Source organism: Lichenostomus cassidix, chromosome 5 (genome assembly GCF_008360975.1).
Source record: "Lichenostomus cassidix isolate B80296 chromosome 5, HeHo_3.0, whole genome shotgun sequence".
NCBI lineage: Eukaryota > Metazoa > Chordata > Aves > Passeriformes > Meliphagidae > Lichenostomus > Lichenostomus cassidix.
In genome coordinates this window covers 50,499,684-50,628,402 of record NC_139486.1, presented here as the reverse complement: position 1 = coordinate 50,628,402, position 128,719 = coordinate 50,499,684, and the positions used below count along the sequence as shown (strand labels likewise).

Below are 128,719 nucleotides of genomic sequence, written 5' to 3'. Positions count from 1 at the left end.
TTAACTTTCCATATGAAAAGCTAAACTAATACTTATTATACAGATTATAACAGCAAGTGGCCTAAGAAGCTGTTGAGGCCATTATTTTTCAGGCTGCAGACACTGCCAAGGACCGAGGCAAGTGCTGGATAACCCTCCCAGCCAGGGGAATATGCAGAGCACCATCCTCTGCTCTTCCTCATCTTTCCTACCTCTGCCAACATGAGGCAAGCTGATGGGCTCCATTTAGGAACACGACTCTGAAATGAAGAGGCAGAGGAGAAAAGGTGTGGGGATTGTTTTGTGCTTCATTGTTCTGCTATGGCTGCAAATCAATCAAACTATGCTGATCTTCTCAAATTATTTAGAAGCAAATCTTTGGGAAAAGGCTATTCATATGTGTACTGTTTTGAGAAAACTGAGCAGTGCATCTTTAAATGTTTGCTTCAGCTTGCTTGATACATGGTAAAGTTAGTTTTTGCATTAGTATTTTTAAACCCCATTAAATAGCTTGTTTTTCTTTACTGTTTATTTTAGTAGGTAGTAGCTGGTTTTGATTCTTCTTTCCTCCTTCCCAGTGTTTATGCTCTTATAGGGTCACATATTCTCTCTTTGTGTGACCTCTGATATTTGTTCAACACATGGGAAATCTAACTGGATTCCTCCAAGCTAAAAGCATGAAGCTGTGGCTAGAGCTAGAGGCTTGTAGTTCCAGTGAAAACCTCCCATTCCCTATGAGCGAGGCAATAGCAAATGCAGACCTACTTTTAAATGAAGGCCATGCAGCTGTGACCATGAAGAATGGATGTGGGAGTATGTGGAGCAGGAGAAGGAAGCTGTTTGATTTCTCTGCTGAATAAGTCAGCACTTAAGTGTAGGGCTCAGAGTGGGGCTGTAAAATAATCAGTGGATGGAAAATACCTGTGTACAGTTTGTGCTTCTAGGGGAAATGTAACCCTGTTTTGGAAAAGAAAAGGATAAATGGTAAAGTTTGCTCATCCTTTTAACTCTGTACCCTGGTTTACTGTTAAATTCCAACACCACCTTCACCACTAGCACCAATACCCCTGCCATCCCCCCCAAAAGAAAACAAACTTGCCATTGTTTTTAAAAGAAATTATTTTTATGTAAAAATTTACTAATTACATCATATTAATTACACTGACCAAGAATTACTTGGTCAATTCTTCATAAATAATTTAAAATATCTCATTATTACTTTTTTCTCTGCCTTTTTGTCTTCATTTTCATATTCTTTGATAGATTAACTAGCAGAGCTCTTCCTAAGAGGACTTGCATCCTTTAACAAATGTCCAAATAATTTACTGAAAAGTAAATTATCTGCCCACCCTATTAAGCAAGGCTTCCTTTGTTTTGCTTCTCAGTGCTGTTTCTGTTTGTAAAATGATAGCTTCAACCCCTCTGTTTTTGCTGAAACATGATTGAATAGCTTATTGAATGCACTTTGTCCATACTTCTGGAATACATTTGCTGTTCTAAATTTTTTAATGCGTTTAGCTTCCAATATGAAACTTGGGGAAATGGTTCTGAACATCTCCACATCAGGTTCCCATTGCGTCCCTTTGTCTATCCTAGCAGTAATATCCTCTGAGATTTTCTCCTACAGGCATCTCTGAAACCCTTAATTGAACCACTAGTGTGCTTGTTTAAAGTGTTTCCCTCGCTTGGCTTTCTAAAATGATTTTTAAGCTTTCCTTATGTACGTTTTCAGTTTCCCTAGCCTTTCCCTTAACTAATGGCATTATGATGGTCTCCTGTCTTCAGGGATCTCTCTTGAACTACATGAACTTGTAAAGTGTCAGTGAAAACTTCTCTCAATTTCTGTTCCCACTTTTATTTCTCTCTTGGATATCTGATGTCTAGTCTGTGGGCTTTCTTCAGGCTCACCTGTGAGTAGCTGTGCATCCTTTTGCAAGAGAAGAAAGGGGTGTAAGTCACTCCCTTGCATGCTGATAGGGAAAATATGTTGTACCAGAAAAATTTGGCATTGGTGCCATTAGCACTGGACTAAGCATTGAGTTCTTTTGACTGGTTTTATCAGGATATGCCAATATGGTACTTTTATCCTTAGGTTAGTTGTCTAATCAAAATTAGAAAACTCAGACTAAAGTACCAGTGCAGCTTTCAGGATATAGCTCTGGTTTACATGTAAAGTCAAAGATTTGGGAAGCTTTGTAGGGAAGATTAAGGAAGATCTATAAAACACCCAGTATGATGGTAATTTTAAATTGTTTCTCCTAGCAGTTTGATCTAGGAAAAAGCAAGCAAACCCCAATGTTATTACAGGATTTTTACCTAAAATCAGCTACCAGGGTAAGGAGCCAGATGGGACTGAGAAAGCCACTTTGCCCCAGTACCCTGCTGCAAAGTACTGTCATGAAGGGCGGGCATGGTCTGTGCCATCTGCCTCGTGTCAACCAGAGGTGATGTGCTGGGGGCACTCTGGGGCTGAGCCTGGGCAAAGACAGTGTGTGCAAGGAGTGACAGCCCCATGCTCCACCAAAGCTTCTGAAGGACCTTAACCAGGGAGCACACAGAGCTCCCAATACCGATACCAACAGCCAGGGAGAAGAGGCACCATTCCCTACACTCACACTGAATGAAGACAAGGTGCAATTCCTGCAGAAACCAAGGGAAGGAATTGCCCCTCAAATGCTGCTGCTGCAGAGCTGAGGCTGCTCATGTACTGGAAGTACCTCACATATGGATCACCTGGGCTGCTTGTTCAGTTGCCTGAAGGTGAGCCAAAATACCTGCTTGGTGAGCGCTGTCAGTGCCTAACTTGCATTGAAACAAGAAAGTAGTAAAGATTGGAAAAAGCCTTAAAAGCTGCTTATTCAGGTATGAGGCACCAGATTCAGTTATATCTGGGAACAGTTGCAAATTAATTCTTTAACTATTCCAAGTAGTCATTGCATTTTAGTTTGATGCTTTTCATTCTCATTCTGGAAAGTGAATTCTTAAATCTTTGGGTTTGATCAAATTAAAAAAAAAAAGCTAAAAAACCCAAACCAGGAAAAAAAACCTCATACTGAGATATTTTGACTGTCTGATTCACTTTTGGTTTTTTTCATTTGGTTTAGTTTTTTTCTTTTAATACTTGATCAGATCTTTCACTTCCAATATTCTATGGATGGGTTCAAAAGCATTTTTGTTCATCTTACATATTGTTCCATATATCTGTCTTGAGCTATGTTGGCTTCTCTTGTCATTTTGACACTGATTTACTGGAATGAACTTATATTTTAAACTCTGTTACTGTTCTTTAAATGCCTTCCATTTCACATTAACATTTCTCAACAATAGTTAGTTCTAATTAGTCTTTTTCCAGCCTGTTTGCAAATCTAGAACTATGTCTTCTGAAAACAAACTTACTGAAGAATATCAGATATTTTAAGAAAATAAGTGATAAAGTGACTTTGCTGCTGGTAGTTCCTCTATGTTCTGTGTGTGCTTGTATCCATTTATATATATATAATGAATATAAATATATATAAAAATATGTATTTTTAAATATATAAATTTATAAATATATAATTATACAAATTATAATATATAATACAATAGATATATATTATATGCATTATATATTATATAGGATATCTATATTATATATATGTAATATACTATATAATATTATATCTATTATAAAGTATATATAATATAATATATAAAATATACATTATATATTATGTATAATACATTATATAAAATTATATAAATATATTACTACATTGCACAAATATATTATATAAAAATTTATAAATTATAATATAGTATATAACTATAGATATAGATATAGATATATATATTTCAGTTCATGAAAGGTAATGAAATCCCAAATTCGGAGAAGAAGAGGAAGAAGCACTCGGGGAAGGAGATATGATCAAATACAAGGCCAGTGATAACAAAGCGAAAAATTTGGAAATCGAGCAAATACAAAGCAGTGGGTTGGGATGAAATGAGGGGCAGTGAAATGGAGCAGATATTGCCCGAATTCTAGGGAATGAATTTTTTAAATCAGAAAAGATAGCAAGAAGGTGAGGTTGGAGAAGAAGGGGAGGAAAGGAAAGGCTGAAAAAAAAAATGGGGAAAACTTTGCACCGAAGTGCAAACAAGCAAATGGCATGGCATGAGCTGAAGTGCAGGACAAAGCACCGAACCTTGCCAAACTGATCCTCACTGAAATCACAAGATTTCATTACCCTTCATGAAATGAAAAAATATATATACATATATATATATGTCCGATAGTCATTTGCAGAAACTAATTTTTTCAGTGACCTATAGTAAGTAGAGTATCAAAGGTTTATCAGTAGGTCATAGATTTCTGTTAGAGTGTTCTAAAAGAGTTCGCATGGTCTATCAGCAACTGTGTCCCAAAAAGCCACTCACTCCCACCATGTTGAGGGTGGAGATAGTTGGAAGAGTAAAAGTGAGAAAACACATGGGTTGAGATTAAGACAGTTTAATGAGGAAAGCCAAAGCAATCCACACAAGAAAGCAAAGCAAGGCAATTCTCCACTTCCATGGGCAGACAGGTGCTCAGCCATCCCCAGGAAAGCAGGGCTTCATCATAGGTAACAATGACTTGGGAAGGCAAATGCCAAACACCCCTCCATACATCCCCCTCTTCCTCCTTCTTCTCCCAGCTCTGTATACTGAGCACAAGGCCATGTCATCTGGAATATCCCTTGGGTTGGCTGGGGTCAGCTGTCCCAGCTGTGTCCTCTTCCAATTCTTTGTGCAACCCCAGTCCCTCTCTAGTGGGGTGAGGTGAGAGGCAGAAAAGGCCTCGGATCTGTGTAAGCTCTGCTCAGCAATAACAATTATTGCTCAGCAATAATCCCTGGCTTATCAACACTGTTTCCAGTACAAATCCAAAGCACAGCCCTATACCAGCTACTATGGAAAAAATTACTCTATCCCAGTCAAAACCAGCACACATTCCTATTGGCATGTTTTGATGGCTTTCTAACTGCCCATAGATTTGTGTGTACCTGTGTTTGTCTTGATCTTAAACAGGTTTTCAGTCTTTCTAGAGACAATGGAAAGCCAGAGCTGTAACAAGATAGCTTTATAATTTTCAGTGAAAAAAATTTGCATATATGTTAATATTTTTGTTCTGTTTTAAACCAAACAGCTGAATAATTTGCTTCCTCATCTGTCTTTCGTGTGCTGCTGCACAGACATCCATTACCTGTCTTCTACAGCAGCAAAAAACCTGTGCAGAGATGTTTCATTCAGTGCTCCTTTTTTCTTGGAGGATTGTTTACAGACAAATTTATTTTAAATTTTTTAAAACAGTGCCTGTGGATGTAGATGAGCATAGGTACATTGCAAGAGAGAGAGAGAAAACATCAGTTTTAGAACCATACAATTAATACAAGCTGAGGGTTGAGATGCATTTGTGGTGTGCCATTCTGATCCATGTGATTATTTTCTGTCTCCCTTGTATGCTGTTTCTTCATTGTTTGGTGCTCTTGAGGTATGAATTTTAGTCAAAGATAAAACTGTGGTTGTTTTACTACTTGTATTACTATAATTCTTAGGAATCCGAGTCATGAGGCATGATTTCACTGTTCTAACCACTGTAGCAGTGCTGAACTGGAAGAGATTTCTGAAGAAATTACAGCACAAGAAACGGTAAAGCACACCCTGTGGATGCAAAGACAGGAATGCATAGCCTGAGTTCAACACCCTGGATGGGACTGGTGGTAGTCCTAGAAAGTTTCCTCCTCCTCACTGCAATGTCAATTGCTCTATTAGATCTTCCTTTCTTCCTCTCTGTTTAGTCTTGCTGATAGAGGAAACATAATTAATATTCTGGTTGGCAGTTATATTCTTAGAAGATGTGGCTGAGGAGAGCATTGGGAGCTAACTAGAACTTTAGAAAACCCTCTTAAATATGAGGAGCAGCATGAGAGCATACACACATTTTTTGGCTTCTATTTGACCTTTAAAAAAAAATAAAGGTGAATGACAGGGAGGTGAATGATAGAAATAAAACTTTCAGCCGTGGCTGAAGGATCAACAATATTGGGGACTATGAAGAGTTTTAAAGTGAAGATGAGTCCCTTGGAATTGGATGGACTGGAGGGAATGAAGTATTGGCTCTGCTTTGCAGTGTTGCTTGGAGCAGTGCATTCAGGAAAAAATAACTGTAGTAATAAAGTTATGAGTAATGAGGGACTGCCTGGCTAAAAGGCTTAGCTTTGTGCATGGACAGGAGAGGTCTTGTATGAAGAGAACCAGCAAGACTTCAAAGATTGCATTCCAGAAACTGGATTTGGATGGGTGTTTAAGAGAAGCGCCAAGTGCAGCTTGATCAAAGCCCACAGTTATACCTTGTCTGAGCAAATATTTACAGTAAATTAGGCATTCATTTTGAGTTTTATGTTACTCAGATTTTCAAGGGGTGTAAAGCTCAAAAAGTGAAGTGGATTTCATCTGTGAAGAGACTTGATTTCCAGGTTAGATTGGAGAGCAGGTGGAAAGGGAAAATTCCTCTCCCTTCATAGTATTATTGCTGCTTATATATCCCTATCTTTCTGCCTGCTTGCTCTACCCAAAGCCTCAATGCCAATTTCATAACACTTATGTGACCTTCTAACTGTGGTCTTTGGCTTGTTTCCTACACGCCAGCAGCTCAGTGAGACACAAGGATGACAAATGAATGAGCACACCCTTGAGAAAAGAGGATTTTTGGATAAAAGAGCTGTGACAATCTCAGCAAGAAAACTGCCTTGCTCGATTCCTCTGTGTTGTACCGTGGTATCAAAGAAATGCTTGACACAACCATCAAATTACATTTCTTCCCAAACAACCTGCAGGACCTGCAATTTAGGCAAAGCACTCAAATTAAAGAATCAAGCAAGGCACCATGCTGCTCCTTAAGTTGCTATGAGAATTTCGTGCATTCCTGCCTGCATCATGCAGCCCTCATCCCTATGCCTTGTTATGGCTTCATTGTGCTCCTTCCTGGGTGTAAGAAATGTGAGCAACTGCTTGTGTCACTGCTGAGTGGAACTGAGGAGGCAGGTCGGCTCTGAAGATCTCCAGGCAGAAGAAAAAAAAAAAAAAAAGAAAAAGGGAAAAAAAAAGGCGTAACAGGGAACGGGATGAGCATGATTCTGGAAATGCAGGGCTGGCTTTTATCTGCGATTGTTCTGAGTTTTACCAGGAGCAGGGTGGGATGGTGCAAAACTGAAGAGGGTACAGGAAATTTGAGGCTTTGCTTGCCCCTCACAAATTTGTCACAGTTTTGTCCCTTTGACTTAACAATTTGCTCACAATGTGCATTATCTTTGCCCATTACACATCATAATTTTTAATTTCATTTTAATCCTGTCTGCAAAGCACATCTGAAAATTTAGCATGCTAGTAAGGGTAAAACATTTTATTTGATGCTGTTCAAATCAACGCTTGTTAACAGCATAGCATACAGGTAGAGAAAGTATAAAAATATGGTGTAATGCAGTGGAATGAAAAAGTATCTTTCCAGTTCTATTCTGAGAATGCAGCAAAAATAGCCCAATGTCAAATGCTATTTGAATATCACTTCTTAATGTGTCTGATACACTTATTCTTTATGTGAGCCCACTGCTATCTTGCTTATGCTGCAAAAAATTCAAAAATATCTATATTAATTTTTTTTTTTGCCTCTAGGTGTACCAAATTAGTTTCTTGGTTTCATTCTCGACTCCTTATGGGTTTTGCATTGACTAATTGATGACATTCTTACTTTCATGTTGTATAAGAGAATTTGAACTTAATAGCTCCATATCCTGTTTACAAAATCTCATTTCTCTGCAGGGGAATGAATCCCATGCAGTTTCAATTCTTGCCAAATTTAGAGAAGGTGGCTGGAATGAATTGTAGCACTGGTACCTCTGCTCATACCAATGCTGGACAAGAAGTAGCAGTAAGAAAGCAACATGAAAAGCTTCTCTGTAAACACTGGCAGACTCAGCAGAGGTAAAGGCAATACTGGGAGAGGTTGGATTTTATTCTTTGCTATCAGTGTGCAGTAACAGTAAAGCAAGCAGCTAAATGGGAGAAAATGGTATTAAACATACTGCATATATTACAACTAAACAGCATTTTTAGCTAAATTAGTTGATCTGTACATCCCAGTAGGACTGTCTTGCTATATTGTGTGTAACCTTTAGCCACATCTCGGATTGCAGGCTTGAGTTACGTGCTGACAATAACCACACTGTCTCGCTGACTTATTTTGACAGTTTATGTCCGGTTACTTTCAGTGATTTGCAAAGCTGACATTTCCCTTTAGTGAACCTGAAACTCCTTTCTGCTGTATTGCCCAGATATTTTTAACATACCAGGCAGTAATGAAAAGCAGAGAAAGAGGGCTCCGTTCTCGCTGAACCTGGCGAGTGGGTCTTACAGCAAATACGAGGGATGAAAGGAGCTGGAGAATAAATGAGGACTGGGCCCCAGATTAGTATTGTTGTAGTCAGAGGTTTATTTTTATTAATTTTTCATGTTATAAATGCCACACTACTGTTCCGTTCCTTAGAAGATATTCTTCTGATATTGCAATATTTTCTTCCTTACAGTAAAGTGTATCTGATTGAGCCAATTTATACTGACAGCTTTCCTAAGTTAACTTCTCTGTGAATTCCCAGTTCATTTAATATATTTTCCTCATGCTTCCCACATTTGAGTTACCTTTGTTCTGTGTCTGAAGGATAGGAAGCTGATAGTTATTTTATATTTATATTTCAAGGCTGCTTAATGTTTAATGAGGCTGAATATGTTGTAAAAAGCTTCAGAACACTCAGGCTGGTTAATATTTCATGTCGATCTACAGAGACAACTATATTGATCTTTTAAGCATCTGCTAAACAAGACAAGGAATAAATTAGATTTTGGTCAGTTTGATTTGGCTGGTGAGTTAAATAGCTTTTAGAGCATTATCACCTTTTAAAATGTTTTGTTTCCAGTTGAATAAAGTAGATTTCAAAGGCAGTATTTCATGTCATTTCTCGTTGCTCTTCATCTTGCCTGTTTCATTTCAGTTGTGTTTGTGTATGTTATGAAGGGATGCAGGAATATAAAGAGAGGATGTTTGCACTATCTGCTTTATGCACCCATAATTATACCTTTTGAAGCCACAGTTGAAGGGGCCCCACTTGTTTCTGTTGACTGCATTTTGGGCACAGGTTCCCACTACTAAACTAATGTTTACTGGCATCATAGTTACATGCCTAGAAAATTCTCTGAAAACACTGCAAAGCTGGACAATGAATGCAGTCTGATTCAGGGGAAAAACAACTTTATCTCCAAGTTCCTTATCCCAGAGGACCTATTTTAACATCTTGTATGAAAGCTTATTTTTACAAGCTTTGGGGTAACAAGTGCAAAAAAATGGATTTCCTTGCAAAAAGAGGAAAAATAAATTATTATATGCATTCTGACATCCACAGAACTGTTCTGTAAACCTACTGCAAGTGGTTAACAAGGCTTTAGAAAGGTCCTTTTTATAGTGAAATAATTTCATAATGGTTTTGTGCTGATTGAAAGTTTCCAAACTCTGCACCCAGAACACGCAGCATGTGTAGAGCTGACCTAATGTAGACATTTTTATTGAGAAACTGAGTAGGCAGCCTTGGCACAAAGCCATGGAGTTTGACTGTTAGCTCAAGAAGGGATATATTCTAATGGTCATGCAGCTACTCTAGAAGAAGACCAATGCAGGAAACATTTGTTAGTTTGAGAAAACTCTGCATTTATAAATTTAGTAAATTACTGCACTTATTGTGTCCATGAAAACAGTACTGTCTAGCCGATAAGAATACAAATACTTTTCTGGTATAGAGTTAACTTTCAAATTATTTTGTAGTAAACTAAGTATTCCAAATCAGTATAATCCTAAATATATCTGTTTCAGGTTGGACATATTTCTGTTTCTAAGTATATATGGGAGTAATGGAATAATACTATTTTTAGTCTCTTGCATTTGTGGAGTTTTTTTTGATTGATTGTTTAACTATACTTTGCTGTATCCAGTTTGAAGCAGATGTAATAGCTGTGAAAACTTAATTTCTTTAGTACAAAACATTTCAAAGTTCTCAGAAATTTGGGGAGGTTTGGGGGTTCCCAGAAATGTTACACTTGTACTGTTAACTGAATTAAAACTTAAGGACAGAGAAAGAAAACAGGAGAAGTAATAGATGCAAAATCTTCTAAACTAAGAGCAGGAATGGAGAGAAGCTTTTGGTTTTGTTATAATCTAAGATACATCTCCAGCCACTCTTTTCTCTCCATTCATGCTGCCTGTGGAATTTCCTTGTGAATTCACCTTTAAAAAAAGTTACTTCTATGATTTAAAAATGTCTCATCTACATGTTACCATGTAAAGATTTCAGGAAGTTTTAGCGATCTGAATTCTGCTGCACCTCTCACTTGATGGGTTCTCAACTACCATTCCCTCCTTTTGTGTCCCAGCGTCCAAGGCCCTGAGTGATGCAGTGAAAGCCATGTCAGAACTTCAGTGAATTTAAAGCTGGAGGGGGTCACTGGGAGTAATTTGGGGAGGGATGTATCTAACCTGTCAATCTATCAATACTATTTTTTGTGTGTCTTTATTATTTTACAGTGAATCTAATGATAAAAGCCACCCCTTTTTTTTGTCTTCCTGAAACATTAAATTTACTTACTTTCATCCAAACAGAAGGTACGTCCTGACTAGTTTTGAGAATATCGTGTTCTTGGAATTACAATTAGAATGATGATTTTTTCCTCCCCCTTCCTTAGTTCTTCCTTGGCCTTGATAGCAGCTTGTTCACTTGAATTGCAGTGGTGGGATTATCAACTCATGTTTCTGTGACACCATCCACAGAAGCACCAAGGAGCCTCACTGAGGACTTCAAGGCTTTTCTAATATTCAATTTTTTGTACCCCCATTGGTCCTTTTTAAAGGCTGTCAGGCTATTCCCATATAAAGAAAATATTTCCTAAGCATCTCAATGCATATCTAAATTCCTGTTAATATGCTGAAATATTGTAATTTCTAATGACATTTCTAATTACATTTCTGTGATGCGACCCACAAGGAGGAGCCTCACTGAGGACTTCAAGGTGTGTCCTCTAATTTTTAATTTTTTGTACTCCCATTGGTCCTTTTTAAAGGCTGCTTGGTTATTCCTATATGAAGAAAGTATTTCCTAAGCATCTCGATGCATATCTAATTTCTTGTTGATATGATGAAACATTGTCATTGCTAATGTATGTGTCACCCTTAATTAGTACTCAGATTCACGATCATGTCATGACTTGTTTATACAGCTGGCCTGGAATTTCAGGTATGTGGTAGTTTCAGACCACAAATGTGGCCAAATTTACAAATGTGAGGCCAACTAAGAAACGCTTAAAAATACTATAACTTCGTAAGTTAGCCAACCAGACCATTTTGGACCCTTTATGATTATGCAATAAATTCTTCCACAAGGAAAATTACTAACATGTAGTATATGAAACTCAGCTCCAGAGCTCTGTTGGCCTTACCAGAGCAAATACTTGTGCTGAGGATGGATATCCCTTAATTATCAATAGGAATAGTAATGCATACACAGGATAATTGTATTCTTGTCACTGCCATAGTGATGAAACGCTCCCATCTGTTGGAGATATTTTACTTTATCCTGTGGAGTGTCAGAATGCAGGTGTGAAATTGCCTGTTGTGTCACATACACGTGTGCCCCTTGTTTGCTGTTTTACACTAGGGGAAAGCTGGTAACTTGTTCCTCTGAGGTTGCTTTGAAATTCATCGTGACTGGGATAATCTGTACAGCACTTGAGTCTCAGAGACATCAGCCTTACTGGTGCCTGAAAGTTCAGTGGAAAATAATCCTAAATTCTTCCCTTGTAATTAGTGAATATAGTTAATATGATCCTTGCTGGACACGTTGAATGGAATACAGCACACACTAAACTGGAGTGATGAAAAGAGAAGTGGTGGATGCTTCCAAGTGCTTGATTATAAGCCAAGTCAGGTGTCAAATTTTTAGTTATGAAATCTTTTTTGTAGATACTTATGTCACTCTGTAAAACTCATTTCATTTGCAAAGGGTGATGCCACCATCACTCAATAAAATGCCAAAGGTTCCTTCAACAGACCAGTAAGATGTTACACGCTGTCTTCCATGAACTACTTACACCCTTAACTATCCAACAGGAGTATGAAAATCAGTCTAAATTCCTAAATGTTTGTGCTCAGTAGTAGTAAGATCAGGATCTGATGGTTATAAGGTTATTTCTGACTTCCAGTTCCACCACCCCATTGTTTTGCTTGCCTTTGGGTAGCCAAGGCCTTAGACTAGTTCTTATTCTCCTTAGTACCAGGAGTTCATGTTAACTTCACTGGGATCGAGATCAGCTTCTGCACTGCAAATAGCAAAGCATTATGCAACTATTGTAAGGCACTTGTGTAAGTGTAACGAGAGCAGGACGGACTGTGATCTCCTTTCCTCAGGGAGTTCTGTACAGTACTTTTTATTGGAATAGGAGACAGATTCAACCTGATTGAATCATTAAATGGAATTATAAGACAATGAACATAAGGCACTTAGCTCATTTCATAAATTCTAATAATTAAAACTGCATGGGCAATAATAATGGCTATTCCAGCTATCTAAGTAGGAAAAATGCACCTTTGATGTATTGTGGCACAGGCATAGTGAAAACACTGAGTTAATGGAGGATCTATGTAATAAGAGTTACCATACAGAACCTGCAGTTGGAAATATATAAACATGCTTCCCAAAAGAATTTCACTGTGTCACAATTGATTAAGAAAATCGGCAATAACTGACAAGATAGGCACAAAATGGATTTTCATGTTGCTGGGATGAAGTATGGCCCCCAGCAATTAATGGTTTTAGTCATATTAAGCAGATAAATAATGCTATCTGACATTACAGTATTTCACATTACACTAAAATTTTATAACGTTTGTTCATAATATGAGTTGAAATATGTTACCTAGGAAAAAAAATGTTATCTCTGGAACAGTCAAACCCCATTAGAAACCTTAGGCTTGAAAAATCACAATGTTAACAGTTATATCCCCTAGCAAAGGTTTGCTTTCCTTAAATAGTGTTAAATTTAAACCCAGCAGCTCTAGTCTCTTTTGGAGTTACTCTTCCATAGTGCATTGAGCTTGAAAGGGAAATTTAGTGTATGGAATGTACTGTGCCATTACTGAATATTGGTAAGAGAACCACCATGAAGAACTGCATAAAGAGGGGAGCCTTGAAAATGAAATCACTTTAGGGATACTTACGTTCTCAAAAAAAATGTTTCTACATTCTGCTTTGTTAAAAGAGCTCCTAATCTTAATATGACCCCATCGCCCGTTATTGATAAATAATTTGATTACTTTAAAACTCATTCTAATTGGCATGTTTGCCTTTTTCCTAGCTGGATATATGCCATCAGAGTACCATTCTATATATGCCATCAGAGTACCATTCTTTTGGGGAAAAAAGGAAAAGCTTTTTATGGATCTAAATTTTCAGCTACTGTTTGCATGAACAACTCCTGATATCAGTATTCTTATTCATGTAAGTATAGTTTTATCCTGGAAAATACCAGTGTGTTCCAAGCAGTAACAGGAATGAAGAACAAATATGAGAACACAATTTTTCTCTTATGTGCTGCTAATTCTGTTCCAAATTCACTTATTAATGTGGAAGAAAATGTGATTGCTTGTCAAAGCACAGATGTGTTTTTTTTGTTGGGACAGTGCACAGTGCATTTGGAAGTGTCATGTTTTGCTGAGGGCAACAATGCTTAGTGTGTCAGCACCCAACTCCCACTGAATTTCAACAAGAGTGAGCAAACAACCTTCCCCTGGGCTTCAGTGAAAATCCTTGGCTTAGTATCCACTCTGAGCTGCAGTTTCACTTGCAGGAAACAAGTGGGTTTTTGAGGTCTTTTAAGGTATTGTTTCCTGAAACAGCAGAAGATAATCGGAGTATATCGAGAGTACTGAAAATCTGTTAGTAAAATATGTTAGATTGATAAAGATTGTCATGATTATTGAGTACAATAAACCCTTCCAAATCCAAGGCATAAACAAAATAATCATTCACATGTGCCAAGATACAATTTTATTGCTTCTCAGATAACACTGCATTTAGGCTTTTATTTAAATTGAGGGTGCTGTAAAATCAAAACCAGTTCACTTTTATGGCATTTGCCCTACTGTATGTTAGTGACAGAAGCAGGGATTTTTCAGAGACATTGCTGGCAATGTCATAAGTACACCCTAAAAGCTTAGCAGTGGTGCCAGCAAGCACATGTAATCTCTGTCAGACTCTAGATTTAATTATCTTATTTATTAGCAATCTAGATTTAATTATCTTCAATTGCAAGATGTAAAATATTCCACCACAGTTCTTCTATGACCTCTTAAAAATGGCACTGTTTACAGAGGTCACAGCTCTGCATTGTCTCCTGATCATTTTCACAAATGTGTTGAACTTCTGAAGTGTCTCACATCCTGGAAGTCTCAAAGCTCCCCTCTGGAGCTGGTTATGTGACTAGTGTGTGATGCTGTACACAAAACCTTCCAGGAACCTCTCAGAGAACATTTCTGTTGGAGCCCTGATATCGGAGTATTAGTGTTCAGAACAAATTCTAGTTACAGTAACTATGTATACCAAACTTTTTGGCTTTTTTTTTTTTTTAATGAGGTCAAGAAGACATAGTTGGTGCTGTATGTCCAGATGCTTTTGGAAAAGACCACCTAGTGCTGCAGGAGCTGCCAACGACCCAGTGCTTTGGGAATGACTGTCTTTAGAGGTTTGGTTTATGATTTCACATTATCTCTGCTAATTTGTGTTAGTATTATTGCACCTTCACAGTATCAAAAAGAAGTGTTGGTTTATTTTACTTATTTTAAGAGCAGTACATTTAAAAACAACCAAACTTATCTAAGTTGGGTATATAAAAATATACATGTAACAACTCACATTATACAGTAAAAAAGAAAGCACCTGTGTGGAAATATCCCCCCCTTTTTAGGAAGGAGAGCTGTCTTTAGAGTTGCTTCAATAACATGTACTTATACATATATACACACAAACCCAGAAGTTCAGCCACAAAAATCTGTCCTCTTATGCAGCAGAGGAGACAGAAGGCCCAGAGGGGTGATATGTCTCATTCTTTCTCCATCACAGAACTGCTGCCATTCACACTGTGTGAACAAGAGTATGGCTCGGGTAAAGTGCGAAAAGCGGGAGATAAATTATGCTCCGTGTGGCACAATTCCTCCCAGGAAACAGCAAACCCAACAGCCCACAAACACTTGTACATTAGTTACCCAGTTGGCAGAAGGAGCAGCTGCCATGCTGGACTCTGCAGCCCTGGCTGGGAATGCTGGGGTTGTGCCCCAATGCTGTCCCTGCACCGTGGGGTCAGGAGAAGGGCCACCTGTGCATGTTGAACTGGTAAAGCAGGAGCCAGGGGGCTGCTGGACACTCCTGCAGCACCACTGACCCAAACTGGGACAGAAACTGTGTGGAGACAAAGCTGGTATCAAACTCTTCTCTGGATAGGAGGCTCAAAGTGTTAGCTCTAAACTGTTACATGCTATTAAAAAAGACAACTAAATAACTTAAGTTTGTTTAAACATTAGGTTTCTTTCTAATCTTAGGTGCATTTCACTATGGTAAAAGTGGGTATTTGAAGAAACTATTTCACTATAAAAATCTTTGAAATTAAGCTTTTTAGAAGTGCCTTTCCCATGACAGGCTCTAACCTATTCAGAAAAGTTACCTTTTGATTTTTTCAAAAATAAAACTGTAGTAATTATATACTGTATTTAACAATGTGAAAAAAAGTAAAAAAAGCTATTTCTACGTGGTTTCTGAGGTAATAAGCTGGCATGTTAAAAATAATATTAATGCAAATCATTCAGTTTTGAGTGTCCCTTGCCCATCTTCCCTCTAAAAGGGGATAGACACGGTGATTTCAGTAAAGTGGAGGAAAGATGTGTGGCGTACTGGTTGGTATATTGTATCATAGTTCATCATGGTTTCTTGTGAGGTCCTCCCCATAATTAGTAGCTTGACTTCCAACGAACATATTCCAGTTGTCTAGAATCTCTTCTTTCGTTAGTTTTTGATCCTGGTAGAAGGAAAACAAAACCTCTGTAAGAATATTTTCAAAGCTAAGTCAAAGGCACACCAGCACAGACTTGCAAGAGCCCTGGGAAACAGGCAGTTCTTCACAGGAGCAGACTGCAGGTTCAGCAATCCTTTGTAGCTGTCATGATGAGGGAAGTTTGGGCTTCAGTGGAAGACAGGAGATCCCACAGGCTTCAGCTGGGTCAAACTGCTAACTGAAAGTCCTTTGTAATGAACTCACTGCCAAGCAGTAGGTTAACAGTGGATTACCTGGTACACAGTTTTGACCTGTGGTTTGGTTCATCTTCCTGACAGTAAAAAGGAAAATTCTCTTTTGTACTTTGTTGAAGACGGTTGCTTATATTAGCAATTTACATTCTGTGTTTAAGAGTATTTTGGCTTTTCAGGTTCCAACTTTGCTTGCATTACACTTCTGAAGATCACCATCTGGGATCTACTGTCCCGCATTTGAGCCAGTGTTTAAGTGAAAGGTATGTGCCCGATTATAGAACTGAGAGTGGCTTTGCTACCCCCTATCTAAATGTAGCTTAATTTTCCTCTTGTAGTCTATATTAACATACAAAAGTCATGACCACTTTTAAAGGAAAAAAAGTGGTTTTGCTGGGTTAAAATGTCCAGGTTTAAGATGATAGTTTTTTTAATCTCACCTAATGAAAGCCAGGAGAACTTATAGAGCTGCTAAACCATATTTTACTACTTTTACTTTGTGATTCTAACACTACCAACTGAAACTGGCATGGAAACATTCATGCACAGGCAATTCTAGCCTCTAAAGAAAAGTTATTAGGAGTAAATTCTTGCAAGCTGATATTTAAAAAAACCCACACCACCTTATGTAACTTCTTTAAAAACTATACTGGAACACTACATACCTTGTCTACATCAGATTCGTAGACTAAGTGCCTGGCTTCAGCTAGTGCATGATCATAGTCTTGGGGGAGGATCCAGTGCTGGATCTCATCTTTGTCCATCTTTCCATCCTTGTTGAGATCACGGAAATCTGAAAACTGTTCACGCTCTGTAATCACCCAGTCAGGCTCTGGTCCACCCTCTTCATTTGCAAACATATCAGCTGGAGAAGAAATAAGGGTCTTACTTGAGTTGTATTTACTCTGCAAATAATGCACAAACTACAGATATTTGTACAGTGTTCCACAGAGGAGGCTGAACTTTTCACAGTGTCTCTTTGAACAGAAAACAAATGTAGGGTATAAATAGAGTAGCTGTGTGTTTCTTCTCTCAGGCCTATTTCTTCACTGCTGGTGATTCTGCCCATTCTCACATTACCCTGTATCATACCTGTATACTGCTGGTGAGGCTAACAGGAGAGAGGAACATGTTCAAAGGCCATCATCTGAATTTCAGAATGAACAAATCCTCTAAGGATCTTTGGTTAAATAGCAGTCATAAGCTTTAGTGCTAGGCTCAGTCACATGGAGAGAAAGGAACTCAGCCATTTTATCTTGTCCCTGCCAGCAAATGTCTTTGTGGATAAGATCAGACTCCAGCCAGCAGAGAGTGATTAAAGGAAAAAAGGCACAGGGGGAATTTAGGCAAACAAAAATTGCTAAATGGAACTAGCATGCTTTCGTACTGCTTTTAGAGAAGTCTGTGCGAGAGACATTCAGCTTAGTAGATCAGTTCTCTTTTAACCATGCAGTGCTGTAGCACATTCCAGTAGAAGATAATCTTCCACAAAGACAGACCTGGAGAAGTCATGAATCATGGTGCATTCTGTGAGAAACCGCAGGCACAGTGCACTTGTCACAGATTGGTACCTGGGAGGGAGCACCATTTGTGACACAGGATGCAGATTACACACATGAGCTGCTCTGTACATCAGTCCTGTGCTACATTTTGGAAGCATTGGTAGGACCATGCCACAGTGGCAGCTGCTATCTACATAAGTAAGTTAGGAGAGTAGCAGTGATTATTAAAACCAAGTGATTTGTAACTGTTGTTTACATCACAGGCCTTCCAAATGATGTGTCCACAACCTTCTTCTGGTCACTTTGGCCAATCCTTTCCTGCTCATTAGGAATGCTTATTCCTCAAGACTTTCACTTTCCTATTTAGAATTAAATTCTGCTTTGTGAAACTATTCCTCTCCTCTCCAATGCCTTTTGGGTTTGATCTTCAAGGATGTGCTAAGGAAAAGTGTACCCCATGTGGATGGTCTGAGGGCCAGAGGCTGCCTGGGAAACATAAATGCCGAATTCAAAGCCAGGAATAAACCTTCTGACTCTGCACTGTGAGCCTGTACACTGTGCTGGGATTCACTATTGTCACTGTCCACAATGTCCCTGAAATGCTCTGTTACCTGTCCATGCACAGTGAGAATTTAGTTCTCTCTGCTCAACATTTTTATAGGTATTTAGCTCTGCTGCTTGTGTAAATCTAAAATTTACACTACCAAATTCTGTAAAAGACAAAACAGGAGGAACGAAGGGAAAGGAGGGTGGAATAATTCTGTAAGCTTCAGCAAATCTCCCCAACAAATACTCAATCTAGAGACTGAAATTTTTGGACTTCTTTTTGTTGTTCCTAATAGACTAGCAAAGAAGAGATTTAATTTTCTATTGGTTTCTTAATCCCAACTTCATCAAAATTAAAACAAAATTACATCTGAAAAAGGAAAGTAGGAATATTTTAAGCATAGTTTTTTCAACTCATGAAGAAAACTTCAGACAACACATTCACTTTCTTTTTTCATTTTTTAAAGTGCAAATTATATTGTTTATTTGAAGCAACTGACATGTCCTGTCAATTTGATTTTTATCATCCTTGCCAATGTGGGGTGATCGTGACTAGAACATTCTATGTTCCTATCTATAGAAGACAAGAAAAACCAGCATTCACATGGTAACAAATGTTGACAATTACCTTATAATTATATGTAGGTAATGTCACTGAATGAACTGAAATTACTGTGGAAATTATGCTGCTCTGTTATTTCAGTCATAGATGAATAGCATTCACTTTCTGGGCTAAATATAATTTACAAGGAACAGAACCCCCCGCCATTAATTAACGTGTGTATATTGTTCCTGATTCTATGGGAAGTGATCTTTATAGCACCACTAGAAACAGAAAGACTCATCCAACTTTGCACTAATGCTTTCTTGGTGCTACTTTCTGTATTTAAAACTCATCAAAATGTAATGGTATCATCGGTACAGACGTATAGGCTTTACTTACTAATTAAATTAGGAAAAAACCAGTTAGGAACAAGGTGAATTGTCTCTTTTTGCAATGTGTCCTTCCCAGCTATTTTGGATATTTGAGAACCATCCAAACTTGAGAAAAGACTAATTCATCTTCTGATCCTCCTGCATTTCTAAACAAAGCCTTCAAACAACAGTTAACATGGTGTGATATACAGAGAATACTCGTGCCATGAAAAATATTATTCCAGGTTCTCTTTTTCTGTTCTCATATAACTCTTAGCTGAGTTAAATTAGAAAAAGGAGAATTTTGTGGTGCAAAGTGTGAAGAACCTTCTCCTAGTTATGATGCTGTCTGCCTAAAATTAAATTGAATTTTTTGATTTGGATGGTTGGTGTAAAATAGTTGAACTGGAACACAGAACTGTTCATCTCTGGGTTGTTAATGCTGCTGCAAATTTGAGAGAAATATCAACACTTACCAATATATTCATCTTGATCCACAAAACCATCCTCATTTTTGTCTATGTCTTCTAAGGTTTCCTGGAAAACAATTTTACATGAAAGTAATCAAAAGACTAAGAGTTCTGACTACCTGTCTTTAGATCATTTAATGTTCTGAGTCCTTGACCTGCCCTTGTACATAAGTGAATGAAGTCTCATTAAGTCCAGCGTGACTTGTTTATACAGTGAATACAAACATCCTTTCATGTTGAAAAAAATTCTCTGTATGATGATCTGCTTAAGTCAGGGGCAGATATGAGCCTGCATGGAACACTAAGCTGCTGCATGTCAGCACACCCTCCTTTTATTTTGGTTTAAGTCCATGCCCCAAGATTGTTTTTTGATTCCATTTAGGAGCTGTCTAAGTGCACTTAACAAGTCTGTCTTATATTGAGAGTTTTAAATCAAGTGAATACCATGAAAGGCATCCGTTTCTGTTCCCCATTTAGCTATTATATGTGAGTCTCTTTCTAACCCTGCCTTGAAAAGGTTAGAGAAGACTTCAAAGTTCATCCATAAAACTAGAAACAATGGCATTGATTTTGCTTTGCTTACTAAGACAACAATGTTTTTCATGTGCTCAAACTCCTCTGGGTGAAGGAAAGCAGTGAATTCTTCACGAGTGGCAGCCAAGTCTCCATCCCGATCTGCAGCTTTGAATCGTCTTTCATCTCTGGGCAGCATTTTCTTAAAACTGTGCTGATCAGTTGCATCTTGGAATTCTTCTGGATTTTCTGCAAATGAATCAAGATGATCTCAGAAGTGTTTTCCTTCAAAAGATATTAGCAAAACAAAACTGTTTGAGGCTAGCAATACGAAGGTTTATTGCCAGAATAGCTGTTGTTCTAAACAGAACTTCTCTTTCCTGTGAAGTTTTAAACTGTGAAGTTTTGAATTCAGGGGTCAAGTACTTGGTTTGATTTTTAAAGGTGACAGTAGCAGAGGTAAATTTCTCAGCAAGCCTCTTGTTGCAATCCAGAATAATGGATTTTGTAGTATTTTGTATATTATCCCTGACAGATTTTTTTCTACCTGCCTTTACAAGCACCACTTAGGCAATATTTGGGGTAGACTTCATTCACAGAGTTTTCTTCTTCTTTAAGAGTCAGTATGATCCACACAACTTTTCAGTTTCAAGAAATGAGCAAACCAAGGAAATGTGGTTTCAGGTGGTGGCAGACTGACTGAAATTATCTCAGTACTACGCCTCTGCTACAGGGAACCTAACAATTATTTTCAGTTTAAAACAATGACATTTTTTCAGGGTGTTCAGTGGCATAAAAGGAATGGTATTTGATATAATTTTTAAAATAGGATCATTAAACTGACTTTAGAAATGAAAAATACTCATAACAATTTCACAATTCACATGTTGGGAGACAAATACAGGTGAAAAGGACCAGGTCAGGAATTACAGATGGGAATTTGAAGTATTCATTAACACAAGCCCACAGCGCTGCTCTCCAAATCTTGGGGCTTACAGGCAGCAAAGACAAAGGGCTGAGAAAGGTTCCAGGGATAATGCAGGGACTGAGTGTCAACTATTTCCTTCCATGAATGTAACAGACTTCATTTTAATCTAAGGTAGACTTTGGAATTATTACTGCGACAGGAAGCTCGCTCCAGAAACTGCCTCTGTGGTAGGTAAATATTGTCTTCTCATTCCCAGTAAGTATAAATGGTCAATTAATACTGATTTGTTGCTCTGTCAGTATTGCCCTTTAGCTTAAGTGATCTCTTCTCCTCCTCTCCCTTCATTAACTTATAAAAGCAAAGGGAACATGGAGGGGGGTGGGGGGTATTAAGGTATATTTTTTAATAAATGTTTCTTTTGCCTGATTTGTTAAGGATTTTCATTTGCAGTTGATCACAGTGTGAAGCATGTTATTCTGCAAGACTGATTTTAATCAATAACTTTGCTATAGCTTAGACAGACTAAATTTTTAACATCTAGACTTAAGATTTTAGAGACTAAATTCACAAATACAGTTAATTACACAATATATTATTTTTTAATTAAACTACGCATTTTAGTGTTAAAAAATAACATATTTCTAACTGAAGGAGACTTTAATTCAGCTGTGTCAGTACGTTTCATGACACCTCTACAAAACCTTCTGTGTGCTGATGACCCATGTGCAAAGGGATGCAATAAATAACTAAAAAGTGCTTTTGACCTCTGAGCGTCTCTAAAATTGAATGTGAGCTTCAAGAGTCCTACATCTGACACCAAACTCCTGCTGTGACTGTAAGGCAAGAACTCATATTTTATAATCTCAAAAATCCTTGATCATACAATCTGAAGCTGTTCTCTTACCTAGATAATAACCGTATGTGGCTTGTTTGTATTCTTCCCAGGCAATTTTATCATCCTTGTTTAGATCATAGTCTTTCCAAACTTTAGCCACATTTTCATAGATGTAGCGTTTCTGTACACGTTTAATCCAGGTTTTTAATTCCTCTGTTGTGATATAGCCATCTTTGTCGTCATCTATTCTATCCACAATCTTCCTGTAAAAAGAGATCAGCATCTTTAAAAGCTGGCAGAAAACCAAACTGCATGTCAGGCCAATTTTAGTAATCTTTATCTGGCCCTGATTTTCCACAAAAATGGAGTGCCCCAAACTCATAAAGCTGTCCTACTGGTTCAGGCTTTCCTACATTTTACACATCATCTTAAGGGATATGTCTCTATTCGTTATTCAACACTGCTGTGAATAATTCAAAGGGAACTTGCACAATGAAAATTAGTGAATAGAGAATACCTGGCTTTCTTAGGTTGTGTCTCCTATCTTAGGGGGACCTGCTCTTCAATGCCTAAAGGGAGTGGCTATGCTGGCTCAAAGGAGACACCAATTTCTCTTCAGGAGAAAGCCTGTACTCAAACTTGCTGGAGGCAACCAGGGCAAATATCTAGGACCTGGTGGACACCTGCAGTTTCTCCTCTGGCTTTCCAGCAGACTGACCTCAGGGTGGAGCGAGTTATATGACTGTGTAATGCTGGGGATGTACACCACGTACAGTCTCCCCTTCCATGCTTGTCCCTCCACTTGTTTCTTTTCTTTCCCAGTGGAAACCAGTGTTGCTGGTGTTGCCAGGCATGCCTGTTACTCACTAAAGCAGTATCAAGCCTGCAGCAGGTTTCTATTCATTGCCAGCAGCTGGGATATAAACCCCTGTTGTGTGTGAAGCTGCCAGCCTCAAGCACTGTTGAAATCAGCAGGAGCGAGAGGTCCTGGTGTACTCCCAGGGACACTTTCATCTTTGAAACATTCTGTGCACAGCTGCAGCTAAAAAAAAAGGGACAATGCTTTCTCTACAATTTACATTCTCTGCAATTGATAAACTCCACCGTTTTGGGGCTGAGCTAGTAAAACTGGCTTCTGTCCCTGCTTTTGGAACTGGGGCACCACGGCTCTCTGGCACATCCAGATTGGCTTTGGGTACATCAGCACCCTTCACCCTGCTCACGAGGTGCAGGGGTGGCCTGTCTGCAGTTGCACTGCACCTTGCTGTGTGGCCAGCTCACCCCATGCCTTTGGAATACTGACGTGCCATTGGAATGAAGGGGTAAGAGCAGGAGCTGATGTGTCTAAATCCTGACTTGACATTCAACAGGTAAGTTCCCTAAATCTCCAGGCAGCTAAAGAAAACAGGGCAAAGATGTGCACTTATATGCATTCTTTTCAATTCAACATCATGATTCTCCACAAAAAGAGAACTCTTTGGCCAGCTGGAACTGCACAAGTAGTGAAGCAAGGTCTCTTACCAAGCCTTAGTTACAAAAGTGGGTACTGAAATAACAGCAGCAGCTTCTGCTGAACTTCCAGCAATCTTGTGTGAGTCTGAAAGTATCAGATTGAAGTTATAAGCATGCTATTTCTGAGCTATGGAGCAAAAACGGGATGCTGAATTTCCTTTCCAAATTAGTAAAGTATGAATCAACTGACTAGAAAACCTTTTCTCTTTTGTATCAATCTCATGGGGAATTGATTGCCAATGGCCCCTTTCCCTGCATGATGGACTGTTTTTGTCCACAGATTTTCCTCCAGTGAATTTAATTTCATTTGTTTATCTGGTATGTTTTTCTACTGTTAATGTATTTAATGATTATGCTAGTAGCTCTTGGCAGTTTTTAACACGAAAGAAGTCAGGAACAGAAAACAGTTAAGTCTGGACTGTTTACCAGAAGATGTTTCATGTCTCTTCCTTTTCATCTGTTTTTATAGGTTCATTGCATCCATGTGCACTGTTTCACTCTCCTTCTTAGCTGAAGATGAGGACAATGAAACAGTCTTGCCTACAGGCTCCCAAAGGCACAGGTAAAAAGCTATTGTATGGACTTTACTTTTTACTTTTATTGTGATGAACAATGTGCTGCCATCCTTCCTAAGCAAGGTAAAATGACTTGTAAAAACAGCTACATCCACTTTGATTAGAGCAGCAGAGTTTCTGTTTTCTCCCAGAAATCATTTAAAAATAGCTTTTAATTAAATCTGTCTTCTTTCTAGAAGACAATCAATGCTGAGAAGTGACTCTATTTGCAACCCACTGTAGAAGTTGCCCATAACAAAACTGGGGGGAGGGGGTTCAGTATATCTGATTATTAAGCCACAAAATGTTTTTCAAATCCTTTCTTTACCTCCTAGTATGCTACCCAAAATTACAAGGGTGGGAAATGCTGAAAGTTACCAAACTTTCCCACAGGCCTCCCAGGAACCATATCCATGATGTTCTGATGCATAGTGCTCATCCCACAATGTGCTTTTGGTCCTCAGAGGGCCACTTCAGTCACCTCCATTTAAAAGGTTATTGACTGAGGCTGTACCTTCATGTCACTGCTCCAAGGGGCACTCAGTGAGATCACTGGAAGTTAAACTTCTTTTCTTGCTGAGTTAGCATTTGTAGAAACTGTTTAAAACCAGCTCTATTGTTAAATCATATCTCTGACTGTATTATCCATTCTGTTAAGTGGTAATTATCTATTGGTAAGACCAGTATCAAGAGGGCATGTCAATTTCAGTGGTACAACTCGTGAGACTCTAGGTCATAGATCATGTACATTGAGAAGATGGTTGTTTCTTTTGCTCCTTCTTGAACAATGACGATGAAGTCAGTAATTTCTGGTAACCACTATATCTGTATACTCACTGAGACACATATAAATAGTAGCGACAGCTATCAGAAGGATCAAGAGGTTACTCAGTGAGAGTACAGTAATGCTGCTTATGATGGGACTAGACAGAAAATTAGCAAGTACCACTCCATATGGAAAGGAAGGCAAGGTGAGATTGTGAAGATATTTGAAGCAATCTTCTTTGTAGTAGTTACATTAAAGGATCCTTCTTTAACTCCTATTAAATTTAGTTCTGCTTAGTAATCTGCCTTCTTCTAGGTGTAAAGGAGGGAGAAGCAGTAAAGTAAGGCATAGTCTCTGTTCTTGGCATAAAGAGCAGCATGGAAGTAAGAGCAACTGAAATACTGTGAGTAAAGTCACAAGTGGAAAAGCTGTGGGGAGATGCTTCCAGTGGACTTGTAAACGTAGCTGTAGAGAAGGAATGGTTTAAAGTCGGTTCACACTGACACGGTGTGGGTAAGTGTCTCAGAGGTAGGGAGCTGCAGCAGCAAAGCCCTCCGGCTGCGGGTCCAACACCGGGCACAGCACCACGTACATACAGCAGCTCCCTCCACGAGGCTTACTGCTGTGGGGCCAGAACAGGCAGGAGAGAAAAACACCAAAGCCATGAATTGTTGGCTGCTCCTTTGCAAAACCAGCGGGGTGCGAGAGAAGTCGAAACCCAGAGGTTCGACCCGCAGGGTGGGAAGGGTCCCGCAGCCCCCTCGGACACCCGGACAGCCCCAGGCCGCCTCCCTCCACGCCGGGCCCTCCCCCTGCCACGTCTCCCGCCGGGCCGGGCGCTCACCCCAGGCGCTCGCGGCTCTCCTCCGGGCTGAGCTGGTCGAAGCTCCGCGCCTCTTCCTTGCCCAGGAAGGCCTCGTGGTCGTACTGGAAGCCGGGCCGGTCCTCGTGCTGCGCGGCTCCGGGCCGGGCCCGCTCCTGCCGCGCCGTGGGCTTGCCCAGCGCGCCCGCCGCCAGCAGCAGCAGCAGCAGCGCCCCGGTCGCCCCGCCGCCCGCCATGTCCCGCCGGCCCGGCTGTCGCAGCCCCGCTCCGCTCCGCTCCCCTGCCCGCCCGACCCGGCACCGCCCCGCCCCGGGCCCGCTCCGCCCCCGGCCCAGCCATTGGCAGCGCGCCCGGCCCGGCCGCGCCACGTCCGCACGGGGGCCCGGCCGGCAGGGCCGCGGGCAGCGGAGGAGCCGCTCTGCTCGGCCATCGCCGGAGCGCCCCGAGCTCAGCCCCATAAACAGCGCGGCAGCTCGAATCAGTGCCTCGGGGCTGTCCCGCCGCTGCTGTCCGCTCATCCAGAGAGCCAAGTTGATGATGGTTTCTGCTGTCATCCTCAATCGGTTGGGAAAGGCAAAAGTGTGATTTTTTTTCTTTTTGTGGCAAGTAATAGTACGGCTATAAAAAAATCTCAACCAACCAACCAAAAATCCCCTCCACGCTGTCTTGAGTGTTGATACCCCAAAAACGTGGGAAAAAAAGTCGTCCGCACTTTCTCAAAGGATATTTATTATTATAGGGCCACTGTCACTGTGAGAAAAGTGAACTTGGGATCCTGAAAATGCAGGGGAAAGGAAGCCCAAACCATACAGCAAATAAAAAGGTTTTGTTTTGTTTTGCTTGAATTACAATTTATTTTGTTCACGGTTGTAAAATTCTCTAGGCAGAGGTAATTGAAATATGCAGTAGGATTCCTTTTCCTATGTTACACACTTAGTTCACAACTCGAGAAAGAGTATACAGAGAGGATTATCATTGCATGCAGTACATTGCAAGGGTAATGACCCTGTTGCTAAGGGGTCCAGTGGTGAACTATGCACCATCAGCAGGGCTGGTATGTCCATTGTTACTTTGGACCTGAGGGTGTTACATGTTCCAAATTGCAGCAACTGGTTTGTCAGCCCAGCCCACAGGCTACATAAACCATGTCTGATGTGGCCTTTGGGTGTACCACTAACACCGACGTGCAAGCTGCTGCACCAGACCACAGCTTCCCCTTGTGCTGTTATTACACTTGTAGAACTCCTTTTGACCTAAACCTCATGCGTAGCTGAGCTTTGTCTGGTAGAGGATTTAGTTGTAACGACCACAGAAATGTGGCTTTGGAGATTTCCATGTGTGCTCTTTTCTGCCTTGTGTGACTTGTGCAAAGAGTAAATGAGAGCCATGCAGGGCTAGTGCTGGTTTACCTCAGAACCACTGGCAACAACAGCAGATTTCAAACATTTAAACAGTCAAATATGTTTGTTCATTACTTAATTAGAGAGGAACACTAATGCACCCTCTTCAGCTCAGTGACGTGAGCTGCCCTGTAGGCCTGGACAGTCTGTCCTCTGGGGGTATTTGTGCATCCACAGCTGAGCAACTGCTTCAGTGCTGTTTGGTGAGAGCTGTGATGTGCATGTGGCAGCTTGAAAACGGCTCAGCTGATCAGACCAGCTGTGTTTGAATTTCCAAAGCTAGTGAAATGTAATCCTCCTATTGCGTTCGGGTTGGTTTGTTTGTTATTAAGCACATACCTTCAAAACGTAGTTTTGCTTAACATTTGCAGTACAATATTATTTGCGCAATAATAAAGATATGGTTCTTTTTGTTTCTCAGTCTTCTAATATTCATGTCTCTGATTCCTACGTTTATAGTATTGTTTTTCATCTTATTCCAGAGGTGGGATTGTGCTGAGGTACTGAATTTTTAGCTTCCATATCTGCAAGTGCTGGAGTGTGCTGCTATTTAAGAGACGAGTCATTTGCATGGGTAACAGGTAGGCTTTACTGCCCATTCACCCCATTAGTGTTGTAATCAAACATCAGCTTCATGCTTGATCTTAGTAGCAGAGGGATATGAAGTTGAGGGATGTGGGAAATGAATCTGTGTGTTTTGTTGTCAGAACAATTCGGAGGCACTTCTGTGAGGAAAGCTACAGTAACAGCAGTGCGGAATGGGCTAAGTGCCTACATGGTCGTTCACTGGAAAGCCTCCAGACACTGGTAGGGTTTGCCTCAGGGATATGGGTTCTGCCCGTCGGAACATTTTAATTTTGCCTTGTGTTTGGGTTCCAGTGAGAGCGAGCCCTGAAATGCAGTGATCTTATGAAAGACAGGAAATTGTGAATGTTCTGATCCCTCTAGACTTGGTTCGAGACCACTGGTAATAACAATAAAGATTTGATTGATCCAATATGACTTCTTGTGGAAAAGGAATGATATTGCCATTACTTGTCCTTAGAGGGCTGAAGTCTTAGACTTTAATGCTGAGAATAGGCTGCATATTCAGTCAAAAAATTGTTGATCTGGTCAGTCTTAGCATTGCCAGATCTTTGTATCACTCCAATTAACATTTACAGATTTTGCCATTGGGCTATCGTGACCTTGAACTATCCATTCTCTGTGAACACATGGCTTCTACTCCTTTTAGTCAATTCACAAAATGGTAGTTTTCTCTTAAATCCTTTATCCACAATGCCTGTTTCTTAATATATTTGTATTTTCTGGCTAAGAGATACTGCTTTGAACATCTCTGCTGAGAGAAACTTACTGCTCTTGAATGATTAATTAGTTTAGAGTTTATGGTGCTGTTTTCACCATCTACACCTCTTTCAATAATGCATCTAAGTTTTATACAAATAAGTTTTCTTTGAAACATTGCAAAATACCAGGTCTGCAACACTGACAATGTTTTTTAGCAATACATTTATGCAGGAGTAGGCATGCTGGGTAGTTTATAAGCTTTTAATGAAATGCTGGCTGATATTAGGATTTTATGGGCTGGAAAACAGTGCAAATCAAAGAGCTTTGCTTACTGTTTATAGCATTTTTCCCCCTGAATCTAACGATATTTATCTCACTTTTTCCATCTTGCATTTTCCTCTTCACATATTTACTTTCCCTTTCACTGATATATTTATAGCCAAAAAACTACTTTGTATGAAATAGAGTTACAATACTCCTGTCATTGTGGGCATCCAGTTACCTGTATAAAGCCTGAGACGACTTGTTTCACATTTGTCTTTGTCTTCACTCTGCCTTTGTCCTAATGGGGATACACATATCTTGCATCTTTAGTCAGGATTTCTGGCCATCATTGTGACTTCTCTGAGGCTATGGCATTGATCCCTAAGGGATGCTGTGCTTTCTCACTGCCTGCTGGATATTACCTGCTCTTGTCACACTTTCAGCAGCAAAACTCTTCTCAGAGCACATCTCTATCACTATGCTTTTCTAGTTCTATCCGCAAAAGTAGTCAAAATACTTGATGGAATTACAGTATTAGTGCTATTAGGAGGTAAAAATACATATCTGAGAGAAGCAGATGATTTCAAAGTAAACAAAATAACTTGTTTTTAAGAGAAGCTACAAATGGAAAATGTAACATTTTTTCTCCTCAGTTCAACTATACTCTTGTAAATCTGAAATAATTACAATATTTCTCTGTAGATAGAAAATATGGTTGGTTTGGATCGATATGAGACTTGTGTATGCCACCTCAAATTAAATTATAGAAATGTATTTTGTGCTTTTCAGAATTATATTTTACATTGCAGTTAGCCTGATGTGGTTTATTCAGGTCACAGTATCAGCACTCTTTTTTAAAGCTTTGTCTTTTCCTGAGGACACAGAACATCTTCAAACTTGTTGAAAAGTTTTCATTAACACCAATAGACTGCAGCTCAAGCTGTTTCTTTACAGTGCAGCTGTATTTTATTGGAAATGTAACAGTATCAGTATTTCAGAATGAACTTTTAATGTCTAATTTACTTTGTATGATCTGGTATTAGATACCCTGTATTTGTACTTATATCCCAGTTCTGCTGGGTGTTAATTGCTCCCTTCAGCTTGGGTGTACAACACTGGATGGACTGTAACTTTTGTCTCAGCTCTTGTAGGAAAGAGCTCAGAGCACAATCAGATCCCAGCCTACAGATAGCAACAGAAACTTTGCAGGAGAGGAAATAGGGGAACTTTCAGAGAACCACTTTGATTTGACTTGGTGTTGGCTTGCCCTGCCTAGCTGCTTCATCACACCCCATATCTCTTGTCTTTTTCTTAGCTTGGGTGTAGTCTACATCACTCCCTCCTCCTTTTCTTCAATTCATCCTTTTGTACCTAGTTGACAGAAGAAAGTCTCATGACATGATCTACCCAAAATAAACATGGCCTATGCTATCTATAAGGCTGACAGCCTCATGTGCTCTGTATGATACACAACTTCTCTTTGTCTTTCTCATCTGCTTGTACTGTAAACTCTTTGGCAGGGACTTCTACTGATTGGTGTCTGCTTAGATTGGTTTCTGCTTACTACTACTGGTGACTGTTTCTACTGATGTTCCACTGAGCCTGTGCAGAATCTTGTTCACTTGGACTGGTCTGAGTTGGTCCTTAGGGTGTCAATAAGCCTAGTTAACAACAGTTTTGGAGCACTTCTGAAGTTTTTATCTTTTCAGGAATCTTTGTGATTAGTGGGTTTTTTTTAACATGTACATTTTCAAGTGTATAAAAAGATCCTTTGCATCTGACAGCATGAATCCGTGCGCTGTATGTGCAATTTGCCCTGGTAATTACTTATGTATGGTGATAACCATAGCAACATGCCAGGTAGATAATGTCATGCAAATTACTGCAGCTCCAGAGATGGGAGATGTTAATACAAGTATGTACTTGCACCCCTGGTCTTCAACATTTTGCAGTGACTTTCCCTTTCCCTCCCCCAAAACATGGTTTAAAATTTCCTTTCCTCACTTTGATTGGGAAGCAAAAGAAAACCTCTTGCTATGTTTCTCATTAGTATTCATAGAGGGAGGGGGGAGGATGGTCCTTCAATGTTTCTGTCATGAATAATTTTGTATGCACAGTGGAAATTCCACAGTGTATGTAGGGCATAAAAGTCTAGAGACTTGGATACACTGCGAGACCGTGTTGTGCTTAAACCCAAGTTCTTGCATTTGCAAACACGGAGTATGAGCGTGTGGGGGTGGAACTGTAGCCACAAATGTTTGGGCTGAGGTGTAAACGTCCTCAAATCAATTTCAGAAGATAGGAGAGAGCAGCTTTGTTTCTCAAAGCAGGCACTGCTGTGGCTGAATACTTATCAGGGCACATGCATTGTTACTGAAATGAGGAAATAGTGAAGGAGCTGGTAACAGTTATCCCTTGTTTGGTCAAAAGCAAGAACAACAAAAAAAATCCATAGGAGAGCCAATCTGCATATACACTAGTCCTTGTGTAACCTTAGAACCCTGGAGGTATGAAAATAAGGTATGCCTCTAACCTGTAACTAGAGTCTTTTGTTAAAAAAAGCAGGCAAGGAAATTGGTTAAGTAAAGATTTTGCTTTTTTTGGTGAAAAATGAAATTGTTGCTGAATTCTTTTTGATTTGCAGTTAAATAGTGAGAATGTGGGTGTTACTGCTGCAATCTGTGCTGAAGTTACTATGTCCAAGTATAGCTATTAATGGTAGTGGAATTTGAAAGATACCCATGTCCAGGTAATCCAGTTTGTTATTAAACCTTGCCACAGCACTTGAAGTTATGGACACCCCTGATTTACACTGGAGTATTTCTTTTAGAAAAAAAGCACCTGTTAGGATGCCTACCTAAGAAAAACAAGCTGCACCAGAAACAAATATATAAAGTCAGACTTTTTAATAATCTGACAGAAATTATTGAACCGAATTATCTGCAGGAAATTTTGCCTCTCTGCGTATTTTGCATATAACAGATATTTCTTTGTCATTTCTATTTTCAGCAGGTGATTGTCTGAGAATGGCCTCTCCTTAGAACCCAGATCATGTCAAAGGTAGTAATAGGTGCCCTGGAATTACAAGGACAGCCTAACTGAGGCCCTGGCAGGTTAAATACACAGTTCTTCAAAACAAAATGTGTAATAACTGCACTGCTAGACCTACTGAAACCCTGCTTATAGGCCATTTTCATTGACTGGCCAGTACCACAGTCAGAGAAAACACTCAACTGCAGTTATCCAGTCCTTGGCTTCCCATGGCTAGGATGTCTTCTTCAGGACTGAACTGACCTCTTCTTAAGTAAGTCCAGGGGATAGCGGGGATCAACACCAGCATAATTTTTTGTTTCCTAGTGGTTCTGTTGTGAAAGTATATCTCTCTATGGTTTTGATTTATTGCTATTATTCACAGAGCAAGGTATGATTAACAATGTTTAAAAATGAAAATGCTGCAAGCAACCTAGGAATGACTGAGCAATGGTGTCAGCTGTTAATGAAACTCATAGCAATTGAAGATCTTAAAAGCTCATCCCAGAAACTGCTGACATTGCAGAATTTCTCTCAGAGCTGCAACACTATTCCAACACAGAGGAAAAAAGTGTGCACGAGAAGAGATCTGTCTAGGTTAATGTCACATGTAGGGCTAATGTTGTTTTTAGTGACTCTGCTTCCCTGCTCTAGTGAGGGTGCTGTCTTCCTCCATGAGCTGCATAGTCTCTACATGTTTTCGTTTGCTTCTAGATAACCAAACTAAGGGAACCTGCTAGCATGTGAAACTAAGGGAAATTTGCCTGCATATGAAACCCTGCTGTATTGGCCAGCTGGGCAGTTTGTATTTCACAAGCAGGTATGTGTTATTGACAAGCAAAGCCAATAATAACTTCAAATTCATATGCCAAAAAGGCAAGCGTTTAACAAGCATTATTTTATGTACATGATTTTATTTACTGCATTTTCTCCTCATTTTTTCTGCCTCACCAGTTGCTCGCCTTTGCTACTTTGACACGATGTTCAAGGATACATTGCATTATCACAGACATCAGTGGAGAGAAATTGGCTTGTCATTAATAAAAATTGTAACACCAACCCTACAATAAAGCCTGCTCTTGGCCATGACCTCTACCCCCTGGATGCAGCCGTGAAATGCAGCCCACAGCTCTCGTTGTACATTTTTAACCCAGGATTAAAATCTCCATGTGCAAAGGTCAGGTGTAGACAGGACTCATCACAGGGCTGAGAGATGAGTAAGTGCTGTAGCTGCAGGGCAGCCTGAAATGGAGGTATCGAGAGGAATGGAGGAACTTGGCTTTCTTTCCTGGCTCTTTCTTAGGGCAAAAGGGGTCTGTTCAATGTCCACCAAAATCAGCTGATAGCATCTTAGTAACTTTAGTGAGTTTATTTTGTCAATGATGCAAAGCAACGCCATGCAGCTTTTAGGGCAGGAAGTGCAGTATGCTGAAAGCAATGTGAATTTCTTTTGCTCCTTTTTGCATCACTAATTTTCATTTATGGCACAAAATCATAAACTGCACATAAACTTAAATGCAGACATAATGTACTATGATAATAGTGAAGCTGTGTTCCTTTAACTAGACAGATGGAATAGAAATAGACATATTGAATGAGTTCTCCTCAGTGGAATGTTCAAATTCCTTATTTTTTCCAAATCTTTAAATTCTGTCTTGTCTGTTAAGGATAAAAACATATAATTACACTAAAATGTGCTTTCAAAGGACAGCACATCAACTAAATTTCTTCAGACAACAGCATATGAATGTCCAAAGCCTTGGTTGAAAGCCCTTCCTACAGGGCTTTGCACTCCAGATCTTTTCCAAGTTTTGTTGTAGATGGGCTATTTGGAATTTACAAACCATTCAAGCAGAATACACAACAACTGCAGTTTTGAATGTGTATAAATAGCACTCCTGTAAGTTGAGTTAGCTGCTTAAAAGTATTAATTAAAGGAAGTCTATATTTCCAGTTATTGTTTAGCTTTGTAGCCATTGAGGTTGCAGCACACCAGTGCTTAACCAGTGACAAGTACAGCCAAAGTAGATAGGCAAAACACCTATGGAAAAACATATTAACTAGTGCCAGAATTGTGAAGACGAGATTTAGATAAACTCAGTGCTGAACTGAAACTGACTATAGTATAGTTGCAAATGTCAGTGAACCAAACAAACTCATTGTTTGCCTGTGAAGTAGCATTGGAACACATCCTATATGCAGTCTACATTTAAATGTAAATATGGGATTACCTTTTAGGTTGTAAAACAGAATCATATAGGCAACAAACATTGCATCTTGGGTCTTCTGTGAGTGAAAACTGTTGTGTCAAATATGGTTAGTTTAGTAGGGTTGATGGGCTTTATTCAAGGTTCCTCAAATTTATCTGCCAAGCATAAATAATTATTTAACAACTAATAGGGCGAGGCCAGAAATATAATAGCTTTTATGTTGAAATTAACATCAAGTGATCTGTAGACATCTGCTAAGCAAGCCAAATGTGGTCTATGTGCTGTATGTTTTGCCTCACTGCCTCAAAATAACAAGCAGTGCTTATATTTGGAGGGGCAGTTTTCCATGTTGAAGTGGAAAAAAAATGTTCTGATAGAAAATCACTTGAACTGTTAGGATCAAATGTGTGATGAACATTAAAAAGCCCTACAAATTTAAATAATGCTCGATGTTGAGATTTCAGCCTTGCAAAATGCTCATTTCCGGGTGTGTGCTTACTGTGGTTTGGGGGAAAAGTTCTTTCTTGTTAGAAAGGAAACAAAGTATCACCCAGTATATTCCAGCTTTTAGCTGTTTCAGCTTCCAGGGGCCCTGTAAGTGTGGGAGCCTGGGCTCCAGTGATTTTATTTTTCCATAATAATCAGAAGGGTGAGGGAATCCTAAAAAAAGCCACAGTACTAAGAAATTTTGAAAAAGTGCCAAGTAGCAAAGACCCTTTCCAAGCAGATACTTGCTGTTGCCTTGCAGGGATGTGCATTGTGTGTGTGTTTGGGTGCTGTGGATGCCAGAACAGAAACTGTACTTCCTTGAGAGCACCACTGTTGGCATGGCCTCTTTGCTTTGCTGGCTGTTGCAGTTTGTCTGCTTTCAGGGCCAACCATTCAATCTTTGGCATCTTCTCTAGGGGTCTTGACCTTTCCTCTGTTTTAAAAGTATTAGAAGGAGGTTGAATTGCTGAGTGAGGAGTGTAATCTTTGTGAGGCCAAGTCTAAAGATGTTAGTAAGCTGAAAGGGCTGCACTGGCAATTTACCGTGTACTATGCAGGAATGAATGAGAGACTCATATTCATTGTGCTTATGTATGCTCAAGTTCTTTATGTCCATATTTAGATCTATTAACACGATCAGATTAAGCCAACTTGAATTTCTTGAATGAACAAAGCAGTAAATGGCAGAGCCTCAACAACAGGCCCCATAAATGTGTACTACCACCAGCAGCATGACTAACACTGGACCCGAGATCCTGTGGGGTTTGGCAGTGTCACAGAAGACGCTGTTCTGAACAAGCTGGATTTCCCTTTCATACAGGAGCCTTGGCACCAACCTCCCTGTAAGCTGGCTCAGACTTTTATGGGGGCACTGAGGGTTGGGCTCTGCACTGGACTCAGTGTCTCTGCCCCAGGCTTTCTTGAATATAGGACTGCAGCCTCAGGCTGCTCTGGTTCACCCTGCCAGGAGTCCCTGGGATTTTGTCTGCCAGTTGGGTTAGCCAGAACACACAGTGCTCCAGCCAAAGTCAACTTCTCCCTGTGAAGGTGACCTCAGTGAGGAAATGTCAGATGCTGCCTGGGCCAGTTTTCAAACCACACCTCACACTTCCCAGCAGGGATTTCCCCAGAATGTAAGTGGCAGAGATTTCTGTCCTGTGCTGGCAACTCTAGAGGACAGAATTAGAGAAATAGGACAAAACATCTGGAGGAAGAGAGCTGTTGCATTGGCAAATCATGGAGCAATAGAAGTATAGAATGGTTTGAGTTGAAAGGGATCTCTAGGGGATCATCTAGCTCCAAATCTCTGCCATGGGCAGTGATACCTTCCACTAGACCAGGTTCTTCACCAGAAACCAGGTTTAGACTGTGACATTTTTCTGTGTTGCTTCAAAGCACAAATTACGAGAAGGAAGAAATTCTGTTTGTAAAGGCCTCATCTTAGCTTTTTGTATTGAAGTAGTGCACAAAGGAGTTTGGAGTGTCCTGAGATGGAAGTGCTACAGGAATTTTGTCCACAGATGAGGCTCCTGGTCCAGCACATGTAGAGCAAGCAATATCCAGGCTGGATAGGGAGTGGACAGTTAGTTCTGTTGTTTGTGTATCATGGCTCTGACTGCTGCTGGGACTGAGCTTGGACTCCATTCTAGGTGGTATGTTTGGGCTTCATCGCAGGCATTCATCTGATGTGAGTGAGGAAGATCCTCTGTTCCCTTTGGTCTTGGCTTTCTGTGGGAAATATGAATTGCTGATTCCAAATAGCAACATGTAAGAGCTCCTGTGATGAGGGTGTGTAAGAGCCCATTCAGTTTTACTTTGATTATTAGGTTACTGATTTTAGTACAAAATACATAGCAAAGCAGTCATTTCTATGCAGAGTACCTGGGTTCTCCAGCTGAGAAAGACAGAGGGGCAGCCATGTTAGGGCCTTCTCACGATGGCCTTGGGAGGCTCTTTCCAGCACCAGTGTGCCTGGAGCTCCAGGCTCTCTAGATCTCTCAACCCTAACCCTAGCCTAATTCTTGGGTGGTGCATTATTGCATTTTAACACTTGACATGAGCATAATTTACACACGCTCACTGCTTTGTCTTACATGAAAAACAAACTCTCTACCAGCAGATGCAAGAAGTCTACTAAAGATTTCATGTTATTACTGTTTACAGCATTTGTTGTAGTGCTGCCTGTTACTTACCACATTTAAGAGTGTGCCCTTGTGCTGTGAGGGGTATGAGTCTATTTGGAATGATGGTTCTGGAAAGAATGTTGACACTAATTCAGCATTGCTACATCTGGAAAGATGCTGCTCTCAAGCAAAGTGCAAACTGGGACTAAGCCTGCTGTGAAGAGTGAAACTAACCTGGGGTAAAAATGGTTTTGGGGGAGATGCAGACCTCCTGGTTTCAGAGACTTCTTGCAGTCCTAGTGCAACACCAGTCAGAAAATAGGCCCTGTGTTGGAGGGAGCACATTTGCTGAGGATATGAGGCAGTGACTGGTCAAAGGAGGGTGTATGCAAATCTGAAGCTCTGTCTCTAGCACTTACCATCCTCCAGACAGCAACTTCTTCCTCCTCTCCCAGAGGAGTGCCTCTACTCTAGCCAGGCGTTTTAATGGGATTACAAAAATTCCTGGGTAAAGTGCAGTGCTTTCTTCTGTCTGTTTTCCATCTGAAAGTGACTCTGTTTATTTCTTCTTTTGGCTGTCCTTGGTGCTTCTGTCTGACCATTTCTTCCTGTGTAAGTAGAAAACCCCGCTGTGTCTTCAAGTTCAGACACTGTGGTCATCAGGGAGTTGTGCATGGCCCTACACAGGGGCATCACACAGGTGGTGGAAAGGTGAGGAAAGGTGGCATCATTCAGTGAGAAAAGGTTAAGGAGTCCCTAACTTGGCATCATGCCCTCTTACTGTTCTTGTTCCCTGCACCCCTTTGCTGTCTGGTGGCTGGCTGGCAGGGACCCATGACCTGATGAGGTGCTATGCAGCTGTAACTACCTCAGTGGTGTCTGAGACATGGTCAGCCCCACTCTTGTATATTTTAGTTCTGTGTGCTGCTCTTCAAAGAGTGGAATTATTAAGTTCTCTGGAAAAATTAGTTTGTCCTGTCTTTATTCATCGGTCTCTCACTGTGATGAAGGACTCTTTTTTGGTTTGGGTCTGTCTTTATCTCCGTAGGTCTACCTGACAGAATGAAGGTGTGATTGCAGTATGTTGGCTTGTCTTAATTTAATAACAGCAGTGAGGATACAGCAGCACTGGCCAGCAACCAAGTTAGAAAGTCTCCAGAGACTTTGTGTGTGTATCTCAAGGTATGTTGACACTGCCGCAACTGCTGCTTGCAGAGATACCCTGAGATAGCTGTTAATAATCTCACAATGAGTGAATTGTTACTTAGCAATGACTGAGTTCAGTAATTGTCACAGAGTTTATTCTGCTCCTTGGGTGAGTTTTGCAGCTTGTCCTGAGTAGCATGCTGCTGTGGATGGGATGCACCTTTTTTAGCTAGCAGGAAACAGGGATGATCATTTTGGATAAGCAATATGAATGTACATCCAGACACATCCTCAGCACATATGGAACCAATGCTAAGAGTCTAAAGATAGAAAATGAGGCAAACAAAGAGAAGACTGGCTCTATCTACAGCAACTTTATGTCAGGGGAGGGATGGGGACAAAGCATTGTTTCCACTGTAGTGCTGGGAGTATGAGCCCATGCCAGAAAAATGATGACCAGAACTGTTAAAATCCTCCCATGGTGCCTAATTCTGGAAGATACAAAATGCTGGCAGAGAGTGTGTCATGCTGCAGAACAACCTGCCACTGACTCAGAAGTGGTAGAAATAGAGCATGAAAAGTGGGCCTCCAAGCCCGCCTGACGATGTGCGGATGTTACCTGCCACAGACCCATCCCTGGGGCTCTCCTGGTTTACCCTGTGGCATGGCTTATGTAAGCTGTCAGACTAATGAGGGCCCAGGGAGCTGAACGGAGTGTCTGGGCTCTGCACTGGCAGCCAGGGCTTCTCACTGAGCTCTGCCTGCCTGCTGAAGGCTACAGCTTGGGTCTGTCATCCTTGCAAGTGGGTTTGGGATGCCAAAGCCAGGCACCACCTTTCTGTGCCCATTCTCTTTCCTGAAAAAGGGCTCATCTCCCCATTCCATCCAGCAGAACTGGACCTTTGGACTTGAAAATAATCTCAGTCTTTCAGCTAACAAGATTTGTCCTCACGACATTTTCTTCCATTCTACTTGGGGCATCACTTCTACATGCTTCTAAATTTGATAGGACAATGGGAATGACCTGCACATGGAGGTGGCCCTTTTATTAAAAATAGCCGGCTTTGGTCTGCAACATATGTTCTAAATGAGATGCACTGAAGTTTTTCAGGAGTCATTCAGGTGTGCTCCCCCACAGGTGTAGACTGACTGTGTATCACTAGCCAGTGGAGCTTTGCCACAACAGATCCAATCCAGATTTGGGACAAGGGTCTGGCCAGGATCTTTCTGAATCAGTGTTTTAGTCACACACAGAAAACCACTCGGGACTTTGTTTAAAGCTTGCCGACAGGAGCGATGAAATAAGTGATGTGAAAGCCGGGCCGTTTGTCCTACGGTTCTGAGTCGGAGCCGTCAGTTTCCTGCAGGTGAGTTTGGAGTTCCAGAGCCTCCCTCCCTCTCTCCCTCCCCTCCTCCGAGCCCGCCGAGCCCGCACTGCAGCAGCCCCACCTGCTGTCGGACGGGCAGGACGCTGCTCCCTCCTTCCCTGCCGGCTGCTTCTGCCGTGCAAGTGACTCACTTCACGCCGCCCTATCTCCTTATCACCCTCTTTCACCCTTTTACTCTCGGTTCTTAGCGGTCCTTGTGTTCGTCATCTCTTATGTTGACTTTAAGGATATCTTATCTCTGCTTGCAATGCGCTAAGTAAATTTACACACGCTGTAAGTGCTTGATAATAATAACAACACTAATCTCTTGCTTTTACTAGTGCTTGATTTCAAGAGCTCTCGGTAAAGAAAAAGTTACTCAGGCAAAGGCATAACTAAGGTTCCTGAGAAGGTTTTATTCTAAACCGTGTTTTGAAGTTTTTTTCTCTGTAGAAATGAGAACACCACATGTCTGCCCAGAATAAGAGAGAAAATAAATGAGACTTTTAAATTGACAATACTTGTAAAAAGGACAGGGTGATAAAGAATGTATTAAGGTACTTTTTCTTAAATTGTACTTAAATTATGGGTTTGAGATGAGAGCAGTGATCAGGAGTAAGGCTTATTTACACCACATAATTACTTTGAGATGAGGGTGCTTTGGAGCTGAAGATTTTTATGTCTAAAGGCTTTCTTGTGTGTGTGTATATATATATATATATATAATTTATATATATTTAAGGAAAAATTCTGCAAAATACTTCAACTCATGCCTGTTTTCAACAACAGCTTTGTTTTAGTCAGTGTGGATGTCACTGAATCAGGATCTAGACCATCAACTTTTCTCCCCCTAGAAAAAAGCCTGCAGTTTACAGTGATCACTATATCCCCAAGTATTTTGTTTTAGAAGAGTTTGTTAGCCTACAGTGTGACATATTGTGTTGCATGTTGGAGTAGAGAGGGACTGAAAACAGCAAAACTTGCCTCTGGAATGAGATTCCAAACATTTTGTTTATGAGGATTCTTTAGACTCATGCATGAGAAATATGAAATTCAGAGTGCATGTGTCTATGTGTTATTTCTTCTTATAGGATATGGTATGCACAGGTAGAAGTAGAGTGAAAAGGTGTTGTTATTTAGTTGGGGAGAGTGTGGGAATAATTTATATGATTTGTTTCCAAAGCAAGTAGAATTAAAGTTCAGGCATTATCTGAGATGGATGAAGCTTTGTCCAAGATACTCTGCAAAAAACCAGCAACGCAGGCTCCAGCTGACATTGGGAAACCCTTTGTATTTGTGACGTGACATGTGTTTTACACCTGGACTCCTAAAATTTTTATAAAAAATCTGTTATTAAGCCTCCATATGTCATTTTGATAGGCTGATAAAACAGTTAATAGACAATGTTGAGCATCTGCTCATTTTCTGCACATTGAGAGCTGGATTCAGCAGTGAAGCAAGATTTTAAAATATTATGAACCAAAAAATACCTTACTGTGAATTCTGAACACATAACCAAGGTATTTATTTTATTCATTAATAAAATACACTTTCTCTCAAAAGATAGTTTAGATCTTAATTTTTAAAAAGGATGTTTGAATTTCTTAGATGAGTAAATGTGTTTGCCCACGTCTCTGCCTGATCTGCTTTATGCCTGTGTAACCCAGCAGGGAGAGCACAGCAATTTTTGATATTCTCAGACAGAGCGAATGTACCTTGTTTTGAAGATGAGGGAGGCACAGTAGTGGTTCATTTGCCATGTGCAGGTTCTCCACAGAGGTTACACTTTACCCTGTGAGAACTTAAAATGTCACAACTGCCACAAAGTGCAGTGAGTCCAGAAACTCAGTGCAAGATGTACGAAATAAAGAGGAGAGGGAACAATGTAGCTGCTGCTTTTCTTGATGTCTTTTGAAATATGAATATAGGTCATATTTACACATTAGATACAGAGATATATACGATGTTTCACTTTTAGTACTTACTACTAAGTAGCTGGAATTTGAATTGTTTTCTTAGTATAAAGCATCTTAGTAGGTTCCTCTGATGCCAGAGTCATCACAGGGGTTTGTAACAAATAAGAATGTGCCCTGGCTTTATCTTACAGGCAGGACAGCCCTACCCTTTCTAGGAATATTAGTATTCATTTATCTTGGAATCCAGCAGCACCCAGGCTGAGACATCTGGTAGCAACAGCTGTGTGGCAACTCAGTGTTTTGGTGTCTATAATATTCCTATGTGAGTGCAAAGTAGATTCAGATGTTTGGAAAATCACAAAAGCAGTAAAAAAAAAAAAATTTTGTGAGGAATTCAGTAGGCAAGTGGGTCATCCTTTATTACAATTCTGTTTACAAGTGGTGTAGTAAACACTGTTGAACAGTAATCTGGACCTCTGAAGTGTCGTGACAGGCTTTGTGGAAAGTCTTGTTTCTGTTACTAGGCACAGCTCATAACCAAATAGAAGACTCCAAAGTGATTGATTAATCTCTTCTTCAAATGCTTGTTAATAAGTTGGAGAGTTTTTATAAACATGGCAGCTAAACAAATGTATGATCATGTCTATGCACAGGCTCCTGTCAGTCTGCTCACTCAAGAATGTGGCAAAAAAAGTCTATTGAGTGGTATTTCGTTGTTTACTCAGGATTTAGCTAAGCACATTAAAAAAGTCTGAGTTAGCCAGCAATCTGACTATCCCTAGATTACATGGCTGAGGTAAGATTTGTAAGAGGAAGTTTTTAGTTTATTAAATCTACAGCTGGAGTTAGGAAAAAAATACACAGCATTCTGGGCATATGAACCATCCTTCGGGCACTTGAGAGGGATTGATGGCAGCATTTGCTACATTGAAAGCTCAGTGGATGTGAACTTATGTCTGTTTGGCTCAATTACTGTGCTCTGAGCAGTGTAATTTAAATATTGTGTGTTTCCGGAAGGTTAACGTTGCTGGTACACTTCATGCTCTTCACTGTAAAAAGCAAGCACTTTAAAAACAAGTGACAATCTCCCATTTGCCACTATGCAATCAGTGAAACTGTTCTGTTAAGATTTAAATTTTCAAGGCTGAAGCCAATTTGAGAGGGGTGTCTTAAATTTGTTAGTCCACGTGAAACAAACACAGAAATGACACTGTAAGGCTGGAGATGAGGGGCAGGCAGCACACCAGCCAAGCTGGGGGCTAAATTTATTTCACAATACTTTCAGGGGAAAGGCTGTGGCCTGGGAGCAGAATTGCCCACCCTTGTATGGTTTAGAAATTTGTCAAAGGTCTACTGTCACTGAGGCAGACACTTGCTGAGTGGTGTCTCACAGACAGAAATTCTGCAGCTTCCCTGGGAGCTGTAGTGCTGCCGTTTTGCCTTGAGGTCATTGTCTGTCCATGTGATCATGAGGACAATCCCTTCTCCAGGCACCCTTACAGATTGCTGTGCAGCAGGAAAAGGTGTGGAGTTAGTGTGCATTTATTTATACATTTATATACAGACCAACACTAGTGCAATTTCAGTGAGGGAGAGCAGAGCACAGACATGTCGCTGTGAAGTTGGTCATTGCGTTGTGAATTCACCTAAGCTATTGCAATGATTTGTTCCTATGGCTGTGTTCTAGGATACAATCCCAGTCTTAAATGTCACCAGCGTTTAAAGTAAAGCTCATTTTGTGCTTTTTTCATTTTAGATGTTCTTACCAGTTTCCTAGCAAACTTTTTTGAAGTCCAGCTGCAATATAGCAGACTTCGCAGAATGACTGTATATATATATATTTGGATTGTCTTCTTGACTTCCAATCACTTCAATTAAGTGGCCTGTGATTTTTATGTTATAGGACATTGGAAAAGATGCACCTGCCAGTTTTATTTCTGTTTTAATATTGTTGGAAGGGGTTTGGAAGTTTGATCTAAGTATATTCCCAAAAGTTGAGATGCTTCCCTGAATCTTTCCAGTTTGCTGGAGGAATATTGTGGTGGGCTTTTTTTGCTGGAGGGCAGCCCAGGGTCTTAAAGGTTTTTTTGAGACTTACAACCTCTGATTCTTGGAATTGAAATGTAGAGGCCAAATCATGAGCACCTATATGGGGGTTTCTAGTGAACTCAATGAAAATCTTGTATGAAATATGTGCTGTCACATGCTGTGTTGTCTTCTGGGCAGATCAAAAATATACATCAACATTTCTCATGGAATAGCTCTATTTTTGACTTAGTAGCAAATGAGCAGGAGCTGGACATGACATACAATGGAAAAGAAAATGAAATTTGAACAAGAAGAAATCTTTCTTTAACTATTTACAGAGTAGCCATTTGTCAACATCTGGTAAGTACATATCTATTTTAAGGAGTAGAAGAACATTTGAAATGTGCCACTCATATGTGATTTGAGTCCTAAACGTAGCTTGTGGTTATGAGTCTGTCTTTAGCATATTGCAGTGTGCTGCCCCAATGCCTTTAGGTCACATAAACTTATCTCAGATTTAATTTTCTTTCAGTGGTAGTATTAATTCAGGAGTTGTTACATTTTGTTTGCTTAAAAAAAAATCTGTGTGATTTTTCTTTGCATTTTGCAAACCTCATCATTTTGGAATCCTAAATGAACTGTTAAAAGAACTATTTATTATAACCCTATTATAAGGATATATTTTGACAAAGAATGTGCATGAGCTTGATGGTGCATCAAAGCAAAAAATCCAAAATGGGTTTTGATTTTAAGGAAAAGACTTGAACCACTGTCAAGATCAAAGTATATTTCATGTACTGGAGTCCTGATTCAGCAAAGCACGTAAGAAAGAATTTCAGACACAGTGAGCTTTGGTGGCAGCCAGTGAACATGATTGCATTTACTGCTGGGATTCTGGCTTCTGAAAAATCCCAACAAAAAAAAAAACAAAAAAACAAAACACTGTTGCCCACAATGAAGCCATCAAAAATATTGTAATCTTTCTTCATTTTCATATCCTTGCACAGCATTTCTTACACAGTTTGCATTATTCATAATGAATTGCTTTAATCAGAAGGACTTAAAGTTTTAAAAGTTTCTGCATCTGCAGATTTGTTTCTCTTGGTAGATGTGGTTCAGTGATGGAAAATAGCTTGTGTGCTTTTCCATGTCCTAGTAATCTTTTAATCAAATAGCAATGCTTCATGCAATAGACTTACTGCTCTTCCTCCTTCTCTATCAGCAAGAGTCTTAGAATATGTATGCTGACACCAAATAAATGAAAGCAGTACTTTTTTTTCTTAATGGAAAATGCCTGGTAAGACACTCTGATTCCTGACATCCCTCTTTGTTTCTCAAGCACACCAGTGAGGGCTTTCAGCCAGACAAATGCTTTATGGCAATAGTGCTTTATGTTTTCGTAACACCCTTCTTCTAAGGGTTTAAAATGCTTTACAGCACTAATAAATTAAGCCTTACCACATCCTATGTGGTAGGTAACTATTATGCCTATTTTAAGAGGGCCAGACTTTGTGGAATAAGCTACATTCAACATGCCAGTGTACTGTGAGCAGCCATTCAGGGTTTCATCCCAGAATGATCATGTGAATGCCGTCTACAATGGAGTCTATAAAAGAGGTACCTACAAGGCAAAGCACTAGGACTTTTAGGAGCAGTGTTTGTCTTGGGGCCTTGTGCAGAGATCTTAAAAAAATTGTGAAGAAAACTGTGATTAGACACCAAGAAAAGTCTTGGAAATAACTCAAGATGAAAAATCCTAATAAATGAGGAAATGAAGATTCATCAGTCTGAAAAGCTAGTGGAAGATGGTCTGGGGGAATTAAAGGGAAGATTTTAGAGTGGAGGAACCATGACCAGATTTTCTTGGCTGCAATTCAAAATGTATAGAAGCATCTTGTCACCCCATAATGCTTCAGCTGAGATTTTAAAAAGTCATGATATTGTTAACAACACTCATTCCCAACCTGAAACCCAAATAACTATCGGCAGCTGTACTAACTCAGCTTTTAAATCACTGCGGTTGAGCTGCAGCTCTGGGTGGTAAAATGAATAGCTTAAGGATTTCAGCAATATATTTGTGTCTGAAATAGGCACCGGACTGGTGGCACCCCACAAGCTTGTGCAGGTGTGGTAAACATCTCACCACCTCTTATGCTCATGTTCCTCTGGAGTCTGCAGAGACAATGACTGCTTATGTTTGAGGAAACACAAAATCATGGACAAAACTATGACACCAAATATGTAAATGCTCAGGAACAGAAAAATCTAAATTACTTTCAAAATTAAGCTCAGTCATTGTGGACAGGCATGTGATGGTCTGGATTAGCTGGGGTCAAGACATTGATCAGGGAGGGACTCCTCCCAACATAAATTAACATCATATGATAAAGTCAGTGCTTCATGGCATGCTTTTTGTTAAGTTGTTAAAAAAATCATATCATACAGGGATAACCTCATTATTCTGTTAAGATGAAGCACGGAATACAGGCACCAAGGAATATCTTCTGTTCTGAAATATTCATAAGTTTTTTTGTTTTCTTTTTCTACTGACACAAACAGTCAAAAAGCAGCCTGGAGGAAATGTCCTTCGCTTTTGGAAAATGAGTTGGTAATTTATTCACATAAGGCCATGTAGTCATTTTGAATTAGCACATTGTGGAATCTACTAATAAAATGAAGTCAGTTTACATTTTAAACAACCTTTAATATTTGTAAAAGTAAATATCCCTTAATTTCTCAGCAATTTAGATGTAATGGAAATTGTCAGAAATTTTAATTTCTCCCCGTTTAGCTCACTCACAATGGCTGTCAAACAGTCAAGTGATATGACGTAAAGTACTGCTAATCGTTTCAGCACAAGACAGTACTTCAAAGGTAAGGCAAAGGATGTGCAGACACTAATGAAATTTTATTATCAGAACATAGAATTAGAATTGTGACAAGAGACAATGGTTGCAGTGACATGCAGCTAGAATGTTAAGCTTCTGAAATCTCCAGGCTGAGTCTCGCAGACAAAAATAGCTAAAGCTACAGACTTCTTAATAGTCTTAAATGGAAATTGAATGGGCTCAATTAATCAAACGAACAAACTGGAGGAAATTTTAAAAATGGCTCATTCTATAGTTTCAGGCTATTAACCTGCATGGCCACTATGTCCTGTTATAATGGTGTGGTTTGGAATCCATGTGTTGCTCCTGTGAGAGTGTATGTTTTTGTAATTCATAGGAAAGCATGGAAAACTCATAAGACAGCATGGCATGATGATTTTTGTAAGTACCTGCTTTGGCAGACCCCACCTAAAGCAAGTCTTATTTCACATGATCAAGCCAATTCTGTCTGTGAAACAGGACTGCATATTTCTGAATATGTGAGCATGAGGATTTTGCTTCAGAGCAGATCACTCATGCCCCCCAGCTTATCCAAGGTAAAATGATGAATTCAGTTGACCTATAGGCATCCCTTACTATTTTGGTGTTCACTAAAAGAGTATCTGCTTTGCAGAAACCTATGAGACTCTCTCAGGTTTTAAAGAGACAGCTTTGATACTAGTGGGTTCACTTGAATTGAGTCCTAAAGTATTGCTAAAGTAACTGTCATTGTCCTCTCCTCTCCTCATTCTTCTAATTCTCTGAACTATTCTATGTGTTCTGTTGCCTTGTGAACCTCGGCAGCTGCAAGGGGAAATTAAAAATGCCACATGGAATTTATTAGGTTTGCTTCCTTTTGAATGTGATTTAAACTTGGGTGAGAGGGATCAAAGCCTGGAAAATTCTCTCTCCTTTGGAGGGGACCTGTCCTCTGATGTCAAGCACTTCATTTCTGATTCACAGATTAGTCCCACCAGAGACATCAGAGATAAAAACTATTTGAGAAGGGTTGGAAACAAAAGATACCCATCATAATATTCTGTAAGTATGTTTTGGGCCCTTTTAGAGAATGTCAGTTCCCTTGGAGTTCTGTGCAAATATAAGGGCTTTATGAAAACTAACACCCAGCATGGATGTGACAGTAAGGAGCTCTGCTGCAACTTGCCCAGGACACAACTCAGCAGGAAATCTGCAGTGTTAGGCACTGGCTTTTCTTCCTCCACCTGCAGAGTAGCTATTGGCATTGGGGAAGGACACAGAAGTGTTTTGAGTGCAGAACTGAGACTGAAAAATTGTTACTAAACTCCTCTAGTGTACTGGTCTCCTTATAGTACAGTTTCTAGCTTCATTTTAAATGGGGGTAGAAGGTGTACTGCTCTCTTTAGGAGATCATCCTGCACTCTGATGGATCTCTTGGCAAGGAGGGAGATGTTGCATAGGGAAAAGGTCTCCAAAATTATACTTATTTATTTATTTAACCCTAATTTATTGGCCCTACCATATAATTCCATGGAACTGGCAATAACACTGCTTTCTAAATAAACAGGTAGGGCTACATTATATATCAATAAGATGTTGGCTTGGCCTGGCAGGAAAGTCCAGATTTTGAGTCCTTGTCAAGGCTGCCTGTACCTGGTACTTTCTGCTCAGAGCTGCTGCATTTTCATTCCAGGGAATGTGACTGTATCCCACTGTCCCTTATCCTGTTCTCTTCTTGTGGTGGCTGTATTTTATTTTTCCTGTTTTCTCTTAAAACCTTTAATTTCTTTCTCTCTCACTTTCTTTTTCTATCCCTGTAGTTCTCATTCTTGTGAAGGGCATCTCCAGAGTCTGAAAATAGATAATTCACATTCCCTTGTGTGATTTCCTGTGCCACACTGCCACTCCCCTGCCAGTGTGGAGTGTAAACATGTAAGGATTCAAGCTATGCTAGTACAGATACTTGCCAAGGGCAAACTGTAACCCAGAGTGCTTGATCATTAGCTGAAAGCAAACTGCACATCGTGCATGCACATATGTTGTCTGTTTACAGTTTTGATTCCATTGCTAAGTTATGCAAGTCTACCAGTCAGGGAACAAAACCAATACCATATGTTTGGTGACTAACCAAAAACATGATTTGTCCTCACAATAAAATGAAAGGGGAGGAGGGGGGGCAGGAAAGAGTCAAAAGCTTGTATTCCACTTAGCTATGCAATTTGGAACAGAGGTGACATGTGGCTTGAAAATATTTTGGGTGTTGTGTTAATAGTAAAAGCAGAGCAAATCCTGAATGGGCAATACTCAGCTGTGTTGCTGCAGGGAGAGTAAACACTGCCACATGGCTCATGCAATGCAGCCAGAGCTGTGCCTGTGGTAAGTATCTGCACCAAACTGCTCCACAGAATTTACCTACTAAGTAAGAGTTCCCACTAAGTTTCAGAGTCTATCAATTAGTTCATATGCAGGAGACTGCTTTGGATAAGTATTCAGAAAAGGACTGAAAAGGACTGCAGAAAAGGAATCCTTAGGACTTACTTATTCAAGAAAGTTGTTCTCTCTTCTCCAAGCTCTAACCTGGAGCTGAAGTTTCTGGACCGTGGTGACGTGGCCTCAGCTCCAGTGACCAGTGGGGTGGCAGTTCTCAGTAGAGAGGGTGTTGGAGGATTAATGAACCGGAGACTATGATTTGCTTATGGGGTCACAGAGATGTTCAAAATGGATGGATCTGTAGTCCTGCCTGTTGTATCCACTGCCAGCTCCTCTGATACCTTCAAGCCCCCATCAGTGATGGCAGGGAAGCTTTATTGGAATGTAGAGTTTCACCACAAGGGCAAAGGAGTATGTGACTACCTGGCAGAAAGCTTCTTAGCTTCCTACGGTATTTTTGAACAACTAGCTTCCCTTGAACTGCAAAATCACTATCATGTAAAATTCATATATATCTTGGAAGGACTGTTAATTAAACAAAAGGGGATGCAAGGAAAATTCAGATGAAAAATGTGTTCTTATTGGGAGCAAGAAATTGTTGTCCTGGCAACAACAAGCATCTGTGGTTTTCTCTTTTGTTTTTTTAATTTTTTTTTTCTCTTTTTCCCCCCTTTTCCTCTTTTTTTTTTTTTTTTTCCTTCCTCCCCTCTTTTTTTTTTCTCTCTTTTTTTCTTTTATTGGGAGAGGGAGTTTGCCCTCTCAGGTATTAGCTGTTCCTGTAAGTTATGACATCAGGGTTAGTCCTTCAAATAGAATTTCATGCAGCACTCTGCAGCGGAGATCTTGATGCTGATTTTTTTTCTCATTGGACTCAGACTGGTATAAAAGTGGCCTTGCAGAATCAAGCTCATTCTTGGGTGAGAAGGTCTGTCTTAGATAATGAGCCACTACTCAAATTTTAGTTCAAATGCACTAATGCATTTCATGGAAACAACAGTTCTTGGAAGTGAAAAGCTTTATATGCAGAGGGAAATTATATAGAACTTGTTTATCTTCAAATTAAAGTGGCTCTTGGCAGATGAATAGAAAACTGCAGAGCTAATGGGCTTAACTTACTAGTGCATTGGCACTAGTATTGTGCTCTGGATTTGGATTAAACTATTAATTATTAATCCAAACCTTTCCTAACAGAGTTGAAAAGGCATGGATAATATTTTGGTAAGGGGAAAAACCTTGAAATTGTCATAAACCTTCTCTCTTCACCTTTAATACAACCTCTTGGTTTTTAATTACTCCTGCAAAGTGGAGCAATCACAGGATCCTCCTGTGACATTTTCAAGTTTTCTGTCTGCTCCACTTACGAGAAACAAATGGGTCTGCTCAGCTCCATCTAGATTGAGTTTTTCATGAAGTCATTACTTCTGTCACAGGGACTATTTTCAAATTGAAAAATCTGAAACAATAAATGATGGTGAAGCAGTTAATAACTGTTAAGAAATCACATTTGGAAAATTGCATTTAAGCAATAACCTTTCTCCCTGTAATTAAATGACAGAAAGGTCCTGGTTTTAATTAAGTCAGCAATTTATAGTTATGAAGCTATACTTCACTATGCAGATTAGAAGATGATAGGTCACAGAACACCCTGAGTGCATTTTTAGCGGAGCTGATCTGGTAATTACTCCACTGTTCAGTGGTGACCACAGTGAACCGTATCTCTAGATTAAACAATTTTCTTTTCCCTGCTCCATGATGTATAACCAGGATGAGTAAATGTACCACTAGGACTGCATCGAACATCTTTAAATTAAAATGGATTTTAAATGAGGGGGCATGAGCGAAGAAAGTAATGTTTGAAGAACAGCGGTAAAAATGAATGGGCCACTAGGCAAGTCTTGCAAGCAGAGAATATATCATTGTTTTACAGGGCTTTCGATCTTGTGCCTGAATGTTTGGTGCAGATTTATGAGGAAGTAAAATGCTAATGTTAGTGTATTTATAAACATATGATGGGGGTTTCATCTATAATTTATTCCCAAGCCCTGCATTATGCAGCCTATGAAAGAAAATGAAATGCTGTGTTGGACAGCGAAAGGGTTCATTAATACAGCTTTCACATTTTATTTAACTAACCCCTAGCTCATATTACACATTGATTATTACATTGTGAGATGGTTTTGAACGCTTATTGTGTTCTGCTCCTCAGGCCTTTTGCTAGCTACTTCAGTAAGATTTCAGCAGCATTCAACTGTCTTATTCCTAGTAGCACTAAGTATATTCACTTGGCCTTCAGGCATATCAACAATGTATGTATATTTATGGATTTTATTTCTTTTTCTGAAAGAGTTGAGGGAAAAGAGATAGAGCTCAGTGTTACTGTTTATTAGTAAAATGTGTTATTTTAGTTAGATACTCACAAATGACCTGTACTCAAGTTGCACCACAGAATCAGTTCCAATCAAAAGTAGCCAGTGTAAGCTTTGCTGAACCAGATTTTGTAAATAAGGAATATTCAAATAGCACTTAAGTTCACAGTTACTACTTCCTTTTACTGGTAAACAAACTAATTCATTGACCAGAATAACTTCCTTAATGGTCAAATTAGCTATCAGTGTAAATTGCCATCACTGTGTGAGAATCTCTTAAGATTTGCCAATATATTCTGGAATTTACTTTCCAAGCTCAATTTTCCCATATATTACAACAGAGTGCTTGTCGAGGGGGAGGGGTGGCATGTGTAGAAAGGGATGAAAAGCCAGTTACAAGATGATATTTATGGAAGTGGACATCAGTAACTATTGACATTAAGTGAAGACAGCAGATGATGGTTTTTGAGTTTACTGATACAAATACTTGCTTACAATTCCTTTTTACTCTGTTTGCTGGGTGATTGTTTTATTTTTATTCTCAGGTTTTTTTCAAACCTTATTCTGATTCTCTCTGACTTTAACAAAAGGGGCTTCAGCCAGCAGTAGGCATGGCAGGATTATATCAAGGTTGAATTTGTCTAAAGAGGCCAAGGAAAAGAAAGGCAAAAGTAGCATCTCTCAAGCATAGTTATTTTCTTCCCAGTTTTGAGAGGGGTTTTTTGGGATAGTGGCGTAGTGGGTTTTTTTCCATACAGCCATAACTTTCTATTTGCTGAGAGCATCAAGGAATAATATCCAGCACTGACTGCCAGGTTTCTAAAATATGTGGTTGTTTAACTAAATGAGAAATTGTTTTAACAATGATAAGCCTGAAAAGGTCTCATACAATCAGATGTCTTAGGAATTTTCTTCTTTTAAAAGAGGGTAAATCTCCACTATAGACATCTTAGAATGCTGAGGGAATATGAAAAATAATGGAAATACTTCTTATTTCTTTTTCCTTTTCCTTTCCTTTTTTTAAGTTGATGGGATTGCCATTTAATTTAATCAATGACAGAACTTTGTAGTTTCTCCACCGCCACAAAATATGCACATACCATGTTTATCCTGTATAGAAAGAAACAAGCTTAGCACCTCCTTTGTACTCCTACCTGTATATAACTTTATTTTGAGACATCCGTGTGTCTACAATGAAAACAGAAATTATGGCTGTTGTGTTGGTTTGGTTTAAATGTGAGAGCAAAGCAAGGGGACAGCTCTTTGGCTGCTCGGTGAGCAATGGAATTAAGTCCAAAGTAGTGGTCGTCCAGTGCAAAGGATGCATTTTGTACAGTCTACACAGTCCTGGTGAAGCTGGGCAATCAAAGTAGGAAACAGTTGGTTAGCCTTAGGTTCAATGACCTGGACGTGTTTTCACACCTCTGAGTTGTGAACTCTTATCAGATGCCCCAATACATCAGGGTAAGAACATCTTTCCTCATTACAGTTGGCTTGTCTTACTTCTCTTTTCATTCTCCTCTCTTCCTTTTATGTTCAATATTTTTATGGCACTTCATTTCTTTTTTTGTCCTTATCTCTACTGCTGTTTACAATCCTCAGTGGGTACCACAGCATACCTAGCTGAAGATATTTCAGAAAGCTACTGTCTTGAAAGAATCCAGCACTGCAGACTGAATTTTAGGTATTTTTAAAGGTTTCTTTTCGGAATGTGTGGCATTTGGAGTTAAAAGGAGCTGCAGAGCCCTATTTCCTGAAGATGTAGGAACAAATAACACAGGGGCCCGAATGCCTTCTGCATAACACTGGGGACAGAGTCCAGTGTAACCAAAAATGCACACACATCCAAACTGCAGGATCTACAGTCTGTTAGAGCTCTATGAAACTTGAAGCACAGAGATGAGCATCTACTCTCTTCTAGCAATTACTGTCTGTCACACCAACTTCTTGTTATCAACAGAGCTTCTTATCAGCTCACTGGAAGTTGTTAAAGGCAAATGGAAATATATGAGATTTTAACTGGCTTCCACAGAAATGTGAAGTTATCCTTAACTCCTGTGTTAAGACAATTAGCTTAATCAGGATTTGTTTTATTGCATCTGATGAGCATGAATTTACCATTTTTCCTTCTGAAACAGCTGGAATTACTTACACTTGGAGGTATAGATTTCCTGTCACTCCTTGCAGAGTCTAAGGAAGTTCATGGCAATATTCCCTGCAGACAAGGCCTTTAAAATGGCTGTCATGAGGCACAGAGATGTGAAGTAAATTGATGACAGAAGAATTATGTGTAGGACTTGCCCTTCAGTGATCATGTACACCTTCCCCTTATTAGGACATCCAGGGGAAGTCTCCCTTTGAGACAGCCCATTTTTCCTATGTTACATCCAGAAAAGAGACACACAATTAAAGTGGGCAGGAAAGCATTTGAATTATAGAGAGGTACATACTTCCCGATGTGTTTGACAGTGGAAATCAGATAGGGAAAGCTGATGAATTTTTACACTTCTCAGGGGAAAAAGTGAATTTGAATCAATGTGACAAAAAATTGTCAAGTGGCGCTAGCATGCTTTGGAAAAAGCAGTAAAATCCTTCCTGCTTCACTTTTACTGTGGAGTTCTTGAAGAACACCTTTTCAAGTTCATTTTAGCTATGGTAGCTTTGCAGAGAAGCCTACTGGAAAATGCTGGAGTACTTTACCATGCCGTGAATCAGATTATCTTCTCTCTCAGCACTTTACCTACAGGCAAGGATGGTGATACTTACACTGACTTTCCAGCAATCTCTGCAGCTGCTCAGTTTCTGATCTGAAATTCTGCATCTAATGTTGAAACAATTACACTGATCAGTTTGAATTATTCTGTTGGCTCACTGTGATGTTAAGAAGAAGCAGAGTGCACAGATTAGCATGATGGGTATTAGCACTTACTCATTTCCTCCTTTGGCCGGTGACTCTCTTTAATGACACAGAGGTTACATATTTACCATTACAGTTGGGAAAGCCCTTGTGGGAGGTGCTGTACAAGCAGCACAAAAAACCATCCCTGCTGTCCCTGCCCAATCGTGCAGGAATATCAACATGAAAGTTGCAGAGACCACAGCTGCTCCTAAGAGTCCTGAGCTGGAATGGGGAATGAAAGCTGTTATTAACTAACAACTTTTCCCTGTGTGTGTCATGAGCTAATAAATAAGTTGTCTCCATATTTAAAGGCTGCTGGGTGCTCTGAAGCCTTACGGCATTTTATTTCCAGGATTGCAATGTCATCAAGATGGACATTTTGTTACTGTCAATGTTAATGAATGTTGGGATTTGAAAGTAAAGTGTGAAGCATTTAGAGTCTACATAAACTAAATTATGCATTGTGGCAAGATTCTGCCTGAAACATGAAGCTCAGCTCTGAAAAGCAAGTGTTCAATCAACTTTCTTCAAGAGGTCAGTCAGGACATGGACTTGTAGATGTCCATAGCAATCTGAGCCTTGGTTCCTAGAGGCTGCTTGGGTCAGTGTGTTTTGGGGAGTACTCTAATTTAGAATAGCTTTGCAGAAATTTCAACAGATGCTGAGGATCAAAATGGAAAGCCACAAACATCAGGTCCCTGTGCACTCCATTCTGTCCTTGGGTGCCCATAGTGCTGTCAGCCTGGACTGGTAAGTTTGCACAGTGAAGTATTGGCTTTCTTACCCTTAGTTTTGATGGGGAAAACATGAGGTTTGTTAAGATGAGCCCCCTAGAATTTTGGGTTTTTTCTGTCAAAGAGAACCTTGTCAGTTTTCCTTGTGACTATTAAAGTGTTCAGCCTTCTGCTCAGCCTCCTCATAGGACGAACCTCAGACTCATATTTTTTGGTCTCTGCTTATAGGCTGGAGAGCTGATAGTATTAAAATATTGTGTGTTTTGCTGAGCAGCCTGACAGTACCACCAATAGATCCCTTAAATCTTCTCAGATTCTTGAAATCTCTCGGAGTATTTTACTGAATTTTCTGCTATTGCACTTGAAGAAAAAGTGCTTGAAGAAACCATGACACAATGTACTTTTCTTATGTACTGTTGAAAATTGCCCAAACAGGTCACTTATACATCAAAATCCATCTATTCTATTTTTAACTGTATTAATTTGAACAAACAGAAGATAACAGTATCATACTGGTATTTTAAGTATTAATATCAATAAGATAATATGTAAACATTTTAGCAACAGTCCATTAATGAGAAATGGTGACTCCTTATTCTTCCAGAGGGTCTTTGCCAACCTTGTTCCAAGGGCAGTCAGGAGTCTCATGTTGTGTAACATGTGTCTCTGTTACATTGTGCTCCCGTATGAGCTGCAGACTTCACAGCAGGATACTTTTTCTTTGATTGCATCACTCATGTCTGGCAAGAACAGGACATCTTAAATGCTGTTTTTACACTTTGCAACACCCAAATGGGAACTGCAGATTATGTTTGCTATGTCTCACCTCAGGTGTGGTGCTAGAGTGCACTTGTCTTTGTGAAGAGTCCCATCCTTAGCTGCAGTTTTGCCTGGCTTAGGGTGGGAGTAACATGGCCTTTTTTTAATGGCCACTCATTTAAAATCTCATCTAAAATGGCAGCATGTATTCTTAACTGATCTTTTTAAATGTTAAGTTTTCTGTCTGTACTGTGACTGTACAAAGAAGCTATTTAAAGCCTTTCTTCTGTGAAATGCTTGATGTGAGTAAAGACTGAGTGTTAAATCCGTTATATAAGGGATGATATTCACCTTTGTTTGTCCCAGCACCTTGCTGTGTCTCCCCATCGACTCACTGGGACCCGGTGAAGGTCACAATCTGTGCCTGAGTCACCTATTGAAAAGTAAGCACAGAGCACACTAGGGGCATGGCAAGGCTGGTTGCCATTGGGGTGTTAGAGAGGTTTTAATTGTTAAGGGAAAGGGGTGCCATGGCAGTAGCTAAGGAAGGGACTTGGGGGCAGTATTTTCGTATGGTATCTTGAGGAGCGGCTTGCCTGAAGTCTACAGGGTGAAAAATGTTCTCTGCAACGTTGCTGGCAGCAATTTGCAGTCATTTCTGGTACAAATGGACGCAGCTCTGTTCTATTTATGGAAGGTTCCTGTAATGTGCTCAGGCCTCCCACTGACTTCAGTGAAGCTGTGCCCACTTACAAGGCTGGTGAACCTGGCCTGTGAACTCTGCCGGTCACTCATCAGGTCTGAGATACAAAGCCAGCCTGAAAGCTGACAATATTTATGTAATTCTGCCTGAGGATTGCTATCTTGGGGTGAACCCAGCAAAAAAGAGAAATTTTGCATGCTCAGACCAAAACTAGTAACATTTAAGTACTTAATTTTTTTCCTGGAAGATTTGTCCATTAACTTTAATGAAGCTTTTTCTAGGCTTACAAGTCTGAAGAGAGCTATTAAACAAAAGGGAGAGAGTTTGCTTGCCAGGCATTTTCTCTGCTCCCTCAGTTCTGTTTCTTTATAGCCAGAGAAACACTTTCAGCCATATATCTTTAGAGCAATGCTAACACTTAGTGACCAGTTAAGTAAATCCCACTTGTTAAATTCTTGTGGCTGCATTATGCTGGGAGCCTTACTCTAAGGGCCCTGTTCTGTCACTGCTTGTTTTTTTCCACTTTAGATGAAGTGACTTGGATGGAATACACGGATTGGTGATGCAGGAGAAATCCTCTTCTGTAACTGAAAGGTGGCACAGTGTGGCACTAGAACTGTTATTTGCCCTTTCTGTAAAAGGTAAGGCAAGAAACTTGTTTGATTTCCTGGACCTCAGGCTAGCAGGGCAAAGCCTGGACACAAGCCAGGCTGTAGATGGGTTTCTTTACTTCTGACTCCTATTCCTGAATTAGGTGTCAAAGGTCTTGTGTGGGATTTGCTGTCTTAGGTCTCTTCAGTTTGTCCTTGGACAAGTGGAATTAGAAAACTAAATGGCAGTGAGTCACTTTAGAAGCAGTGTCTCACTCTCACCTCTGTGACACCTGCAGTGCCTCCTTCCCTTCACAGTGGTGGACATAAATGTCCTGAACAATCTTACAGGTTCACGTTTGGTATTCCAGAGCTTCCTCAGGACAGAACCTACTCCTGCTGATGTCCTTCTCCGAGACCAGAGAGACAAATGATACCTCCGACCATTTTCCTGCCTTCTCTGCAGGGTGTGTGTCCCTCCTGTAGCCCTTGCACTTACCAGCCCCTGAGTCCCTTCACAAACACCCAGGTACGACATTCATCTTTCCCTCTTTGGTGGGACTGAGGCCCATGGGTTCTGTATGGGCTCCACTTTAAGGTGAGCACCTTATCTGTACAGGCATCATGGCTGTTATAATCTTGCAAAAAAATGTCCAAGGTTTCTTGGTGTACCAGATCTTATTTCAATTACAAAATACTATTTAGAAGTCGTAGCTCAGGAGTTCTGGCCTAATTTCTCTTACAAATTGCTTATATGGATTTCTCTTGCTAGAAAATTAATTGACCATACAATAAACTATTTTCCCTTGAGCAGGGACTATTTTGTTTCCTATGACGTTACAGTAAGCTGTCTTTGGGCCAAATATTTAAAGGTATTTAGGTGCTTAAAGATGCAGGTAATGTGAATTTTCCGAAATACCTAGCTGCCTAATACACAGTGCTTTCAGTGGGAGTTGCCATCAAAGAGCTTCTAAAAATCCCACTGTGCACCCATCTGCTCCTTTAAGCACCTGAATTCCTTTAAAAAACAGGTCCTTCCCTCCATCAGTGGAGACAAATTTTATTTTTCCTAATGGAGATGGAGCTTCTTAATACATTTTCTCGGATATTGCCTGCCACCTTTAGCTTATTTTCATTGTTTTGATTATGATGTCAAATCTAGTTGATGATCATGTTTATGCAGTTCCAAGCAGAGCGTGGGCACACAGCATCTATCCTTTACGACACGAACTTGGCACAGCAGCTCATGTTAATAAATCAGGGCTAAGAGGTTTGTAGGCAAGCAAACTGTCAGGAAGTTACTGCAACTTTTGCAGTATATTAAATGATCTGTGTTTTGTTCTAACTTTTTAAACCCTCTTTGAAAACCAGTGTTCTGTTTCTCATTAGTAGGTCTTTGATCCAGTGAAAATATCAGTCCCTTGAGTTAATATTTCATCTGACTATAGGGCCATGTAATTTGCTACGACACTAAGTCAATAGGTCTCTGCTGGCTTACCCCAGCAGGACTTGTATGTGTAGGCAAAAAAATTCTCTGCAAAACATGAATAATGTGGGTCTAACCAAGAATTTATTTCTCTGGTTAACCATAGGAAAAAAGTGGAGTGTGAACATCCGTCCATCTAGGCACAAAAGAAGCTTTAGGGAAAGAACACATTTCACTTTGTATCAATTCACATTCTCAATTTAATACATAAACAGGAGTGTCAGGACATGTACATCTTGCAGAGCCACAGAAATAGCAGTAGATTGATCTATCATTATTTACTGGCTTGGCCATCCTATTTATATGCTTTCTATTATAATGTACTTAGAAACCTCAGACAGTCCTTCTGCATTAACCTCCACCTTCTGTCCTCATCTCTCCCTCTGGCCGCCCAGTGCTACATTCTGAAATTTTAATTTCATTGTGCAAGGTGCTATAGAATGAAAATAAACATTTGTCTGTGGAGAGTTTGCTGAGTCTAGAATATTCAGTGTGGCTTAAGCTAATTTAAAAACAAGTGACTAAAATCGTGCTTTTACTTTTTAAGGCTTTTCCAGCAATATTTCATTCTGTGGTCTCCAAAGGAGTGAAGCATTTACGAATATGCATTAATCCTCACTGGGAATTGATCCAGAGCTTGTTTTAAGCATATGCTTAAGTGGTTTGTTGAACTGGGGCCATGGCTGCCCAGACCCATCTCTGGATGAGATTTAATTGAGCAATGAGAACATTGGAATTCATTTACTTATATTTGTGGGGTTAAAGTATATAGATAAATAAATTTTTAAATAGTTATTGATGAGATTTATAAGGATTTGTGCACATCTGATATTTGTATTCACTGCATGAGAAAGGGTCAGATCTTCACTGTGACTCTGCAAAAAAAAATCTTTAGTGCAATACCTGCCTGATACTGTGTCTAAAGAACAAGCAAATATTTTGTTATGTTTTCACTATGCTGAAAATAGATCTTTGTTGTGTGGTTTTGATCCTTGCTTGGTTTTGGCTTGGGTTTTTTTAAGATTTGTTTTATTGTATGACTGTCTTGGGTGTGTGATGAGGAAGAGCCCTATTGCAGAGTACCTCCTCCTCTGGTTGATATGTTAGCATCTCACTGACCCACTGCAGCTCATTCATGAGTTTTCAGCTCTGACAGGTTGAATGCCCAGAGTGGTCACTGATTAGACTGCCACTCCTAATATTCTTATCCCTGCAGTTATCAAGCAGGAAAATAGTGACAAGCACATCTAAGCAGCGTGGGAAATGCAGAGTCTGAGAAACCATGGACTTTGGCATCTTATGGCATTTACTGAGCCTGCAGTGGCATTCAGTGTGATAGCACAATAGTCTGGAGCAGAAAAGGAATCCAGAACTTGGCAAATAGAAGGCAAATCACAGATGATATTTGTGACTTGTACATTGCTGCATGATGCCTTAGGGGTAGGAGAAGAATTTCAGAGTCCTGGGTGATTCCTTTGAGCTTGGTCGTTTTGTGTTCAGTTGTGGTACTAAAGAGATCTGACCCTGAAATTTCAGGGCCTCCTCCTGAACTCCAAAATCTCCATTCATCAAGATAAAATTCTCAATCAAGTCACTGGGAGTTTTTCTCAGACTTGGGGATATCAGAATTTAATGGCCCTTGTATTTTTTTTTTCAAGAGGATGGTTTAAAGCTTATTTGTTGCCATAAATGGGGATTTCAGACCTCATGAAGGACATTCTATTTTTCCAGGTTTTATTGGAGAGGAGTTCATCTTTTTACTGTTTTAGAGCATTTTCTGATTGACGTGGTAAAATGAGATCTTTTTCATTTCATTTTGGCAAATTTCTTTTTGCACCTGTTTTTCTTTCCCATTATTTGTGCAGATTTGAGTCCCACTCCTGCCATTGTCCTGACTTCTTGATGAGTTTCCAAGGAACATTTTTTATTCCCAGACTCCTTAAATTCCCTGGGCCAGTACCATAGGCTGAGAAGTATGCAGTTGGTCATCACCTGGGATTTGCTGAGGCAAAATTAAATCAGGTAGAGCTCTAAGTTGAATCTGGGTCTCCTGTGTCTCGGGTGAATAATGTCTTTATTCTCTAGAGCTTTTTTCTTACAAAAAGTTGGAGTTCTGAAAAATATTTCTCTGACATTCTTCCTACCAAAAAAAGAGAAAAGGAAGGGTGGGATTCCAGGAATCAGTATTTTCCAGTGCATTTTTTTTGTCAGAATACTCCTGATTGGTTATAATTGTTTTCTTAAGAGCACTTTTGCTTAGGTTCATATCTAAAAATATAAATTCTCCTTAGAATATGGGAAGTGCCATGTACCTTTAATGAGCATGAACCTTTAAGGGACATGCCTCTGAAGTTCCACACATCTGAAGGACGTGCTCCAAAAAAAGTGTTATGGAGCAGAATTAGGAAAACATACTGCATTAGTAACCCAGATGGGTGAATGTAAATCCCCTGACTATGGTGAGCACTTCCACGTAGCTCTTTCCTGTCTTCTTACCCTCCTCAGTTCTCCTTGGTCAAAGGAGAAAACAAAATAAAAAGCTAATAATTGGTCTTAAGAGGTTTTGATATGAGTTAAACCTTCACAACAACTTTCCTCTGTTATAACCAAAGATATTCACTGTTTTGGGGTAGGATGTTAAAGCATTTGAAAATTCCCCATGTTTGCTATTTACACTAACCCCACAGTCCTCTTATAACAAAGTCAGTTTGTAGAATCTTCATAGCTTTATGCCCAGGTTGTGTGATGTGTTCCATGGCCCATCTTGCCCCTTTTTCTCTCTACAGCTCTCATCACTCCAGCTTTCCTACAGCTCTCATCCCTACATAAGGGAAGAAAGCTGAAACCAGTGATCAGGGTGGATGGAAATCCTCAACTTGAATAGTAAAAAAATAGATAAAACAGGACACTTGATAAAGTGTCGCAGGTCGCAAGTGTAGTGCTTCTAATAACTGTTTTAAAATTACTGAGCTGTATAGAGAGACATGGGGAAAAATAAGTATGGCTTTTGTTGATTTTGTGACTATACATAAAATGTTATGCTGTCCTTAGAAAAGAGACTGCATAGTAAAAATTTGAGAGGTTTAGTGCAAGAATCAAATTAGAAGTGGGGATAATAATGGTGTAGAATGTGATGATTTGTCTTCTACTTCCAGCTGTTGCACTGAGAAGGAAAGGAGTCCCCATCTGCACATGCCTCTTGCCTGGAATATCAGGGACTTTGGACCCAGGTGGCTGAATTCTCCCACAAAAGCTCTGCTGTGCAGGAGGAACATTTCAGGATGCTGTTGTAAGCGTGAGTGTATCCATAATTCTGTTTTTAAAGACAAATCATTTCAAGTAGAGTGCATAGAGCTCATGACACAAACACATCTGGATTTCAGTTGTTGATCTGAAATATTCACAGTCCAATATGGTAAGAGCAGATGTTGGATTGACACTCATCGTAAATGTGAACGATCACATCACAAATCCCATATGTAGCTTATCTGAGAGCAGCAAAGCCTACCTGCCCACCCTTGGTTGTGCTCTGGGGTTAAAAATATCTGCTTGCATGTGTAATGTTAGTCACCACTCTTTTTTTTAGGTGTAGAAGATTATTATAAACCTCAAAAAGGTTTAGATGTAAACTGTGGTAGGAATTGAACTGACTGCCTTAATCTGAAGTACTTGGTTTGAAATGAAACATAAAAAAACCTCTTTAAAATGTTTAATATTATCATATTTTGTGCACAGTAAGCACTGCTGTGGAGGTCAATGGTATCAAACTTAATAGGTTGATCATTAAACAACATCAAGTATCTCTGCCTTCTGCTGAAGTAGGTAGAGGCTGAAGAACTTCTGATGCCTTTGAGGAAAAGTAGCTGAAGCAAGAGAAGTGTAGCTAAATAGGTGAGTGAAGGGGTCCATAGAAAGGTCAACAGATTTTTCAGAAGCTTTTCATTTCCACAGCATTTTGAATGTGAGTCCTGTTGGTGTGAATACTGCATACATGGACTTCTTTATGTGTTTACTTGTGAGTGTATCCAAGTACAAACTGGAGGATGTTGAAAAATATTTTTGATTTTTAAAATGTGACCATCTTCCAGAGCAGAATGCTCCCAAACACAAGAGCTGGGACCACAACTTTTGCAGAAGAAAAGCCCAGGTCATGTCCCCTTTCCTCCCTCACAGCCTCAATGGTTCACTGAACATTCAGATCTAGAGGACCATGCTCTGTTCTTGGTGCCAACCCTTGGTGTTACAACCCTCCAGCAGACTGAGGGATCCACACCAGGGTAAGTTTAGGCACTGTGGGATTTCAGTGTGTGACCAAGGATGAGTGAAAGTTGGCCAGTAAGAGATAATCGAGGACAAAATTAGGTATAGGTTGAAGGTAGAATGTTCATCCCAAGGTGTGGGAGAAAGAATCATAAAGACTCAAGACAGAGTCAAAGACAGGGTTAAGCCAATGAAAATCGTGTTGTCCAAAGTGTTTGAAATAAAGAAAACAGAACTCAGGGCAAAAATGAGAACATTTTGAGGAAGAGCTTGGAGTGAGGCATAGGAACGATCTGAGTGCATTAGGAAAAATGCACTGGGGAACACGGGTAGCAGTGAATGTGTGTGTTTTCATGTTACAAAGAGCACACCCTAAACTGAGCCATCTCAGAGTTTAAAATTATCCAGACTTAACTTCCTTTCCTAAGAGAGGATTTTATTTCTGGATAGGCAAACATTTAAAATCATAAAGGAGAAAAAGCAAGTACTTTCCTTGGAAGGATGGATGAAACATAAATCTTAAGCAGAACTATAAACTGTTGAGACAAGGCATTTTTGTTGGATTATGTAGCTCATATCAGATAGCAATAAATCAATCCTTCAAAGACAAAAGACTATAGAAAGAAGAATAAACCAAAGACTCTCCAAATAACAAAGGCCAGATACACAAAAGTAACTAAGGAGCTGAAGAGGCGAATAGATGCCTGGCAGGATTTTAAATGGGATCATTCAACACAGACAATCATCACCTGCTAGTGATTATTGGTGTCTTCAGGCTCCTTCAGGCCCAGACACTTCCTTGACTGAGGTTAAAATTCCCATCAGCATCAGGGAAACTTAACTCATAGCCTTAAAATCTTGGTTGGTGTATCATCCCTAAGGTAAATGAAAAATTCGACCTATTGTGATCTTTGACAGCACACGTGTCTTAATGCAGTTCTGTCTTCACTCACTTGGGTCGTCCTGCTGAGATGGGAAGTTCTGCACATGTTCATTTACCTTGCTTGCTGATGCAGGACAATATAGAATAACAAATTTTTGAGCAAAACTCAAAATCTTATTGGGTATGATAACAAAATTCTAGGAGTGGGTGCCAGTCACTAATGCTAGTTAATGCTCACTAGCTCGCACACTTTGGAAATTAATTTTTCGTACTGTGAATTCCTACATTTTGGGGAAAAGAGGCCCCATTCCAGTGCTGTAAATAGCAAAATCCATGACACATTCTATGTGTGTACCCTGTAGTCCCAGTGCCTTATTGTTCAGATCAGCCAGACCTTTACAGCATGCTCTGGCATGTTCCTAACCTGTGCACACCTTGGCCTTCTTCCAGGGAATATCAAAGAATAGGAGGAGATTAAGACTTGGGACTCAGCCTGACACACAGGAAGAACAGTCATAGAATATGGGAAGTATTTTCAGGTGCCCCAGCTGGAAGTACTGGGGACAGTCCTTTTAGGGGAGCTCTGCTATGCTGGTAGCTACATTTTCATCCAGTGCCAAATTTGGCTGGTTTGCTAGGTGATATTAAATAAAAGGATGACTTGAGTCTTAAACTGTTGGGGGTGTGTGCAGGAAAGGGATTCCTGTCCCTCTTAAATCAGAAATAGTAAATTTAATGCAAATAATAAGGGGGGGGGGGAGGAAGAAAACTTGCTGTACATCTCTTTTAAAAAGCCAGAGAAACAAATATTGAGGGCACAAGATCTTAGCATGACCCAGAATTACTAGAACATGCCAGACATGGTGAATAAAAGGCAAGCAGGCAATGTTACTGCTGGAACAAGCAAAGATGTGAAAAATGTAGGAAATTTGCAAGTCTTTATTTGCCACTAGTCTGACAACAGATGATGATTACATATCTGTGAACATATGCTATGAAAAAAAGGCTACTATCACAAGCTATGCAGTGATTGGGTCATTGAATATTTTTAGCTCCAATTCTGGTTCTGGTTGGCCTTTATATCATCTTCAGTTTGAAAGTCCAGGTTAGTTCAGTCTCCCCATGGAATATTGTTCTACGGAATACTTTAGGCGCATTTATTCAGCAAGGAGCCCTGTCATTTGAATACAATATAATTATGATTGCAGTCCAAGCCTATACAGTTTTAAGTTTGCTCCATCAAAGATTAATATTCTGTTTCTTGGACTTTACACACTTACAGAGTTCAGCTGTAAAAATTAGAGTGCAGCTCTTACAAGTGAAATGGTACTGTTGTGTTCTTTGAGTCCCTCTCCCCTTTGGCACCAGAAAAGTGCTTTTTTCATTCCACATCTTATGACACACAGTACTTATAACAGGGCAGCATGGAACACCATGAGAATAAGTCTTCCTGCCTTAGTTCAAAATACACATATTGGTTTAAAACAGAAAAATATGCTTTTCTAAAATCTTGTCTATACATTAATCCTGCCCGAGGGTACATTTGATGTGTGCTTTCACTACTTACCTGGCTTTTATACACAACTGCTTTCTTTGGTGTTGCCTAAAAAGTGGATTTTTTTACAAATTAGACAAAGACTGGACAGTGCAGCAGGAGACTGTTCACCTGCTATTCCTGATAATTTATTTTAAAGGAAACACCTTACTGATGCATTCCTTTCCCGACATCTCCCCAGGTATGGTCATGTATTTTTGGTCTCACTGTTTCTTCTTTGCTCTTATTGCTGTTATGATCCCATTTTTCCCCATCTTCTTCTTTAATTACACCCCCTCAGTAGGAGAAGGATAAAAAAAAGGTAGTGTTTGCAAATGGCAAATCAGTCCACGGGGACTGCTCGGATTTTAAGGGCAGCTGCTGTTCAATGTATCTGGTGTGTCACTTTCTGTTTTGTGCTACTGTTTTATTGCTGCTGTGGGAATGGAGCAAAAATAGCGGCTACTGCAGTTCTGTTGAATAACCATCAACGTGATCCTAGCCGATGTGTCAGTCCCTCACTGGGCACAAAAATGTCCATATTTGATATCCACTACCCGCCCTGACCTGTAAAGGAAAATAGCATCATGCTAAATAGCTACAGAAAAGCATCATTAGTTAGAAGACTCAGCTGATCCACATAGATGTGTTAGTGCTGCTATGCATGTGTGGGTGTGAGAATATCCGTGCATCTCCAGAAAGGCTGGTGTAAGTAAATAATTCATAAGGTGCATGCAGTGTATTTAAATGTTAAATACATTGGCTTTCAAATTCAGTGCAACTATTGAAACCTGCGTTTGGCTACAACCATTCGGCTGCTGCATATTTAAAGTGAAATCATTAGCAGCGTGGAAATGCTGAGTAAAAACCACCCAAGCCCCAGTTCTTGACAGACCACCTAAGCTTGCCAGCTTTTCTCTTTGTGGGGCTCAGCTTCTCTTCCTCCCATGCAGGACTGCTGCGTGTTTCAATTTGAGTGTAAAGTCTTGACATCAGAAGCGCTGACTCATGAGATGGCGAGGAAGGAACATTTCTGTGGCTGCTGCGGTGGCCAAAAGTGGCGTGGATTTGCCCTGCCGTGACTTCCCCCCCCCGCTCACCCTGTGCCCCACGTCCTGTCCCCGCGCGTCTGAAACTGCTGCTGAGAAGGGGCACGAAGGTGTTAAGTACACCTAATAGATGCCGCTTGACACAGTGAGGTGTTGAATCGGCTGAGATTGTTTCACCTCTCCTTTCTGTTCATCAACAAAAGTTTATCCCTCATCAAGCCAGGCTTGTCCCTGAGCCCGGCCGGGCTTTTGTTCTCCCCAAGGCGCAGCAGCGCCGAGCCGGCGCGGTCCCTGAACCGGCCGCGTTTCCCCGACAGATGGCACTGCCTTTCTCTCGTACTTAGCCAAAAGTTTAAAAACATTTCGTTAAAAATAGCTGCCCCACATTCTTAATTGGCAATCCTTTTTCTATTTATTGTTGGGCACAAATCAAATGCTGTTTAGCTCTTAGGCGAGCTCAATGCACAATACATAAAACCATAATGTGAAACACAGAGATTTTCTTACTCTGTTCTGTATCTGCTTGTTATAGCAGAAAATGCTGAACAATTTGTGGTTTGTCGCTAATATTTTCAGAAACTAAGTTATGATAAAATGTTATTTTTTCCATTATGAAGATAGAACAATTTTGTTCAGTCTTAAATCTTGCTGTGTAATCAGCCTGCATGATGCCCCCATTTTTTAAATAGATGAAGCCGATGTTATTCCAGCATCTTTGGAGTTCAGCTGCAGTAATGGAGTTTTTAAGACATTTGACCCGTACCCTGAAACAGGCTTCAAACTCTCCGGTGCTGACAGGTCTTTCTCACTTGAGGGGACGGAGATCCCACAGCAGATCCTGGGGCAGTGAGGGTTTGCCATCACCCTGGGACAAGCCCTCTCCACAGGGACTGGGAGCACTGCAGGAAAACGTGGCTCCAGCACGTACCTTCTCCGAGCCTCCCCTGGGTCGCCGGGGTAATTCCCCAGGGTAATTCACTACAGCTCCTTCCCGGGGTCTCCTGATCCCAGCTCAGCTCTTGCAAGGAGCGGACGGATGCGTCACTGGAGGTGAGCCTCCCTCTGCTCTCTCCTCAGCGAGCTAATCATTTCTGTGGCCTCTTCTGGGACCCATTTCATTTCTGCAATTCCTTGGGCTATGCTGAGCAGAAAGGCCAAATCACTCCTTTACAAAATGAAATTGTAATGGCCTCGCTGTTTCCTAGTTTGGTCTGTGCCTAGTCTTTCTTTTCGTGGTCGCCTTGTTTATGGTGAAGCAGAAGGAACGTGTTTTGTTTTGCTTTATTTCTTTGCCTGCTCTTGCACATGGACAGATTGTCGGCCAGCTGCCCACAGTTTCAGTCCCTTCCACCTCCCCCCACAACGGTCACAAATTCAGAGGAGGTCCTGATCCACACAAGCACTCCGTTTCGTACAGCAGCTCTTCCAGCACTGTCAATGGCACTACCCCCAAACACGGTTTTGTGTGTGCTCGAAGGCGGTGTCAGTGCTGGCCTTTTAACACAGATGCATGGGAGAAATTCTTTCTAATATGCATTCACATGTCTCTCTCTCTCCAGTGACCTTTATTTGCCATCTCCTTGCCTATTTAGTTAGTTTATTAGGTCCTTCTGAAGTGGTTCATAATATTCTCATAATATTGGACAAGTCTCAATAATTGTATCAAATTCCAGTGTTATTGGCTGTATTTTTAAGCCCCTTCTCCTGTTTGCTAACATATTAAACAGTGCTGTACCTAACACAGTTCTTTGAGTCACCTCATTGTCAAAGCAGTTGAAAGCCTTTTCTTCTTCTTCTTCTTTGGTGATTTTTACTTCCCAAGTTGGTTTTGTTCCCTTTGTCACTTTTTGTGATGAAAGGTATCAGCTGTTTTTAGAAGGAGCAGTAGATTAATCAGATGTGCTTGTACTTGAGGCAGTTTGCTACATTCTGGGTCTTATTTTCTTTTTAAAAACTCCACACTATTCTCTCCCTTTTTTATAATGACGGTCTGGTTCTTTTCATTTTTTATTTTTGCTTTAAGAGTTTTGTTTGCCTGGTGGTAGAATTAAGTAGGCTGCAAATTTCGAGGCTGGCTCGGCATGATTTTTAAAGCTAATACTCACATAGCAGCTTCCAGCTTTCCAGCAGCTGATGGTAATGAGCAAGGATGTAGGGGTTTTTAATTAGTTACTCTGACACTTCCTTGAAAATATTTGCATGCACACAAGCCAGTTCTGGAGATCTGTTGCTCCTAAATGTAAATGTTGCAGCACTTACTGCCTTGATAATAGTCTTTAATATTAATTTTTTTTTTTACATGGGAGAATAGATGTGCTGAAATGGCAGCTTAAAATCCTCTTTTGAATACAGGTGTAAATAAAATATTTGGAATCTTTGAACACTTCATCCTTAAATACTCATTTGTCTCTCCTTCAGTCCTCCTGCTTCTTGGCTCTGTGCCTCTGTCTGTGTGCATGTAAAAAAGTGTTGCTTCTTTTCACAAGCAAACAGTCAAAAATTTTTTTTCATAGACCTAATTTCTATCCTGCATTTTTTAGGACAGTTATTTGTGTATTTTTGTTTCAGTTTCACCTGATGAGGGTTCTTCTGCTTTGAAGATAATTGGTAAACAGCTGACCATGTAAACACAAACATTTCTTTTTCCTTGGCTTCTGTTTCCTCTTTGTGTCAAAATATTCATAGTCTAGTGAATGTATTATGATTTTGAGGCTTTATGGTTATTAAGAACCTTTAGTGTTATTTCTTGCATCATGCCAGCCATGTGATTTCAGCCCCAGGTCCCAGACAAGCTGCAGTGTATCTTTTGTAAAGGCACTCATTCTTACTGGAAAGGCATCAGCTTATTACATCCACTGCTCTCAAGCATTTAATTTTAACCTCATACTTACTTTACTTTTTAAAAGGACAGGCTTTTGTTGTTGTTTTTTTTTTTCCAACCTGTGTTTGCCTACCTTCTCTTTCTTAATTACTTGCTTTTGAAGCTTTTCTTCCTCATTGCAAGTCCACTGGTGTCAGAACTTTCCCTTCCCAGCACTTCACTGACATTGCGGTGATTTACCTGTGCCCTTTCCTTGAGGTGGCTTGTGCAGTATGTTCTGCACAGGCAAGGCTTCCACAATTTCAAATAATTTAGTGACTCAGTATTGATTCCCTTGCAATGTTCCAGAACCATCATTATTTGAAAATTAGATACCAGAACTGGACATAGCAATGCTGGTCCCATCAGTGATACATACCTGTAATATCATGGCCTCCTGCATAATCATGCAAGTATTGCATTAACCCTAGCCCATAGATTGTATAGGGAACTCATGGTACATTGATTTTCTGAAGTCCTTTTCAGTGTCACTGCATTTCAGGATATGGTATTCTGTGTTGTTAGTGTGACCTACATTCTCTTTTCTGACATATCTGACTTGGTGTCAGCCTGTATTAAAACCTTTTTTAAAATATTACTTCATTTTACAAGCTGATTCAAATAGCACATTATAACTGACCAATCCCAATCTCTCTGGTCATTATCTGACCTTTTTCTTTTGTATACCTTTAAAGTGGCAAATTTAAAATATTTGATTTTCTTTCCTGGATAGATAAATATATTTTCATCAATTCCTGTTCTGAATGCAGTCAAAACTACTATTTATTTTTTTTAAAGGATAGAAGCACTGCAAATGCTACTAGATGCACCCATATTCAGATATGATGACCAATAACAATACTTTTTCACGTTTTAATGTTTTACTGTTGTGCTTTTTTATTAATGTTGGTTTTTAGCAGAATGTAATGCAAAAAACTTTCAAAAAATATGAATTCAAAATGCAAATACAGTCATTTTTTTACAATCATTATTTTTGAGAATTGAAAAAATTATGCTGGCCTTGTTAAAAAAATAAAAACATGTGCTTCCTATATAATAACTAGGCATTATAATCTTATTTTTCAACTTTTTTTTTTTTTACCTCAACCTGTGGTGACTTCTCCAAAGGGTCATGTTAGCCACAGTTCCTGATCCCAATGGTTCTGTGAATTTCTCTGTGTCTGCAACTCCTTCATTTTGTCTGGGTAAAAAGCTGGTTTTTCCACCTTTTCACACCACCTACTCTGGAGGTTGTATTTAAGCCCTTTCCCTGACCACCTAAATTCAGATGGCTACCAAAGTATTTTCTCCTCCTTCCTTGCACTACTGTGTGTCCCATGCCCCAACCCAGCATCAAGACTGGTTTACACAGTCTTTTTTTGCCTTCTCCCTTGGCCATGCCCTGTGAACAAATTCCACAAAAGTCTCTTTAAAATTCCCATCAGAGAAAAGACTTTATCATGCATCCTGCTGAGGGGTGGATGTTCACTGGGGTTAGGCACAAGTTCTTTATTGCCTGAGAAGGAATTTGAAACACTGATTCAGTAACTAATAAGTAATAGCACACTCCACTTGTCCATCTCTGTTTGGAAGCATAGGGAAAGATGTTTTCACACACGTATTTCATGGATTTGGTGATAACTGCCTGTTGATTGACAGATGAACTTTTAGATTAGCAAAACCAGCAGAACGACAGTCACCTGCTTAACCTGTTTACTGTTTTCTTAATGATAACAGAAGAGCCTTGGCATATTAGTGTTTCCTCGAAGAATATCCAAATATCCACTGGCTCAAAAGATCAAAGAAAAGAGCACTGCTTTCAGTTATGCTGGGCAGGTTATGTGGGACTATGTTCTTGCATAATTATTGACAGCTTGTCTGGATTTCCATCACCTGCACAGGCTCTGTGTGCCAGACAGGGACATGGTTGCTTAACTCTGTAGGTCATTAAGGGTACTAATTCTTAGTTTGAAGGCAATTCTAGATCCCAGTGAAATTTCCTCAGTTGCTGGCTGCTAAATTGGTTACTGGCTGCTGTAAAATGCCTTTTTTGTTTTGTTTTGGTTTTTTTTAATGAAAAAGTTTTGTTTCACCAGGGAAAAGGTAAGAAAAAACATATGGGAACAGGGCAGTTTGCAACGATCACTCAGGCTGTGCAAGGACTGAAGTGGTTGCATCCTTGCTAGGATTTTGCCTCCTCTCAGCTAACTGTGAGTGCGCACATGCTTTGTCTTAGTGAAAAGATGTCTTGGTCTGCTGTGGGCTGGGGAGGAATGGCAGAGTTTGCCAGCACAAAGCAAAGGCTGAGGAACCAAACTCATGGTACAGGTGCTTTGAAACTGCCCAGAGGTGCAGCTGCCACTAGAAGTGTTTTATGAAAATACTGGGCTGTTCAGCCTAAATGTATCTTTTTTTGTTTTCCTTCAGAAGAGAAAAAGTGTTGTGCTGACCATGCATAAGAAAGCCAATCTTGTTGCTAAAAGATAGACGATAATGTATGAGGTGATATTTGTTCAGCTGAGTCACTTGCAGCCAGAGATAAGTGACAGTTCTAGGAAGTAATAAGCTGTCATGTAGTGTTTCTTAAATGCATGGGTTTTCTGAAACCCTGTTCAAGGGGTCAATAGCAGAGCAGATGCAATTGTCTGCTGTATCGCAGAGACTTCGAGAGCCAACTCTGCATTTCCCTATATTTTCATTCCCCTGAAGTGGTAAACTTCAAGAATTTCCTTCCAGAGCAAAGGAGCTTTCACTAAATATTGGGGATAATAACTGGCTGTTTAATTTTGGAAATTATCTTGTGATTATGTTTTATTCCACCTGTTTATTTTATTGTTTTGCTTCACATTATTCCTTGAGAAGCAAGTCTGTTTATTTCTACTACCATTTGTTAGGCAATGGTATTTTAATTTTTATTTGGATTTTTGTCCTAGTGGTGTACTTGCTAAGTACAATTTAGTCACAGTCAAGGCTGGTGAAATCAAACTGTTAAAATATATTGCAGGCACATTTCTATTGTGCCCTCGTCTTACATCTTGTATTTGATTGCTTTCCGTGATTCAAAGTGATAGATCTAGGAAGGTATAGGGAAATATAACAGAGAGAGAGTAAATAATCTAGACCCTTCAGAGGATCCACTAAAGGGAAAAAGACAGAGATGTGCACAATAATGAGTGTCATAGAGAAAGTGATTAGGGAGTGACTAATGCATTGTTTCTGACAATACAGGACCTAAGGGGGTTCCAGTGTTATAATCACACAGGGAATTTAAAGCAAACTTTTGTCATGCAGGGCATAATTATTTTGTGGAACTCATTCCACAGGATGTTACAAGTTCAAAAAAATAAGATATATTACTGACGATAGGTCCATGGGGGACTATTAACATGATGGTACTGTGGCAACCTCCAGCTCAAAGTCCTCTAAGCAGCTGATTGCTGGAAGCTGAGAGAGTGTACGCAGGGATTTCTGATTTGTCCTGTTCCTTATTCTTGTTCTCTAAGAATCTCCTACAAATAGCTCAAAGACAGGACACAGGGCAAGGATGGATTTGAGTCTGACCTCCGGGGATATGTTCATGTACACAGCTAGCTATCCAAAAGAGATCACAGACAGCAGAGGAGACATAGGAACACAGGATATGCTCACTGAAGGAATGGCATGGCCTGGTGGGGGTTTCTCAATAGCCAGATAATGTGGGTAAATGCCACATCTACTACAACTTCCTGCTGTTCATCTGACCTCAGCAAAGCCAATATACACCACTAAGGTACATGCTGGCATCTTGTTGGGAAAGTGTTTTCCACAGTATGCCTGTCATCATGGTCTTCTGGCCAACCAGGCTGTAGGACTTTGTAGAATCTGTAGTTGCACCGTCTCTACTCACAGACCCAGCTCTTCTACTAAAGGAAATCAGGCTGTACAGAGGAGCAGCATCCAACTGCACAGCTGAATTGTGCCAGCAGTACCCAGAGGAGGATGAGGATGTACTGTGAAGCATAAATATATGTTTTTCAGGACAGACCCTGTTTTGAGGTGCTGAAGTAAAACAACAATATGTAAGCAAGTTACTGCAAGACCTGCTGGGGTAGGTGAGAGTTCATGCGTGCTCTTATTCACTGGGAAAAATGAAATATCTCCCCCTTAGTCATGAACAAGGATTCAGGAAGGATTGTGTATGGAGAAGTGATCAGCATGGAAAGGAAGAAATCCAAGGGAAGAAATGCCTAAAGACTGGTTTAAAGCTCCACTAGCTTGGTAACACTGAGAAGTATTAAGAAAGAGGGGACGCTTTCAATGTAAGACGTGGCATGATAACAACACCAAGGCAAAAACACACAGCAAATTCTATATGATGTGGTGAAATAAAGGGCGGGAAGGAAGTTAGGAAAGGGCAGTGGAGGAATTCAGGAGGGATTATGTCCACATCAGGCACAGCTGTCTGTTTATAGACTGGACCACACAATAGTAGTGAGAATTTGTTGGAAAAGAGGGAGTGAGGAGGGCAGCCAATGTATTCATACATATAGTCTGGGACTGAAAGACTAAGGGCAAAGCTTGGAGTATCAATGAAGATGTCAAATGGCAAAGTAAACCTTTATAAAGTTTCAAGAATACTTTCAATCCTTGCCCTGGTGATAAAGGGGTGTCTGGGCAGGGCTACTCAGAAAGAAGAACACATGGACCTCTCTGTGTATTCTGAAGTGAGGGGAACTGTGTTTTCCTTTGGGAAGGCTGCTTTGTGAGGTCAGCAGTGAGTGAATAGTAAACTCACAAATGCCCCAGAAATGCCAGGTGTCTGAAAGGCTTGCTCCAGTGTCAGTCAGAAGAGGACAGTGTTTCTTATCTGTTCCTCAGTGAGGACGGAACACAGCTGTCTGCCCTGGCTCTGTCTAGAGACACAGACTTTCTCCTCAGAAAAGAAGGAGAAATGTTTTCTGCTGAGATACTCAACGGGCATGGCATAAATTCATCTCTCACTCACAATTTAAATTCAGTAGACACAGATAACAGGTCCCAAGTGGGCAAGTATCAGGTGTAGGAAAGACTTTTGAAATTCTTTTTCTTTGGCAAGAATTGATGGGTGAAACTTGTTTGTCTTTTTTTCTATGTGTTTGTCTATTTGACAGTTGATTTGTCTTTGTTAAATAGAATCACAGACTCATAGAATTGTTTGGGCTTGAAGGGACCTTAAAGATCATCTAGTTCCTCTTGCCAGGGCCACTTTCCACTAGACCAGGCTGCTCAAAGTTGCATCCAGCATGGCCTTGAACCCTTCCAGGGATGGGGCAGCCACAGTTTCTCTGGGCAACACACTTAATTGTCTCGCTGCCCTCATAGTGAAAAATAGTTTTTGCCAAATTTTTTGGCTTTACAAAATACAAAAGCAAATATTAAATTGATACATTTATTTTAAAATTACTTATAAACAGCTCAGGTTAATATATCTGTACATTTTATTTCTATTTTAATGGTCACATATTTATATTTTTTAAATTACGTTACTCTAAAGATAGTATAAAATTATTGAGCTACAGGAAATTCTGAGTACTATTAAAAAACTGTGCAATACCCCTCTTCAACCATGCTTCTACCAGAAGTGTCAGATAGAATGGGATTGTAACAATTTCACTTTGAAATCTTCTAAATGCATAAGAAAATCAAAACAATAACCTCTGCAATAAATTCCATCTTGCACAGAAACAAATACCTACCTGCGCTAAAATTATAGAAAAGAGCGTGACTTTAATATTAGATTTCTGTAATCGCAGTTGTAAGAGCTCTTTTGTACATCAACATAATAATAATGTCTGAGATTCTTCCCCAGAAAGCAGAGTTTCTCTCAAATCTTCTGTTCATTCCTGTAAAAGCAACGTCAATATGTAATAGCCATCTGTATATGCATCTCTCAGCTTAAATTAGCACTTTGTATTACTGGATTTCATTTTAAAAGGACTTTCCAACAACCTATCAGATATTTAAAGAATGTACAGTACAGTTGTAATGATACAGGTTGCTTATTTATTTAACTGTTGAAAGCTTGAAAGCCTCTTTCAGCTCCCTGTATCTGTTTCTATACATAGGAATTATGAGACCTTGAATAATGAACATGTTATTTAAATTGTGCTGTGACACTACATAATGCTGAGAAGTCATTTTATACAGTTCACTATTCTCATAGTCAATGGTGCTTGACTTGATTACCAGTGCCTCAGAGCTGGAGTAGATAAGGGCAATGTTTTAAATTTGTTAAAAATTGGTTAGATAAAATTGTTTTGAATGAAATAGAGTAGGCTGGAGAGTTTCTTGCTTCTGATAGTCTCCTAAATTACTCTTAATTGTCGTGCTTAAAATATCCAGGATAAAGTACATTTTTTTGTTTAAAAAAAAAAAAAAAGGAGAAATAAGAGTAAAAGAACAGCCGAATTTTCTACCTGCTTTCTGCAAAACAGTAGTGGAAGAGGCAAATCCAGCCTGACATCCTGCCTTACATTCCTAAACCACAATTCAGAATGACCATGGTTAAGGAAATGTTGTACCCACAACTACTCCGTCGTGGATAAGGAAAAGGTGAGCAAAATAAATTCCTCCTGTGCATCTTCACTGTGCTGGGGTCTAGCAAGAACCCTGGTACAGCTGCAATTTACCTCCCAAAACTGGTTTTACCCTTCAATATTGATTTGTTCAGTGATGCTAGTTTGACCTTCCCAGCAATCAGCATGTGCATTCTCATGATGCATCCAAGGAAGAAGTGTTTCACTAGGAGAACACATTCATATTCCATGTGATAAAGCACTAAGAGGTTAACTTCCAACTTCTGGGAGCCTGGGAAGGGCAGATTTTAACAGATGGGGAAAAAAGGCTTTCTGTGAGCAGCAGAACCATGAAGGCTGGTTTGCCAGAGGTGGTGTGTTCCTTGTCACCTGTGAGTAGGTATGGCCGGTGGGCATGGCATATGCTTAGCTAGCACTCTGCTCCCAAGTAGCGTGTGTACTCTAACACCTCAGTTGTCTGCTTTTCCCCTGTGGAGGTCACTAAATTGGGTTTTTCTCCTCTACTAAACCTGGAGGAATTTCATAGTTTAGAAGTTCCTACCTTTAGACTATGAGATATACTTGAAAGGCAGTTCTGCAGCACAGGCTTGTTTCAGATTAAGACAGGATCCTGCTGAAATGTCCCTGAATTGGGTTCCTCTTTGGAGTGTGCCTGAATTTTCTGGGGTGCAATAAAAATTTCAGTTGGAAACATTTTGACCTAGTGTCCATGTAGGCTACCAGTCCTCAGATATCACGTCTGTGTCTCAGGGCTCAATGCTGTGCTATGAGTCAGGGCTGGCTGTAGCCATGTCACCACTTTTTTGCTTGTGCTTGCATGTCTCCTTCTTTCCCAGGCACATGGAAGAGGCATTGCTTGTGGAGCAACTGGTTTTGATACCCTCCCGTTTGCCACACATACAAAGGGTTTATCCCTTCTCTTGGTTACATGAACCGTGGATAATCTGTGTGTTCTTGTCCCCACACCTTTTTGATCAATTTAAATATCTAATGAGGTCTTAACAAAATGTAAAAAAAGAATCTTTATTTCAAGATACTAGAATTCTTGTGACATGGATTTGAAGCAGTTTATGATCAAATAGTATTTTTTAATTTGTCCTGATTCATGTGAAAGTAATTTGAATCCACATTAGTATTCTATGAACTGATCATTAACACTTTTCAACTGATTTAGTAAACATATATTGCTTCCAAAATAAATAGAAACAGGAAAGGAGTACAGTTAGTGTAGCTGAGGCATGAAAACACACACATTAACATGCAAGGCAAAACTCCAGTGTTGAAATGGGGTAGCACATTAAGGTTATTTTTCTGGCCATGTTTTTGCATCTCCAGAGGATGCTTAAAAACAATAGAAAAAACATCCTAAAGTATATCTTTTAATAATTCTGTTTCATAATTCACTACAAAAGGATGAACTGACTGTTATAAATGAATTGTTACAGCTCCCCTGAAAATTTTAGGTAGTCAGGAAAAGATGACATGGTGAATATAAAGAACACATCTTCCTAGGGGGTTGGCTCTGAGATAGCCCATCAATATTTGCACAACCCTTTGGGCATATAAGGCTTCCCTAGGGGCTGTGTCTCTCTTGTCTTGATGAAACCCAGGCCAGCTCTGATCCTGCAGACATGAAGCCACAGTAATGTGTTGCTATGTCCAATCCCATCAGCCTTCCTCCAAGCCTGAGCTGTCAGTACTGGGCTGGTGCAGCTCTGCATGTTCAGATCTGTGCTGTGCACACCCTGAGGATGTGGCAAGCAGGTGGGGGTGCTTTGGCTGGCCTTTGCTGAGAAATACACAGACCCCCAGCAAACTGTAATTTTTTTCTTCTTCTGTCAACCTGTTGCTGTGTTTCACTTTAACTAGAAGTAAAGATCCTTGGAAATGGTCTCCTCCCTCAGAAGCTGATGTGTGACCTAATAGCTGTTGAGCATAAGGATAAGGGAACCCTCCACTTCTTCCTTAAAAAATAGATAAGGGCCCATTTTGAAAGATTTGTCCAGTTAGCTCACCTAACACATTCTTCTCTACCTGTGATCTACTTACAAGACTATCGAACTTTACAAACCTCCTAGGGCCAAGACATTTTAAAAAAATGCTGAGTTGTCCTGCCCTTCTGACAGCATGAGGCTTCTGAGCATTTCCAAAATCACAGATGCACTGAAAACTAACAGACTATGGGTGCCTCTTGCTTTGCTGACTTGAGCTCTGTTTCTTGCAGGCTCAGTCTAGATTCCTTTTCTAGAGCTAACTGTAAGGGATTTGCTGAATGCTGTCTGGCTATTACTTTGGATAAAGCTGGGAATGGAACACCTATCCCCCCGCCTCTGGAAAATTCAACCTCAGGCAATTTGGTGAGCAAGGAGTGTTTATTGCTGGGAAAAAATATATTAAGCTTCAGCTTGTAAAACCTGGGCATCTTCTCTTTCTGAAAGCACCTTAATTCTTCTCTGAAATCTGGGGGGATTTTTTGGTGCAATGTAGCTCTCTGACAACTCACTTTGTGTGCAATGGCCATGCAGAAGGGAGAAGGACATCCTACTTGTATTTCTAGGACTTCTGGAGTGGTCCCCATACTGCTAAAATTGCTGCTGTTTCAGGATGGTTGCTGACTGCAGCCGAGAAACATTTTGCACAGCTGAAGAACAGAAGTGCAAAGGTGACAATCTCCTTCCCCACCTGGCTGGGGCCAGTTCAGGTGCACCACCTGCCAGCAGCCCCAAAGCTCCAGGACAGGCATCCCCTCCTTGTCTTTGGATTCATCTGGATTTGAAAGGTACTTAGAAGATTTGAATTCAACCTTATGCTTCATGCTGGGAGAATGATTCAGCCTAGATCTGCTTTTGCTTAGACTATTTTGCTGTAATATCTTATAAAAGATCTTGCAGGAATATGGTAAAGATCTGCATTGCCACACTTGGGTCTGTTTTCTCTGTCAAATCTCTCAGGGTCAACCTTGTCACAGTAAGGTGTCTTCCAAATTTTTCCTTTCTGCTCTGGTACGTAACTGCTAATGGAGTATTCCCTTGCCAGAGAAACCAAGCACCTTATTTTGAAATCTTAAATCCTGGTTCCAGGTTAAAGTAAAGATTTTTGCAAATACTGCAAACACTATTGCTGACTGGCAGCTATGTCTCAGCTGCACATATGGAAAGATGGAAATTTTTAGTGAAGAGGCATAAAGTGCTTCTTGAAGCAGAGATGTGAGTTCATGTCAAATGAAATGTATGCGGGGGGTCATTGTTTTGCACTTCATTATAGAAAAAGGTTCATTATAGATTGTAAATAGTAATGATATGGACCACACTCTTGTGAATTCAGTTCTAATTGGAAATGCACTGAGCTACCAAAAATAATGCACCCCAGCCAGCTTCCTTAGGACTGTGGCAATCTTCTATATAAACACATATTTAACCAGCAACATATAAAAAGAGCAATGATGACATCCAGAGGACAGATAGTCTAATCATAGGTACTGTAGGTATCCTCAGCAAATTTCCTGGGGATATATCCCTCACCTATTTTTTCTGTTTAAAGTCTGTTCCTATTAAATCAGTTATTGACAGCCTGCTGGGTTCCTTTAAAGCATAGTTTTTATGAATCTGACCTTGTAAAGTTGAGTGTTTCACCCCCAGTGCAAAAATTATATGTACATGATAAACTTTTATTAGTTCCATCATTTTTGTGTGCATTATTATTCTATGTTGTCACTGAATCCAGCTGAAATGTAAAGCACTCCTTTAAGCAACTGGAAAACTTCAGGTTAATAGCTGTCTGGCTTACTTCACCTGTAAGGGCTCCTACTGTGGAACCTCTCCCTATATGTAGGTTTTTATCTAATCTGTCTTAGTAACCTTTCATACTCTGGCTTGGCAGGTTTTTTTTGGTTTTGATTTTATTTGCAACTGCAAGAATATTGGCCAGGTGCACCATATGTAGGAGCCACTACACAGAAAAACCTCTGAATTCCACAGAAATATCTATGGGTGGGTGTCTATTTTATTGGCAAATTTGAAGGAGATACATTACCAATGATAGTCTGTTAAGCACAGCTCCACAATCAGAATTTAATTGAAGCATGTTACCTATAATAGGTTCAGATATTTGTGTTCTTCAGCATTTTATAAATTCAGAAACAGATGGGCTATGACCAGGAAGCAGTGGAGAACAGACTGGCGTAAAGCAGGTTGGCTCTCTGACAAGTGCAGGTACAGCTGTGGTATGTATTTTATTCAGCATGCCCACCTACTGTATCAGCAGCCTGCCCTACCAGCAATTCAACTACAACTGACTTAATGAAGAGTAGAAGTAAGCATGAATCCAGACTTTCCATGGATCATAATATCTGAGAACCCAGAAGAATCAACATGACGGAAATCATGCCAAGTAATTTTTTTTCTTGCATCTTTATGTGCAAGAGGTAACAAAAGCATGGGCATTTTGAAGAGGAAAAAAGAAAACCCCACAAAATGTAATCAGTTTACAGTATATTAAAATGTTCCCCTTTGGATCTTCTTTTTTTTTTTTTTAATTAAAGAAAGAAAATCTTAGGAAGTAGTAGCTTGTAACTTAAATCACCATAATTGTGCCAAGGAATGTGATGAAGTGCTGGCTAAGAATGCTTCAATTAGTAAAATACAATTTATATGGGTGACAGCAGGGCCAGTTCTTGAAGGTTTCATGAAAGAAGTGTACAAAGGCTGGTTTTGCTCCCATTTGTGCCAATCCTTGCAAGCTCCATAGGGAAAAAACTTCTGTAGCTGAAGAGGTAGTGGAAAAGAATCCTTGATCTGAACATTCCTTAACTGGGAATGTGGCATTTGCTATTTTATGCATTGAAAAGAGGTGCCTCTCTTTGTCTTTTGGCATTCCTTATACACGCGGTTGAATAATCTCATATTTAGGCATATTGTACCTCTTTATCTCTGTTTCTATATCTCTCTAACATCATATATTCTAACCTTCAGTCACCTACAGTAACCCACAAAGGGAATTTAGAAAAACAAAACCCCATAATTATTTTATATGGTGATTGTCTGACTTGAAATATTGAGGTAATTATCAGGTTAAATTCCTATGATCCCTGCAATTTCTATGAAACCTGGAGATGTCAGTACTTGAGTTCTGGCATATCTCTTAAAGTAAAATTATACCACCTCAACCTAAGGTCGTAATTAAAGGTGTAACAAAGCTAAGTGAAAAAGTGCTTTATGATTTGAATTAAAAGCAGAACAATCCCCATAATTGCAGAGGGTGAAAAATTAAATGAAATGGCCATAAATTCCACCCTTCAGGAGCCACATGCAATCTGTAGGTGGGCAAGACTTGTTGATGCAGCTGGACAAAGGCAAAGGGGAAGTCTGGGGTGTGAGTCCAGGAAAGAACCTGTAGGACCACTTGCTTTGGAAGGGGAATGGTTTCTTCCAGAATGCAGTGAAGACTTGGGAAAAGCCTAAATGAGAGAAGTTTTTATAAATGTAATTCTACTGTGACTTTTATTTGGGAGACTTGAGTAGTACCGCTTTGGTCTCCAAAGTGAGACTGTGGAACGTGTTGGCATAAATTACTTTTATTTGTATCTGGATTTCTGAGAAAACCTTTGAAACACAGTTTAAAATTGTTTTTAATAGTTCTGATGAGCAGGAGAAAATGCAATTTCATGTATATGTGTATATGTACATCTGTGTGTACGCATATACATGGACTGGTGCTTGCATTTGAAAATGAAAACCTGGAAGACTGGTGTAATTTTAATGAACATTCCACAGCCTTATTTTAAGGGTTCTTCCTTTGTCGTAGTGCAGGTGCTGTAGCAGTGGAAACCATCAGGGTTCAAATGACAAAGACATGACTGGGAGTGCCACTTCAAGACAGCAAAACAAAGAGCTGCTGTTCAGGAATTCAGTTTCCCAGTGCAATTGTACTGGCTAAGCTGTACATGCCACATATCTTGCTTACATCTTGGACTCTCTAAGGTTTTCTTTTCTCTCATTCTCTTGCCCAAGCTTCACATTTAACCTTTGAGGCAGTTCTGAATATATCCCTTCATAAAACGTAGTCCAGTAGCACTAACCTCAGGCAGCTCTTTAGTGTTTTTGACTCCCTTCTCACACTGTTCCTCCTCAGGCTTCTGCTGGTCATTCTCATTTCTCTCCTGATGATTTTGTCACTTCTCCTCAATGTAAAACTCAGGGGATCTATGAGACTGTACACTGCAACTGTGTTTGTGATGTTGGGGCCTCTGCCTGATGCTACACTTCGCTTCATTTACCTTTCTCATTTCATTGCTTTCCCCATGTTCCAGTGGCACTGCCTGCCCCCCTGTTACTACTATAGGGATGACATACTGTCCATCAGATCCTGTCCCCTCCAGCCTCCACCAAAATATGTTACCTTTCATGTTGGTGACTCCCTCAAATACACTAAATCCTCCGTGTCCTCTAGAATTTTTTCCGTTTGGTTTTAAATGTCCCCTAGCTGTTCTGATGCTGAAAAAACACCTCTGGACCTACCGATCCTTCACAAGCTTTTTAAAACCGTTCTCTGGTATTTCTTCTGTCAGCATTTTTACAGCATTTCAAGACTAGTTGGTGTCACAAAAGTGAAGAATATTTCACGGCAAGGATAAAATACTACAGTCAGTTCCATACAGGCTTAGTTCTGAAAAGTCACTTAAGCGAAGTGTGATGTTGAATGAAGGGATAAGTGATGGCTGCTGGAGATTTGTCCAGAAACCAAAATGTACCTAAGCTGTACCTCAATTTTTTTTTCAGATGACTGGGAAAAAATAAGCTTTAGGTAAACAAACAAATAAACAAACAAATGGGGTGGGGGGGCGGAAGATAGTTGTAGTCCAGTCAGCTCCTGAGGTACAGAAACAGTCCCATCCAAAACCTGCCAGAAGGGACCTCTGTCTTTTTTCCAAAGCTGTTCCTCTCTGCCAGACAGTCCCACAACCCATCATGCTGAATATCTGCAGTTCTAGAAGAATTGTTCCTGAAGAGAGTCCAATGAAATGGTTCAGGGAAGCTGCTTGATTAGAGTCTAAGCAAAAGAATAGCACTATTTGAGTCCTGTGTTATTGTCATAATTACAACAACAGGCACAAGTCTGCCTTCAGATCTCCATCGGTGTTTGGAGGAAAAGCAGGTGGTGAGCTGGGAAATTTGGCTAAGGAAAGCACTCAGGTATGCAACTGAAGAGAACAAAATAAAATCTTAAATTAAGAGGAGATGCTCTTCAGCTTCAGAGTAGAGCAGACCAGGAGCATTTGTTAGGATCAGCATTCCGCTCTTTGGTTCTGGGTGCCATACTCTCTCATTACCAGGGAAAGGCTGTAGGGTGTGTGCTTTCCATCCCGTTCCCTAAGGTGGCTGCTCTCTTAATCCTGGCTGTCCAGAAACTTTAGTGAGAGCTGGGAAAACTCAGGGAGCAAGTGCTGCATCTGAAGTCAGTCTCCTCCACCTCCCTTACCAAGGAAAAAGTTCCATGGTTACTTCAGAAGAGCATTGAAGGGAGACAAAAAACTGAAGCTTTAAAGTAAGGTTCAGTGAGTTACACAATGCACCATTTCATCAGCTGTCAGGCAGTTGTGGTTCTGAGTATGTTCCTCCGGTACAGGATCATTCCTCCTTCTGTTGGAAAAGAGGATGGGCTGCAGGGCATTGCCCAGGTGAAGCTGAGGCAGGAAGCAGGCACGACATATACGACAAGAATTAATTACAAGGGTACCTGGTGTCCTGTGCTGAGCTCAGTGGCTGGGCTGTAGAGTGACACTGCAGCTTATTTCAATTCCTTGTGTGAGCAGTAATTGGGGATATTTAGGGTGGCCTGTTAAGGACTGTCTCAAGTTCAGAGCAGAAAAAAGATACCAACTGATCTTTAGGAAGATTTAGGTGCATGCAGAAGGCACAGGAGCAGAGAAGACAAAAGAGAAGACAATGGGAGCCAATGGTTTTTGGAGGAACAGAGTAAAGGGATGAGTTCAAATTAGCAGGGAAGGGTTTTCCTGAGGCAGTGTGACTGTAGTGGGGAAGATAACATTTCTACATGCTGTTGTGGAGAAAACTGAGGAAGGATTTAAGAAAGCAGATAATAAGGAAACAGGAACAGCAATACTTATCCTCCTTTTGGCTTTGAGTTTTTGAATGAACAGGTCAAAAGTAAGAGTCAGAGAAAATGCTGTAGCACTTGAAGTGCTCTGCAACATCCCTGCTGGAAAGGATGCTGGAGGAATAGCATCCTTTTTGATAGCGACTCAAACCTGAAAGTGAGAATAATAGCTCTGACTCAATCACGGGCTGTTGTGGAGGGAGATTAATGCCAGGATTCATGGCCAATTCTCATTTTTTGTGTCAATCTACTTTCAAAATAAAGCATATGCCAGTTATTTCTCTTGGAAAGGAAAGAGAGAGAGCTGATATGAAACAGAGATAAAATCTGGAGCATAATTAAACAGACATTTTTCATATCTTTATCGTTGTCTTCTTTCTCTTCTCTCTTACGCTTTTGTGTCTTGTTCTTTCTAAACCTATTGCCAGAGGGGTGGATGCTGAAGGAAAAGAAGCTGGATTTGAGGCCAAATAGGTACTCCATGTTTTATCTGATGCATGGCAAGGCACATTCAGACATTTTTGTTGTGCATCTAATTATATAAGGCATTTTATGATTAGTCCATCATACAAAGACATTATGTTGCTGTAATTGTCACGTCTTCACATCAATTTTCAATTCAGTTTCTGCAGTTTCCTCACACTTCCAACAATAAATACTTAAAATAATTGTAACCAAATTTAGACTGCAGTGGCTTTGATTTGATGGCTTTGACTTGGCTTTGAATATGGCTTTGACTTGATGTTTTATGACACTAATTTTCTTTAAGACCCAGCATTGTGGGTTGGCTCAGGATGGGAATAAGTACCCTTTTGTTGTTGAACTGATATTTCAAGCCTCTCTTCAGTTCAAACTGTAGCATTTCTATTATCTCTTGGCTTTCTGTTGAATGCAGTGGGATGGTCCCAGTTGCATTCCTGTTGACCTCTCTGTCGTAAGTGATGGTGGTGGTTGGTGCCACTTCTTTGTTCTGGGTGAGGAGAGTAGGGTTTGAAAAAGCTTTAAGCCTTTATGATGCTGATAAAACCCTCAAAGGTTCTCTTGCTACCCTGGGACTGGGATAGACCCAGGTGTAAACAATGTTTTGGTGTAAGTAACACTAACTTGTGCTTATTTTTAACGCTCCATGAGGCAGCTAGAAAATCTCAGGCTACAGAGGCCCATCCATAGCCTGTGGTCCTGAATAGATCTCTGTGGTAAAACTCTTCTCCTGTTGCTTGAGGTGCTGAAAAATCTAGCCAGAAAGCCTTGCCCTGGTGTAGAGAATAGTCTGACCTCTCCCTTAGGCTCCAGCAGTGGTAACTCTGCTTCCATACTCCATGAGCTCCCGTAAAAGAGGAGGTATGGACTGGGTTACTATATGGAACTGAGTTTGGGAATACAAAAATTATACAAACGACTTCCAAATCTCTCATTACAGGAGGTAATGACAGCTTTACAGACCCCATTTGATGCAGAAACAATGTGACCTAATATTACACATAGGTACTCACCTGACTGTCCCTGCTGGCTCTTTACACTGTGTCACATAAATTCAGCCCTACCCCAGCCCCCACACCTTCTGAAAGCTTATACTCCCCTGCCACTGCAGCAGCAACAGAAACATCATTGCTGGCAATGATTGCAGTGAGTGACTGGAGCAACGAGTCTGCTCTGATGGAGGGTTTGCTTCTGGAGAGCAGCATATTGATTTGTTTAAATGCTCATGCTCTGAGTTCTTGTGCTTCCTTTTACCTTTGTGCTTGGGTTTGCCTTTCACCTCCACAGTGCTGTGCAATGAGTCCCATGGGGCTCTTTCCAGACTGTCACAGCCTTGGTATCTATTCTCATCACAGATACACAGAATAGGAAATGCTTTTCTGCTCTCTTTCACGTGGCTTTAGCAGTTACAGGGCTTCCTGCATGAAGCAGGGGAGACCAGGGCAGGTGAAGCTTGTCCCTTGCTGAAGCTCCTCCAGGGATTTTGGCACCCATCCTGGAGCTGATTACATTCATCATGTGATGCACAAAAGCTCGGCACAAAGGTTGCAGATGTAGTCCAGATGTTGTAGGTGTGGATGTTATATGACTCTTCTGCTAAACTGAGTTGTATTTTGGAGGGTATTTCTCTGGGTTGCTGTGGTTCCCAGCCCTCTCCAGTGATAACAGAGCTATGGTGAAAGTGAAGAATGCACCAAAAGGGAGCAGACTCTGAATTCTGTCACCTGCTACGATCCAAGAAAAGGGACCACAGGACCAGAGATACAAGTAAAGCTGGAGGGAGCTTCAGAAGTGAGACATATGTGGGGGACAGGAGCAGCAGGGAGACTTGGGAGACAAAAGCAGCAGAAGGAAATGTGGGAGGAGAATGGGTGTGGTGGAGCAACCTCCTGAAATCAGTCTCCAGATAAGTACAAAAACCTGGGGAAAAGTTTGCTTGGTTATCAAAACAGGAAGGCTGCAACTGTGTAGGCAAATAAACATATACCTGATGTGATGGATGATCTTTGTGGAAAATATCATAAAGCAGGATCTGGTTGTCTGCTACTGTGTGCAGCCTTACAAACTGCAAGCACATGGTGCATCAGGAGTTGGCTGCATGTGCCCCTGGATTTTTTAAGAGTCAGACTTCCCCTATGGAAACTGTGATGTTCAAAGTTAGAGTTAGCCTTTCCAAGGCTCAAAGGAAGGCTTATAAGTAACAAGCTGTGATTAATTTTGTGTTTGTTTTGTACACACACAAGAAAATGCTGGGATGTTTTGTGGTGATGAATCATCCTGTGTGTGCACTCATCTCTCAAATGCCTGAAATAGGCATTTTGTGTTTTGGGACTCATTTCCTCATTAGCAGAGCTAATATGTTAATTCTTAAAAACCTTCTCAGAAACTGGGTAAGCTTCATCTAAAAAAAACAGTAGGGTTTTTGGCCTCCAGTATTCCTATTACTGGGCAGCCATTCCAGAGCTTTTATCTTATGAAAGCCAAACCCATTTTATTTCCAACCTTATATTATTCTTTGCCAATTTATGTCATGTGAAGAAATTAATGAATTATCAAATATGCCAGACTGCAGAATAAACAAAAGTGGTGTCACTAAACACCATATACAGCATTAAAGAAGCAGACCTAAAGTAGATTCAGACAGAAAAAAATCAATGCAGAAGGCCATATAGCTAATTACCAAGTACAATAAATGACTACCAAGAAAAATAGGCCATGTCGAGAATAATCTCTGTCAAATGTAGCTAAAGACTGTCCTCCTTAATCCGTTTAAGAATTGAGAGGGTATTAAAACCTGGAACATGTAAATCAGTTGTGAAAGTTTACAATTCACTGCACCTCATGGATCTCCAGGTTGATATGCGTGGAGGGAATTCCAACATGTCACTTTAGGAAAACTTAAGATAGCCAAGACTAGCTGATGTGGAAGAAAACCTCTACCAGCAAGTCTCAGGCTGCTGGCAAACTGGTGTTAAAAAGGGTGCTGTGTTTCACAATAAAGCATTCTGGTGATGGGGGTGCTGTGACATGATCTCTCCAAAAGGTGCAGGAGGTGAGATAAGCATCTGTCTCAATCCTTTACAGAACCCTTGGGTTTGACAGTAGCGAAACATATGCTGCCTGGCAGGTGAGCCCACATTTAATCTACGTAGCACTTTCTCTTAATGCCTACAGTCCTGGCAAGGGCTGCATGGCACTGGGATGGCTTTTACTGAGTATAACAGCATTTTGGTTCCCAGACTCATGATTTTGCTGCAGAATAATTAGTGGGTTTAGTATTGCAGAGGTTCTGAGAACTGCTGAAAATCTAAAGGTCTGGGTATTGAAACATTTTGAAATAGTCATAGTGCAGTGTGGTGGTCTTGTTTCACAGTAACCTATGTTTCCACAGTGGAAGTAGATGAGGATTCAGGAGTGCAAGCAAAATTTGAAATTATTTTGTTTCCTCACTGGACTCAGTGACAACCACAGAAAACCCTTCTGTTAGCACTACCTGCACAGTTATTTGTCAGTAATTAACAGATTTGCATGATCATATTCCTGAGCAGAGGAGCGTGTTAACACACCCCCACATCCACCCCCAAAAAAGACACCTAGTCTTCAAAAACAGGGAAACTTTTAAATAAATGAATGAAGAATAGTAAAACATCATCTATTTGAGGTAGTCAGATTCATAAATTACTTAACTTCTCTGCTACTGGGTTGACTTCTCAGTTGTAAGGCAAAACCCTCTAGTTTCTCTTCCAGTACCATGAAGATATTTATTATAACTTTCTTTTGTAACTATTTGTTCATGGTTATTTCTTACTGGTGATACCATGCAAAGAGCTGTCTACACTCCACCCTTTCTTCAGGATGAAGGATTTTTTATTGTGTTATTTTAGACTCCTTCAAGTTCTTAATAAAGTTAAGCTACATCAGTTTTTCAAGTCATCAGGAATTTTAGCACAAGTAGGTACATCCAGTGCATATTAGGTCATTTGGAAACAAGATTAGTAATTAATACATCTAGTTTGGGAAGCAATGAAAAAAATGTGAGTATTTGTTGCTGGCATAACTCTGCTCTTTGTATGTTTGACTGGCTGCAAATGGATATATTCCTGCCTTTCACAGATATAAAGTTCCACTTACATGAATAATACAGGAGGATCAGGGGCATAAACAGCAGAACTGTGTACAGAAAAAAAATGAACTTAGTATATCACAAAGATATTAATAAATGTTAGCCAGTCATAGTGCAAGATTGGCTTAGTCTATCCATTCTGTTACATTGTTTACCTGAATCCCAGTAAATACAAAAGATATTATCACAAATAGTATAATGTGTGTGACCTACCTCAGTTGTCCTCATTAGCTGGATGCCCTTAAAATGTGTGTATTAGGAAATGATGCAGAGATTTATTCATCAAAATATTGCTTTGTCCTAATACATGCACAGCCCAGCTGGGTTGCAATTAATAGCTAAGAAGGTAATGCCAAATTGGACTTTAGACAGAGTCCTGGGCTATGAGTAACTATAGTAAGGTTACACATTAAATTACCTTAGAGATCAAAACTCATAAGTCAGAACTAATAATTGCCAGTCGCAAGACAACAATTTGTTATTTCAGATAAAGGGATTTGAAGGGAACAGAGAAAAGGAGTTCATGTGCACTTTTAGCAGATATTGCTTATCACACTGTAATAGGATAGTGGACAGCCCAGATTGCAACTGTGAAATATAGATAAAGCAAACTTGCAAATAGAAGAAAGTGTGATCGTCTGGGACACTGCCAAACAAAACTAAGAAAAAAGAACAGAAAAAGAAAATAGACATCTAACTTGGTAAAATGCAGAGCACAGAGTACAGAATAAATGAGAAACACACCTAAATTAATAAAAGAGAGGTAGAGTCCAGCAGTAAATTGAAATGAAGTTGGTTGAAAAGCACGTATTAATGCTCTCCTTCCCTCCAATGCTGCTTTCTCTGCCTGGAGTAGCACTCCTCAGAGATTTTGTTTCTCACTGCCATGATTGCTCATTTTTTCAGCAGAGATAATGAGATCGAGGCAGGAATAGCCTTCTTTCATTCTCTTATTCCATTTCATTTCTCTCCTTCAATTTGCACCACAACAATGGCAGTGAAATCATCAAGGAATGAGTTGTGAATAGTGCATGGTCAACAGCAGATTGGATGCTCTGCAGAGGGTCCTAGATGGAGATTCAGCTGGGTTTGGAGCACATTTTTCTCCTGTCCTCCCCACTGAGCTGGGTTTCTCCATCTTCACATGAGTCTCTGTGGTCCTGCCTGGGACCCAAGAGAAACTGAGTCAGCAGAAGAAGAAGAAGCCAGCCATGAGACTTTTTGGATGCTTGGCTGTGTTGGTTCTCCTACCAGTGCACCACTCAGAAACAGTGCTGAGAGGAAGGCTTTGTCAGTAATAACCACCCCAAAACCTCTGTGTGCTCATTTTCATGATGAAGTGCTAGGAATCATCCAGGTGCTTACAGTCAGCAACTCAAAATGGAGGCTCTGCTCCTTTGCTGTTTCACAGGTATCACCTGAAAGCAGGGAACAGGAGGAAATGGTAAGGAAGGTGTGTGCCCTGCAGTGCACTTGTGCAACCAGAAGCCAAAATTAGCAGGGGGACCATCTAATTGTATTTGTTCTGCTTGCAAATAGATACCCCCCCTGCTAATTTCAGCTTCTGCTTACAAAAGTGCTCCGCAGTGTTCACTCCCCCGCCCTTCCTCCTGCTCTCTCCGTGATTTTTTTTTTCTTCACTCAGATGTGATTTCTTTACATTTCCAGCTCTATTTTCTCAGTCTTTTCATCAATATTTAATATGTGAGTGGAGCAGTGGGCAGTTACCTTCTTTTTCTTTTCCCTTTTTTTCCCTCTAAAAGTGCTGGTGCTCAGCTCTGGCTGCAGGAGCACTTGGCTCCTGGGAGCACTCGCTCTGTTTGAGTACTGCTTGCATTAAGGAGCCAAAGTCTAACCTGTGAGGCTGCCAGAGGGGGTTTAAAAAAGGCAATAATGACTAATTGACCTCTTTAATGAGCTTAGGAGTTATAAAGTAGATAATTGCAGTGCATATGACATATTTTATCTAGGTTTTCAGAAAATCTCTGATAAGGATCTACATGACAGGCTGCTTCTGAAGATGAACTTAACAGGGGCTGAGAAGGACATGGCATAGAAATACAAGAAAGAAAATGAATTTTCTGTGCTGAGGGTTCCCCCCAAAAGGGAAGAGTTAAGTGTGATTAATACCTGGATTCATGGTTTGATTTTAAATAAATTACCTATCAAGAAAGGCTCACCATAATGCGCTGTATGTGCTGATGATACTAAATTATGATGCATACTGAGCACAAAGTGAGTGGCAAGAAACATTCATCGTGCCTTAGATCAGCTCAGTAATTGAGCTGACACATGGCAAATTAAATTTATTACTGAGAAATGTGAAAAAATGCACATTGTTCTTGATATAGGGATGACGAACATAAAGATCCTCTAGAATATTTCAACAAAATAGTCTTTATTAGAAGATGGCTATCCTAGGCAAAGTGCAGACTGAGAGGAACACTGGAAAAGCTGAGAACAGAAGGGACTGGCTTTGGCATTTGATTTTCTCTTTATTACAGTGTATTGCTCCTGCCCATTCATTACTTGTTTTTCCATTTTGACCAAAAACTCTTCAGTTTCTCAGGTTTTCTGCAATCTCCTGTCCATACCTCGTGGGTTTATTAGGATGAAAACCAAAGGGATCCAAATGCATGAAATCCCTCAGTCTTGGAGCTAAAAAAGTGTGGCAACTGACCTTTTAAAATGTGGTGGAACAGCCACCTTGGTGACACTATCTATTTTGCCCTTTTATTGGTGCAGTAAGGTAAAGCCAAATGAAAATAGATGTTTCGTAGGACAGAGTACTGAGACTCAAGTGAAACAGGTGATGTGGGTTTGGTTACATATCTGGCTCTTCATAATGTGCACACTCTGTGCTGCTGCTAAAACAGTTTATGGCTAAGATTTGAGGCACTCACACCAGGATCTGGGGAGATCTGATGTACTAATTACTTAATCCAGATCTAACAGCCCAAGGCAGTGTCATGTGATTTGTTTTGGTCTTCCAGAGTTAACACCAGCACTTCTCATTATCCTCTTGTGTGGCTGCTGTGATTCCCAACACTTATTTTCACCTCCCTACAGCTGAGTATCTTGGAATTCACTGGCTTAAGTAAATATGGAGTCTATTTTTCTATTTTAGCTTCTCAGTTTCCAGCTCAGTTTTCCAGGTGTGGTTGTCAGTTTCTTGCTAAGAATTGGAAGTTGGTGCTTGGGAGACGTCTATGGGGACTTGTGATGTCAGGAAGAGCAGGGTTAAGGGCTTTCAGGCACAAACAGCCACGAGAAAAAGGTACTACCATTTGTTGGAGAGGTGGCCAAGCAGATAATTGGGGCTGCCAACTGTGACAGAGTAGAAACAGAAAAATAAGATTGTTTGGGTTTTTTTAAGGAAGGGCTAATTTGTGACATCTGGGTAATGAAATCTGGGGTGCTCAAATTCATAACAGCTGACGGAGTGACATAGCCACAGGAGCAAGTCACAAGAGACCAGTCCCTCTGAATGACCCTGATGACCAGAGGATACCTGTAGACCTTTGCTGACACCTTGATTACAGTTATTACACACTTAACTATGCAACTCATTAAAATTAACATAGTGTCAGAATTAGTCATTTTATTTGCTGCTGGTGAGTACAGGCCTATTTCTGTGGTGTGTGCTTCTCCTTCTGTTTTTTTAGCCATCAGGGTGGTTTGAGTTCCAGCTTCCAGTGTTATGCTGATGACACATCCATGTGATTTCTTTTCTTGACTACTCAAAGCCATTTAATCTCTTTGAATTTACTTTGGATGTCAACATTTTGAAATGTCTCTATGAAAATCTGTCACTATCCTCCTAATGTTTTACTTCATTTCTTTTGCCATCTGAGCTGTGCTTCTTGAAGGCAAGGAATTGCCCCTTTTTCAGGATCATGTTACACATTCTGTTTACCAAGTCATCTTTTTATTACTTGGAAACATCTCACAAACCAAAGAAAAGAGAAAGAAATTTAAAAGCTTACCTTTGTAGCACATTTTACTTTTCTCTGGATTTATCCCTGGCAGAATTCAATTGCAGACAAACAACCTTTGAATCAACTCCTAAAATACATCTTATGAATAATGGGTTTCTAGCTCAACAGTATAGGCCAGATCCATTCCTTCTTTTGCAATTGTCAGTGCAATTTGCTTATGATTTAATTTTTAATTGGACCTCTCCTGGACTTAACAGGCTGCTTTAAAGTAAGAGCCTATGTTTCTGAGTGTCTGAACATTCTTGGTATGTCAATATTTGAGCAGTCTCTTTGAGATTCTTGAATAATTTGGCTTTCAAAGTTTTAAGTCAGGAATTTTTGGTCATAAAATTTTAATTGGAAGTTATCAGTGATCTGACATAATTTGATATCCTTTTTTTATGAAGAAGAATCTTGTCCACTGCTCTGTTCAAATTCTTGGAATAAAAGATTTTTTTAAGTGAAAGGAAATGAAAACAGAATGGATAGATTATCACTGGAAACAATATTCTAAAGTGGGGAGGTATAGCATTTTTTTAAGATGGTTGATATACAAACTAGATGTAGGGCATTGATGAATTTTACCTCTCACATCCACCTCTACAAAAACTCTGTCACATATCCGTTGGAGTAATTGATGGTTCTGTATCAGGCACAGGAATTTTTTGGAGAGAGAAGTCTTTAAATGAAGTTTTGGATGTTGTTACTAGCTGATACTTGCCTGGATCTGTTGTGGTAATCCACCCTCAAAATTTTGTCTAAGATACCACTTACTGCTCAATTTTCTTCTTCCAGGAGCTTCAATAAACCAGAAATCAGACTTTTAATACCTGTACTACACTGAATTGGTCTGTTTGACTGGTTGTAGGTTATGATGTGGAAAGTGCCTTGTTATTTAGTAGATGAGGTGTCCCCAGCATCTGAAAAAGAAAGTATGTTTGTATGTAATGCCCTGTGCTTCTCCATGCCATTTGATACTATTGATCACGGAAGCTTCTCTCTTGCCTCCAGGAAGCTTGAGGGGTAAACAGAAACACCCTTAAATGACTTAGATCCTTCATCTCAGATTAAAGCCAAAAATTTGACTGGGGTAAATGGTTTTCCATGTCAGCAACCATCCCTTGAGAGCCTCTTGAAGGGTTATTCCTCTTCTCCCCTTATAAAACATCCATGCAATTCCACTGAAAATTGGTGTATACATATCCCAATGATTTTAAAAGAAACCATTAATAGGCAATAACTTTTTCTTGTGGATTCAGCATTTAAAATCCTGTCCTTTTCTTTATTACCTACTTTTTGGGTTATCGAGAAAATAAGCTTTCAGTTTCCATTCCTGCTGCCATCATGCAGAAAAAGGACTTTGGACAAAATTACCTGAAAGGCCCACATCTCTAATTACCTCTCCTCTTCTGTTATAGTACTCTGTTGCATCTCCTCTGTGCCACACAAAGGTCCAGTCAGCAGTGACTCTGTTATGGCAGTTGATTTGTTATGTCTACCAATGACTATGAGTTATGCTATCCTGCTTTTCTTCTCTTACCGTATCTTTGCCTTTGCTCTCATCCTATGAAATGTTCATTCTGAACTGGTAAACAGCAAGGCCACTTCCTTTTTCTTATATAAACCACCATTTTTTTTCCTTTTATTTTTTTCTGCAATGCCTAGGGAAATCTAATTAAGTACTGGAACTGTGTTTCATAAAGCAAGCATTGCCATCAATTTCACCACAGGTTGGACTGGACTGTAGTCTTGCTTACTCATTATCTACATGAATTTTAAAAATATGTCTAATTGATTAAAGGGCAGTGAGACCTGTTTTTCCAAGTTACCCCAGGGCTTTTGAAAATTCCTCTTCATGAGGGATGAAATCAGAATTCAAATCTGCCTTCTACAAGTAACCACTTTCTATGTCTCTCCTTGCTGTGTCCTCTTTCATAACTTATTGGATTCCTATTTACAGTACAACTTACAGTAACTTCTAAGGTCTGCAGGACAGTTTAAGTCCCTCAATCTAATGAGAGGTAATGTTGCAGGCATAAGTCTAGAAAATGTAAAGGAAGCTTCCCATTCTGGGGCTGCCAAGCAATGTGATTCTGTTGGCTGCATGTGCAGATCAATTGGAGTAACAAAATTATGCCACAAGTAAAAGGCTGGGGTAGACATGAAAGGTCAGGCCCTGAGCACTGGAAATTGGCCACTCCTAAGTCCGTATTTGAGAATATAAATAGAAAGTAATTTTTCGGCCAGGGGTGCAGAGCTCTGTGACTGCCAGTCCTCATGGAAGCTGGTCCTCTCCTTCTGTCAGTGGCTGGTCCCTCACAAGTCACCTCTTTCACCAGGACAGCTCTGTACACTAGTGAGCATCAACTTGCCACATGGAGCAAAACTCTTACCATCCCTCATGAAAGAAAAGAGGGCAGAAGGAGCCACCACTGCTCTGCTCATTACTGTGGCAGTTTCCATGTCACCAGCAGGATGTCCCTGCACACATGTGATTCCCGTGTGCTCATGGTACCCATGACCCCACTGCTGAGCCTGACCTGTTGAGAGGAAATGGGAAATCAATCACTTGTGCATTTGGCAGCAGCATTTATGGGTGTAGAAGTAATCACTGTGATCTACCTACAACCTCTGACAAGTCTTTTGCTCCTCCTCTTCCTCTTCCTCCCCCATCCCAGGCAAAGAGCAGCAGTTACCTTAAAGTTCTCCAAATAGTGTTTCCAGAGTTTTTGCTTTTGTTGAGTAAAAAATGGCCCTCTCCCCGTGCCTCCTGCAGACTGCTTGTTTACATCAAGGTAAACATTTAAATGTCACCTAAACATAAAAATAGGTAGGAGGCACATTAAAGAAACTTCATCTCCACTTCACATCAACACCACTAAACACATTGTTACAAGAGTGACTAAAACTGTCTAATAATATCATCAGTGGCAACTGGTCAGTTAAAATGTTTTTTAATTGTGACTTGAATGTGTTTATCAACCTCTTTTTGTGACATTAAAAAGACAGCAAGAGAAACACATGGAGACATTGTCCTCGAGGGAAAGGATTAATCATCAGTGAGTGAGCAGGCCTAAGCAGATGGTCAGCTAAGCTTTCCTGAAGTCATTTCTTCTATCCACCATTCAGTGTCACTGCCAGAAATGAGAAGAAGTGTTATCTTGACATTGAACATCTTTATAATAAAATCACTAATTGGCATCTAATACCAAAGGCTTTATAGCTGTAAAATTGCAGCAGAGGTAGCTAAGTGGTTGACTGGGTTTCATTTTAATAAATGCTATTTTATAAATCCTTCCTTAGTGCAGTCACGACTGTACTATCACTGGGAGACCTCTCTGCTGTAACGGTGTGTCTGTGTTAGCTCAGCTCCCAACACAACAACCAGGAGTGTTTTAACAGCATGGCAGATAAATGTGATGCTGCCATTGTGCTGCTATTTTTCATGTATTTCATGTAGTGCTAATATTTTACAGGACATGTTCTTTAGGATTTAGTTCTCAGGTTTTTCCTGTCTTTTTGGCAACCAGAAAGAGTCTGTCATAATAAATTATCACTTTTGGCCTTGGAAATATATTTTTATGAAAGCTGAAAATGTGTCAGTGTTGGACATCCATGAAATTCTCATGGTTTATTAAGGATTTCTCTTTCTTTTATCCTTCTCCCTTAGCCAGGAGCATTTAGAGAACATTTTTCTTTCCTTAATAACTATCCCTTTTCTTTTAAAGGTACAATTAATTTTGGGATGGAAAGAGTTATATATTACAGTGGTTATGTGAATATCTCTCTTGTTTTTATTATAATTTAAATGTGTGGCTCTTGTTTCCATCCCCCATTTTTCATTTAGCAAATCTTTCGTCACATGAATGGTGAGAGCAGGATTCTGGCTTCACCACACCAAAGCTAGCCTGGAGTAATTCATACACTCTGAGCTGTGTTTTGGTGGGGTTGAGGCCATGCTGTGGCTCAGCAGTCGCTCTCTTGAGAGCACCTTTAGTGGTGCTTGACCCCAAGGCATCCAGTGTGATGCTGCTGTGCTGGAAACTGGGCCTGATCTGAGGTTCATTTAAAGCAGTGGAAAGAATCTTGTAGACAGTAATAGCTCTAAAACTGGGTCTTTGATTCTTTCGCAGTGAAATTTGAAATTTGCAGAGAGGGTTAATGCCTGGAAAATTATATAAATATGTTATGTCATAATATTATATGTCCCAAAATATTGGTAAAGGGTGTTTTTCCCAGAGATTAGAGCATTAGTGAAAAAATAATGATTAACCTTTAAAATCAGATTGGCATTTCTTTTTTCTCCAAATGTAGAATTAATACGCATTTTTTAATCATTAGTGTAATTTTCAGGATGATACTTTTGTTCTTTTGGCTGTTGAACTGTTACGGCTGCTAGTAACCCTTCAAATTGTTTGCTTCATTCAAGCATTCTTTTTTGAATAATTCATTAGGCATTATTATCCAAGCGTGGAACACCTCATTTAGCACTGGTGATCTTTTCCTTATGTGTAGCTGACAGGCAATCAAAGTTTTTATCAGTGCAGAAAATTTGCAATTCAGAAATGTAGTTGCAGCAATTAGTAGCTATCAGGTAGCATAGGAAGGACAGCTTCATAAAAAGAGAGAGTTGAATGAGCTCAACTGATGTTAGCACAAAAGTAATGGATAAAACTAACCAGCTGTTTCTAAATTTACCAAATGGAACATTCCTTTTTCTCAGAATAGAGGCTTTAATTAACTTTGTGTTATGTGTGGCTTCCTGAAAGGAGAAGTGAATAGGTGACAGAATATCCCCCTTTCGGTGCCCTTCACTTCATTTTGTAACTGTATTAAGGCATCCTGTCAATGTGCAGCTCCCTCTCTCACTGCAGGGCAGACTTCCGGGTTTCTCATTGAGCACCTTAGGTCCACTGGAGAGCAATAAGGTTTTTTTCATGTATGGCAGATTTTTTTTTTCTCTCTCTCTCGCTGGTGCACAACTATTGATGTTTTTATGCTGCTGCAAGAAGCTTGCTGAAGTTTGGGCAGCAGAGGTGTTTCAGCAAGCACTCCCAGCAAACTCCCAGTGCGGCTCCAGCAGTGACCCTCAATTGCAGAACACAAATAAGTAGTTCTAGGAAACAAGGTGGGAGGAGAGGTGGTGGAAGCAGGAGGGAGGAATGAACTCCTTATTTCATATTTTACCAATTATTCTAGTGTGTTCCCATCTTGCAGATCAGGTGATGTTTATACTGGATTTAGCCAAAAGAGTCATATTCTGGAAAACTGGAAGAGAAGAAGAAAGCATTTGTGGCACTTACCATCTACAGTGCTCACTGGAGTCCTGGAGGAGACCTGGGCATTGGTCTTCTTCCTGGGATGACTTACCTGGTTTGCAGTGGATTTTTTTCAGGATTTAACTTCAAAGATACTTAGTCTGCTAAGGGGATCCCAGGTCCTCACATTCTGTTGAGTGCTCTAACTGGCTAGCAACTGAATAACTGGCACAGCTCCATCACCTCCTCCTATCATTTTTGAAAGTAAGAGTTCTCCCTGACCTCCCTTATGGCTCTATGTGAAGGAGAAATCTCCTGGCACTGGATCCCAGAACTGTTTTGCCTCAAACAGCTCAGCTGCCCAGTGAGAGTGGCAGGCAGGAGAGGAAAGCCCCTTCCTCAGGGTCTGTCCACATGGGCTGTGCCGCACCCAGCCACAGGGCAGGGAGCAGGGAGGGCTGGATCCCCTTCCAAGGTCCTTTGTTCTCACTGGGCACTGCAGATGGAGGCTACTGAGGGCATTTGCTGGGGCTAGATCTTCTAGCAAAGCTTCTGGCTCCACTCCTGTCCTGCCTGTCCTGCATGGCTTTTTGTGGGTGAAGTTTCAACAAAGCTCTTTTGCTCTTTAGCACATGTCCTTCAGTGTCCAGGTGGAAGGAGAACACCCAAAGTGCAGAACAGCCCAACTGATTCAAGAACAAGAAGGAATGTGGAGCACGGCACTACTTCTTTGTCATGGTGATGGAGACTGGGAAAACTGGGAGCAAACACAGGGAATTTGTTGCAGTGTAATTTAGAAGCATTTAGGAACTCCTCTCTGTGTGCTTATTACGGGTACACAGTATTTGCACAATGCTTTTAGCAGCAGTATTGAGCCACACATGGGGACTGTAACATTATTTTATCCATTGTGTTATCTGCTTCCTTTCAGTGAAATGAAACGATGCCATGTTTCACATACTGTTTCTTCCCCTGACAGCAGCCACAGGGCTCAGGAAACTGCTCGGAGCAGCGTGGGCCATCTCCAGCAAACGCTCCCATCTGGGGAGGCACTTAGGAAGCTGCGGAGGAGGCAGGTGTGCAGCTGCCAACCCCCCTTCCCCACAGGGAAAACTCTGCATTCCCAGCAAAAGGAACCTCCTGGCGCGCTCTCCCGTCTCGGGGGTCTGCCTGGCCTTTTGCTGACAGCGTAATTTCCTTAGGAGTTTCAGAGCCTGACATCTCTGTTCATGACCCTTTTTTTCTGAGCAACATTAATATCTCCTGCAGGTCTGGCAGGTGCAATGTCTGCTAATTGTGTCTGCATTGCCAGCCCCTATTCAAACACCCCTCCAACGTCTGAATTTCTACCTGGGCAATGCACAGACCTCCTTTTCTCCTGGAAAGAGTGCACTGCTCACTCGTGAACTCTTGGCCAACGATCTCCCAGCAAGAAGAAATGTATAGTTAGGAAATTTGCCTAAGCCATCGTTGTGAGAACTCATCAGTACGCCTGATGGAACTGAATAGCATTTGCCAGTCTGAGTTATGGCTGGTTGTCACAGGCACAACCAAAGCTCTTTTGTAAGATGAGCAAGGAGACACCTACCTCAGAAAGCCAAAAATAGCTGATATAAACTTGACTGAAGTGGCCATCTGAGGTGGTGAAAAGCAGCACAGTGGGAATCCACAGTGACCAGACACTGTGCCAGGCAGAGGGTAAGTCTGGGCTGATGAGCTGCTATGGCAGGGAGCTTCCCATCCCTTGCAAGCCAGTGAAGCATGTCTAACCTGGCACTGATTACTCATCCCTGGCACTCGTTACTCTGCCCCAATTCATTTCTCAGAATTAAACAAGATTTTGAGAACGTGCTTTATTCATAATAAAGAAATAAACATATGATCTCCCTGTGATCTCTACCCCAACTAGCCACTTAATTAAGTAGACATTTTAAATATAAATAGTATGTTAAAATAACAGTTAATCAATGCTAGGTTTATGTCCTAGCTGACTTCTCTGTACCAGCAAATGCTGAAATCTCACATTTTTCTTGATGTCTCAAATATGTATGTATTGATTTTAATATTGCGAGAAGCTAGAAAACTTTAAGGAAGGTAAAGAGAGAAAGCTCAGACTTGAAAATCTGGAGATTTCTTTTTTCCCCAAGACTTAAAACTCTCATCATTTCTAATTAAATGAGCCAGTATAGCTCATTTGGATTGTGAACTAACAGGTGCTTCTAAGACTGAAAGGAATCATCTTCTGCACACATTGGCTTTCCTAGAGAATGGAATTAGACCCAAAGTATAGCTCCTAATGTTTCTTCATGTTTTGTGGATTTGGTTTTCAATGGGGGGATTGTTTTTAATGGAACCAACTTGATGTTGTAACAAAATTAGGCTTCAGTACTGAAACACAGGAATGAAGGAGAAACCTTATAATTATATCCCCACCATACTGGCTGAATCTTTCCCTTTCAAACCAGTTTCAGTTGCTATCAAAGTTCCCAGGTTAGACATAAATACTTTAACGATATTTTTCAGGACTGTATAGGTCTGTTTTCAGTTCTGTATGGCTAATGAAACAAGATGTTGAATCAAGTCATTCCTTATGTTTAAGCTCAGGTTAACAGCCTTTTGGACAGTGAGAGCTGCACAGCCTAACAGCCTTAATACACTCACTACTGCTGCTCCAAATCCTACAGGAAAGGTTACAAGGATTTTGAGGTCTGTTGCAAGGCGTATAGTCCAAAATCTATAGCAGTGAAGTGTGAAGCCCCTACTGCAAGGTGACAGTAGTAAGTGCTAATAGATGGCATTGGGTGGCTTTTGTTGTCTGAAAATTTCCCCTTTGCTTCCTCCTTCATTAGCAGAGGAAGTGGCTGAGCATAAGCACTTATTCAACACATCTCTCGTTGTTATTGTTATTATTTTGGCAGAGGTTGGTCTGTATTCACTCCCACCTGGGTGTGGACATGCCAGCATGATGATTTGTCCTCTGAAACTCAACCAAACCCTCTGATAAATACTCAAGATATGGGGAAGGATTTCCCTGGCCTGTCAAAAGCTTTAGAGAAGCTTAGCTCAGATGAATCTATTGGCCAAGAAGGGCAAAATTCCCTAACGCATTTCTCTCCTAAACTTTTCTGGTAATTTAGAAGAGGCACTGGTCACTGAGGTCATGATTGAGCAAGCAGAGCAGTAGAACAAAATCCCCCAGTGATTGTTTCCCAAAGACTACTGTGTAACCATTCCCACGCCCAAGACATACCGTTCCATCTGCTCTCATGGTTTTTTCTAAGGGCGGTTTCTTTCTTCTCTAATTATTTTTTCACAAATCAAATGAAGTCATTACACAGTCATTGAGCATTAATCACCTTATGTAACTTCATAGTAGTGACACACAAAAATATAATAAGTAATAAAAAAATAAGGGATGATGATGCATATGTGGAAGGAACTGCAAGGCAAAGGAATTGCTTTGGATGTGTCATCACTTTCTCAGGTGTTTTACAGAAGTAAAAGGAAAGTCATGTCACCCTGAGGTTCTCTAAAACACCTGAGATGTAATCCATCTAAAATCCAGCAGAGAAACCATTTATGTATTGCTAAGAATTAATTGGTGTGTAGGTATAGATTTCAGAGATAACTGAAGCGCTAAAGACCAGAAAATATATTAAAAAAAGACATGGAGAGTTAAGCACACGTTTCATGCCAACATGAAGCCAACACGAAGCCAACATGAAGCCAACATGGCTTTCCTGCCAACAGGACTTTTCCTGTGACTTTGCTGGAACATAAGAGCAGCCATAAGGGCTCAGAGGAAGGCATATCCCAGCATCTTGTCTCCAGCAGTGGCCACAGCAAGAGCCTGGGGCAGAGTGGGAACAAGGCATGCATCTATGATATTTACATACTCTCCTAGTCTCAGACTGGGTTTGATTCAAGAGCCTGCCTGAGCCTAATGCAATTTGTCTGTTTTAGTGCCCTCAGTAAATCTCTTTCAAGTGCTTGTCCAGTCTCCCCTTTCCAAATCCACATCATCTGCTGGCAAGATCATAGGTTGAGGGCCAGATTAAAAGGTCCTGCATCTTGCTTCCTTTTGGAAAAAATTAAGAACACTTCCAGAGACCCACTGTGGTCAGCTGTCTTGAGACTTTTTTTGGTAACTTCTGAATGAGGAATTCTTTTAAACAATTTTGATAAAATGTCTCTTAAATTATAGGAAACATCGCAAAAAAATCGTCTATTCCTTATTTCATTTCAGCATTGACATATCACCATATATGTATCTTTAGGCTTTACCATTGTGTTGTCTTGTGTGAGAAATATCCGTGGATACCAGGCGTGTTAGTAGCTCATGACATGTTAGTAGCATTATGATAAAACTCAGATTACCACCTGGTCCAAAGCTGTGTGTTCCAAATGACCTCCGTCCTATCCCTTTTGGAACTGCCTGCCATTTGTATGCACAGATACCACATTTTCACAAGTATACAAAAAAAAAATCACTGTTTGAGTTCTGTAATCTGAATTCCTTAGGGGTTTTTAGTGTAGCCTAACAGTGCTCTGTGTTGTCTATGTTGTGAGGGACTCAGGATTTGGAGCTAAACTTCCACCTGTCCATGGTTGTTATGGTCCATTGTATTTTTTCTATTTTATGTAGGTCCTTCCCTAGAGAGAGACATGATTTCAACAGACCACTCTTAACGTGGTTAAGGATGCATAACTGAGTAGCCCTGTGACTCCCAAGCACTTTAGACCAAAAGGTCCTTTAGCTCCTTAGCCAAACTGTGTTAGGAGATGCAGACAATTGTGTTGGTGCCTCAGAGTGATGACAGGAAATGAGATTATTGAATTGGTGGTCTGTGAAAAAGGAATAAGGTTCAGTTTGGTCCAGAAGCTAGAAAAATACATACATAAAACATTTTAGGTGCTGCTAGAAAATATTTCTGTATCTATTTTTATATATATTAAATGAACGGTAGACCTTTCTTATGTGGTTATACTTATCTGTCTTCCTTCTTGTGTGAGAAGCATTCCCCAATGGCTGAGGAGCACAGTCATTTGATTTATTGAGACAAGGGTGTCTTGTCAATTGACAGCCTAATTATTGCATTGAGATTGTATCAGAAAAAACCCATGTATTCATATTAATACTGGAGTATAAAACTTTCTGCTGTAGCTGTACATTTGTTAACACTCCCCTTTAAGTACTATCCATAGCCCTTCCATTGCTGTGTTATTCATTGCCTTGATTAGAGCAGAACACATGCTCTGGTGAGTATTGAGCTTTCCTGCTTCTCTGCTCCTTTTGGAGTTGCTGTGGAGTAGCTCCTAGTGCTAAAGAGAGATGGTAACACTCTGAACCACAGGCAGGCAGGAACAGCACAAGGTGTTGCCAGCTATGGGAAAGAAAGAAAGCTTGTTTTCAAATCCCTGTGAATGGGTTAATGCTGTTGCTAGGAAAGGATTTGCCCTTTTACAGATCTGAAGGGAGGTAATGTTGACAGTAAGGAGTAGAGGCCCAGCAAGGTTTTAAGTTTTTGTGTGACTTTTATTGCAGGGAAAGAAAGGGCATTGACAACAACAGCTGCCTGTAGCACAGCTTCCCCTCCTTTTTTTTACACTTGACTTCTAATATGGATTCCAGGCATGATTCAGCAAACAGAAGGAAGAAGATTTTTACAGACATGGACTGGCAGTATTAGAAAAAATGATGCAAAGAAACAACCTTGGCATAACATAATGGGCTTTTTTGGATACATCTAAAATTTGGATCTTAACAATTTTGCATAAGCCTTAATTTGTAGGAGTTTCGTGGGTCTCTTGCTTTAACTGCAGAGTCATTTGCTGGGAATGCAGTCTTGGTCTAATGGGGCTCACTGTTCTGGTTCAGAGAAGATCCCAGCTCACCTTGAGCCTTGAAATGAAAAAGATAAAACCACTAAATTGCATTATCTGGAGATTCATTTTGTTCTTATTTAAGGACATGGCAAATAGACAGAGAATGATTTTGTGATCCAGAAATGCCTGAAATGGTGCTGACAGCTGCAGTACTTCACCCCTCCTTCTTAAGTAAGCGCTCCCTTTCCAAATCTGGGACAACATTTTTTAAGCTTGAGGAACAGATTTTTAAAGACAACAGTAAACCTCAGGAGCTCTTCCAGCCTATCCTTGTGCCCCAAGAGAAGACCAACTGTTTCTAAACCATATCTATTAGACTGAAACAGGTATATACACAAGCTAGTCACCTCAACTAGGCAGCTATGAGGACTCAAGGGTTGGCTGCATATTAAGTTGAAATCACACTGGGCCCACATAAGTACAGGAAAAGAAGAGAAAAAAGACTTCTGAGACAGGCAGAAACTTGATCAGTGTGGGAGTGATTGATTTTTTCTGATGGTTGTGAGAGTTGGTGGTTATTGTATTTTAGCATATGATTAGAACAGCTTACGTTTGGGTATTGTTGAAATCTAATGGACAGTGGATAATCTTCAGCAATTTAAGTGTGAATTAGTATGACGAATGTCTCCTTTTGTTGGAATGGTGGCACAGTCAGGTGAGGTCCCTGGTGGCTGAAAAAGGGAAACTTTGCATCCATTTTTTAAAAAGGAAGAAAGGAGGACCCTGGGAACTACTGACCTTCCAGCCTCACCTCTGTGTTTGGGAAGCTCATGGAACAGACCCTCCCAGAAGCTCTGCTAAGGCATATGGACAACAGAGGTGAGTCAGCACAGCCAGCATGGCAGGTCCTCCCTAACCAACCTGGTGGCCTTCTGTGATGGAGTCACTGCATCTGTGGGCAAGGGAAAAGCTGCAAATGTCACCTATCCGGACTTCTGTAAGGTCTTTGACATGGTCTCCTAAAATCCTTCATGCTAAATTGGAGAGAGATGGATTTGGAGAAGAGAAGGCCCTAGGGACACCATATTGTGGCACTTCAATGCTTATTAGAAAAATGGGAACATATTTTTTAAGCCAGGCCTGTTGGGATAGGACAAGGGGTAATGGCTTAAACCAAAAGAGGATAGATTTAGCTAGCTAGCAGGAAGAAGTTTTTTACAGTGAGGGTGGTGAAACACTGGTACAGACTACCCAGAGAGGTCATAGTTGTCCCCTCCCTGGGAACATTCAAGGCCAGCTTGGGTGGGGCTCTGATCAGCCTGATCTAGTTAAAGGTGCTCCTTCCCATGGCAGGGGGTTGGACTAGATGACCTTAAATGTCCCTTCCTACCCACACCATTCTTTGATTTTATGTCACTGGCAGAAATAATTTATGCAGTTGATAAGAGCAATACTGTATTGACAACAACATTAGAAGGAAGCCTGTAAATTATGGATGGCAGCACAGGCTGTCATAAAGCACTTTGCAACTTTAAATCCCCAGAAACTTGTACTGATAGTGTCCATACCTTGCCTTCTTCTCTTTAGTAACTGAACACCACTCTTTTGTTAAAAAAAAAAATCTATTTAAACTAGCAAGGTCAGTCCCAATATTTTTCATTACCACGAGTGTCCTCTAATGGTTCTGAAAATCTCAAATCCACACACTTTGTTGGTTCTGGCAAAGGAGCAGCAGAGGAGTGACTGGTGGAGACTGCAGAGTGCTGGTGTGTGCACAGAGTTACTATTTCCACACTAAAGTTTTAATAATGCTTTCATTTTCTCTTAAGAGTATCAGAAATTGAGATTCATCCCTTGCGATCCGTGTGTTAATTGTGGCTGTTTATGATAATAACTTTCTTGATTATTTTGGATGATTTGAGTTCTGAGACTTTTCTCATATATATGAGTGCATCTGCGTGTTTTAAGATATGAAAATTGCTCTGGTGTATTCCTGTTAAATTGCATGGTAATAACTATAACAATATCCCCTATAAATTATGACTGTGGAGACTTACCTACTTGTCCTTGCCTCAGCTAATTATATTTCACCCCCATTCACTTTTTACATGCTGTCACTTCAAATGTATAGTTTTTGGTTCTCTGGCTCTGCAGTAGCTCTGGTGCATTCCCTGACAGCAGGGTGGGTTACAGTTACAGTGGGGAGACTTGCTGGACTAAATGAACTGAAAGGAAAGATATTTTAGTCTCTTGACCTACAGTCATCCAGTAACAGTATGGAAAGCACTCATATTTTTCATGAATGAGTATTTCTGACACATAATTCAAATGCCCAAAATTAGGCACATCTGGGGACAGATTCAATGCAGAGACAGTCCAGACAGTTCAGAAACTGCACCTCCTTTCTTTTTTAGGTCTGGGCCACTGGTGTGAAGCCCAGCATGAGGACCAAGCCCTCTGGATGATGCACAGGAAGGAATGGACTGCCCAGAAGGGCAATCCATAACACCTTGCCCCTCTTGAGGCGTTAAACAGCTGGGAACCTGAAGGGTAGGATTGTGCTTCAGTCTCTGCCCACTGTTCTCCAGAGCTCAGCTGCCCAGACCTGCACTTCCAACATTGGCTTATGCTTTGTGTTAAAGAACCTTGACAAGAGGGTGCTTGCCCCAGAAGTGACTGACATGTATTCAAGTCCCTCCTCAGTCTAAAAAATCCAAACCGTTACCCCTCAAGAGAACAACCGAACCCAGGGAGCACCCAAGCTACAGCCAGCCTTCCAGCTAAATTTCTATTTATTTTTAAAAGCAATTTACCCTTGAAAAGACCGTTCTTCTAGAAAACATTTGGCTCCTGGATTTGTTAAGGGTGGGTGGATGTCTTTAGAGAGCAGCCTTGCCTGGTAGAGCAGCATTTTGTTGAAAGGGCAGGTCTGGCTGCATGTCTTCTGGGGCTCCAGAGGAGCTGAGGACACAGTGTCCCCCATCCCTATGCCTCCTAGTCTGTGGTGTCCCAGAGGAGCAGTGCTGTTTTTCAGAGATCCCTTTATTTAAGACTGATGTTTTCAATGAGGGTTTTTAACATTCAAATAAGTGCCATGGTACCAATGTGACATAAGTTATGTAGCAAGGGAGGGAAGGTATGTTCCTATTTTGTGAATGCCTCACCACCTACGTTTCTGCCATTTACATTTTCTCCTTTCTAAGGCATTAATAGCTCTCTAAAACACCCCATTTTCCCTTCCATGTTCTTCTCTAAAAAATAACAATGAAAAAATTAAAACTCCTCAAGGGGAGGAATTTTTGTTGTTGTTGTTGTTGTTTGTTTGTTGGGGGTCTTTTTGTTTTGTTTTGTTTTTGTCAAAACACTTCTCTGCTTGATAAACAATGAGGTATTTCAGTCAGATTTAAACCAACACTTTCCAAAAAATTTATGAGTTATTCTGGTGACATTGTTACTGTATTAGCCTTTCTGTTCTCTCTCTGGCTTCTTATACTGTCAGATACGATCAGAGAACCTAAGCATCTCACGCATAAAATCAATAGCAAAAGTAAAATCTCTACAGGGGTTCATACTCTCTGGCAATGCTCCCTTCTCACTGGTAAAAATTTTTTCTTGAGTCAGGGCTTTTCTCTCTGTTTTGAAGAGTGGAGAGGAAAATGTTTAACAGTAAATGTGGTATTTGGATCTTGTGAGCTGCATGGGCAAAAAAAAAGGCTCACTTTGCCCCAGCATGAGTGAGGTCACTGCCTGCAGCTAGGCTGGGTGGCCTTTGCACTGCATGGTTCTTGGCAGTCCCAGGGCTGCTGTTCCCAAAGGGGTCTGCATAACCTCCTGTGTGAACCTCATCTGACTTCCACACCTTCCCTGAAAAGCTAAATTTCAGCACTTTTATTTGTTTCTAAAGCCCTCTCTCACATCTGTCTGTCAAAGCACTTCACGGGTTGATTTGCCTCCTCCACACCTTTTTGCCATGTTTCTCTCCCTCAGGAATCTCTTTTTCAGGATAAATAGATGCTATTGAGTTTCTCCTCATATGGGAGCTCTTCCATGCTTTGGAACATTCTCACATCTCTTGTCTCAAATTTATCACTCTCCCCTTTTTTACAGTAAGAGATCAGGAGGGCAATGAAATACCTCAGGTATGGATGAACCAAGGGTTTGAGCAATGGCGTAATGATGTCTGGTGTTTCTGCTATCTTTGTTTTCATCTTTCTGTGCACAGGAACACTGATGAAACCCCTCTTAATAACGTCACCAATGTCATTGTAGAGTTTTCTTTTGTATTGTAATTTGTGTTGCATTTTAGAAAGGAGGAAGTATTTTTAGTAACACATGAAGCATAAAAGCAGGTGCCGCATCTTTCAGTTTCACAATTTAACCCAAATGGCTTTCTGTGTCATTAGCTTCATGCAGCCCTGCTGAAAAGAACTATAAACTACAATCTAGGCTAGTTTTTTTCTGCATAAAATTTCCAGCAGCAGCATATGTGCTTGTCGTGTAGCTGGGGCCGATCCAAGGCATGCAGAAGCGCGTTGGATGGGATTGTGCCTGAGTTCCCCTGCAGCGCTGCGCTCACGAGGAGAGCTGCCCAAGGGCTCCTGGTTATCCCCACCACTGCCAGCTGCTCTGTCAGGGACAGCACAGAGGAGCCCTGTGGTGTCCCAGAGGTCCCCTGCTCCCCACAGGATGTACCCAGCACTTCAGCCCAGCTCATCCTGGTGCCAAGAGGAGCTTGCAATCAGAGAGGTGTCTGATTGTTGCCAGTGGCACTGCACTGTTGGCAGACACCAGTGGGGACAGCCCTGGCTGTACTGTGACACCCCAATGTCACTGCAAAGCCAGGACTGGCAGACCCCCATTCAGCAAATCAAACATTGGTGGCCAGACCCACACATTCAATTGGTCCAGGCTACGGGAATTTGGTGCCAGAGTAATTTAGTCCCCACCCCCCTACACACACACACCATGATGGATTTTCCTCTGAGAGACCCGTGCAGAGCTCACGCTCAGGTTGTTCGTGGTGATGGCCTCTGCAAAGATGTGAGCTGACACCAGCACCCGCTTCACGTGCAGCTGCTCTGAACTCAGCCCTCCTTCCTGCCGCCCACCCTGGTGCCAGCCTGCAGAAAATAAAAGTGTAGATGCAATTTCCAGTGGTGACAATGATATGGGTTCACCCAAATTTGGGGGATCCAAGCTAAAACACAACTGATCCTTCAGGAACTGCAGGCTATCCACCCCTGGAAAAAAAGTGTTACCATGGATTTCCCTCAGTTATGCTGGGGGCAACAGCCTCCTCTGACTAGGGAAGCAGCTACTGGTTCTTTTCTTGCTAGTCCTGGAGCAAGCATATTTCAGCCAGATTAAAAAATCTGAGACATCAGTTTGTCCTGCTGATTGGCAGGTTTTGCTTCTGCAGTAAGTGCAGGATATTTATTTCTCAGGATGCTTTGCAAGCAGTCACCTCTGAATGCTCAGCAGAACGGACCACAGTCTCACACGCGACTCTCAACCATGTCACTGCTGCTGTAAGCCTGAGAAGCTGTTCTCGCTACAGTCCACAAAATTCATGTGCTATCCCAACCCACGGCCCATTTCCCAGTTTATCCCATGCTGCAGGACCAGTAGCCTGGTCTGTGTTGTGTTCCAGGAAAGATGTGAACAAGACTGAAGCATTATGAGTTGCTCTTTGTCTTTGCCACAGCCTTGGTGAAACACACTTGGTGAATCAATTCAATGATCTATTTCCTTCCTTTTCCACTAACTTCCACCAGAAAAGTGTAGCCTGTTGTGTTGCTACAAGGTTTGAACTTGGGATCATTTACAATAGCCATGTTCATTCACTATTATTTTGTTGAAGCAATGTAAAAAGACAAGGCTTAATTTGTGAAATGGGCCATCTGTTCCCATACAAACTGCATAATAGAATGCACAACTATTTCAATTAATACAGTACACCATCTTTAAGCAATACAGATGATTCTGTATAGATTTTTGACTGCAGAAGATACCATCATTCTTTGCTCTAATTGTTCTTGATTTTACCTTCTTATATTTTTATTTAAAGAAAAGGAATGACAACTTGTCTCACTGGGAGAAAAGTTTGCTCATAGATGGATCAGGAATAATTAGACTGAATGGTACTGCAAACTCCAGCAGACAAGATATCTCCATTACAGAGAGTAATGTTGTCATTTCTTTGACCGTCCTCCCATCAATCCATCCATCAACAAATTAAAGTTGGCTAAAGAGCCACTTATGTTGAGTGCTTTTTACCCTGATTGCTGTCAATCTAGGTAAATAAATATTTTCCCCAGACAGAGTTTACATATTTAACCATGTTTCAGGAGACAATCCCCTTGCTACTCATACATCCAGCAAACCACATATGTTTTTGCTGTATTTCCTGACTCACCTCACCCACATACTGCAACTTCATTGTATAAGCCCTGCTCCCTCTGCCTCTCTTTGGTTTGTCTTTGAAGATGGAATGACTATGATAAAGTTGCAATAAGACTTGCAGAAAGAAAAATGTCTAGAAATGAATTTTATTCCCTTAGGTTGGCAAAGCCTGGTATCCTATGCACAGAAACACTGAAACAAGGGAAAGAAAGAAAAGGAAGGAAGGAAGGAAGGAAGGAAGGAAGGAAGGAAGGAAGGAAGGAAGGAAGGAAGGAAGGAAGGAAGGAAGGAAGGAAGGAAGGAAGGAAGGAAGGAAGGAAGGAAGGAAGGAAGGAAGGAAGGAAGGAAGGAAGGAAGGAAGGAAGGAAGGAAGGAAGGAAGGAAGGAAGGAAGGAAGGAAGGAAGGAAGGAAGGAAGGAAGGAAGGAAGGAAGGAAGGAAGGAAGGAAGGAAGGAAGGAAGGAGAAAGAAAGAGAAAGAAAGAAAGAAAGAGAGAGAGAGAGAGACAGAGGGAAGGAAGGAAGGAAGGAAGGAAGGAAGGAAGGAAGGAAGGAAGGAAGGAAGGCAGGCTAAAAAGCAGAGCTTTATCAGTCAGGCTGCTTTGAGGAATATGGCAATGCCTCTGCATCTGACTTCCATCGTTTAAACCATGACACCACAGATTACTTTAGGGCTTCATGATGCACATAAACATGATATGAGCAGCATTTTATTTGCTGTCTAATAAATATGTATGTGCCAGTGAATGCACTGTTAAAGATATTACTTTCTTCCTATTATTTATATTTCACTTAATTGATACACAGTGCAGTTCACACTCTGCCTGCTGCCCATCAGGCAGAGGCAAAGGAGTATGGGTCTCAGTTATTAGTGTTAATGTGTGCCTGGTGCTCTTCAAGACACACTCATGGACACACATGAGCACTGAAGGTGACATTTCCCTCCAATCCAAGTCAATAGGCTGTGCACCACTGCTGGCAGCAATGATAGGGCTGCTCCCAGAGCCAAATGCTGCTACATCTGAGTGTGACTGAGAACAAATTGCTGCTGAGGGCAAAGCTGGAGAGCGGCTAGGGGAGCATGAGAGGAACAACTTGAATAGTCCCTCTTGCTCAATAAGGGCAATCTGTCTTGCCCCTTGAAGAACCTTGTAAATGTGACAGCTTGTTGGGACTTTCCAGGGAGCAACAAGTTCAGTTTTCTGTGTTGCACAGCCAGAACTGGATCCATGAGAGCAGGGCGTGAGCACCTTGCAGCTCTGGTGCTTCCCATGCTGTGGAAGGTCCCCAGTGCATTGCTGGTGAGCTGAGCACAGCCCTGCCTGCTGGCCTGATCCCTCCCATCCGTCAGTCCTGCAGGCTGTCTCTGGGCTGCCTCGTGCCCCTCACCTCAGCAAGAAGGGTGGCCTTGTCTCCACAAAACAATCATCTCTCAGTCGTTTGATTTCCCTACAGTGAAGGCAGGACACAAGAAAATGCTTTGGCAGTGGCAACGTGCATGTTGGATAAAGCTGCAGTGGTATCAGCGGAAAACAGTGGTTTAAGGAAGATAAGGATGTGAGTCTAGGATGCAACTCCAACTCTTCAGACAAGTTAGTCACAAACAGCAGTATAGCACTGGCACTGATCCCCTCTCAAAGCCACAGCAGGTTCCAAACAGCTTCTCCACTCTGATCTCCAACAAAGTTGGCATTGAATACCTCACTGGTCACAGCCTTCTCTCTTTGATGCAGGTAAAGCAGAAGCAAAGGAAGATTTGACTTTCCAAACAAGGCTTGTTCCAAGTACAGAAACATCTCTTGAGACTTCAACTCTGAAGCAGCCATTCTGGAGTTTGGTCCACCCCTGCTCCCCAGATTGCTCCTCCTACACCACATTTGCTCACTAACTGTGCAGAGGCTTCTCAGGGACTTGCAGAGGCTGTTCACCCCTGACAATTTGTCAAAGGCAGGAGATGGCACAGCTGTGCTGTAAAAGTCATCATGGCCGATGCTGTGGGAGAAGAGGAGTGAGGACACCTTCCCCATGGACTGCAACAGAGCAGACATGGTAAGTAAGTGCCATGACCTTTCCTTACAGCTGTCTGTCTGCCTGCTGCCTGTTCTCAGGAGCTCAAGGCAGGAGTTTGCTGTGACATTATGAAAAAGATATGACTTTTTCACCCATTTAATAGACCCAGTAAGCAATAGGTGCCTTCCTTTCCTCTGCTAAAACAACTCAGTTCTGTCTAGACAAATAAAGGCAACCAGATGATGGATTTATACTCCTAATATTTTAATCAAACCCTACCCCAGATCTTTTTCCTCAAACACAACCATAAAACTGGTATGAATCCGTTCCTGCCGAGTTCAGCAGTTGAACCTCAAGGTTTCCTATCACCCCACAAGCATCCATGCCTGCCCTGCCCAATGCCCCCACATGTGAGAGGTCCTTGTACCACATCCCCACGAGGCTGTGTACCTGAAACATGGCTGTACACCATACACCTGTCCACAGGCACAGGGCAGAGGGTCAAACATACAGAAGCAAAGCAGTTGTTCACAGATTTGGGGGTCGTAGGGGATGCATAGAGCTGAAGGAGTTTGGTTTCCCTCTCTCCACCATTCACAGGGGACAGTGACAAATGTTCCCACTGTAGCCAGCCATCCTGGGGATGTTCTCTGGCATCTGCTGCCCTCATCCCAGAGCAGAGACAGTGCCTCACTTTGCCCAGAGGAAAACACTTCCCATCCCAAGGATTTTGCCAAGATGCTTGAGGTGCCTCATCACATTCCCTGCATCTCACTCATGATGAGATGCCACAGTGCTTGGCTCACACTGCCCACCCACTCATTAAATCTCAGCCACATCTTCAGCACTGATATTCTGATCAAGCTCTTCCAATTCAAGCATGGATGGCTCCTTGCTTGTCACTGAAAGGTCCCTCACAGGAGCCAAAGGTGGGTAAGATGGCTGATCCGAAGAGGCAGCGGTGGCCTCCATCTTTTAGCGCTTGATTTACTCATCTTAACACTGCATAAACACCACTTCTTTGCATTTATTTATACTCAAGTTTAAGTGCCTGTGCAAATTATAGCACAGACAGCCAGAACAGAAATGAGGCATTTAAATGGTAAATAAACACTGCCTGTGCATGGTGGTGCTTTTATAAATAATATCCCCTTTTAAGCTTTATTCTCTTCCATAGAGGAACATCACTTTTCAGAACATCTGAACCTACAAACATCACACATCAATCTCTTTATATGCTTATTTAAAGAGCATATCAAACTATTTCTGCAAGCAAAAGGACTAAATTATCCATGAATTCCAGATAACCATCTTTAACCCAGAAAACGTCAACAGTTTTCTGTAATAATAGTCCCAAACATGGCAACTGTTGTGGTTGGAATGCTCCCCTTCAGGAGTGGGAGAGCCATATATTTCTAGGAACAGACTCACCACTGAACATGTTCTGATTTATTAGCACAATATATTCTGGTTTTAACTTTGGTCCTGTAGCAATTCCTGGATAGCTTTTGCTTTTGCCCACTAAAATACAAAGTAACATAAAACCTCCCACCTTCTTGTATTCATTAGCTCTTGGCCTTCTTTGCATGATCTCTGGATTTAAAGCCACCTTCCTGATGGTTTTTGTTGCAATGTTTACAATGCAGACCTATGAGCATCTACTAAATTCTACTTGTTAGGCTGGTAATAACTGCTGTGCAAAACTACCTGAAAGGCAACATCCAGATTTGTACCTGACAGGTTTTAGTGAGGATCCAGGTGGTTCATGTACAGAGTCTCAGCTATTGAGCTGGGTGCTGTTTCAAACAACAAATTTCCATGGTTAAATTAGGACTGATAGGAAACACTGACCACTGACCACGAAATGTGTTTCTGAGCCCCAGATTTTGGCAACACGTAATAACCCCATACAATCTGTAGCACTACATTTGCTCTGAACTATCCACAGATCCTTCACTACACATAGCAGGGGAGGAGGTGTTTTTATGCTACGTGTGCAAGTGGGAGCCAAAAAATAGTCAGAATTTTTAACTACTGGCCAGAGGCTACCAACTGCTAGCCAGTCACATAGCACAGTCATTCCTAGCCTTTGCTTTCAAGAAGTGAATGGAATGTGGAAACAGAGTGTAGTGTTCGCTGTTTCCAGAGCTCCCAAAATGCACATCCTGGTGAGGACCAGCTCAGCCTGGCTTTGATTTCCTGCCCACCCCATACTCCGTATTTAGTAAAAATACGTGAGATAACTTCCCCATGGCAAGATGATGCAGGTGTTGCAGTAGTATGGAAGAAGTAGTCAGGAACTAATTTGTCCAAGTTGCTCACAAAGTTGATAAGACATCAGGGAACTACTTTGCTTCCCAGCCAGCAGATCCCTGTGGTGAAGGCAGTGATGGTGAGTGTGTCTGCGCAGTTCCTGGCTTCAGCCACTCATGGTGTGTCCCACACTGATGGCCACTCTTCTTGGCAGCCCAGGCAGAGATGGGAATGGTTGTAGAGACAGAAACACCTCCTGGCCCTGCTGAGGGATGTTCCCAAGCAGTCCCCAGATGTGTTTGGAAGGTGCCATGTAGAAGTTGGTGTTGCTCAGTCCTACAATGCCTGTTCTGTGGCTGCAGAGCAGGTGTCACTGGCCAAAACTGTCAACCTGCCAAGCAGTGGCTTTCTCTGCAATTTTAACAAACATGATGGAAATGCAAATTGCAAGTTCTTCTCGTCATGACTGTGTTTGTTCTTTTTCTGTCTCAGAATCAGGATATGGTGGTGGAATGTATTGTAGGTGCAGTTTTGCCATCGTGCTGTAAGATGTAGAACTGAGGAAAAATTGAATATGGTGAGGAAAGGGCTGAGGCAAAACACACGAGCGTTATACAGGCTCCTCCTAATGTGGTCTCTCAGAGTGGATAATAATATAAACATTCATCCATTAGAAAAAAACTACCCTTTACTGCCCCCCATTAAATACATTGGCAGTCCTATTAAAATACAAGTCAGATTTGTGTTTAATGATCTTGAAAGGAAAGTAATTGCTTGAGTATTACCATTCAAATGCTCTTACAGCAGCATATAATATTTACAATCTAAGTGCCACTTCTGAGTGCTATGTGGCACTGAAGATTGCCCAGCCTCTTCAGAGAGCCTGTGTGGCTGAGAAGCGGGGTACAGAGAGGATACATGCTCTGAGCACCACAGAGCCTGTGAGAAACAGCCAAGAAATGGGCTGCAGAATTTTTCAGAATTTTTTAATAAGGAAGGAAAAAGATCATACAAAACCACTCCAACCCTGTGAAGACAGGGCTTGGACATCACAAATGCTTGCTGAGGTGAGGAGTTCTGCTGTTACTAGAAGGAGCCAAGCTCCTTGCTTGGTAAGCATCATGTGCCAGCAGCAGGACAAAGTCATGCTGAGATCTGCCAGGTTCTGCTCTACATTTTTAACCCCTGACAGTGTCTTAGTCAACATCACAGATTATGCTCTATTTAACTCTTACATGTGTTTTTGTGGGCATATCCTCAATCTGAAGTTCCTTGTGATGAAAGAAGAGGGCAACATGGAAGTAAAGAGGAAGCAAAAAAAAATTTATTATGTTTATTTTTGCAAGTCTTTTAAGAGTAAACCAGGAGAGTATTTCATAAACCACATGGTAAGAGTGCCACAAAGAATATCAAAACTTTCCCAGTGGGAAAAAGTGAGGTCCAAGTCGTTTTTTTCCTTCTCTTACTTGTTTCCCCTATCAAGGTTTTGGTCCCTTAGGCTTCAAGAGGGATGGTGAAGGACTGGGCTTGGTGTCTGTGTCTCACCAGTGACTCACAATAGCAGGCCCTGGAGGGCAAAACCACTTGGCAAGGTCTGCCCCTTGCTCTGTGCTTGTACAAGCTCAGCTATGGACGCCACAGTCATCACTGAGACTCTTGCACCCACCGATAAGCAAGATTAATTAAAAAATACTAATGAACTCAAAATGTCTAGGGCATTGCCTTTCGTTGGACGTGCTGGTTCTGAGAATGACAATCCTGCCATAGTGAATTAGCTTTCACAGCCTCAGGTGCCTCTGTCAGATGCCATCCCAAGCACAGTGGACAGCAAGGATGTGATGTGAGCAGAGTGGGATGAGAGGCAGGAAAGCACCAACATGTACTAATAAAACTAGTGCCATGGGCCAGATATTACTGTTAGAATTTGGGAAGGGTGTCTGTAATCACTTCATTAGCTGCAATGGCTAATGTTTCTGTAAAGGAGCAGGGCATATAGTTTGTCTCCTGCAGCTATCTGACATACTGCTTACTCTCTCAGGAGGTGTTATTTCCTGCAGAGTGTGGGCTTGGATAGAACCCTTTCTCCACCTCAGATACTCCAAAAGTGATGGTTGAAGCAGTCCAGACATAGTGATTCCCTTTTACACTGAGGCTTTTTTAGATCACTCTCGCCACAGAAAAGACCTGTAAAGCAGGTACAGAGGTAGTTCATGTTCCTGCCTAATCCTTGGGTGATGCCAGGGGCCTTGGTAGATATAGGAATGAAACTTGAAATCTCTGAGAGTGCTGTGAAATGCCTGCACACCTCTTTACAAGATAACACAGGGAAGAGGAAGGCAGAGAACCATGAAAAGGGAAAACATTTGTAGTTTATGCAAACTCTAATAGCAAAGAAGAGTGGATACACCCTTCAAGTAACCTCTCTTGGAAGGCATGACCATCATTGCAGATGCATGTATGAACCAAGACTTTATGCATGCCCATGGCAGTCTAGCTGTATGCCTTGAAGAAACAGCTTGGCAAGCCAGTGTGCTGACCTGAGAACTGAAAACCAGCCCCACATCCCTCTGCAGATTAGTACATCTTTGGATAGGGATGCTCAAGGAGTCCAAAACATTAATAGTGTTTTCTCTGGATCCTCCTGAGCCTTTCACCAGTGAACTGAAAAATATGACTGTGCTGAGTGATCTGGGATTTAGCTGAGCTCCTCATTACAGTTTTCGGATTCCCTCATTAGTGAGGTTTAAATTTCAAGCTGGAACAGATCAGGTACAATCAACAAACTCAGAAAAAAAGGCACTGCTGCAATTTTAACATGACTTGCCTCAGCTTCAGGCCAACTAAACAATGTGTCTGGATGACACAACATGTTGCTCTTGGGAACCTGAACAAAGCTCTTAGGCTATTATTGCAGCTGGGACTGGGTGTTATTCAGGGCTGATGACCAACTGGTGGTGCTAATGCTTCATTGGATGGGAGGTGAGGAGGGGTGCATCACCTCTCACTAAATATGTACATTCATTATACAAAGCCTCTGCAAACTACAAAGCAGCTCTCCCCAGCCTTGCAATTAAAGGATCCAGCTTGAGTTCCAAAAGACACTTGTAGAGAAGTTACACATGTGTATTCCCAAATTTCATGAGGCAGCATTTGGATCATGAGATCTTCAAGGAGCAGTCCCTTGTTTAAGACATCCAACAGTCCTTAGTCCCTTAGTCCCTATAACACACTTTTGTGTGAGTTTTTGTGTCTGTAAAATGCTTATTGCCTGGGAGTGGGATTAGATAGTAACTTGCTTGCACAGAACTATGAAACAATAAAGCATCAAGTGAGACAAGCCTGGGTTTGAGGCATAGTTGGCCACAGTCAGAGCCAATGAGCCTGGCTGATACAGCATAGCCCAAGCCTTGGTGGGTGTAGAAGGCTCTGGAGCCAAGTGTCACTCTGTGTTGCAGGCAGAACAGTCATTGACTGCAACAGAAATAGACTCCAAGGGCTGCAGGAGTGTGAAAATAAAAAGAAAATCCTGTTCCTTTCATTTATTCAAGGAAGTGATACTCCTAAAAGAGTGAAGGTGCCATCATTCATATTTGGTGGGGGCTGTTTACACTCTTAAAGGTTTGTATTTGGTGACATTTTACAGCTCTGTCCCCTGGGTCTGTCCCCTGCACTGAAAGTCACCTGTTACAACCAGGTCAGTGACAAGCCGTGTGAAGGATTGTCCTGAAAGAAGGGAGGAACTGAGTCATTTTCTTTTGCAGCAGGCAGACTGCGAGAGGAAAACCCCTTTTCACACCAGCTCTGACCTGTGAGGACACTTTCTTGGAGAGACTGAACACGAGCTTCTCAGAGTACCTCTGAGGATTGGAAGAGGAGACCTGTAGTGTGATGCGGTGACAAACGACTCGTGATACACCAGGTGATTACAGTCCTCCCTTCCCACTGTGTTTGTTCATTCCCTGAAATCATCTTCCTCTGGTAGGTGCTGAATCTTGGGAGGAGTGAAGTACCCCTGGGACTGGCAGGAGGGAGCAGGCAAACGGATGCCCACCCTGCCCACTCCCAGCACCACACTCCCATCCCACCCACAGTATTTGGTGTGGTGTCTGGAGGATATTCACACCTGGCATTTCCAGAGAAGTAGCTAGAAATTACTGTGAATAGTAAGGAGTTGGCCTTTTTTTCACATTTTTATGGAACAACCTATTGTGTGACTTTGGCCACTAATGCCAAATATCTCCCTGATGAGCACTGTCTCATCTTCCAGTAGTCATTGCATTGGTGATCATTTTTTGGAGTTCAGGGAAGTACCACTGCTCTCTGTGAAGCCTTATCTCATAAAATATAAACATATAAATTCTTCACCTCCTCTTGAGTAAAATGTCTGCAGGTACTGTGCAGGTGCCTCTAAGGTCAACTTCAGGCAGGTCTCCTCCTCCCCACAGGTAGAGGCAGTGCAGTGGCCCAGGGGATGCTGTCCCACCAGCAAAGGTAGCCAAGGCAAAGAGGGCCCTGAACCTCACCTGCTGATGCTCTCTGGGTCTCAAATCAAGCTGTCAATGGCAATTGTGAGCCTCCCTTCTGCCTGTCCTTCTGAAGGGAGCCTGGTAACATGCAATGATCATCAGTCCCTGGTTTCCCCTTTTTTTTTTTCCTCCATTCCAAACAACCTGTTTTTCCTACACCAAATCCTTTCCTAGTGGTTTTCTAAATTTCTTCATTATGAACAGTGCCCCTTTTTCTCTCTTCTCCTTATGCATCCTTCTTTCTGAAGGAGCAGCCCTGACAGTTGGCTCTCCACTTGGGATTATCACCCAGCAAGGCTCAAGCTCCAATGTTTGCTTCCTTTCTGGCTCATCCTGCATGTTTCCCATAATCAGGCATATTAATATTCCAGCTTTGATTGTCATTTATCTTTCATTGGAAAACATTTGCTTTCTGTCTTGTTCAGAAAAAACATTAAATGGGTGCCAGATTTTTTGAAAAAAGGAAGGCTTCTTCTCTATTTTTGTTGCAGGCACATAAAATCCTGGCTGCTTTGGACTGCAGAACGTGCAACCCCAAGTTAAATGCATGTCTGGTGATATGCATTCCTAAATACATGAACACTGGATGCCATCACGTCAAACCAGGGCTGTGGCTCAGGAATGGTGTGATGGGAATGTTAGGGACACAGGGCAGAGAGGACAGTGTATGCCAGTGAATGTGGCTGCATTTCTGCATGCAGTCCTCATCTTCTGACATTTGAAAATGTGTTCCTTAATCTCTGTGGTGCAGGATTTGCTGTCAAGAAACATTGTCTGGGACGAGCTGTTGGGATTCAGCTTATCAACCAAACATTAATTATTCTTCCAACTAAGCCCTCAACAGCTAGGCTAGATAATACAAATGTAAAAAAAAGAAATGAGGATGAATCATGTTCAGTACTTGAAATCCAGAATGCTGTAGGAACAAAATCAAATACCGTATGCATATGTGTGTTGAGACATAGCAGAGCCAGACTCTCAGTTGGGGCTGGAAAATGTAGTTTTGATGTATCAAAAGATGCTTTCCCCAGCTTAAAATCTCGAGCAGTTTTATTTTTTCTGAGCACCTAGAGAGCATTTCCAGATAATGACAAGATCTGTCAGGTTGTGCTGAGGAAAGCTGAAGCCAAAAGAAGGAATAAGATCTGTAAATCTTTTGCAATAGAATCCTTTTTTTTTTGTCATGCTTATGCAAGAAGCTACTGAGACAGACAGAAGTAGTGTAGGCCCTTGGAGAAACTGCAACAGGTGCCTCCCCTTTTGCCAGGCAAAGTGTCAATGCCAAAGCATCAGAGCTTTTGGAAAGAGCAGCCTGTGTGTTGCAGTGACTAGGCAAGAGGACCCAGGCCTTCAGATCATGTAATTTGGGGCGGCTCAGGCTGACTTGTGTACAGCTTTGTATTTATATCCCTGTGTTCCACATACAGTTGAAATGTCATGGTGCTTAATACAATCATGGTGTTGTCCTTGTATTCAGCTAGGCTACAGATTAAGTATTTACATTTCAGCATACACAACTAAATGCTTTTAAACCCAAGTCGGGGGTTTAAAATCTCAGAATAGAGCCATAAAGAGCTAATGAGAAGAATAAAAATCAGGTAGTTAAAAAATGATGTAAGGTAGAGTCTTAATTTTTTATTATTAAATTCACAGCACATTAAATATTAAGTGTTCATAAACTTTGTTTTGTGCAATGATAAATTAATAATATCTACATAGACATGTTCTTTTACAACAGGGAAGCTAAGAAACATAGTACCAGAGGACCTTGTGTTGACAACCGAAGCTATTAGAATAGACTCCTTAATCTTCAGTCATAAAAAGTAGATAATGTTATTTCTTATTACTATTAAATGCAAAGTGCCTTACTAGGAAACATATATACCATTACTAAAAATAACTACCAGGGAATGTTCTGAGCAAGGAAGAAAAAGATGTTAACAAATTATTCCCTGAGATAAATTCATTGAAATGTTCCCTGCTAATCTCTGCCATATAAAAATTTGTTTTCAACTTACTCTTCTGTTAGCTCATAACAGGTTGCATAAGGTTCATGTCTGAGCGCTGAAACAGTCAAGGTTTAACCTGGTGTGTTGTACTTTAGATAAGAGTCACCAATGTCCCCAACATGCTACTTGCTGGATTACTAAAGAGCCTCTGCTGACCTCTGCTTGGGGAGAGGATAGTGAACTTTGTGTCTTCCACCTCATCTACGAGCAGTGAACAACGCTTACTTGATTAAAACTAGGGGACTTCAGCAACTTTTAGCAACATTATTCATTCAGATGTTTCCTGTGGTTCATAAATATGAGAGGAGGAGGTGTCATCCAGGCCAGTCCCTTCAAAGACTAACTCCTTGACTGCAGACCAGGCCTTGAAGAATAATTTCAGAATGAAATGTAGCCTAAATGAAGGAATTATGGGTTTGTAATGTATTTACACGTGGCCTAGACAGCAAACCCCTCCACTGGTTACTGGTGTAGCTGCCAGCACCTGGAAGCAGATGGGCTTTGAAGATCCTTCACTGGGACAGTAGCACAGCTGGTAAAGAATAGTTTCAAGCACCTCAAACCTTCTTCCAGTGCAGGTAGGACAAAATGTTGATTTGCATGAGCACACACAAATTTTTGAGTCCTAATACTTTAAATACTTTTTTCCAAACTAGAAGTGAAAAGAGACTCGTTTGAGGTTACTACCAAAAATTTTGAATGGATAAACCAAAACAAGTTATCTTAGGACACATATTTGCCTTCCAAGCCCTCTGCAGTGTCCTCTGCCTTTGGTTCGCCAGCACAGCACCCCCTGCCACACACGTTCCCTGCCCGGGGCTGCTGCCAGCTCCTCTGCTCTGCCACCTCCAGCCCAGCAGCACACCACGGGGCTCAGGCAGCTCCTGCCCCAGTTTTTTTTCTCTCGTGATGCTGAATGAGCCCGGCTTGGGTAAGGATGGGCTGGAGCAACACGTGCTCCCCTTGTCTGTTTGTAACGGGCGGCCGGTCTGCCCCGGCCAGCTGATGGGAACTAGGACATGCCAGGGAGTGCGTCCTCCTCATTCAGCTGCTGCAACGGCCTTGGAGCCAGCTGGAGCATTAAGGAGCCCAGCAGCTCCCTGCCAGCCCGGCTCCCGGGGCCAGCTTTAGGCAGTTGCCTGGAGAGGCAGGCTGGTGGAGGCAGCGACAGCGCAGCCGGGAGAGGACGAGCCGTGCCCTGGGGTGCAGCAGCAGCTGCTGCTCCCTGACAGGCTTCCCCAGGCCCCCCACTCCCTGTGGCACAGCCCATTCCCATCTTTCTTCCCAGTTGTGGGGGCTCTGGCTGCTTGCCTGCAGCCCTGCCCTTGCTCTGTCTCTCGCTCAGAGCTGGCCTTGCCACCAGGACCCTGTCTTATGCTCTGCCTTAGAGTCAAGGCAGGGGCCATCAGTGGCCCACGGGCACCCATCTTTGGTGTCAGGCTTCCTCCTCATGGAAAAGACACTTCTGCCTCCCAAGAAGAATCCCCAGACCTGTGCTTTGAGCATAGGGGACACCTGACTGTGCTGCCTTGGATGAAAAGGCTAAAAATTGAAGGACAGCAAAGCAGTGGGGGAGGAAGGCTGGGCTCCCCTTCCTATCCTTCCTATTTCAAGAAGTCTTTCCAGAGGACTGCATCTGCTCTTGTGCGGGGAGGATGTTCCCTGCTGAGAGCTCATCCCCTCTCGTGCAGCCAGGACAGGCTCTGTGGGTGCTGGTATGGAAAGGTGAATGTGAGGTTGTTGGCACATCCCATCACCACCTTCAGCCCTTCCAAGTCCTGCAACATTTCATGGATAGCTTCTGCTGAGAGCCACCCACAGGAGACTGCTACATATCAATCTCTCTCTAATGTGCTTCACATAACACAAATAAAGTGCAGCAAGGAGACAGTGCCTGCTCTGTGAGCCAGGCCAGAGATGCTGAGGTTTTTTTGCCATGATAGGGAGAAAACATTCCTGAAGCAAACACATCAATGTTCTGAACTTTCTGGCAGGTGGAAGTTCACTGGCATGTCAAAATTCCAACCAGGGCAACCAAAGCTCTTCAAGCACACCCCAGTCAGTGGGCAGCCTGGTGTCAGCTGCCCAACAACCTGAAGCACATCTCCAAAACTGGAGAAGCCTGACCTTGCAGGTCCCCCAGCTCCTGGGCAGCACACTGGCTACAGAAAAGTAGTGTTGTCAGAAAGCGCCTTCATAAAATACTGTCATTTTTAGGACACCTAGAGAAAGTCTCAAACTGACAGACATTAATGACAGGGAGGGCTTATCCAAGAAGCTAATGGGGTTTAAGTGGGATAACCCCAGGCTGACAGTGGCAGATAGCATCGCTCAGACACCTGGACAGAAATACCTGCACTACACAGCACTGGTATTATTGGCTCAGCACGAACCACAAGAGGCACGATGCAGCCCAGCGGGATTAGTGGAAACCTCCACCTGGGAGAATTTAGGGTAAGCTCCTCAGCGTTTAGTCCCGGGGTAGTTTAAATAGTTTTGTGCTTAAGGAATGGGCTCTGAAAATCCCTTTGTTAAGCGCTGAAGTGCTGGTCGGCTCTTTGGCACAGCCTCATTCCGATAGCTCATCCCCAAAGGCGATGATGGCTCGGCGGAGGAGCAGAGCCGCGGCGCTCCGGTGTGTGCTACCTGCAGGAGCAAGCTCCGCATCCCGGCTTTCAGGCTGCCTCTGCATCACTGCCGACTGGAGCCCCGGGTGAGGCTGCAGCCCTGCAGACAGCACTGCGAAGGGGCTGTGCTGCCTCCCAGAAGGGCTGCTGCTCACTTATACCTTCCCTCGGTGGCTTTTTTTTAATTCCGGTCTCATTTCCTTTTTTCAGCAGCTCCATCTTTCTGTGACGCACTTACAAGATATGGCATTGGTTTGTCATTATAATATACTTATTTTCATTATAAACCTACTCTAGCTGGACCTTTCCAAAGGAGCCAAACTATAGATGACAAGCTCTTCATTTGTATACTTGGGAGTCATTTGGTCAAGTAAAGCTGCTGTGTGTAAACGTCACATTCACTGCATCACAATTGGAGTGAAGCTTTTATGCACAGGGCTTTTTATTTTCCAATCAGCAGCCCTGAGTTGGGACTTTTGGGGTAAACTGGTAGCTCTGGGCAGCTTTGAAGCATCACAAGTGGAGGTTTTTGTCTCCCGAAGATTTACTAGCAGCGATCTTTTCTTCAACCGTTTTATTAGCCTCCTTTTACATATGTATAGCAGTGAGAGGGAAAAACCTGTTGTTGGTGAAGTACAGACCCTATTTCCCCTGTGGTATTCACACACAAAAAAAAAAAAAAAAAAAAATTGTGTGAAAAATTGTTGCCCAGTGCCTCCCCAAATCTTGAAATTTAGCTTAGCACTGTGACGTTTTCAAACCCTTCCAGCCTTCTCCACCCCCCTCGCCCTCTTTTAAAGGTTGAAGCTGGGGTAACAAATTCAGCAGTGAGAATGGATGCCCTGCCCTTGGCTTCCTGGAGCTGCCAGAATAAATCTGGACCCCCTGGACGAAACGCTGAAAAGTTTTCACCCACTTAACATGGGTTTTATAATTTTAACTTGCAAGTTCTTGTTGAATTGAGCCCCGTTGCGTGGACAAATTGGACAAGAAAAGTTTAAATGTTACCACTTTGGCTTCTCCTCAAGTGGTGCTGAGCACAGATGTTTGCGGGGGCCATCATGTCCCTATAAGAATGGGGGCTTTGTGTGCATAACCTTACAAAGGGCAGAATAGCCCTGCTTTGCTGCCAGCCACAGGATCATCCTATCTTTATGTGTTGATTTATTAGGCCAGGGATGAATGAAACCGTAATTAATATTACTGAAGCATTAGAGTCTATTTAATTTAAATGCCACTGAATATTTCACTTTCAGTTGGGAGTGACAATGTGTTCGGGACTGTTGGTGAAAGCCTCAGCCATCTGTTACCCCTACTAAGAAGGGAAGACAAGAGAGACACAGGGAGACAGAGAGCATTGAGCTTTGTGGCTTTTCCAAGCCTCCAGGATCATCATTCAACTCAAGGGCAGCCAAGAAACATTCCTGCGCACCGGACCCTCAGTGTATAGGGGAAAGGCCTGAAAGGGTATGGGGGCAACACATCTCCCTGAAGGATGGAGAGAGGGGGAGACAGAGCGAGAAAGGTGGAGATTTACAGTAAGTACTTATGTACATGCATACCTAAAATATATTTGAGCACGTGCAACAAAGTGTTGTGGCAGTAGAAGGAGGGTAGAGCGTGAAACTGGTCAACCTACAGATGGTGTGAAGATTTTTATAAGGAGGAAGGGAGGGAGGGAAGAGTCAAGGCAAGGTCTGACTGTTGGTTTTAATTAGCCCGAGCAGTGAGGTTCCGGTGCAGCTCCAGCAAACATCCAGGCTCTGACTTGATGGGTCTCAAAATGTTGGGAGCATGAGACATTTCCCACGAGCTGCTGCTGCAACGTGGTCTCCACCAATCCAAACAAAAAAAAAGCGTGGAGGGGGAAATAAAAAGGGCAGCAGTGTAGGCAGCAGGCTTAGTCCCCGAGAAATGCTGTGGGGCATGAAATGAGCAGCTGGTGAAGCATTACCTTTGCTCCTGCAGTGCCAGAGGGTCCCGGGCAGAGCAGGGCTGGGCACACGGGCGGGAGGAGTGCGCAGAGCCGGGCCCTGCTTGGGAGATGCCGGCGAGGCTGGGCAGGGACGCGGGTGGGAGGCTCTGTAGTCCGTGGGATGGTAATTAGCACAGTGGGTTTTCTTATAATTGGGATCGTTTGTTCTCCCAGTTTTTCTCCTGCGAACTGATTTCATGCCAGAGGGAAGCTGTGTGACTCACACCTTGCCATGCCAATTAGCTGATAAACATCAAATGTAAGCAAAGATGGCCTAATTAAGACTAGTCGCCCAACCTCTACATGCATCATGTCAAAATCCCACCAGCCTTTCGCATCCAGACTTATTTTCTTGTTTGCTGGGACTAAATTAGTGGCTTTGCACAAGACCCACTTATCTTTGAGAGAATCTCAGAGCAGGTAATGAGGGAAACTGGGAGCTGGGCACAGGAGCGGTGTCACCCCCTCCAAATCGGTGGGTGCCTCATGCCAGAGCTGAGTGCAGGGATTTGTCAGCCACGGGGTAATGCTGGAGGCTGACCCAGCAGCCGCATCCTGAGGTATTCACTCAATTTGTCTTCCTGAGTGCCGCTATCTGTACGTGAAATCTGTAATGTGTGTGTCTCCTGCTGCTCTCACCTGCTGTGAAAATTCATCAATCAGAGCCCCTGGCTTACCACGGGCCCGGCCCCCGGCTCGCAGCCCGGGGAGTTATTTGCACTTTGGAGAGGAGGTGTACGACAGCCACACATCCCAGCAGCAGCGTTTCACACCCACTTCGCACCGGAGCGCGGGATCGCACAGGTGAGCTGCGGCAGAGGAACAAACCCGGGGAGGAATTTTTATTCTAGGAGGTATCCGAATGAAATCCACAGGATTGTTTCTCTGCATTATAAAAATTTTTAAGGGGCCAGAAATATCAGTGGATCATCTGGACCATCCCTCTGCACCAAGACGAGATGCCCTGCGTGGCTGAGACTCCCATGGGATATCCCTGCAGGCTGTCCTGGCATCTCACTGGCCTTGCTGCCAGGCAAGACATGCCTTTGGTTTGAACCGAATCCCTTTGTGACACGCTGAGCCCATTTGCTCCAGTCCTACCCAGGAGGAGCACAGACAGCAAGTCTTCCCCTTTGTCACCATCTTTAATGTACTTGGAGGTTGTTATAATCTCTTCTTCCTTAGCATTTTCTCCTCTTCCAAGCTCTACAACTCCAGGTCATCCATCAGTTCCTCATAAATCCTGTTTTCCAGGTCTTTCATGATTTTCAGTGCTCATCTCTGGAGGCTCTTCAAGCCTCTCTGTTGCTCATGAAGCAAAATGTCCAAATGGGAGCATGGCACCCACCTGGCTGTGCTCCACCCCCTCCCTGGTTGCATCATGCTTGTCCCTCCTACATTGTACCTTGTTCCTTCCAACCCAACGTGGTCATCCTGAATGCCATCTCACCTTCCTGCATGCCACTGGTCCTCTTTGCTTTGGGTCACCTGAGGCTGGAATTGGGTAATACCAGTGCCACTATGCAGGGCAGGAATGACAGTTTAGTGGGGGCTGGTTGCAAGGCTGACCATCCTGAGCCCAGCCCATAGTTAGATCAAACTGGCACTTAATCTATGACTGTCCTGATGTCACTGGGGTTGTGCAGGATTTCTTCATCCAAACCACATTGCCCAACCTTGTTCAAGAACACATCCTGAGAAACACTACCTTCCTGAAGTGAGAGAAAACTGGAGGCATCCACCACTTCTCTCCACAGAGCAGGACTTCCCCTGTCATAGAAAATAACTGGAGTGGTTTATCATAGTTTGTTCTTGACAAATCCCCATTGGTAACCCTCAGGTGTCTACAAATATTTGTGAGATTATTTGTTCCAGCACTTTCCTGGGGTGGAAAGTGGGTTGCCTTGTCTAAAACTCACCAGCGCCTCTTTTCCCAGCGTAAAGGTCCTCTACAAGCCCTTGGTGAAAGCTGCTAATGGCTCTGAGCCCACTTTAGACCCTTTGCTAACCATCCCAGGCAGCTGGGGAATAACCTCTCACACCATGTCAGTGAGAGCAATGAAACACTGCTAATACTTCCCTTCTTCCCACTAAAGATTACAGGAGATAGGGAAATTAGCTGTTCTGGTTTAGTCTGGTTGAGCTGGTGGCTCATTTATCCACAGGGAGAGGGATCTGGTCCTTCAAGAGGAGGCAGCAATCAGCTCTGCCTTGTGCTCACCGGTGCACACCCATCTTTCTCGTGCCCAGTTACACAATTCATGCCAGCATCCCTGTGAATGACCAGATTCTTTGGAAGGAAAGATGAAGGAATGCAGGAAAGGCAGACATAATGCAATTGTAAAGATGGCCAGTCACAGCCTGTGTCAGCAGCATCCTCTTCTCAACCCCCCTCCTGCTTGGAGGTGCTCCAGAAATAAGCACGGACTCTTCCCACTACTCTGACCAGGTTGGGAAGTAGGACTGGGTGGATCAGCTCTTTATAAGGGGGGAATGGAATGTATACATTTCCACACAACAAATAGAAGGAATTCTGATATCATTTATTCAAAGAACCTTACAGCAAAAACTTTAAATCTTTAAAAGTTATCTGCCTTGCAAATCACACTAATGCCAGGCACTGCTTCCCTGAGTAGCTGGGAAGGCTATGCTGGTACCTGGCTGGAGGAGTGAGCGAAGAAGCTTCGCACAAAACTGCTGGTGTCCTAATCAGTGCAAACATGGCGAAAATCAAGCAGAGAAATCCAGATTGCACTAGCAGTGTGTGTGTATTCACAGCTCACATCAGCATAGATGGGCTTACAGCACAGGAGTGAAGGTGTGAAGATACCTCAACTGTTTTACTGGGTAAGTCGTCAAGTACATAGTAAAAAACAACTTCATGGCTGTTCAACAGTCTGGTGGGATTCTGAGGAAGACAGTTGGCAATAACATGTAAAGCAGGCCCTTGACGGTGGTGTCAGCAGGAAGTTTTTATATTTCATGAACTTGCTATTGTCTAAAAGCCTTTTGTAAAGAGTTTACCAGCTAATCAGCAAAGTAACGTAATTATGCCAGATGACAAAGCGTTTCGCATGTTTGAGTTTCTCCCCTGGCAGGGCTCTAAACAACGTGTAGCCTCATAACTTTTTAAATTCCAGTCAGATCCCGCATGCTCTCCCCACTGGCCTCCAGCTGACTCATCCTTTTCAGAATATTTCTTTTCATTACTGTGTCTGTAGGCTGCACATCCCAGAGCTGGAGCCAGATCAAGCTGGTACTAGCCAGTGTGGTGAACCAGCATTTCTCCACGGTGGTCTCATCAGCTTCTACTGAGTTTCAGCTTTTACTGAAAAGAAAAGGGAAAAAAAACAATCAAGCTCTCCACGAACGAGGAGCAAGCTTTGTGACAGTGGCCTCAAGCAGGACTGCTCCACTGACACAGTAGGGAAAGAGGACAATGGGGAAGTGTGACTGAACCACAGAGGGGACCTGCAGATGGTCCCAATGGCAGCGTAACCTGTGGGAGCTGTGACTGTCTCTGCATCCTCACCTGCACACCCAGGGCAAATGGCAGGGGACACTGGAGGGGAGAGGACCCACACAAGTTTACAAATGAGGCTGCTGCCAGAGTGAAGCAACCTGGAGCAAACCCCATCCTGGTGTCCCTTCCCTGAGGTCCCACGACAGCAGAACTCCTCAGGCACATCGATGTCCATCTCCAGAGGCTGCAGTCCCTGTGCCTGCCCTGCCTGGCACAGCTGCCACGTGCCAAGTGACCCTTTCTCTGTGTGAGAACCAAAGGGAAAACGATGCTCGTCAGCCACAAAGCACCATGTAAGTAGAAATGGAAGATTTCCAGCTCCTAAAGAGCTACCAGTGAGCATTTCCAAAGTGGCATTAAAGAACACTTTGAAGTACAGCCCATGAGTTTAAAAAAAAAATGCATTTGGGGGATAAATCCATATCTTGTTCCAAAGAAACAAACTAAGCTGTGTTTTACTAAATATAGACATGTAAGGCACAGCAAAATTAATCAAAACTCTCAATCATATCTCCCAAAGAGATGTGTTGTGACAGGAGACCAGCAACACCATGAAAATAAGGGCTCGGTATTCCAGTACTTACACGCATGAGTTACCTCCGTAGTGTAAGCAAAGCCACTGGATCAAACACTTGAAGGATTACACCCCTCACAGCTC

At 41.3% G+C, this 128,719-nt stretch overlaps 1 protein-coding gene and 4 long non-coding RNA genes across 9 annotated transcripts in view; 3 read left to right on the top strand and 2 right to left on the bottom strand.

The window, feature by feature from the left end:
- The first annotated feature begins 5,441 nt into the window (after window positions 1–5,441).
- On the top strand, window positions 5,442–7,091 carry LOC146436614 (uncharacterized). The gene is made up of 2 exons (XR_014852918.1): window positions 5,442–5,646; window positions 6,646–7,091. It is a non-coding gene; the product is annotated as an uncharacterized LOC146436614 (long non-coding RNA).
- Window positions 7,092–14,118: 7,027 nt separating this feature from the next.
- Window positions 14,119–26,046, bottom strand: RCN1 (reticulocalbin 1). The gene is made up of 6 exons (XM_085063013.1): window positions 25,768–26,046; window positions 22,161–22,354; window positions 20,399–20,577; window positions 19,822–19,882; window positions 17,048–17,247; window positions 14,119–16,155 (listed from the first exon to the last, which is right to left on the bottom strand). Exons 1-6 carry the CDS (start codon window positions 25,980–25,982, stop codon window positions 16,048–16,050), a joined length of 957 nt encoding a protein of 318 aa, XP_084919139.1. The 5' UTR covers window positions 25,983–26,046; the 3' UTR covers window positions 14,119–16,047.
- Window positions 16,560–118,291, top strand: LOC146436611 (uncharacterized). Of its 5 annotated transcripts, XR_014852722.1 has the most exons (9): window positions 16,560–16,645; window positions 21,428–21,483; window positions 24,073–24,165; window positions 59,685–59,841; window positions 60,975–61,114; window positions 77,563–77,738; window positions 110,872–111,187; window positions 117,163–117,320; window positions 117,847–118,291. It is a non-coding gene; the product is annotated as an uncharacterized LOC146436611 (long non-coding RNA). The 5 variants fall into 5 exon arrangements; XR_014852721.1 differs by having other exon boundaries at window positions 117,163–118,291; XR_014852724.1 differs by lacking the exons at window positions 16,560–16,645; window positions 21,428–21,483; window positions 24,073–24,165 and adding exons at window positions 55,982–56,384; window positions 56,685–56,800 and having other exon boundaries at window positions 117,163–118,291.
- On the bottom strand, window positions 47,630–48,480 carry LOC146436612 (uncharacterized). The gene is made up of 2 exons (XR_014852917.1): window positions 48,391–48,480; window positions 47,630–47,703 (listed from the first exon to the last, which is right to left on the bottom strand). It is a non-coding gene; the product is annotated as an uncharacterized LOC146436612 (long non-coding RNA).
- Window positions 118,292–127,802: 9,511 nt separating the features above from the next.
- LOC146436610 (uncharacterized) overlaps window positions 127,803–128,719 on the top strand; it is a 3,017-nt gene continuing 2,100 nt past the window's right edge. The window contains exon 1 of the long non-coding RNA XR_014852916.1: window positions 127,803–128,335. This is a non-coding gene — a long non-coding RNA (uncharacterized LOC146436610). The remainder of the gene's footprint in view (window positions 128,336–128,719) is intronic.

Bases quoted from the DNA above. Each gene is read 5' to 3' on its own strand.
- RCN1 (XM_085063013.1), bottom strand. From the start codon at position 25,982: ATGGCGGGCGGCGGGGCGACCGGGGCGCTGCTGCTGCTGCTGCTGGCG. The intron at 19,883-20,398 runs GTAAGCAAAGCA...ATTGTTTTCCAG, and splicing joins TGAAAAACATTGTTGTCTTA to GAAACCTTAGAAGACATAGA. The intron at 17,248-19,821 runs GTAAGTGTTGAT...TTTCTTCTCCAG, and splicing joins GGATCAAGATGAATATATTG to CTGATATGTTTGCAAATGAA.